General features: G+C 37.1%; 2 protein-coding genes across 2 annotated transcripts; both read right to left on the minus strand.

Moving 5' to 3' along the window:
- Positions 1 to 251: 251 nt before the first annotated feature.
- Positions 252 to 16,791, minus strand: LOC129266405 (selenoprotein S-like). Its single transcript, XM_054904256.2, has 6 exons — positions 16,559 to 16,791; positions 9,188 to 9,325; positions 7,770 to 7,876; positions 7,185 to 7,274; positions 4,753 to 4,819; positions 252 to 3,042 (listed from the first exon to the last, which is right to left on the minus strand). The coding sequence occupies exons 1-6, from the start codon at positions 16,638 to 16,640 to the stop codon at positions 2,966 to 2,968; spliced, it is 561 nt and encodes a 186-aa protein (XP_054760231.2). The 5' UTR covers positions 16,641 to 16,791; the 3' UTR covers positions 252 to 2,965.
- A 5,935-nt stretch (positions 16,792 to 22,726) lies between these two features.
- LOC129267328 (serine/threonine-protein kinase SIK3-like) lies at positions 22,727 to 69,343 on the minus strand. The gene is made up of 13 exons (XM_064103334.1): positions 69,223 to 69,343; positions 63,629 to 63,809; positions 60,311 to 60,472; positions 58,782 to 58,906; positions 57,807 to 57,930; positions 53,649 to 53,872; positions 51,995 to 52,240; positions 50,945 to 51,268; positions 50,092 to 50,265; positions 48,936 to 49,033; positions 39,839 to 40,211; positions 38,400 to 39,480; positions 22,727 to 31,182 (listed from the first exon to the last, which is right to left on the minus strand). The coding sequence occupies exons 1-13, from the start codon at positions 69,274 to 69,276 to the stop codon at positions 30,617 to 30,619; spliced, it is 3,732 nt and encodes a 1,243-aa protein (XP_063959404.1). The 5' UTR covers positions 69,277 to 69,343; the 3' UTR covers positions 22,727 to 30,616.
- Positions 69,344 to 120,533: the final 51,190 nt, after the last annotated feature.

Genomic DNA, 120,533 nt, shown 5'->3' on the forward strand with positions numbered 1-120,533 from the left:
ATTACATATGCATCGTGCAACTCTGCTGTCTGGCTGAAAGTTGGATTGAGCTTGCGATCCAGTCATAAGGATTCGACATGGCAAATCCTTACGATTTTCCTTGCAACTTGTCTCTGACCGGTCGGCGACTCTCAAGCTAACAAGAGCTGTGACGTCACATCTCCCCTCACTCAGTCACAAGCCAGTTGGAGACCAGTCAGGTCGTAAGGTGTGCAGTGGCCTTAATTTAGCTACTTTAACAACACAGTCTATTCTAGATTCTCTTCTCACTCTTTAATGAAAGCAGGATAAATTAAATAAAACATTTACAAATAACTTTCATTTCATCATAGAAAAATACATGTAACAGAGGAATGGACAAAATTCTTTAAATATCCCCCATTCATAAAAGCACTAAAAGACCATGTCAATGTTACGGCGTTCTCGGTATAAAGCCACGATTTGAAACCGTTTGAGCCTTAGACGTCATACGAGTAAGTTAAGCAAGGAAATTCAGAATAAAAAAAAACACAAATATAGGGTGGTTTCACCGAGCTGTTTCTAAAGTTATGAATGATTTTATGAACAAATTTGATAACAACTACCAACATGTGGGCTAATTGTTTTTTAAATATTGAATTTAAAAAAATCTATAATTCTTTTGAGATATTCCTAAGCATTATTTGTTCTGGACTGGAATGGTATTATCAAATATAATCATCTACCTATAAAAATAACGACTCAATTTTCAACTAATGAGCTTAAACATGATTAAGAATCTTATATTTGGTTGGTATCATTCCAATTGCTCATAAGTTATAAAGAATTCATGAAACTACCACTGTGTTACTTCACTTTAATAGGTACACAAGTTTTATAACAAATTACACTTTCTTTTGAAAAGGCATGTCTGAATGTACACAAATAATACAGAATAATGCTGAAAAGTATGTTATAGCTCAAGTAATGTTTGCACTGTAAACAAGTATTCAAGCTCCAATCGAATTCTAAGAATGGTTGAAAATATCAAACTACTGTACATTCTGTTTACCTTAAAATCTCAATTAAAAAACAATTTTTCCAGCAACTGTGAATCTTTGAAAATTTCATCATCATCATCATCACCATCATCATCATCACATATTACCAAAGAGTTACAGTCCAAAGACAAAGAAAGATTATATGTTTACTATATACACTAATAAATAGGAATTTCATATTGCCTTTAGATCTTAGAATGTCTTCATAATTATATCTGAATTTCCTTGCTTGTTTCTTACTGCCTTATAATATTGACATGGCAACCCAAATTCCATAGCTGAAAATGTAGTAATAATATTAATAATAATCCGCTTTCATATAGCGCTTAATACATCGGAACGACGTGTCTAAGCGCTTTACAGATATATTATTACCCCGTTCATCGGATTCAATCAGTCATTCCCGCACACAATGTGTGCACGTCCTCCACTCCCTGGGGAGTATTCCAATGTAGCATTGTCATCTATATATTATATGGTTTTATAGCAATAAAGATAAAACAATGATCCATGTTCATGTACGTGTATATTGAGAGTAAAGCTGTAAGTCACCCCCCCAAAAAAAAATAAAAATAAAATAAAATAATGGCCCGAATTCACAAAGGTGGACTAAAGTTAACCCATGGATTAGTTAGTCCACCGTTTGTGAATAGCGCGGTGGACTAACTTTATACCCGGGTATTAGTTAACCCCTGGCTAAATTTAACCCCGGTATAACTTTAGTCCACCTTTGTGAATTCGAGCCAATAGTGATAAATAAATAAAATAAAATAAATAAATGAATAAATAAATAAATGAATAAATAAATGCATAAACATTGTTTTTAAATGAAACAAAGAACATAGGTGGGAAGAAGGCACATTGATCAGGACAATAACAAAGTTTATAACACAAGATGAAAATGACTGAAATACATAGGCCCATATTCAGAGGTCCAGTTTAACTTAGACCATGGGATAAACTCTACCCTAAAATTATGGGAAGCCAAAAACTTCAAAGAGTTGTTCACATTGGAGGTTTCTCATGTCCATTTTTCTCCTTTCTCATGCTTTGATTGATGAAAAAGGTATTTTAGCTGCCATTTCCAAAGTTTTAGATGATTTGAGTGCCGATATATAGAAACTGTACTGTTAAATATTTGTGTCTTAGCGAGCTTTCCATAGCTAAACCACAGCTTTAGACCAGAGATTAAAACAAACATTTCAGTTCAGAATACGGGCCATAGTATACCGGTATCTGAAATTACATCATAACTATCATTTTCAACTCATTCAACATGGCACAAAGTTCCACATAATACTTGCATGACTTCAGGCAAGAATAGGGAATGATTAATACTTGACTTCACCAGCTTTGGAATTTGGGTTTTAAAATTAAAATGTACACAGATACAAGGTCACACAATAATCCAGCTATACTTCATAAAATGAAATGTTCACCCCGACAACACTTGAGCCGTATTGCATAAAATTTACTATTACGGTAAATTTCCTATCAACCGACCACATTTAAGGATACCATGGAAATAACGATGGATGATAAAATTACCATAATAATAACTTTCACAGCAACTCACATGTAAATATGTAAACATGGACTACACCAATGTTGTAACAAGTATGTCCAAAATTTAAAAGGAGGTGTTTCAATCGCTTGCAAGTCAAATTTTGATACCAAAATTGAAATTTACATTTGCATTTGGTTACAGAATTGCTTTTTGTGGATGATAGCATTTGATTTGATATGCTTAAAATTGGTCAAGTCAATTACTCACAAATGTGAAATTGGTAATTGCAATCGATTGAAAATTAATTTCTTGTCACACCCCCTTAATGTATATTAAAGTATGGATGTTAAATATTCATTACAGCTGTTTTGGATATATTTGATAAAGTATGACTGGAACACTGTGTGACCTCTGAATGACCCGTGTACGACCTTTAACCTCATCCACCTCCGCTGAATCCTCGTCTAGGTGCCGGCCGGAATCCTGAACCTTGTCCGCCCCATAGTGGGTTGTAATCTGAAATTATGAGAAAATATCAGAATGCTGTATTTAGATTATAGTGAGTATAGTTTTTTAACTATTAATTTGTATCTATTTATGATTTTAATTATATTATGACTGTATTGTTTCTGTGCAAATTCTTCATGTGCTGATTTTGATTTTATTATATTGCCAATTTATACAAGAAATTATGCTTCCTAGGATACAAGGAATTGTGCTTTTTATCAGATCGTGGAAAAAAAATCTAAAAATCTAAAATCTGTGACCTCTCCACATTTTCAATGTCAATGGTTTTGTAAAGACTTTTTTTTCATTTGTGAAAATAAAGTTTAACTGAATTGAATCGGATACATAAGATTTTAAATGAACAAGTGGAACGCCTCTGGCAGTCTCGCCTGCATTACGCGATTTAATATAGCAGCAGTGCTAACTTTGAAAACTACTGTAAGATAATCATTCACAAAAACACCATTCATATAATGACATAATACCACTTCATTGACCATAGATGACATTTGAACGGTGACTTAAGACTTGTCAACTACACCCATGTCCACATTTCATTCACTCTATCCATAAACTTTCAAAGTTATGATGGCAATTCAACAATTACCTCGACATGGCCTAAGTTTATTGACCTTAACTGACCTTCGACCTTGGTTTTGTGACCTGAAACTCACAGGGGATGTTCAGTGATACTTGATTACTCTTATATCCCAAGTTTTATGAAATAGATCCATAAACTTCAGAGTTAGAATGGTAATTCAACAAATACCCCCAACAGGGCCAAAGTTCATTGACCTTAAATGACCTTTGACCATGGTCATGTGACCTGAAACTCGTACAGGATGTTCAGTGATACTCGATTACTCTTATGTCCAAGTTTTATGAACTTGATCCATAAACCTTCAGAGTTAGGATGGTAATTTAACAAAGACCCCCAACACGGCCAAAGTTCATTGACCTTAAATGACCATTGACCATCGTCATGTGACCTGAAACTCAGGAAGGATGTTCACTAATACTTGATTAACCTTATGTCCAAGTTTCATGAACTAGATCCATAAATTTTCAAAGTTATGATAGTAATTCAACAAATACCCCCAACTTGACCAAAGTTCATTGACCCTAAATGACCTTTGACCTTGGTCGTGTGACCTGAAACTCGAGCAGGATGTTCACTAATACTTGATTAACCTTATGTCCAAGTTTCATGAACTAGGTCCATATACTTTCTAAGTTATGATGTCATTTCAAAAACTTAACCTTAGGTTAAGATTTGATGTTGACGCCGCCGCCGCCGTCGGAAAAGCGGCGCCTATAGTCTCGCTCTGCTATGCAGGCGAGACAAAAATGCAACATTGAAACAAAAATACTAATGCTACTAAATGGAAGAATTAAAGCTGACAAAAGAGCTCCAAATAGTCAAATGAGTTACGTAGGATTATAGAGACTAAATAAGCATTGTAACAATTTGTATGATACATTTGGATAGTCAAATTCTCAGATCATCATATCGGGTATCCATTTAACACCTGGGTGAGAGTAGCAAAGTGTGGATTGACGCCTTGTCAAGGGATGCTAGACCGCGGTGAGATTTGAACCCACGACCCTCTGATTACAAGGAAAGAGTCAGAACCGCTACAGCACGACTCTTCCACAGATTAAGAGTGAGTGATATAACCCATCCATTTTTCCAAAAAAAAAAACCTAATCCAGGCTTACCAGCTCGGAGTTTCTTTTTAGGTTTATCCTCTCGACTCGCTCCACGGGCTTCCGTTTCATCAGCTTCCTGTAAAAAATATAAAACATGATGTATGATGATGATAAGGACTCTGTTTTATAAAAGTTGTAAATAATACAAGTACCAATATTTAGGGAATATTGGATGGCCTTGAGTGGGATGCAAAGAAATATTGTACGAGCTGAAGAACAATATTGGATGAGTCGAAGACGAATCCAATATTGTTCTTCAGCGAGTAACAATATTTATACGCATCCTACGAAAATTGGTCATCCAATATTTTTATTTAGATATCCCCACAAAGCTAAACATAAAGTAATGAGGCCAAAAAAAAAGTTTTTAGTAACCATCATTTACAGCAATCCTGTAAATCATGAGCATGGCACCCGAGTATTGTCATTTTTTTAAAAGAAATCTCTGTAATAAAGTAAAGATGCGCTAGCGTATAGTGCAAGCGCATTTGAATTCAATAAATTGACGCTCCTTTACCACACCTCCTGGCAACTAATACGCAATGCAATTTCATTGTGACGCAACAATAGTTCATGCGCACAATCATTTATTAACCAATGATAACCTTGTGGGTGGGGCTAAATATTCATTTCGTCCAATATTTTCAATATTGGATGGTTTTCATAGGCATGCACGTTAAAAATCAGTTTTAATATTTTCTCTTTGAAACAACCTCGCAAGACGTCAAAAAATATCTGCTCCTCAAAAACGCTACATCTAAATAATAATAACAAATCATAATATTCTGTTATTTTGTATTGTGTACTATTCTCTACAGTGCATATCATTAATCATTTACCTGTAACATCTCTATTATGCTTCCAAAGAAATTTTGATATCATTTTCTTACCCTGGCTTTAGCCTAATCTGCATGCACAGACCTTTTTTTAAGACTAGATTCACTAGATAAATAGTTGTCTCTCATTTGACTTGGACAGTGAATGTGGAGACTAGTCTTCACTCCAGACAAGGTATAATTGGTTAAAGTGTCAAATTGAGCATGTTCTTACAGACTAGCTTAAGCCTGGCAACCTTTATGCTGTCTAGAATACAAACGATAGATAATGACTATCAAATGACAGGATTTCAAAATATTATAGCTTACAGTATATATATAATATCCCTTATTTAAGTTTGTTGTATTGATAGTGTACACAAGGAGAAAAATAATAATTTGACTATGAAAAGGTTCTTTTTCCCACAATCATAAAGGTGTTTTCTTATAACAATGTAAATTGCTTATTGAAGCACTGCTAAATCGGTAAGGCATTAAGTCTACAGAGCAACAATTATCAACTGAAATTTAATATGAGCTGTCTTGTACACTTCAGCTAACTTCTGAATAATTAAGGAGCTACAACCTCTGTGGCCTATTAATGTAAATGTACATGTAGTTCAAATCCAATCATCATCAACATATAAGCTATATGTACGTTTGTGTTACACCGTGACATGCTATCAGAATTTGATGTTTATCAGATTTTATCAGATAAGACCCCTTCTTTCATTTTTATTAAACCAAATATATGATCTTATTTACAGGATGCATGCCAGAAATTTGTATCTACAATAACTTAAAAAATACTTTATCATGTATCAATTACAGAATGATAAGAAATGCAGCTTTTTTGTATTGTTAATTTTGCATTCAAATTGACCCTATGATAATTAAATGCAAGAAGTTTTATCAAGTTTAACCTCTGATAATACAGGCATTGTTTTAAAAAAATGACCAGGTTACATTTACTTGGAGACAATGCATGAAATGAATAGAGGGTCAATGTGAAGGTTGTAGGAAAACATGCTTCACCCCATACCAGGGTCCCGTTTCATAAAGATTTGTTATAATAACAAATGCACAATTTCTATAACAAATTTACAATCAGCCAATCAGATTAAAGGATTTCAGTAGCGTTTAACTGTTATTGCAAATTTGCTATTCTAACAAGTTTTATGAAACAGATCCCTGATCAAAAGCTACTGATATAATGCCATGTGATTGGCCGATCAAATTCTGTCATCAAAATAATGTTGTGATGGACAATATGTGTTAATATAAGAAAATTGATACAAGAACTCAGGATCAGTTCAGGCCCATTTCATAAAGACTTGTTAAAATGAAAATGCAAAATTTTTTATCACAAATTTACCATCAGCCAATCAGATAGAAGGATTTCAGTAGCTTTCACTGTTACTGCAAATTTGTTATTACAACAAGTTTTATGAAACGGGCCCCAGAACCCCTGATATAGAAACATTTAAATGATGAAATGATTAAGACCAGTCAGTTATTGCTGAAAGTGTATATTGTTCACTGCACCCAGTATCAACAAATTTGACTCGTTGTTTGAAAAAAATTACGATTGTTTGTAAATCAAATCTGACTAATGATAAATCTTACCTCCGAAGATTTCTTTTTTGATTTATAACCAAGACCTTTCTGATGGCGCTCCCAGTCTTCTATCTCGTCCTTTCTCTTCTCCTCTTCTTTCTACAAAATGTGTCCAACAATGAACAAACAATTGGATTGTCAACTGATTTAATGCTCAAGATATTCATTGCTGCAACATATTTTGTTACAAGGAAGACATATCATGCACACATGAAAATATGAAATAATTATGACTTTGTGTAATAAGATAAGAAGAAGGACAAGTGGGGATGTGACTCATCAGCCCACCTGATGAACATTCATTCATGATGGTGCGCATTGTAACTGTTTGCACAAAATATTCCTTTATTTAAAATTTGATAACTCTTTTATTTATCAGATCTTGATGAACTTAACAGGGTTGCTTCAAGTGAATTTATAACTCTAATTATTTAGACATCCGTGCAATCATTTTCAGCCTGAAGTACCCCTTTACCAATGCAGTAAATGTGGATTTTCCAGGGCTCTTTTGAGCATGTCAGGGGCGAAATCACCCAAGCCCTAATATACTTTTTTCTCTGGTGCATAGCATCATCATAAATAGCCCATTCTAACCTCTTTCTGTTTCTGAAGATATTCTTCAGCCTCAGCATCATACTTGGCCTGTAGTCTTTGTCTTGCTCTCTCCATGGCTTCCTGTCTCTCTAATACTTCATTCGCATCTAAAACAAGATGGGAGAAAAAGAAGTAGGCCCATATTCTGAAGTCAGGTTTAACTTGGACCATGGCCTAACTCTGTGCTAAAATTATGGGAGCCAAATATTCAAAAATTCTGTTTCTATTATATATTTCTTATCTTCAATAGTTTGCTTTCATAATGAGGAAAAAATACTTCAAAATACATAATTTATCATTCACAACAATTATGAACAGTTTGGGTGTCATATGAGTTAATAAATTAAATGTGTACCATAAGGAATTTGTGCTCCAATTGGCCCTCCATAGTTAAACCACAACTTTAAACCAGGGTTTAATTAAAACCCGAGTCCAGAATACAGGCCTATGTGTCTAGAATACCCCATACAAACATTTGCCTATGGTGGATCCCCTCCATTTCCATAGATAATGTTAATGTATTATCTTTCCATTTGCTTTTATATTTTGTTAACTCATGGAAAGAATATTATACTTATCTCCATTTTTATTGTTTATATGATTATATTATAATATGCAAAATTGTAAATACTACCATTTTACTCTGTTCTGTTGGAAATGAAAATACATGAATTTGGATTTGAATACACATTACAATCATTGAAATGCTCTATGATCAAAATGGAAACTTTGACAAGCACCCTATAATACTAAAATCCACATGGGTTCCCACAAGGTCAAATATGTATCATAGACTCAGTAATCAATTATGATTGATGGTGTATGTGGAAGCATCGTGGTGTAGCAGTTCTGACTCTCGCCTTGTAATCAGAGGGTCGTGTGTTCGAATCCCACCATGGCCTAGCGTCCTTTGGCAAGGCGTTAATCCACACTTTGCCACTCTCCACCCAGGTGTTAAATGGGTACCCGGTAGGATGTGAAAGCCTATTATGTAGTATGCCTAGCAATTGAGTCTTGGAACTCTTGTTGGAATGCTCCCCAGGGAGTGGAGAAGGTGCATACATTGTATGCGGGCATGCAAGGATCCGATGACCGGGGTAATAATATATCTGTAAAGCGCTTAGAGATGTCGTTCCGATGTATTAAGCGCTATATAAATGCGGAATATTATGATTTGTAAGAAATTAAAACAACTGATTCCTACTTGTAACCTCTGAAGGTTTCCATGGAAAAGAAGAATAGTGTAGTAGGATTCACGGTACCCCATGCATCTTTTCTCCTGAACAACATTCTCCTGAAGACGACAAGAACACACTTGTCGAAACGTAGAGATTGGGTGGTCCTTTTCAGGACCAGCACTTGCCCAAGAAAGATACACGGTGTACCGTGAAACCTACTACACTATAATTCCTACTTACTGTATTTATTGAGATTTGATTCCTGGGTTCTCTGTTTCTTCCATCCTTGTAGTCTCGAATCCAGCCAGTTATTGATAAAAACTAAACCTATCACACCAAACAGAATGAACCATCCATAGTTGGATATGAACTCGGAGGCTGGAAGGAGTTACAAGAGAAAAATAAAAGAAGTAAATAAATGCTAATGTACAAATCATACCATGTATACCAAGCTTTTGTGCGTCCAGACAGAATGTTTGTCCGGACAAGTAATATCAGACAATATTATAGCACAAACCTTTACAATTATTTGTGATATCTCCCCCTACAAATTTGCAATGCTAACTGTGTTAATACATTTAAAGTTATGCTTAAAACTCATCTTTTTAAATCTTAAATTGATCATATCATATATTTATTGGCCAATTTGATGGTATTTCTTTATTCATAATCTGGTGAGAACTAGTAAATTGTAATATTAATTTTGATACATTTTGTTGTGCAAAGTATTTCTATTTCTATTTCCTTTATACTTCATATTTCCTTTCTCTTAACCGCTTCACGTACGTGCAGTCGCCGCTGGCTAACGTCAGCTTAATGGACGACGCCATACTGCCAGATTTGGCCCGCGCCCTCACCGGCTAACGCTCGAACGCCATTCATCCATACACTAATTCCTCTTGATTACCGTTGATAAAAACCTCGTTCAAATCTTTTCCAGAATTCTTATGAATTAGCGATGGATGTTTTTCCGTTAATCAAATATCCTTTATTATACCAATATTTTTGTTATATTTATAACATTTTTATTTTAATCACAATTTCAGTCCAAACGCGGGTCTGTTTTTGTGAACCCACGTTGTTTGTGCATGCCCACGTATGGCCTTACGCGTATTGAAAGGAATGATGTTGGGTCGAAAAACAGAATTGTTGTTATTGTTTGTTCCGTGTTTGTTGGGGATGAAACTATGATGGCGACCAGTCACGTTTGACTGTACCGCCAGATAGTTAAGATTAATTAATTAAGGTCAAGGTGAGATAAGAGAAATGAGCAAGGGGCTTTGTGGTGGGGGGGGGGGAGGGAGAGAGAGAGAGAGGGGGGGGGGGAGTTAAGAGGGCCAAGTGGGGATACAGTTTCATCATGCAGTACAGGGCGTCGATGAACACCTTAATTTTTTTCTCCAACATATGGAAAGTGACAGAATAATCAGAAAAAGGTTGATTGGTTCTGATTTTGAAAAAAACAAAAAAACAATTCAAACAGAATTAATCAAGATTGCTGTTATTCTTCATGGTTGTAGAATTTAATTTAGTTTCTCTGATAAGTATAATTCTTTCAAACAACTCAAATTTTGATTAATCGTATTTGATTTATTTCACTCTTTTCTTTCGCCTCGTTTTTTTTTTCTTCCAAAAAATCAGGGAGCTGAAAAAGATGAGAGCTAGAACCTAAAGATATGGGGTAGCTATGACGTTGGAGAGGGCTCAGCCCCATGCACTTGCAGATCCAGATCGATTTTCATAGGGGACACTTAGAGTAGCCCCTATTTCTTTAATATTTTTTTACAAGCAAAAAAAAAAGTCAATGAAGACATCATGCCACCGACAGCTGCCTCGTCAAAGAGGGGCGGTCGATTATTTTGAGCATTTTTTTTCATTTTGTCCTCAATAGGGGAGCTAGGGGGGGTCAATTAATTCTATATACACTTCTATTGTGTTTATATATGGGGGGGGGTCTGCTATTGAGCATGTTTTTAAAAGGGCTTAATATAACAGAAATTGTATGATTTTAACACAATAAAATGTATCATGGAGGTTAATACTAAATTAATTAATACATAATTAATGATATTTGTTTTAATTGAAAATGAAAATAATAAAGGCACCCATAGATCTTAACATCTCATAAATACAGACCTAAACCTGTATTGGATGTTGAACAGGCATAAAGTATGTTTAGCTGTAGCTGATGCTTTGATCCCGCAACCAAATAATGATAGCATAAAGTAGCTGTTATATCAGTGGCGTAACGAGCGAAAAAAATTTAGGGTTACCAGTAATCAGTATACGATATGGCATATCGGGCAAAATTTATAAAAGTATATAGTTGCAAGCAAGCGACATGAGCATAATTTTGACGTTTTTGTTACAAAAATCCAATTAAACAATTTCGCAAGATTCTCTTTCCTTTTCCTTTTTTTTCTTGTTCGTGAATTGGGGGCATGCAAGACCCCCCCCCCCCCCACCCCCCTAACAGCACCACTCTTTGTTATGTCACTGTCTAAAATTGGATTTCAACTTTGAGAATTTGAATTTCTAATCCAAAGGGATAAGACAAAAATATTTGCAGATTACTTATTTCAAAGTATTTTTACCTAACTCCCCAACTCTGCTCTAGCTGCACTGCACGTTGCCCAACGGCCTTCCACCAAAGGGCCAGGCCGACTCGCCCCGCGAGCAAGTGACCGCGTTCGCGTAAGTTCACCCGAAGCCATGACTAAATTCTGACCATAAACATCACCTAACTAATCACTCTCTGACAATATTTCAAAGTATCTTTTATTACAGTCGATCATTTGGGCCATTAAACGATAATATTTCCAATGTTATCATGACAAACAATTTTAATGAGATAGTGGCATTGTAGAAAAAACAAATTTATAAGCACGAAATGGCACCAGATATATCATCAGACATACAGCGCAGCGTTCGGGACTGGTGAGTGGTACGGCTCGCTTGGAGTTTTCGCCCCGACGAATTCAGCGAAAACGTTACCATTGCGCCGTGCGAATGTTCAATCTACGGCTCTCAATCAGAGACTTGAATGTCTCTTTTCGCATTATCTAAAATGTATCATAGACTTTGTTTGATTTGTTTACAAGTAAGTTGCATATCCGTCGTGATAATTAGGAAAATCCACAATGTCTTCTTCTAATTCTGTAAAAATTACGTCTTCAAAGTGCCTGTGTGTCAGAAAATTGCAGAAAATCGTAAAAACTTGCCTAAAATTTCTCTTTTTGAAAGTTCATCCATGGTCTGGAAATTTTGTTTATAACTTATGTAGACTTATACCGTGAACAAATGCATCCTCAATCACTGAAATGAAGTATTTGCTAAGATATTTTATCTCAGGCTGCGTTACCATGGCAACTTGGAAAAATCCTTATTTTTTAAGAATAAAATTCTGGTTTTAAGGGTCATTTTAGAGACATAAAACTTACCCTATTTTGAAGTATTGGGTTTAAATTTCACATAAAACTGAATTATCTATGTTTATACTTTCGTATATGAATATTCATATTTCTTGTAGAATCTTAGTTTTTGATTGGTCAATGTTTCAGTCACGGCTAATGACTGAGTGTAAAAAAATCTGAAAATGCGCATTTTATCGGCAACCAACAAGCAAGATGGCGGAACACATTAAGTTGGCGCTATGCACGTACGTGGCTTAGAGGCAATTTTGAAAATTTGAGGTATATAAATCATTATTATTATTATTACACATGAGTCCGCAACAACCCGCATTACTGCAGAACACTTTACAGACTTCTGATAAAGTATTAAGCACTATATACGCAAGTACAATTATTGTTAGTATTATGAATTTCAAGATAACCCAGTGCAAAAAAATAAAAAAATAAGGGATAATCTATCAATTTTTTTTTTTTTGGGGGGGGGAGAAGTAGGGCAATTCTATGCAATAATCAACTCTTTGTAAATCTTTCTCCCATAATTTTCCCATCCCAGTTTAGCTTGTACAGAGCTTTTTCCAAAAAAAATTCAAGAATGGAATCTTCTTCATCTTTTTGCTCTAATTTGTTCCAATACACCTCTCCTCTCAGTTTGAGTATCCTTTTTTTCCTTTTTATCCTTCTTCTCTTGTCTTTCCGTTAATGCCCACTATGGCATATGCAAGGCTCGACATTAGCGGTGGCCCGGTGGCCCGGGGCCACCAAAAATTCACCTCGGGCAACCATTATTGATAAAATGTTAAGTTTTGGTGGCCCGAATCGGGCAACCAATAATTTTCAAAGTAGCACAATTTTTCTCCCAATTTTGCACGCATTTATCAACTTTCTACAGCTCAAATTGCAAGCCAGTTCGTCATGCGCCTTTTTTGTTGATCTACACACAAATACACACACACACAGTTTGCATATTAGGCCTACAGCTATAGCATACAGTAGCTATTATCCAGCCAGCCGCGCCAGCCGGCTGGCGTGAGCTTTGCATGAAGCCACTGCATACAGCTGTGCTCTAGATCTAGCTCAGCCTATTCAGACTCAGGGAGCTGCGATAAAAAATGTTGCTGCTGAGAAATCTTCCACAGAACTTTGAAAATCTAAGTCAAAGTCACCTTTTACACCAATGAAATGAAATTCTACAGTCTATATTACGAAAATATGGTGTACCCTGATTATTTGCAAGTATTAAGAAGAGGAATTATGACCTCTCTTTTGACTCAAAAAGACCGATTTCCACATGAATTAATACACATAAAAACACATAGGCAAGTACATCACAGTCCCACGTGTGCATTTGTATGTATGTTGATACTTGGTTTCTTTCGAAGCTGTGTATTTTCTAGCCTTAAACAAACAGACAGTTTCTTTCTTTCTTGTTTATAAATGACTTCTTAAACCACTCTTGAGAAAGTAAATACTTTGGGAAGGCATTTCATTGATATGAAATGTGATTTTTTTCCCAACATTTTGGCAAATATAGGGAAGGACTTTTCTCACACTTTTTTTCCAATATAGTTTTTGCCGTTTTCTTTTTTTTTCTTTCATTTTTTTTGACAGTGGTTAAACCATTTATACCCCTTCCCATTGAATATGCCTGATTAAAAAATATGTTTCTACTGAAAATAAAATAATACAAACTAAAGGATATAAAAATAGAAATGTGCCATTCCCAAGAGGTAAGTGAAAATTATATGCTTGGCTTTTAATTATATTCCAGTCAGAATAGACTGTTGCCACAGCTGTTAAAAATATATGTAATGGCTTCTTAATTTTCCCCTTTTCCCCATTTTTATATTAACTTTGTTTTATTAATTTTTCTTTAATTTTCTTTTCTTTTTTCTCTCTAATTTTTTTTCTTTTCTTTTTTTCTTTTTTTCCCTGTTCTTTGTTTTTTTCTTTCTTCATTTTCTTTCTTTTGTTTTATTTCACTAATTCCTTTTATTATTTTTGTTTTCTTTTTGTTATATACTTTTTGAAAATTATTTTCGTTTGTTTCTCCCTTTTATGCATTGTTCTAATTTTGCAGCATATTTTTCTGTGATTTTCTCCTTCTATATGCTGCAAAAGAGAAAACAGAAATAAACTGGATTTGGGGCATGCATAATCTAGGTTTTAGGATTCAAAGAGGAAGGAAGGAAAAACCATTGTTTTGTACATCTAACTGAGTTTGCTATGCACTATTTATTTACTTTACCATTATCTCTATACAGAGATTTTTAAAAAAGTCCACACAACCTGCGAACAATACAATTCATTTATTCACTTTCAATCATTTCATTTTTACAACGATAGAAACAATTATCAATTAGCAAAGTAAAATAACCGCAAACAAGGTTTACATACAAGATGTATAAAGTGAAAGGAACTTAGTCAGTGGTAGTGGCTGCAGAATTAATATTTCAGAAGTTTGTTTTATTCATTTTTAATGTTTTTCTTTATATTTTTCGGGCCACCAAACTTTAATATCGGGCCACCAAAAAAAATTATTTGATGGTTTTGGTGGCCCGAACGGGCCACCACCAAAAAAAGTTAATGTGGAGCCTTGGCATATGAACGTCAAGATTGACTTGACCTGAATTTTACCAGGACCGGCAGGGTGAACACCCTACTCTTTGATGAATAGTGTATTGGTTTTAACGTGCATAGGTTGTGACTCTCCTATACACGGGACCAACATTTGCGTCCTATCTGATGGATGGAGTGTTTTCCAACTGCATTCACACCTGCACTGAATACAGTGGTGAGGCACGCTTACACCTAATGCTATACATGTAGCTTCAGATTTTTTGTTAGACGCGTTTCGGCATGAGCGGGACTCGAACCCCTCACGTTGAGATCTACGATGTTATCCGAAACATGCGTTCTAACCGACTGAGCTACGCTGCCCGTTTCCCTAAAGTTATATTTTCTTCTTTCTCTTCCTCAGCTGCCTCTCCTCTTCTTCTTGCTCCTTCAATCTGTTGACCCTCTAGATCTAGTCATGGGTGTCAGCAAAGAGGATCATCTTTTTTTTTTGGGGGGGACATCTATTGTTGTGTCCCCCAAAACAAAATATAATCCTGCCTCTACTCTTCTTTTTTCTTTGTCCCCATAATATGCCTTGACAAATCCAGAGTCCTTCTCTTAGTTAGTACATGTAGATCTAGATCTACTATACTTTTCATTATTCCTTCCTGATTCAAGATCCTCCTGATCCTCTTCCTACTTCTCTTCTTCTCCACCTTATCTTCCTCCTATCATCTTTCTTTCTCGATCTTTCCCAATCTAGCTGCATTTATTTTAAGAAACAGCTGAGCAAAAAACATGCTCATTAAAAGAAGTATATTGCGGCAGCGATTGCATGAATATGGCCTGCATGTATGTCTATAGACAGGGATAACCGTTGTTTCTGGGGATTTCCTCAACAATTTCTGACATTGGACAGTGGAGCCAACGTAACTGGGGTAGAAGGAGAGAACTTTTCGTTTTTTTGAGCTCCCTGGGTTAGGCCTTATCCTGAAATAAGTCACCTCTCTTCTCATGTGTGTGTCAGTGAAGAAAGCTTCGACAGAAGTCACCGCCGCTGACGAAACAAACGGCAGTGAAAGGAGTGGTGACTTAAACCACGATAATGCCATTATTTACAACACAACTTACACAAGACAAAAGATCTTCTCCCCCCCCCCCCATGGCCATGCCTTTGCCGAACTCGGATTTACCTTCACCTTTCTCCTCAATTCTCAGACTCAGTCTTACGCCACTCATTCAATGAACAAGGTATGATCTCACGCTCGCTCTTGCTCCTGTATTTTTAGCCTACAAGGCTACAAATACAATGCTACATGTACATTTTGAAACTAACTTCATCTTTCTAACAAATTCAGGTCAAATACAATGGAAATGGGCATGCAGGGGGCATGGGTCTGGAAATCATACTGGAAATTTTGATTTCTCAACATGTCATGACCCCCCCAAAAAAGGCAACATGGAAATTCATGAACGTCATGATTCATTGTTCGTGTTCAGTGCACAGTGTTCATGGTGTTCTGCTGTTTGTTCTGTGAGTGTGAGTGTGAATGTGATTGTGTTCGTCATGTTCGTGTTAAACTTATGAAAATTAGTCAAAACAGGCTAAACATGGCTAAATATTCCTATTCCTACATATTACCTGTTGACAGTCCATATGAGACACTCTCTGGTGTCGTGTTCCCATCTTCTGTCAGCTCACGATCTTCAAAAATCTCCGACATGTTGGCTCAGTCTCAGCCTCAGGTCCTTTGCATGGCAGACTCGACTCGACTCACTCGACTCACAGCAACACTGCTAGCATGCACGCATATAATATGTGAGCTAGCTGATCATGCAATCAACAATCTCGAATGTTGTTTACATGACGTGTGGAAACTGAACCACAACCTCGGTACCGGGATTCGGTCATTGTGCAGCCCTTGTGCTTTTATTTCATGATGATCATGATGATGGGGGCTATATATATAGAGGCGGGGGTCGGTCGCAACAAAGGGGGCTGTGGACAGTTACCCCACCCCAGACATTTTGAAAACTTACAATTTTGACTGAAAATTTCCACAAAATTCACCAAAAAGGGTAATACAATGACAATATCCTTCAATTATTTTAACTCTCTTTAAAAATGCAAAAGTGCCCCAATTCTTTGCTACCCCGCATATTAATTTTTTTTTTTTCTTCAAAGTTGTTAATGCGTCCCCTCCCCCCGGAGAAAAGTTCTGCTTACAGCCATGGGGGTATGGCAAGCAAGGAAAATGGTCTTTTGTTTTCTATGTATATGCTTATGGGTAATTATTCAAGTGAAACAAAACTAGAAGTTCTTGAGACAGGTAGTCTTGACTGCACGGGGGGGGGGGGGGGGGGGGCAAGAGCAGGTTGACTGTATAGAGATGGGATTCAACTCTCTTTGAGCTTGCTCATATAAATTTGATTTATTCACAGAGGCCTTTGAATGGTTTAAAAGTATGGGTTAAGCCAAAAGGGAGGGGGAGGGTTTATTTTATGTTTTGTACACATTTATTGGAATAGTGGGGGTTGAATCCCCCCACCCCCCCCCCCCGAATTTCTTCAGCCTATTTTTCAATCATGGAGTGGACAATTAAAAGCCACATACTACAAATTAACAAAATTTGATTGATCATATTGGAGCGTCATTTTTTCTCCTTTTCTCCTCCTCCACCCCCTTGTCCTCCTCTCTCTCCCCCTCCTCTCTTCATCTCCCCCACTCTTCTCTTTCTCTCTCTCTCTTCCTCGCTTAATCTGAGCTATTTTCTCAAGATAATCACTCACTATCATCCCCATTTATTCTCTTTTTTGCCCATCACATTGCTTGTGCTCACATTCATTTTTTTTCCAAAACATTGAATAATAGATTGTTAAATGGTGCAATGTGACAATAACATGCCCCCCCCCCTGTTTAATGGACAGAACAATTTAGGTATGTGATGTGCAATCTAAAGTACACATTCAAAGACACTTGGATAAGTTACAAAGTGTATGTTCTCTTGTGCAAAGGATTGTCAGAGAGAGACGGACAGAGCAAGAGAGTCATAAAGTAAATCACATCGCTGAAACTGAAGAGGTATTGAGGGAGAAAACTGAGAAAAAATGAAGAAAAAGAATACAAACAGAAAATGGGAAATTATAAGGAAAAAGGGGAGAAAAGAAATAGATTAAACAGTGGGTACGTAACATCATCTCCCACAGATCACACGTCTTGAGGAAACAAATGAAATTTCATTAAGCTCTTTTTCTACTTCAGATTAAAATGGATTTTTCAGTGTTATGTTCGACTCTCCTGTATTCATTCATATCAGCTTTTTGCTGGGGAGGGGGGGGGGGTGGATTTGACCTTAAAGGAAACCAAAACCCAAGAGAAGCAAACTTATTGGAAAGAGTAAAATGAGAGGAAAAAATCCAAACAAGTCTTATCAAAATCGGTTGTGAAATAAGGAAGTTATGGACGTTTGAAAGGTCTTGTTTTACTTTCTATGGGGATCCTCAAATTGGCAAACATGCTTCAAAATGGCTGATTTTGTGGACAACTCTCCATTTGTTTTGTACACAATTTTTCAGATTTTCCCCATTATCTTAAAAATTGCATATTGCCTTATTCTGAGCATAATATATGTCATGGGAAAATATAATTCACTCCACATATGTCAAGGTCAGGAGGAATTGTTGTGAAATATGTAAAATAATGGGGGAAAATCTGAAAATTTGTGTACAAAACAAATGGAGGGTTGTCCACAAAAGCAATTTTGAAGCATGTTTGCCAGTTTGAGGATACCCATAGGAAGTACAACAAGACTTTTTAAACGTCCATAACTTGCCTATTTCATAACCGATTTTGATGAAACTTGTTTTAAATTGCTCCTCTCATTTTACTCTTTCGAATAAGATTTCTTCCCTTCTTGGGTTTGGGTTTGCTTTAAGTGCACAGTGCAACACCATATATACTGTATACAACAAAACACATGATACACCACAATACAAGACTCACAGTAATGCATTTTCATATAGATATTTATATATACAAATATTTTTTTTTTATTTCAGCATTTGTGATCTAGAGAATTCAATAACAAATATATATCCATTTTACGCCTTATAAATAATGCATTATCAATATTTGGCTATCTTGAAAAAAAAAGAACAATTTTGCATTTTCGACCAGACGCGGCAATTGTGGAACAGACATGTCTCATAATACGATAAGTTATCTAGTTTTATATAGAAGACTTCACACAGTACTCAAACACAATTAAAAACATACATTTACCTTCATAAATCACTGGAAATTGACATTTTAGGAAGAGGAAAGATGAAATCATTCGTATAATCAGGGACTACTAAAGCACAAGTGCATAAATACTAATTCACTGGGCAAACACACACAGTGATGGAACAAAGTTTTTCATGAGTTTGGGGTTCATTCTTCAATATATTTTATACACCAGTAATCACAATGTGATTCTCATAAAAGAATTCCCCATGAAAACATGAAACCGCTACATGCTACCATATTCAGAAGTTGTGTCAGCGCAAGAATGCCATTAACACTATCGCGCATCGTATGCGCACAGAAACACCCTTAGCAGCATGCTTTAGTGCATTGCATAAGGGCATTTCTGCACCGATACGGTGAGCGAAAATGTTTTTGCTAAGGGCCTTCTTGCACCGACATGAAGAAGTGTAAAGACCGACTTCCAAGTGCAATAACAAGTGATATTGATCAGGGCCTGTACTACAAACAATAGCTATTGATCACAAGATTGATTATCATAATTGATTACATATAATAATCACTATAATCAAGATTATGATTAATCTATGTTGTGTGATACTTAGCCCTGACAGTGTTGAATGAATGAATGACATACATAGGACTACACATACGGAATTGATAAATAGAGCATTGCCTTTTAAAAGTTCATTTTCAAACTGAGACATCTTTAACAACTACAATTTCCCCTGACAATAAGATCACTACTATACAATGTTATGGCACCAAAATTTCCATCACACTTTCCCATATAAATAGGATAAAATAAAGATATACCCCTGACAAGAAGAAATATTATATGATATTATCATTTATGTAATTATTATCAATTTCAAAATGAAGAAATACAAGTTCATTGCCTATGGTTTACAAAGGAATAATGGTACACAATCCAAAGCAGAAACCATTTTTTTTTCTTTTTAGAATCATTTTAAGAAAGGCATCCAGTTTCAGTGAAAAGGAGAGCAATAATTTCAAAGGTTTATCTTTCCAGTATTATTTGAAAAAAAAACATCAATTTAGGTATTTTTCAATTAGGACATCGGCATTTCATCAACATTTTCCTTCTGACAACTTTCCTTGATTTCGATTGGCTGAGGAGCAATGTTACCATGGTAACTGTCGGATAAAATGCCTGACTTTCATGAAATGCTCAACAGATGTTCATTGCTAGATTCAGAACAGATATATGAATTGAACTCCTGGTTCTAGATCAACATAATGATTACGCTTTAATAGGTTATGAATACGATCCTGGTATATATTCTTATCATTAGGGGGTGGGGTAGGGTGGGGCAGGGCAGTGGGAGGGGATATAATGGTTCAAAAGCAACATGCAAAAACAATTTTTGCTGTAAAGGGGGTAAAAAAGAGAGAGCGGTTTTCCCTTATTACAAGCCCATTTCAATGGCAAATAATTTTCTGATACTCTGTAAAACAAACCTGACACAGTATTCACCACTGAAACAAATATGTTTACAGCATGGCCACAAACACATCTCTTTTCCAATAAAATTACAATCCTAACCTTATAATTCATAATATATGTCCAGATGTTATGATAAAAGGGTAATGCACATGGGCCTATGATAGGACTCATTGGAATTCAGTTTGCCTTTTAAGGTGAATGGGGATGAAACTACATGTAGTATAAGAGGGGAAAAGAGTACAATGTACACAGCATATCTTCAACCCTTAATAAAGGCAAAAGATGGAAATTACTACATTTAAGTAAATCTTTACAGTACACAAAGGTAAATAAAGCATTATTCATTCAATTATTTATACTATTTTTTTTTTTCAAATTCACATGCTGTTCTTTGGTAATTTGAGTACCCACTGTATATGACCATGTACATAATATCTTGGCTAGTTTTCAATTCTATTAAAATCAATTAAAAAATACTTCTAACTTTCTATGAGATTATCAAATTTGTTTATATTTGGTATTAAGTTCAAAGTCAATAATTCATATTTATTGGAGGGGGCAGGACCTATCACATGATAAAACAAAGTTCAACAGGTAGTGCAGAAAAGAACACATGTGCATATTGAACCAAAGAGTGGCATTAATTAACAATAATCCATAAAATCATTTGTGGATCAGAAATACATGCATCTGATAGGTTAAACACACAGTTGTGACTGGTTTCAAGTTGGTTTGATTGCAACTTGCTACAATCAATCTGTTTGCTAGACATGCTTGCCAATTTAAATTGATGAAAAGGTAAGAAAATAATGTAAGCCCTTTCGCACACAAAAATAAGATGGTTTTGTACGACTGGAATTATATTGCAAACATTGGAATTATCACCTTTGTCTGAATAGAGGTATCCTTACAAGACTATTTTTTTTTTAAATATCTATCTCCCTGTATAGGGTGTTTTTAAACATATACCATCTTCACCAATTATCCATGTAAAATAAGGTCGATATTCAATATAATCCTGTTCCAACGAGGTAATAGTGAACCTTACCAATGGTTTATGGATAAAACTGTCACATTGTTTAAAGTGGATAAATGTAAGCATTTTCTGTCAGAATCCAATTTGCATAAAATGGTTGCTATATTGGCAAGCACTGGCATGCTCGTAGATTATGGATAATGTTTGTTCAAAATGTACACAGACAAGTTAACAGGTTTATGACATAGGCATTCAATGGAGAAGAGTGTTCAAACCAGAAAATACTGATTTTAAGTTTGGTGTTGGTGCCACGAACACAAAATAAGGGAGGTGCATGAAATCTCAACCAAAATTGTGTTTGACAAAAAAAATGACACCATTCATGTTAATCAACAGCTCAACACTGAGTGATATAAACACCGTGATCAGTCCAAGATTGGTGTTATGAATGGTGTTTGCATTTCCTTCACACCCACTTTGTGTTCAGCAAAATGGCACCACTCGTGTATTAACAGCTCAACACCGAGTAATGGTAATATAAACACCCAAATTATTCCAAGTTTGGTGTTATGTGTGGTGTTTGCATTTCCTTCACACCCAGTTTGCATTTAGAAAACCGCACCACTCATGTATTGACAGCTCAACACTGAGTAATGGTAATATAAACACCCAAATTATTCCAAGTTTGGTGTTATGTGTGGTGTTTGCATTTCCTTCACACCCAGTTTGCATTTAGAAAACCGCACCACTCATGTATTGACAGCTAAACACTGAGTTATGGTAATAAAAACACCCAAAGTATTCCAAGTCTGGTGTTATGTACAGTAATTGCTTTTCCCTAATACCATTATCAATACCAACTTTTAACACTAGTCTCCAACACTGAAATTAAAATAATGAAGTGTACATTGAATATGAGAAGTACAAGGTGTGCAATAATTAAAAGGACATTGCTTTTTAAGAGACCATCTCATGTTGTGCGAAGAAAATGAAAAATGAAATAACAAAAACCGCAATTAGAGTTTACTTCCACTAATGCTCATTGTAGGACTCATTCTTTCCAACAATAATTCAAGTTAAGCGAGGAATATCAAACAAAATAACAAAAACAATTCTTGAATTTACTTCCACAAAATATCATAGGAGGCTCGTATTCATCCCCGCATTTATTCAACCATCACTACAAATATTTTTAATTGAAATAAACAATTAACCAAGGTCACAAATATATATATTATATATAGCTTTGTATTTATACAATTTAATGAATTCATCATGATCGAATGGGAAGTCGTTAAGACTTTTCACAAATATGGCATCTTGACAAACAGACATTGAGATATTACATCACAGATCAATATAACTAATATAAGATAAAGAACTCAGAATTTTACCACAAACAAGAACATGTGATTTGATTGCAGATAGAAATTACAGAAGTAGCTACTATGTGGACAAGGTTTAACTATGTTTTGTTTCAGGACACATAAGCTTGTTATTTCCAAAATGAAACAAGGTTCAATATTTCACATGTTAGTTAATCTGAAAATGAAAACAAAGTCTGATAGTCAAGAAGTGAAGTGAGGTTTGTACTGCTCTATTTATTTCTGTATTAACAAACTTTATTTCATGTTTGGACTATCAAAACTTTGGAAGAACTGACCTTTCTTTTTAAATTTTCGAACTAACAAACTCAATTCACTTTTAAGACCAACAAACTTTTGGAACAAGGCCACAAATGCTCAGATGATCGAACCCTTTTTCATTATCGGAATAATAAACATCTTGGTACATGTATATGTATATAATTTGCTCGTATCAAAACAACATACCTTTGGAATAACAAGCGTAACCCATTTCTCCTAATAAAGATAATAAAGTGTCTCGCAAAGGAGATATACTCCCTCTTTGGCCATGATAGCATGGTACACATTTACATGGTCTGTTTGCCAATTTGGAGAACCCTATTCCTCCTCATGTATTCTGCCTCTCCCAATAAAACTGAAAAGAAGTATTTGCCACATCTCAAAGCACCAATCCCACTTTAAAGACAATATGGACTGTATTCTGAGGTCAGGTTTAACTTAGACCATGGTCTAACTCTGTGCTAAAATTATGGGAAGCCAAAAGTGTCAACATTTTTATTAAGTTTTATGTTTGTTACGTTTACTGTGCTCATTCCTGATTCATCGATGATGATGATGACAATCATCTATTTAAACTTCCTAGACAATTATGAATGATTTGAGAGCCAAATGAGCTGAAATATGATATCTATACTGTTAGTGATTTATGTAACAATTGGCTATCCATACTTATACCACAACTTTAAACCTGAGTTTTAGTTAAACCCGACTTCAGAATACGGGCCTATGCATCTTTTCATTACTGCTTCCCTGCATCACCCATTATTTTGTCTATGATGAAATCAATCAAACGATTGGTAATGAAAAGTGGTTTGTGGGATTCCTGTGGGGACAGCCACGGCCATGCCTTTTGACAAGGTGCCTAAATCCCCTTGTTGGCTAATGATGCAGTCTATTTGTAAACACCACATGCAAGCTTTACAGAACTAGGGTATAGCCTGGATTCAACAGGATCACTGGTGGTGGAGTCACTGCTTTCTGTTTAATATCAAGAGATGCATTGCGTGAGGGTAACCTTGCTTGGCGGCAGAGGTGACAGAAGACAAATCCAAGGGTGCACAGAGGAAAAGGACGGAGTAGTAGATTTAGACTGAAGCAGTGGGAGAGAGAGGTAAAGGGGGAAGGAGAGGGGGAGAAGGAGAGGGGAAGGGATGGGAAGGGGGAGGAGAGAGGGGAAGAGAGGGGAGGGGTAGGGGAAGGGATGGGAGGGGTAGGGGAGGGAAGGGAGGGATAGGGGGAGGGAAGGGAGGGGTAGTGTGAGAAGGAGGACTTGGTCATGAATGGAGGGAAGTTGGGGTCATTCTTAATTCAGAAAATTCTCAAACAAGTCATAATGAATCATGCAGCAAATCACAAGCAATACAATGACAAATTACTTATAGGAAAATGACACATGCAACTTACACAGTGAACACATCGTAGAGAGGGAGGGGACAGAAATGAGAGTAAGAGAGGAGAAGATGAAGAAGTGGAGAGGGAAGGATAGAGGCGAGGAGAGAGAGAATACAAGGAAGAGAGAAACGGGAAAAAAAAAAAAGGGAAGAGAGATAAGAAATCGAGATGGACAGAGAGAGAGAGGCAGAACAAATGTTTAAGAGAAAGCTGAGAGAGGCAGAGAGGAAGAGAGACAGGGGGGAAATCAAGAGAAAGGAAGAGAGAGAGAGAGAGAGAGGGAAATCAAGAGAGAGGAAGAGAGAGAGATGGAGCGTCGGTAAAAGAGATGGTGAAAACAGCAAAAAATATATTCCAATAAACAAAACTAAAGGCTGATTCAAAAACACTAAAACGTTACAAGCTTCATACATGTGTGGTCAGTTCATCTTTCTCACAGAAATGTCATCGAAATATAACATTCAAATAATTTAAATTTTATGATATCTAACCTTGCAGCAATTATCAAGCATTACACATTATCTTGTGTCAGAGTCACAAAGATGTTGTATGCACATTCTTAAGAATACCCATACCAATGCAATAATGTGCATATTTACAAGTGCAACATGACATTATTATCCCAATCTCCTTGGGCCGGATTCAATGAACTAGTTGTAATAACAAATTTGTAATAACAGTTTTAAGCTACTGAAATCATTCAATTTGATTGGCTGATAGTAAACTTGTTATAGAAACAAGTGTTCGTGAAGCGGAACCCTTGATCAAGATAGTGATGGTTTTTTTTTTAAAGAATGTTGGGCAAAAACCTTGTACTTGAAGCCATTTAATACAGCTGTCGGTAAAACCCAGCACACACTATGTGATGCGTATTCGCCAAGATCCGATTGCAACAAAATCGCAGAGTGTGCCCCAACCTTCAACGCGCTGCAACTGTGATCCGGGGGCCGTTTCATAAAGATGTTCTTAAGTTCTTAAAGTCGCTCTTAACTTACGAACAGCTTTATGAAACACCCACCCGATCTGTTGCAGAAGAATAACAGACCCAATCTCAGGCATTAGAAATGTCAAATCTTCCTGTGATTTGATTATTTCAGCCATTCAGATTTGTCCTAGACGATGATGTCACAACCAATATGCTGAGCTGCTGCAGGGCAGGTGACGCTTGAAGGAGGAGGTGCCACAGAGATGTGACAAGTTGAAGAGCTGTTGCAATGTGTGCGCAGGAAAGAGGTGCCATGAAGCGCTGGCCTGCGATTCATCGGATTTAAATGTGATCGCATCTCACAGTGTGCGCTGGGCTTACGTTACTCAAGATTATATTAAAATTCCAAATTCAATAATTTGATAAGAAACTCCCCAACACTTTTTTTCTTCAAAGCGATTCAATCAACAAGCGAGATTAAACTTAACCATCATCAAAATTGCATAATTCTTTTGGAAAATACAGCTTTACGAATAAAATCTCATTTAATACTAATTACACATAATCTACTCAGCTGCCTAATGATGTCTTTCATTATTTCAATGGAGATATACCTCAGCATGTAAGTTCCTATAAATTAATTTAACCTTCTTACAACAATAATAATACCTTCATACATGTATTGAAGGCTCCTTCAGAAATGGCGTGAAAGCTCAGTAAAATTTTGTGTACAAAATCAATGGGAGAAAAGGCATCCATAAATGAGTATATGAATATAAGAATGACCCCAAGTCCAAAGGGCCCATTTCATAAACCTTGTTGTAATATACCTAATCTGCAATAATACTTTAAAGCTATTGAAATCTTTCAATTTGATTGGTTGATGGTTATCTTTCTATAGAAACTAAGGCCCGTATTCTGAAGTCAGGTTTAACTTAGACCATGGTCTAACTCTGTGCTAAAATTATGGGAAGCCAAAAGTGTCAAAATTTTTATTAAGTTGTACGTTTCTTATATTTACTGGGCTCTTTCCTGATTCATCGATGGTGCAGACAATCATCTATTTATACTTCCTAGACAATTATGAATGATTTGAAAGCCAAATGAGCTGAAATATGATATCTCTACTGTTAGTGATATGTAACAATTGGCTAACCATACTTAAACCACAACTTTAAACCTGAGTTTAAGTTAAACCCAACTTCAGAATACAGGCCTAAGTCTTTATAAACAGGGCCCATCTCTTGGCTAATATGGGCCATTCATGGGAAATAGTTACTTATACATGCATCTATCTTGCATGTTATTTATATCCCACAATTCCACCAAAAAGTGACCAAAAATGAATGAAAAACTGGCCAAAGTCCCCAATGGACGTACACAAAATCCTTGTTCTGTTTTTTTCTTATTTATTTAAAATGACCTACCATAGACTTTGGTAATAGATCATATTATATCCATACACTCAAATGACTTCTGCCTGATTTTTTTGTCGGAAGGCAACAAAAAGCTGTCGTTTGATCAGATTCTAGATAAAAGTTGGCATGAAATGAACCTTGTGAATAGTTTAAAAAGTTTCGGCACATGTATGTAAAATTTCAGGACATCACAACGATTGCCTTTACCATTATGAATGAAAACATTGTGATGTCATGGGTCCATACATGCAACTTCAGACAAAGTGTGTTTTTCAGACTACAGTTTCTTGATTTCAAACTTTCCTTGACTCCAGACTACCCTTAAGCTCAACACTTTATTTTTTTGGGGGGTGTACCAGATTATCTTTCTTAATACATCATTTGCTTATCCAGGGTTAATGCCTTAACCCCTGACTATCGCACAGCTCATGAATATTGATGATTATGGAGTCTTAGCCCACCTGTTCACTGGGATAACGCAACATTTGCTACTGCGACAATTGCTCCGGGCTTTATTTCATCTAAGATATGGTAAGGGTTGCAAAAGGGTTTTATGTTAGGTTTAGGGTAAGGTCTAGGATAGGCTGGGTATAGTGTTAAATCCACGGTTGAAGTTGGTCATCCCATTAGTGTGTGGAATTTAGAGCAGAGCAATTGTCGACAGATTTAATGTCATGGAACCATTTCTTGGGGCTAATGATGTTTGTAGTCTGAAAAAGCATATAACGGAACTTGAAGCATGGATGTGTGTTGATTCCCACAAGTGATGCATTTTGTCACAGCGTTTACAAACAGTAATCAAAATAGTACTGAGCTCTAGCTCACCATATCTGAATGAGGATAAGAAGGCTTGCATATACCACCCTCTATCAGAACCCTCTGAGAAAATGCGTAGGAAGATACAAACAACTCCCTCTCCCTAAAAATATATAAAATTAGGTAAAAATGCTCAAAAGACAACCCCATAGACTATTCATAAAAGAGACATTTGTCTAAAATATACAGTTTCCTAAATCACTTTGACCTGTTTAAACCTGTTAACCTGTCACCAATTGCCATTGAAAATTATTGGCTTGCCAAATATAATAAAAAGTAAAGTGGATAAAAATGTTCACATTGACAATGAGAGACAAAACATCTACATGTACAAGAACATTCATTCATTCTTACACTGTATAAGCGAGATATTGATCTCATTTCTGTCTAAAAATTTGGACTTGTTGAAACTCTTTCCCCAAACCCAAAATGTCATATTCACTCTGATACACAATAGGGGTGCATGCTATTAAAATAAAACCCTGTTACTCAAATATAAAGTAATAATTTACATTGTATATAATATAGCATGCAAGCCTGTTCAATGATTTTTCACATAAATATATAGATATTATAATTATCGACATAAAACGTGATTCAAATTTACTATCAAGGTGTTTTATAAAAAATACTATTTAATTTTTCTACATTCGTACATGTAATAGCATAAATTATACTTCCATGATTTCTTCATACACAAGGTTTTAAAAATACAAGTGCTCACATTATATCTTTTATGAAAAATTCATTTTTGGTGTCAAAAAGGGCAGTTATTCAAATATACTTCAGAAAATTTCAACGAAGACATCAAATCTTAGGAGTAAAAGTTTAGGCCCATATGTTATGCCTCTCACAGTAGACTATTTTCATAAAGTATTGATATTCAATTGAAGAGTAAATACCTAAAGAGCTTTAACTTTCTAAAGGAATCTTAAATGGCAAACATTGAGCATTGCTAGGTTGGGCAAACACTTTAACTTGATCAATCCCACAACGCATGATGCATGCAATTTGCACTTTATAAAATACTATCTCTTATACTCAGATCATCATTTCAATTACTTCACAAAGACTTTTGATTTAAGTCTGAATACTTCATGAACAAGGGGTATTGCATTTGATCAGAAGATCATTTTTTGAGCAAAGGGGGGGGGGATTAATACTAACTTTCAGTAGGTCAAGAAACAATTCAATATGACCTTAATGGTTTTATGAGTGTGATGAAAGGAAGCTTTCACAAATTTTAGGCTAATACCCATAACTTAAATTTGGATTAATGATGATGGGAATTACAACAAACATTTCAAGTAGCCATTCCATTATCATTTCTGTTATTGAAATAGCAGTGATGTTTGCCCTTCATTATACATGGATATCAAGAGAAAAGTGGAGACGTTGCAAAAAAGAATACATAGCTACTGCGAGAATAATACTTGGATGAACATTTCTTAGGATGAAGATAGCACTGTTAATACATTGATTCATGGAAAGTTGAAAACAGACCCCAGTTCTTTATATAATGATGATGATTCTGAAATTTGACTATTCCAGGAAGTACTTCCGGGATCACTGTGGAACACTTGGGGCACACCAACAAAACAGCCCCGAGTCAACCAACAGAGATAACACAATGGCTTATATTATTCTAAACTCAAGGTTGAAACTCTGGACCCCGAAACACAAAGCTTAGCGATGAATAGTGAATATGACAGAACACTTCTAATTGGTTCCTGGTCAGTACTCTTAGCCAGATGCGCATGTAAAATTTATCTTGATTGGTCAGTTCATTTTGCGATTGATCGCTTATCGTCGTGTTACGGAGCCCTGGTCTAATTGTGTGGTTTTACTATGGAAAGCCAATCATGACATAAATCCCTAACAAGAGAAGTTCGATTTATCAGCTGTTTTGACATTCAAATCAATCAGAACTGTCTGGGAATGATAAATAAGACAGTTGACTTTATCATTAAAGCATGAGTAAAGAGTTCAGTCAACATATGAAATATACAATGTAAACAGAATTTGACATTTTTGGCTTTCCATAATATAAGCACAGAGTTAGACCATGGCCAAAGTTAAACCAGACATCAGAATACGGGCCATTAGCTTTAGTTGGTCTGGAGTTGGTTTTGCTGGTGTGTCTGTACTACATACTTGCATAGGGCCAAAGGGGCGATCATACATCGCAGGCTTAGATGGCGATTCAGGGCAGTTTACCACCAAAATTGGAGGCAATCAGGGCCCTTTATCACAGTATTTGGGCAATTCGTTTCTTATTATTTGTTAGGCAAGCACAGAAATAAAGGGCTCTGAATGCATCCAACTTCAATAGTTAACCCATTGCCAACTAAAACAGGGTATCCCTGTACAAAGCCTATGGGAATTACAGAATTCATACGTCAACAGGTTAACCCATTGCCTACTGGAACCAGGTGATCCCTGTACATAGCCTATAGGAATTACAGAATTCAGCAGTCAATGCCAATACCCATTCTTAGCCTACTGAAACGAGGTTTCTGTACAAACCCAATGGGAATTGCAGAATTCCCTATTGATTAATGGAAGTGGGTGGTCCCTCTACAAAGCCTATAGAATTACAGAATTTAGTAGCCACCATGGTAAGCACTTCTTGATGCAATGTATGTTTTCCATGTTAAGAGAAATCATCACTTGATTTCTGACATCTGCAACATTTATCTCACTCACAAATAAAATCACTTGGACATAAGCTTGTGCCTTCCTCCGATTAACATCAAACTGGAAACACTATCTCCTCCCCATTTGTGCTTTCGAAACAGGAAAAGATGCCTACGCTAGAGCTTCATTGTTTGAAGAATTTCGCTACATAATTCCTTATACTGACTGGCATCTCCTGCTATTTTCCGTAATTTGAGACCGTTAAGCGCGAGACCCGGAACCCGACACACTTCCATTTCCATCTCCACACCGTTCTGTTGCAACTCAAACATATTTTCGTTGTTCGTGTAAACTAATTCGGGGTGCCTGCGATCCAACGTCCTTCGGATTTCGTTGACTATTTCATTAAGTTCTTTACACGTTGTCATACTGAATGATTTCGCATGCTTTATCGGCGACGGTTCGCTCGCGAGGTCCGACGAGTCGCTCAACGAGATACAACTCATGTTCATACTCTGCCTGATCAACGGCGGAACGCCGCCCTCATAGTCGAGTTTGACGAGACCGACAGTCATGCCTGAGTTATTATTGTTCGCCATGTTGAATATATCACCCGAAGGGACACGAAAGGTTCTTTGTAAGAGCTGGGTCTGGACATGCCCTGTTGTTGCATGAGCTGAGTGGTGACGCTGGTGATTGCGTAGTTGACCCTGACTCCCCCGGAAGCCCAAATGGAAGAGTCCTAATCCAGGCAGACAGACAGAGAGAGATAGGAGAGAGAAAGAGAGGAAGAGGGGGAGACAGAAAATGGGTGCTAAGTGAATGGTGCGTGATGAAATCATTCTCATACATAATGCAACATGGTGTGATGAATATTCATGATTTTGCGTCTAGTGCAATGATGCTTGTGAAAAAGTCTGAAAATACATTGACTTTGATTGACTGTCATGGAACAAAATATCAAACGAAAGCAACTTGAAATCATTTTTTTTTCTTTTCTTTGTTTTTCATTTTCTATGCAATCGTTCTTTTTCCAGTCAATAAAATTTCAGGAAAATTCATATTTTTCGTTGGTATTTTTGTAGTAAATTTATACCTTTTTAAATTTTCCTTGTACCACAACATTTGGAAAGGGAAGGGAAGGGTATTTATAAATAACATTTCTTTTATAGCATTTTGTTTCCATTGCTTCTATTTTGATCCTCGTTTTGGAGGAAGCAAGTTTCAAATTCTTTAATAGCTTTTTCAACGTTCTCACAAGTTTTTTTTTTTTTAAGACATCAAATGGGATGTGAAAACAAAGAAAAGCTGATGGGAGGGAGACTATGGGACAACTAAGTTTATTCTTTATCCATAAATTCATTTCATTTTAGATTCTGTTATGTATCAAAATAGTAGCAAACGATTTTAACTTTGGAAGACATAGCAAAGTGTGCTTGTATCAAAGAAGTTTCAAAAATCGTAAATTCCTTTATCTTTCCCACAATGCTTTTATGTTGATACCCTTCAAAATCTTACTCATTTTTTGATAAATTTATCCCATTCAGAATTTTATAAAATTTGCACATTTTCATTCATTATGTTGCCATTTAAGAAAAACATGATGAAAGAATTATTTGATGTGTTTATTCTTTTCATACACTACAAAATTTGCTTTCAATTTTTTTTCTTTGTCAAAATCTTCTCCTGCATCAATATGTGATAAAGGTGTTCATTTTCACAAAATTATGAAAAATTAGTATTTTCTACTTGGGGGGGGGGGCAACCAGGGAAAAACTAAAGGAATGTGGGGGGGTAAGGACAAGCATGCACAAGGTCTGTGGTACATCAAGCCAAAATAACAAAATAAAAATATAGAATTTTGCACCAATACACTAAACACAAAATTCAATACAGAAATTTATATCAATCAATAAATAGACTGGTTTACTATTCCCCATTCAAATGTCTCAAATGTTTCTGTAATTGTTTCGTGAAGGATCAAGAATTCTCATAATGAAAGTTCATATCAAATCCATTGAAGATCAGTTTCTCAAGTAATCTCAGGCTAGGGTTTATGGAAAATATGTGTTATACTGATATCAAATAATGCTGGATAGGTTAATGAATTAAAATAGGTGGAATTTAGTCTGCATACTCATAGTGACCATTGCTATGTTAGGCAATTCTTGATCACGTTTCAGGTTGCATTGAATAACCGTTATTTACCTTCATTCAGATTTGTTTACAGAATTCAAATGGGTGAGTAAGCCAGTCTATTCCAATAGAATAAAATAAAATGATTTAAACATAATAAGCATAACAAGAATCAGAATATGCATTCAAATCGGGCATGGATAATTCAAGAGAAAGGGCATGACCTTTGACCCAAAATCAAAATTGATTACAACTCAAAAGTGTAATCAACTATGCCCCGTTCACTGTTATTAAATATGTATTTTATCAAACGATGTGATCAATCTTTACTATTATCACTTGTCAGCATTGAAATGTTAACAATTTCCATGTCATATATACAAATTGATCAAATTGAAAATTATATATGATATATGGTGATATACATATATACTCTTGATTTTCATCCGATACTTACTTGTCACCATTAAACAATATGAAAATCAAGTAAAATAATCATCACATTATCGTACCCAATATATGGATATCTTCTCTTCGCTCTATGAAATAAAGTCAATGATGCTTGTAATATATTTGCTCATACAAAAATGGTTTCATTTTGGATGAATATGAGATCGATCTCGGACAGAGTCTAGGAATGATTTAGACCCAGGCTAATATTTATCTGGATCAAGTCTAAGATCCATCTAGGTACATGTCCAAGGGTCATCTTGGACTAGGTCTACAGATTATCAAAGACCCAAGGTTGAAAAGAGTGATATTGGACAGATATTCATTCAGGACCAGATCTGATAAAGATCTTGAATTGGGTCTAAGTGCCATCTTAGGCCCAGGTCTCATTTTTCCCTTGAAGCAGTTCTGAATGTTAACTTCAGACATGTACATCATTCTTAAAATCATCTTTAATCATCTGTAAACAAACCAGAATATCCTAAAATTGTTACTGTTACAAAAAAATACATTAGCTCTGTTGGGAATAACCCTAAGAACTTATCTACGGCCGATCGAGAAGCAAATCCAATCTTGAAATCATAAAGGTGATGCTTGAAGCTACAAAGATGATGATGAGGTTTCTACTGATACAAACAAGACTCAATGCATGATGGGCATGCAAACAACAGGAATGTAGTCAAGGCCAGCTGCTAGGCCACATTTTGCCGGCCTTGGCTTCGGCCTCGGCCCAAGTCATGTGTTCAAAGTCTAAGGGAGGTTTTCTCCAGTGGCCTTGTGACTGGCCTCGACTACATCCCTTGCAGACAGGGATATGGGAGTTGAGAGAGAGAATAGAAGAGGGAGGAGGAGCAGGCTCCGCCCACCTTGGTCTAAAGGCTCCGCCCACTACGGTAATCCAAAGTTCCAGGCTGTTCATCTCATGACATCTCAGGAGGAACGGCCTTACTTCTCAATAATCTTAATTCAGTAAATTAACATCAACCTTATAACAAAAAAAATGTACATGTTCAACAGCTTACGACCTGCTGGATTTCGGGCATTGTGTCATCTGTTGCCATGGTTACCATCAGAACATTTCTGGTCATACAGCAGACTTCTAAACAGTTGCACAGAGGCTGACGTTCTTCCATTTTGCTTTGTATCTTCAATGATTAACATCTTTGTGCATACAACATGACTTGATACCATCCAGGATGAATGTGATTCTCTTCTCAAAATCTTCCTTCAATTTACAAACTGAGGTTACACGCTTATAGAGTACCGAAGTGTGACATCATCAATTTTCACTTTTTGCATTTCAGCGTTTTTTATACCATGTTTTGGTGGAGCATGATGAAAAACCCCCACTACCAAGATTTGGTATTATTATTATTGGCCTGGTTCTAAATGTTAGGAGCCAGGCCAATAATACATTGACTTAAAAAAACTAGGGCTAATTATGTATTCATGAGGTCATATCTTGGTGCCCCCTGGACCGATTCTCACCAAATTTTGGTAGTGGGTATTTTTCATCAAAATATGGTATTAAAAACGCCGAATTGCATAACAGTTTTTTGTGATGTCATCACTTCCGTACTCTACACCAATCCAATTCGTATTACTATTTGGCAGTGCCCTTTCCTTGCGGATACAAAGCCCTACACAATTAAAATCCAGTAGATACTTATTGGAACCTATTGTTTAAAGTTTCAGTAAAACCTTTGTGGGATTCTCAGCCCTTAACATTGTACTAAATATATCATCCTTTCCTCAATTTATTAGCATTTAAAGACATAATTTGTTTCTCCTGATGTTAACATATAAAGTTTGTGTTGTTAAGATAAGTAATATGGTAAGGTTTAATATACATCCTTATAAAAAAAAAAAGCTCCTGGATAAGTTAAGACGAACGATCATTTTCAATCTAAACCGCTCAGAGAGCTAATCATTATCCTGTGCTTAACAAATTTATTATTTATTATCAATATCATTCAGTCACTTTTTATTATTGAACACTATCTGTTTTACACTATACCTTTTGACTTAAAATAACTCTAACATATCAACATGTGTTGAACCCTAAAAGAATAAGTAATAAAATGCAATCTTAATTCAAATATAGCTTAATATAATTAACATTGAGCCACTGTATGAATTTAAAATTGGATTTAAAAAAAAACAAGAGTAAGAACCAGAACCTGTGTGTTTCATAATTACCTAACATACACGCTTCAAGATCTAAAGATAATGAATACATACTTAGAGTTGTCAATTGGCAAGCATACGGTTTGGTCAAGATTGAAAAGAAATACATTCACATACATAAAACCACCTAAGTGCCTTACATTCTAAACAGATAAAATAAATATGACAAGATCAAATTATTCCACAAAAACTGATCAGCGATAAGCACGGATAATAATAATATAATATAGGGTATTTATATTGCGCACATATCCACCTTGTTAGGTGCTCAAGGCGCTCCTATATTACCCGGCTAAGCTAGGCGTTCATAGCGCACACAGCTTTTTAAGGAATTACTTCCTACCGGTACCCATTTACCTCACCTGGGTTGAGTGCAACACACTGTGGATCAGTTTCTTGCTGAAGGAAATTACGCCATGGCGTAATTTATACTTTATACTTAACCTTTCTTTACATTTACATTTACATTGTATCATATCAAGGTGTTTTTAAGCAGTAAATAATCAAAAATATGATTCTGCAAGTAATATACAGGATGACACTCTTAAGGTAAACATATTTACAAGACATGCAATTCTTAACATACAGTGTTTTTACTGAGCTTGCAAAATAAGGAAATATCTCTTGGAATTTTGATGTGAAGTGTATTACGCAAAGGTTGTATGATGTGATGGTAATATAAAAATATTGGTGTCAGCATAAAGTCCTTAGCCACTAGGAAAAAGGTCTGAGAAAACTTCCACATATCCCTAGCCCTGGGTGTTATCATAAAGAAATTTTAAAGAGTAATCTTGTCATATACCGGCAGTGCAATACTGGAATATCTGGGATGTATTTGAGGCCGGCCTTGAAGCCACATATTGCCGGCCTTGGCCTCGGCCCGGTTCATATGTCAAAAGTATTTGGGTGAAGGTTTTTCCAGTGGCATTGTGACTTTAAGTACCAGCCTGGACTACATGCCTGTCAAACATCAAAATAGTTCTGCATTTTTGCTCATATGAATAGGATTAAAACATCATACACATCTTTAGGCAGAGTGTACATGTTATTATCAAAGAAAATTTAAGTCAAATCAAAACAAATTAAAGCTGAAAATTGTTTTTTTTTTTTTAAATAATAATAATAAATACAAAATCAGATTCTCCCCTCCAGAATGCTTGGATAAAGTTATTAATGAATAGCTCATATAAAAGGCATGATAGAAGAATGTGTACATAACTTGAACTCACAAGGCCTACAATGCTGTAAAAATAATTTCTTACATGTACGTACATTATCACACATAAATACCTACACAAAACTAAGTATGTCATACTGTGGTCATCACAACTTACATACATATATAAGATATAATTTGAATCAAATCAACTTTAATACATTCTTGTGTGACATAATCCATATTTTCCATGTGAATTCACAAAATACAATATCACCTCATAATTTGGTCATGTAGAATACAGTAATACACCAATTGTTAATCTAAATTTTCTCCAATATAAAACAATTACATTTAAGAATTTAACATACATACATCTACGGCTCATTTCTCATGTGCTTAATTTTTTATAGTCTAAATGTATATACTGATTTTTTTTTTAAATACAATACACTACTCCACAATACTGCATAACGACACTATATGTATTTAGCTACAGCACCACTACAGCGATAACACTGGAATTTTTATCATCGCCACTAATGAATAGCCAGAAACAGGCGTGGTTTATCAAAAATTAATCAGTGTCCAAATCATGACATGCCACTACTTTCCTACAAAGAGGCTCTCTGGGTAGGAATGCTGCCCTCTACTGTTGAACATTGGTTAGGCAATACAATTCATGGCATTCAAAAATCCTATCATCTTTCTACAGCAATACTGACGTGTAATACTTATGTAGGATACATACTGTGCGTAATTCAGCTCACATGCATAAGGTTTCACGCTGGAAGAATATACAATGTGTACATTTCATATGAACATACCGATTGCCCAATACTTCGATATTCATAAACAAAAATCAGCTGACGATTTTGCATTGCTTACATTCCAATCTAGCCTTAGTGACATCTCTACAATTCCTTCTTACGTATAACAAGACCTTTGGAGCCAAATAATTACTACATTCACTCGAAATTTTATGATAATCTGGAGAAAGTGCTGTTTTATAAGCATCTATATTCATTTAAAACATAGTTAGAAACTTATATTTAGAAGATAGAAATTAACTGTTATTGATGAGAAGTTCATGGGACATGATGCAAATAATTCAGAACCCAAAAGTGAATGAAAAACTAAAGAGGTAAAATCAATCATCAATGTTTTCTTCCTCCTTAAACTTGTCTTCGTGCATTGAGATATGATATAAATGAATCTGTACAAAGGTGATGGAACAGATACCATGTAACCCATATAAAGAATGATTCAGATTGATGTATTATGATCTGGGCCCCGTTGCATAAAAGTTAATATTATGGTAACTTTGCCATCTAATGGTAACTACCATGGTAACGCTGACCAACAGCCAATCAAAATCAAGGATTCCATGCAAAATACCATTGGATGGCAAAGTTAGCATAATGGTAACATTTATGCAACGGCGCCCTGATGTATAACTGCAATGGGATAAGAGACCACTTTATTTACCATGAAACCCTTTTAAAGAATGATAACCCATTTTTTTAGACTGATGTTTGTGAAATAGGTGTCTATCAGGTAAACAGATATGACATCCTTTAGTCACCATAAAAGAATGATAACTATGTTTAAAAAGATGGTTATTAAATGATTGAACTGAATTAAAGAGTTGAATTTGCAAAAAAAATAACGAAAAATGTTTAGTACATACATATCGTCACTGGGGTGTTCAAAGAAAAGAAAATTGAATATTAAATACTGTATTTCAGAAGTATGGCAATGTTTGGAGATCTCATATTGTCTCAAAAGAGACTTATTTCTGTAGAGAACTCTTTCTAGGCAAAAGAAGGTTGCCACTTATGCCAAACTTTAGCAAACAACTTTTTCTGAGCTGTTTTGAAAATTTGGAACTGTGTGAATACTATTTTTTCAGAAAGGAGATAAAATGATATATGATTAGAGCTCTGCCTTTTTATCTGTGAAACCATTTATATGATGATAACTAGAAGGATATCGAATGGTATATATGAATCTGTGTGGAGTCTATTTACCTTGAAACCCACTAATGGAATGCATTTCTTGATTCTGAGTCGTGTTGTCTAACACCTGGTGATGCAGTTCGGCTTCCTCAAACTCTTGAGCTTGTTGTTCTAACTGGGAAGGAACCATACCAGGAAGCAGATAGCGTTGACTGAAAGGCACTGCCGACATCCCTGCAGGAACCTCGTTGCTGACCGACAAGGCTTCGTTCAGCTCTCGGTTGGCCTGGGCCGCTAGGTAGGCTTGCGCCGCAGAGGGATGGTAGTTAGGCAAGTGTGGATGGGCGGCCATACCTATGTGGAGAGGCTCGGTGGGGACGGCCGAGAGTGGGGCGGTGTGGTGTAAGTGTCTATGAGCCAGGTGAGCAAAATCTTGAATGGGGATCTGATGGAGCGGGTGCTGAAGGTGTTGTTGGACGGTATCAGGGCTGCCAGCCATGCCAAGCTGGTTAGTGTAGTTGGAGTTCTGTTGTATCATGTGAAGCTGTTGATATGCCATGGCTTGCATCAACTGCTCCGCGTCGATACTGGAGCTATGTTGCTCCCTATCAAGGCTCTGGTTACTGTCTCTACGGGTACTGTCTCTGCGTTCTCTGGTATCTTCCGTCTCCTCTAAGAGCGGACCATTGATACCAACATGCTCCAGGCTTCCATCCCCTCGAAGACTCCCCGACCCTTGATTAGACCTATCTGGACCATTCAGGTTCACCTCCACTCCTCGGTGCGAGTGAACGGAATGAGCGGATACTGGGCTTGGAACAGACTCGTCAGGCTGGCTACAAACAGAATGCGGTGATCCCACCATTGTGTCCAAGGGATTGGTCGGGAAGCTTGTATCTGTTGGACTCTCGACGCCAGTCTCCTCCGGGTGGACGGGAAGCGAGCTGGACAATGGAGGGCTCGCTCTACTGCCTGGGCTGTGTAGCTTACGAAGGCTTGGAGGACTGTCCGACTGACGTTGGAGCTGTAGGCGTTGCAGATGCTGCTGGAGATGCTGCGTTTGGATGTCTGCGATGGGGACATCACTACGAATGGACGAAACTGGTGAGAGGTGAGGCGACATGCTTGATATCCCCGTTGGTGAATGGGATAACTGAAATAAGAAAATAGAATACACCATTAATCTCCCTGATTACCAAGGTACATTAATCTTATGATTCACTACATTACTTCTGTCAGCAGATACAACCTACTGAAGAGCTGCTAGGCTAAAGCCAAGATTTCAATATCCAAAGTCCTTTGAGAGCACATACATACGATATTTGAGATGATAGTATGCAAATTCAATAATATTTATGTTATTAAAACTTTCAAAATAGAGATGATAAATCTACAATGCTTTTAAAACAAAGTAAAGAGAATGGAATGATGTTAACAAGAAATGGTATACTCCCTTTTTGTCTGACTAGCCTAACACAGATTAATATGAAATTTATAAGTACAACTTTTACCATGCCAGTGTGCATCTTTTCCTTGTGAAGCTGATGCTGGTGCTGCTGAATCTCCAAGGCTCGTGCATCAACGGGGGAGCTGAACTGCTTTTGTAACTGCTGACACTCCTTATGAAGCTGTTTCAGAGAACTCTTCTGACTACTGCTGCTACCCCCTCCGGTAGCAGCCAGTCGTTCAAGACGCTCCCGCTGGTAGTACTGGAGATTGGGCATGCCGTCGGAGGCTCGCCGGGCGTTGGTGGAGGCAAAGAGGTGAGGGGGGCGCTCTGGTTGGAGGAAGCGTTCCCGTCGGGTGCGGGAGACGATAGGCATGTCGTTGGTTGAGAGAACATCGGGGCCGATGGTGTGCCGGCATCGACCCTTGTTGAGATATCTGTCAAAAAGGAAATAGAAAGTTTGAAGGTTATGCAATGTCTAAATGAGAGTGAGGTCCTGCATTATAATTCGGGTTATTGTTTGGTGTGACTTGATTTGAAATGGAGAAATTCCTACAAGTAGTATTGTCTGTTCCTTCTTTTCCCTCCCTCGTTCATCAAGAGATTCCCTTCTTTCGTTCTCTTTATCATACTCACTGATAGTATTTTCCTTTCCTTCTCTTCCCAAGTTAATTAATCAGTACAGACCCTGTTCTTTTGTTCTCTCATTCACTTTCCTTCATACTACCTCTTCATCTCATTCTTATTCACTACCTCACTCATCTAAAGATCACATTCATTCGTTCTCTCAATCACTCACCTTCGTATTACCTCTTCATCTCATTCTTATTCACTCCATCACCCATCTAAAGATCACATTCATTCGTTCTCTCAATCACTCACCTTCGTATTACCTCTTCATCTCATTCTTATTCACTCCATCACTCATCTAAAGATCACATTCATTCGTTCTCTCAATCACTCACCTTCGTATCGCCTCTTCATCTCATTCTTATTCACTCCATCACCCATCTAAAGATCACATTCATTCGTTCTCTCAATCACTCACCTTCGTATTGCCTCTTCATCTCATTCTTATTCACTCCATCACCCATCTAAAGATCACATTCATTCGTTCTCTCAATCACTCACCTTTGTATTGCCTCTTCATCTCATTCTTATTCACTACCTCACCCATCTAAAGATCACATTCATTCGTTCTCTCAATCACTCACCTTCGTATGGCCTCTTCATCTCATTCTTATTCACTCCATCACCCATCTAAAGATCACATTCATTCGTTCTCTCAATCACCTACCTTCGTATGGCCTCTTCATCTTATTCTTATTCACTCCATCACTCATCTAAAGAACACATTCATTCGTTCTCTCAATCACTCACCTTCGTACTGCCTCTTCATCTTGTTCTTATTCACTACCTCACCCATCTAAAGATCACATTCATTCGTTCTCTCAATCACTCACCTTCGTACTGCCTCTTCATCTTGTTCTTATTCACTACCTCACCCATCTAAAGATCACATTCATTCGTTCTCTCAATCACTCACCTTCGTATTGCCTCTTCATCTCATTCTTATTCACTCCATCACCCATCTAAAGATCACATTCATTCGTTCTCTCAATCACTCACCTTCGTATTGCCACTTCATCTCATTCTTATTCACTCCATCACTCATCTAAAGATCACATTCATTCGTTCTCTCAATCACTCACCTTCGTATTGCCTCTTCATCTCATTCTTATTCACTCCATCACTCATCTAAAGATCACATTCATTCGTTCTCTCAATCACTCACCTTCGTATTACCTCTTCATGTCATTCTTATTCACTCCATCACTCATCTAAAGATCACATTCATTCGTTCTCTCAATCACTCACCTTCGTATTGCCTCTTCATCTCATTCTTATTCACTCATCACCCATCTAAAGATCACATTCATTCGTTCTCTCAATCACTCACCTTCGTATTGCCTCTTCATCTCGTTCTTATTCACTCCATCACTCATCTAAAGATCACATTCATTCGTTCTCTCAATCACTCACCTTCGTATTACCTCTCATCTCATTCTTATTCACTCCATCACTCATCTAAAGATCACATTCAATCGTTCTCTCAATCACTCACCTTCGTATTGCCTCTTCATCTTGTTCTTATTCACTACCTCACCCATCTAAAGATCACATTCATTCGTTCTCTCAATCACTCACCTTCGTATTGCCTCTTCATCTCATTCTTATTCACTACCTCACCCATCTAAAGATCACATTCATTCGTTCTCTCAATCACTCACCTTTGTATTGCCTCTCATCTCATTCTTATTCACTCCATCACCCATCTAAAGATGACATTCATTCGTTCTCTCAATCACTCACCTTCGTATTGCCTCTTCATCTCATTCTCATTCACTCCATCACTCATCTAAAGATCACATTCATTCGTTCTCTCAATCACTCACCTTCGTATTGCCTCTTCATCTCATTCTTATTCACTCCATCACCCATCTAAAGATCACATTCATTCGTTCTCTCAATCACTCACCTTCGTATTGCCTCTTCATCTCATTCTTATTCACTCCATCACCCATCTAAAGATCACATTCATTCGTTCTCTCAATCACTCACCTTCGTATTGCCTCTTCATCTCATTCTTATTCACTCCATCACCCATCTAAAGATCACATTCATTCGTTCTCTCAATCACCTACCTTCGTATTGCCTCTCATCTCATTCTTATTCACTCCCTCACCCATCTAAAGATCACATTCATTCGTTCTCTCAATCACCTACCTTCGTATGGCCTCTTCATCTCATTCTTATTCACTCCATCACTCATCTAAAGATCACATTCATTCGTTCTCTCAATCACTCACCTTCGTATTACCTCTTCATCTCATTCTTATTCACTCCATCACCCATCTAAAGATCACATTCATTCGTTCTCTCAATCACTCACCTTCGTATTACCTCTTCATCTCATTCTTATTCACTCTATCACCCATCTAAAGATCACATTCATTCGTTCTCTCAATCACCTACCTTCGTATTGCCTCTCATCTCATTCTTATTCACTACCTCACCCATCTAAAGATCACATTCATTCGTTCTCTCAATCACTCACCTTTGTATTGCCTCTTCATCAGGCTCTCCATCACCCATCTAAAGATCACATTCATTCATTCTCTCAATCACTCACCTTCGTATTGCCTCTTCATCTCATTCTTATTCACTCCATCACCCATCTAAAGATCACATTCATTCGTTCTCTCAATCACTCACCTTCGTATTACCTCTTCATCTCATTCTTATTCACTCCATCACCCATCTAAAGATCACATTCATTCGTTCTCTCAATCACTCACCTTCGTATTACCTCTTCATCTCATTCTCATTCACTACCTCACCCATCTAAAGATCACATTCATTCGTTCTCTCAATCACTCACCTTCGTATTACCTCTTCATCTCATTCTTATTCAATACCTCACTCATCTAAAGATCACATTCATTCGTTCTCTCAATCACTCACCTTCGTATTACCTCCTCATCTCATTCTTATTCACTCCATCACCCATCTAAAGATCACATTCATTCGTTCTCTCAATCACTCACCTTCGTATTGCCTCTTCATCTCATTCTCATTCACTCCATCACTCATCTAAAGATCACATTCATACGTTCTCTCAATCACTCACCTTCGTATTGCCTCTTCATCTCATTCTTATTCACTACCTCACCCATCTAAAGATCACATTCATTCGTTCTCTCAATCACTCACCTTCGTATTACCTCTTCATCTCATTCTTATTCACTCCATCACCCATCTAAAGATCACATTCATTCGTTCTCTCAATCACTCACCTTCGTATTACCTCTTCATCTCATTCTTATTCACTCCATCACTCATCTAAAGATCACATTCATTCGTTCTCTCAATCACTCACCTTCGTATCGCCTCTTCATCTCATTCTTATTCACTCCATCACCCATCTAAAGATCACATTCATTCGTTCTCTCAATCACTCACCTTCGTATTGCCTCTTCATCTCATTCTTATTCACTCCATCACCCATCTAAAGATCACATTCATTCGTTCTCTCAATCACTCACCTTTGTATTGCCTCTTCATCTCATTCTTATTCACTACCTCACCCATCTAAAGATCACATTCATTCGTTCTCTCAATCACTCACCTTCGTATGGCCTCTTCATCTCATTCTTATTCACTCCATCACCCATCTAAAGATCACATTCATTCGTTCTCTCAATCACCTACCTTCGTATGGCCTCTTCATCTTATTCTTATTCACTCCATCACTCATCTAAAGATCACATTCATTCGTTCTCTCAATCACTCACCTTCGTACTGCCTCTTCATCTTGTTCTTATTCACTACCTCACCCATCTAAAGATCACATTCATTCGTTCTCTCAATCACTCACCTTCGTACTGCCTCTTCATCTTGTTCTTATTCACTACCTCACCCATCTAAAGATCACATTCATTCGTTCTCTCAATCACTCACCTTCGTATTGCCTCTTCATCTCATTCTTATTCACTCCATCACCCATCTAAAGATCACATTCATTCGTTCTCTCAATCACTCACCTTCGTATTGCCACTTCATCTCATTCTTATTCACTCCATCACTCATCTAAAGATCACATTCATTCGTTCTCTCAATCACTCACCTTCGTATTGCCTCTTCATCTCATTCTTATTCACTCCATCACTCATCTAAAGATCACATTCATTCGTTCTCTCAATCACTCACCTTCGTATTACCTCTTCATGTCATTCTTATTCACTCCATCACTCATCTAAAGATCACATTCATTCGTTCTCTCAATCACTCACCTTCGTATTGCCTCTTCATCTCATTCTTATTCACTCATCACCCATCTAAAGATCACATTCATTCGTTCTCTCAATCACTCACCTTCGTATTGCCTCTTCATCTCGTTCTTATTCACTCCATCACTCATCTAAAGATCACATTCATTCGTTCTCTCAATCACTCACCTTCGTATTACCTCTCATCTCATTCTTATTCACTCCATCACTCATCTAAAGATCACATTCAATCGTTCTCTCAATCACTCACCTTCGTATTGCCTCTTCATCTTGTTCTTATTCACTACCTCACCCATCTAAAGATCACATTCATTCGTTCTCTCAATCACTCACCTTCGTATTGCCTCTTCATCTCATTCTTATTCACTACCTCACCCATCTAAAGATCACATTCATTCGTTCTCTCAATCACTCACCTTTGTATTGCCTCTCATCTCATTCTTATTCACTCCATCACCCATCTAAAGATGACATTCATTCGTTCTCTCAATCACTCACCTTCGTATTGCCTCTTCATCTCATTCTCATTCACTCCATCACTCATCTAAAGATCACATTCATTCGTTCTCTCAATCACTCACCTTCGTATTGCCTCTTCATCTCATTCTTATTCACTCCATCACCCATCTAAAGATCACATTCATTCGTTCTCTCAATCACTCACCTTCGTATTGCCTCTTCATCTCATTCTTATTCACTCCATCACCCATCTAAAGATCACATTCATTCGTTCTCTCAATCACTCACCTTCGTATTGCCTCTTCATCTCATTCTTATTCACTCCATCACCCATCTAAAGATCACATTCATTCGTTCTCTCAATCACCTACCTTCGTATTGCCTCTCATCTCATTCTTATTCACTCCCTCACCCATCTAAAGATCACATTCATTCGTTCTCTCAATCACCTACCTTCGTATGGCCTCTTCATCTCATTCTTATTCACTCCATCACTCATCTAAAGATCACATTCATTCGTTCTCTCAATCACTCACCTTCGTATTACCTCTTCATCTCATTCTTATTCACTCCATCACCCATCTAAAGATCACATTCATTCGTTCTCTCAATCACTCACCTTCGTATTACCTCTTCATCTCATTCTTATTCACTCTATCACCCATCTAAAGATCACATTCATTCGTTCTCTCAATCACCTACCTTCGTATTGCCTCTCATCTCATTCTTATTCACTACCTCACCCATCTAAAGATCACATTCATTCGTTCTCTCAATCACTCACCTTTGTATTGCCTCTTCATCAGGCTCTCCATCACCCATCTAAAGATCACATTCATTCATTCTCTCAATCACTCACCTTCGTATTGCCTCTTCATCTCATTCTTATTCACTCCATCACCCATCTAAAGATCACATTCATTCGTTCTCTCAATCACTCACCTTCGTATTACCTCTTCATCTCATTCTTATTCACTCCATCACCCATCTAAAGATCACATTCATTCGTTCTCTCAATCACTCACCTTCGTATTACCTCTTCATCTCATTCTCATTCACTACCTCACCCATCTAAAGATCACATTCATTCGTTCTCTCAATCACTCACCTTCGTATTACCTCTTCATCTCATTCTTATTCAATACCTCACTCATCTAAAGATCACATTCATTCGTTCTCTCAATCACTCACCTTCGTATTACCTCCTCATCTCATTCTTATTCACTCCATCACCCATCTAAAGATCACATTCATTCGTTCTCTCAATCACTCACCTTCGTATTGCCTCTTCATCTCATTCTCATTCACTCCATCACTCATCTAAAGATCACATTCATACGTTCTCTCAATCACTCACCTTCGTATTGCCTCTTCATCTCATTCTTATTCACTACCTCACCCATCTAAAGATCACATTCATTCGTTCTCTCAATCACTCACCTTCGTATTGCCTCTTCATCTCATTCTTATTCACTCCATCACCCATCTAAAGATCACATTCATTCGTTCTCTCAATCACGTACCTTCGTATTGCCTCTTCATCTCATTCTCATTCACTCCATCACTCATCTAAAGATCACATTCATTCGTTCTCTCAATCACCTACCTTCGTATTGCCTCTTCATCTCATTCTTATTCACTCCATCACCTATCTAAAGATTACATTCATTCGTTCTCTCAATCACTCACCTTCGTATTGCCTCTTCATCTCGTTCTTATTCACTCCATCACCCATCTAAAGATCACATTCATTCGTTCTCTCAATCACTCACCTTCGTATTGCCTCTTCATCAGGCTCTCCATCACTCATCTAAAGATCACATTCATTCGTTCTCTCAATCACTCACCTTCGTATTGCCTCTTCATCAGGCTCTCCATCACTCATCTAAAGATCACATTCATTCGTTCTCTCAATCACTCACCTTCGTATTGCCTCTTCATCAGGCTCTCCATCACTCATCTAAAGATCACATTCATTCGTTCTCTCAATCACTCACCTTCGTATTGCCTCTTCATCAGGCTCTCCATCACTCATCTAAAGATCACATTCATTCGTTCTCTCAATCACGTACCTTCGTATTGCCTCTTCATCAGGCTCTCCATCACTCATCTAAAGATCACATTCATTCGTTCTCTCAATCACTCACCTTCGTATTGCCTCTTCATCAGGCTCTCCATCACTCATCTAAAGATCACATTCATTCGTTCTCTCAATCACTCACCTTCGTATTGCCTCTTCATCAGGCTCTCCATCACCCATCTAAAGATCACATTCATTCGTTCTCTCAATCACCTACCTTCGTATGGCCTCTTCATCAGGCACTCCATCACCCATCTAAAGATCACATTCATTCATTCGTACCTTCGTATTGCCTCTTCATCAGGCTCTCCATCACTCATCTAAAGATCACATTCATTCGTTCTCTCAATCACCTACCTTTGTATTGCCTCTTCATCAGGCACTCCATCACCCATCTAAAGATCACATTCATTCATTCGTACCTTCGTATTGCCTCTTCATCAGGCTCTCCATCACCCATCTAAAGATCACATTCATTCGTTCTCTCAATCACTCACCTTCGTATTGCCTCTTCATCAGGCTCTCCATCACTCATCTAAAGATCACATTCATTCGTTCTCTCAATCACTCACCTTCGTATTGCCTCTTCATCAGGCTCTCCATCACTCATCTAAAGATCACATTCATTCGTTCTCTCAATCACGTACCTTCGTATTGCCTCTTCATCAGGCTCTCCATCACTCATCTAAAGATCACATTCATTCGTTCTCTCAATCACGTACCTTCGTATTGCCTCTTCATCAGGCTCTCCATCACTCATCTAAAGATCACATTCATTCATTCTCTCAATCACGTACCTTCGTATTGCCTCTTCATCAGGCTCTCCATCACTCATCTAAAGATCACATTCATTCGTTCTCTCAATCACCTACCTTCGTATTGCCTCTTCATCAGGCTCTCCATCACTCATCTAAAGATCACATTCATTCGTTCTCTCAATCACCTACCTTCGTATTGCCTCTTCATCAGGCTCTCCATCACCCATCTAAAGATCACATTCATTCGTTCTCTCAATCACTCACCTTCGTATTGCCTCTTCATCAGGCTCTCCATCACCCATCTAAAGATCACATTCATTCGTTCTCTCAATCACTCACCTTCGTATTGCCTCTTCATCAGGCTCTCCATCACTCATCTAAAGATCACATTCATTCGTTCTCTCAATCACTCACCTTCGTATTGCCTCTTCATCAGGCTCTCCATCACCCATCTAAAGATCACATTCATTCGTTCTCTCAATCACTCACCTTCGTATTGCCTCTTCATCAGGCTCTCCATCACCCATCTAAAGATCACATTCATTCGTTCTCTCAATCACTCACCTTCGTATTGCCTCTTCATCAGGCTCTCCATCACTCATCTAAAGATCACATTCATTCGTTCTCTCAATCACTCACCTTCGTATTGCCTCTTCATCAGGCTCTCCATCACCCATCTAAAGATCACATTCATTCGTTCTCTCAATCACTCACCTTCGTATTGCCTCTTCATCAGGCTCTCCATCACTCATCTAAAGATCACATTCATTCGTTCTCTCAATCACTCACCTTCGTATTGCCTCTTCATCAGGCTCTCCATCACCCATCTAAAGATCACATTCATTCGTTCTCTCAATCACTCACCTTCGTATTGCCTCTTCATCAGGCTCTCCATCACTCATCTAAAGATCACATTCATTCGTTCTCTCAATCACTCACCTTCGTATTGCCTCTTCATCAGGCTCTCCATCACTCATCTAAAGATCACATTCATTCGTTCTGTCAATCACTCACCTTCGTATTGCCTCTTCATCAGGCTCTCCATCTGAGTTTTCATCTTCCTCTGGCATGGTTGTATCTGATAATCTCTGTTGTAATGTCTCCGTACCAAGCTATATGGAAAACCATATCAAACAATACTGGTTCAAGGAGATTCTACAACAATTCAACCAGCATTTTTTGGCACATATTTTTTACTTACACATGCTTTGGTGGTTACTTTGTTGGATTCTGGGCTCCGTCTTACAAAGAGTTGAGTTTGATCCAATCATTTGCAACTATGGAAAGCCAGCAAAGTCAACATATAAAATGCATGTTTGTTCAAAAAAAATTCTAGATATGAAATGTATATCCATGAATTCATTGATTTCTTGACAATTTGGGGTGATCTCCTTTGTTTACAAAGGATATTTTGAAAATTTCCTGAAGAAAAAAATTATGTCTCTGATGGATTTCCATAGAGTTACGATTGATCCAATAAATCACAACTATGGACGGCCAGCAACATGTCAACATCTAAAATGCAAATTTGTTCAAAATATTTTAGTATATATTCATACGTTCATCATTCTTTTTTCCTGGAGAAAAAATTATGGCATAGATGAATTTCAATACAGTTGAGGTAGATCGGATCAATCGTAACTCTTTGTAAGACAGAGCCCTGTTCTCACTCATTGTTAAATCATTACGCAGGAAATAATGGTGCTTGCCTCATTTGAGTAGCATTTTTTTATCATAAGATAAAAGCTATCAACTAAATTTTATACAGCCCTGTGTGAAATCCTGCTACACAACTGACTTTTTCCATTGAAGTCTTTAAAAAATATACTATTCCCTGTTACCACAACTGGCATTGGAGCACTGTGGCCCAGTGGATTTAGCTTCTGACTTTGAAACAGGAGGGTCGTGGATTCCAATCCCGTGGTGTAGTTTCCTTGATCAACATTGTGCTGCACTCAACCCCGGTGAGGAAAATGGGTATATGGCAGGAATTTATTCCTTGAAAAATTAAAAACTTCAGAGCAGTAAAAGGCTTCGCGGCTAGAACCAGGGTCTTAATATCCAAGTCGTCTGGAAGCGCATAGGGCCGCTATTTACTAATGTGATATCCGCTATACGAGAGCTACATTATTATTGTTGTTGTTGTTGTTGTTATTATTATTGTGCATACCTGTCCAGTAGCATCAATGTCCCCTGGTTGACTGGTTCTGACCGCAGTCTGAAGCTGTTTCCTGAACTGTTGGATATTCAGATACATGTTAGCGCCCCCATCGGATGCCCTACGACCAAAGTTAGATTGCCCAGCAGTGGCTTCTAGGGCTGGCGGCTTCAACAGGTGCTGCTCCTACGGGGTGGAAGGAAGCAAAAGGGTAGACACTTGAAGCCTATCTTTAAGTTTGAAAAATCCCCTAAAATCTATGTCACTATTCCATATCTTTACTTGATTACATGAATTTGAGTGTCCAAAAGCAAATGTAATGGAAGTAAACTAAAAATGTGCTTTATTGGATAAATCTTAAAGGGCATAAGACCCTGTACATGTAACAGCCCCACCTCAATTCCTCAACTTCTCATATCTGGAAAGGTTCATCACCCGCAATGCAATGTTCTTATCAGTGCAGTTTCATAATACAGGCCCACTTGAATGATAACACACTATTTCACTATATACAATACATTCATATTGCAATAACTATGTTACCAAGTAGCAAAGAGGGTAGTTCTCCTCTCTAAACAGCCAAGTTTCTCTGGAAAAACAACATTATAGGCTATTCTCATTAATTCTCTTTATTATGCAATGTTCTTATCAGTGCAGTTTCATAATACAGGCCCACTTGAATGATAACACACTATTTCACTATATACAATACATTCATATTGCAATAACTATGTTACCAAGTAGCAAAGAGGGTAGTTCTCCTCTCTAAACAGCCAAGTTTCTCTGGAAAAACAACATTATAGGTTATTCTCATTAATTCTCTTTATTATGAAAAAAATCTGAAAAGTGACACCCTGCTTCTTACCTTATAATTGAGCTGTTGTTCTGCTTGGTTGGGTATAGCATTCAACAGAGGCAAGTTCTGTGGCAAGTTCATATTGAACGCAGCACCTGCCCCACCGAAGGGCAGTCCCATCAGGCCAGCCAGGGGGGCATCGCCCTCCCCACCAAGGCCCAGACCGGCCAGCTGTGGAGGGGGTGGGAGCTTGGCCCGTAAGGCTGCAGGGAGCTTATGGCCGGAGGGGTCACCAGGGATGACGGTGTTCCTGCGGATCTGGAGGTAGCGGGCCAGAGCCTCTGGGCTTGGCTCCTCTGGGTCACTATCCATCTCCTCTAGTTGGTCATTAGACTGAAATGAATGAAGAGGGTGATGACAATCTTTTGCTTTATTTTCTTGTTTTTTATGCAATCAAATTACTTTAAAGTATAATTCATTCTTCATTATCTATTTCCTACGAGTTTGTATAATTTTGTGGTAGCTGTCTAGATAAACCCTCTAGGGTTAGACAGCAACTTATTACCATTTTTAATCACATAATCTTATCTATATCATTGTAATTTATTATCATGTTCATACCTGTCGATGTCACTTTTTTTATATTGAATAGAACAAAATCTAATCGGACTGAACAATCAATATTTCAAAATGCGTTAAATATATGCATTATAAATTATTAACTAGCTATTTTGTTGTTGTTGAAAACTTGCATAATTGATGAAAAAGATCTATCAGCTGGCAAATTTTCAAATTCAATGGAACTTAGCCTCTAAGATCAATAGGGGGTCTGACCCCACCTCTCCAAGTATTTTCATAAAACAAAATAGCCCAGTATACATGTAGCAAGGATAAATGGAAATTTGCCATCAATTCAAACTTTACACCAAACAATGTCCAGGAATTTAGAAGCTTTTAACAGTGGTGAATTCTCGGCCCCATAACACAGAGCTTAGCATAGATCTTAGGTTTGATTTTAACACTTGATTACATTGATCACTATGTATAATCAATCATAAAAATCAACTTTACGATCGATCACTAATCTTTGTTCTACCGGCCTCTGGATAAGAAACCAACCTGAATAACTTGGTTATCTTCATTGGTCACATTAACTTGAGGGATCATCTGATCACCAAGCATCAGGTTGCGTTGAGCGGCGGCGCCCTCCCCAATCGCCAAGGCATACAGGGCAGCTGCTGATTGGCTCTCCTCCGTGGCCTCGCCCATGACACGCCCAGGCGACGCCCTCAGGTGACGACGATGCTTGTCAAGCAGGAGGTTGTAGATTGCACTGTGCTCATCAAAACTTTGGTTTGTTATAGACTGAATGGAACCAAGAAAATGAAACAATCATGATTTATTCAAAGGATAGAAGCAACATCCAAGAGGGTGTTGGAAAATATTTGCAAGTTGTAAATCAATTATAAATAAAGCAAATGAATTCATATCTGTGGATGCAAGAAACAGACCGGCGACCAAATGCAAATTTGCATTAAATTTCAAGACCTATGATTGGTTTGGGGACCCAAAATAGACTTTCAATTGATTGCAAGTTTCTTGCAATATCCCATGAGAATGACATGTATTATGGAAGACCCAATATTTGCTCCTGCACCAATTGCTTCTGGCTTTATTTCGTCTAAGATGTAGGGATAGTGTTAGGGTTGCAATAGGGTTATGAGATAGGGTTAGGGTAGGGTATAGAGTTCAACCCAGGGTTGAAGTTAGTCATTTGTTTAGTGTGTGGCATTTAAAGCGGAGCAATTGTCGCCAGAGCAAATGTCATGGAACCACGATGGGTTTCTATTACTTTTGGGAAATTGCCGATTGGTCTCCGACCACTTTGTCTACTGCCCGTTAGATCTCATCCCAGATGGTCAAATCACATTCTATACTACCAGTTCATCTTATAACCGTTTGGCCTCAATGCCGCCTACATGTACTTTATTAACCATTTCATTTAATTCCATTTCGTTGAGTATCCACTGGGTATAAGAATTGGAATGGGTAGATGTTGATGAACCAAATTTTCACTCACGCCACAATATAAAGGACGCAACTTGTGCATGTGCGTATTATGAAACACACAAATTTGACAGAATGTTCCTCCTCATGTACCATAGAAATCTGGTGACTTGGGTACTTATGTTGAATTGTATTTCAATCGTACCAACAACAAATCAATATACATCAGGGCCCCATCTTACAAAGAGTTACGATTGATCCAATCAATCTCAAGTATATGGAAATCCATCAATGTCTTAATTTTTTCCTTTGAAAACAAAGAGAAGCATACTGAATTGTCTTGAAAACAGTGAATGTATGAATAAACATCAATTCTAGAAAATATTTTGAACAAACATGTAAGTTTAGATGTTGACGTTGCTGGCTGTCCATAGTTACGATTGATCGGATCAATCGTAACTCTTTGTAAGACGGGGACCTGGGCCCCGTTGTACAAAGAGTTACGATTGATCCGATCAATCGTAACTCTATGGAAATCCATCAGTGTCATAATTTTTTCTACAGGAAATTTGCAAAATGTCCTTTGTAATCAAAGGAGAACACCCCAAATTGTCAAGAAATCAATGAATTTATGGATTTGCATTCATATCTAGAATTTCTTTTGAACAAACATGCATTTCATATGTTGACTTTGCTGGCTTTCCATAGTTGCGATTGATCGGATCAATCGTAACTCTTTGTACAACGGGGCCCAGATATTACAAACCTGCATAATATCTTCCGTCTTCAGCCCCATTGAGACCATGTGTTGAAGGATCAGCTCGTTAACCGGTTCCTCCCGATCGCTTTCAACGTTGTGTTCAGCGAACATCTTATCAAAAACTGGGTCTGCTCCATCTGCCTTGGTCCATCGATGATTCAGGACCTGGTCTGTCGTGTAACGTCGGCCTGGGTCCAGGATCAACATGTGTTTTATTAGATCTTCACAACCTAGTTAGGATATGAATTTTGGTTAAGGATTGTTAGCGAAATTTTCCTCTTTCTTGCCATCTAGTTTTCTTCCTTTACTTACTACTTGTTTAAATGGGAACTCAAATTGTGTGAAAATAGAAAAAAAAGGGGGAAACCCCGGTGTAGTGGTCCGTCCACCTGCACTCCCCCCTATCAGTTATATCGGTAGGAGAGACTTGCGGGTCATAGTGATTCAGTTCGCTTTTCGCCTCCCAGGCACAGGTGACGCCAAACAAATGATAATAAAAAAAAGATACAATAATCATTATCATCATCATCATCATCATTACATTTACCACTACCATCATCATTGATCAGCATCATTATCATCCTCCTGCTCCTCCTCCTCATCATTATCATTATCATCATCATTATCACATTCAACACTCCCATCATCATCATCATCAGCACTATCATCATCACCACTACCATCACCATCTTCATCATTATCATTGTCGTCGTCATCATCATTATCATCGTAGCCACCATCATCATTCACTCTGACATCACTCCATACCATCTCCTCCACCTACATACGTAAATGCATACAAATATAGAAATACATGTAATTGAAACTCCATATTGAGAGGATTCAACATTGAAACCCTTATACCAATCAAGAGAAACCTTACAAAAATCAAATAACAAAGAGAATAAAGCAGAGCATTAATCTGTTTGCCTTCCTGCAACCAACGACAGGAGACAGTTTCCTAATTATATTGCTCACATACTTTCCTTATGCATGTAGATATATAATTTTTTTTTCAAAGGTCAAGTCCACCCCAGCAAAATGTTGATTTGAATTAATAGTGAAAAATCAAGCAAGCATGATGCTGAAAATATATTTCACAAATCAGTTATATGCACAACTCAGTGACATGCAAATGAAAGAGTCAAAGATGTCTGCCACTCACTATTTGTTTTGTTTTTTATTGCTTGAATTATACAATATTCAAATTTTTACACATATGACAATAAGAACCAATTTGACATATAAGTTAACATAAAATGTTAAAACAATGGTAATTCTACATGTTTATGCAGGAATAATACCTATTTATATTCACATGACATTGAGGAGAAAAAATAGAATATTTCATATATCATATAATAAAATACAAAAGAAATAGTGAGTGAGGTCATCAGTCTCCTTATTTGCCTACAGACCAGGATGTGCACATAACTGTTTCGCAAATTTAAGCGAAACTTAAAAATGTCAAAACCTTCTTTAATATTTTGTATAAGATTTTGATGAAATTTTCAGTGTTATGCTTGTTGGATTTTCATTTTCTTTTTATTCAAATCCATTTTTTGTTGGAGTGTACTTGTCCATGAACTAGTCTGTTGTCTTCCTGATTCAGATATTCAATTTATTTTCTGTCTATAGTCATAATGATGGCAATAAATTGCCTATTGATCTACATTCCCAGGGGTGATATTCGTATCGCGAACCGCGAACGAACATTTGCACACACACATTCCAAGATGCTATACGCGCCCCCTAGAGCCCGGCCGGGGCGGCCCGGGTAGCGGGCATGCATGCAGCTAGCACAGGGGTACGGTCGGAATCACTGCGTTGCTGAAATTACCAATTATTAGTTAGAGCCACGCGGTGAAATATGTATGGTAGCGCCAAAAGTACCAAATCAAAAAAAAATCGGAAAAAAGCTTGGATTTTCAAAATTGGGCAAAAATGAAGGAAAAAATCGTATGCCATGCTGGAAAAGAAAATCAGAAATTTGATTTAAATCGGAGGAATATCACCCCTGCATTCCATTTGGTCTCATCTGCTTTGTCAACAACAAGTTAATTTCTTATTACCATTTTGCCCCCAGGGAGTGGAGAAAGTGCATACATTGTACGTGGGCATGCCAAGATCCGATGACCAGGGTAATAATATATCTGTAAAGCGCTTTAGAAACGATGTTACAATGTAAAGTGCTATATACATGTAAAAGCAGATTGTTATTATTATTGCTCTTATTACAATTTAGGCAATACCCATTTCATCTTATACCCACTAGGTCTAATACCAATTTATCAGTATTGCTAGACGAAGTGTTTATGAACTAGTTCATTCTGGTTTTCATAAAAGCAGAAAGATAAGAAATATAGAGATGAAAGTTTGATAAAAATTCATCTAAAGGAATAACAGAGTTATGATTGTTGTTTGAATTTGTGATGTCAAAGATGAGCAGCTAATCCATATGTTGTGTGATACAAACTCCACAAAATGCCATTTTCTCAAATAATTGATGATTATATGTGTGTGAGGGATAAATCATCAGACACGTCAAAACTTCATACCACCTTCTAGAAAAACAAATTTTCATTCATAATATTTCTTTGAAAAATTGGAGTTTAAGGAATTTATATTACCAGATTATATGGGTGAGTTGCTCGCATAGAACGTCACAAATTAGAAAATTTAAAAAGGCATAGCTCTCTTATTCTTTGACATATTTTAATCACACCTTAACCATTATTGTTCTCTTTTTTTCTGATTATCTTAAAACCTACTTGAGGTTGAATTCCCCTTTTAAACTAAGTTGTCCTTTGGGTGAACTTCCCCTTTCACACATATTATTACAGCTGTTAGGAAAGAGGTGTCGAGTATTCTTAATATTAAACAGGTTATCTCCACTTTATTTTTTGTTGTTTCTGTAAATACCATGGAGGAATGACTTTATTTTGTAGCAATAGATCTTAACAACTTACAAAAAAGATCATATTACATTTCTGAAAGTGTTAGGACTACTCTGAAGGTCTTACTCAATGCAGACCTGTGTCACTGCAACAACTCCATAAATCGTCCCTTTCTAAAGCTTCAGTGCTATTATCTACTCACAGCAAATCAAACACCATGGATTAGGTTAACAGAAGTTGTGAAATTTTAGACCATGAACCAATTCAAATTTTGGGACATGAGTAAGCTTCAGAATAATAATAATCCACTTTTATATAGAGCTTAATATATCAGAACGACGTGTCTAAGCGCTTTACAGATATATTATTACCCTGTCATCGGATTCAATCAGTCATTCCCGCACACAATGTGTGCACATCCTCCACTCCCTGGGGAGTATTCCAGTCAGTCGCCGGCGAGGCGCACACAGTGCTGGACAAGCTACAATGACTTTCACATCCTACCGGGTACCCATTTAGCACCTGGGTCGAGAGTGGCAAAGTGTGGATTAACGCCTTGCCAAAGGACGCCAGACCGCGGTGGGATTCGAACACGCGACCCTCGGTTTACAAGGCAAGAGTCAGAACCTTGAGCATGATGAGCAATTGGTATGATCCAGTGATTCCTCGTTAACTACATGCATTTGGAAGAAGCATTTTATTTTGTCCAGGGCTACATTTTGAGCTCACTAACCTGGCTACATTGTATTTCAGTTACATGTAATATTGACCCAAAAAGGAATTTCAAAGACCCTGTTTTAGTTTTGAAGGTTTTGGGGGCAAATTAGCCTTGTCTGTAAAATGCACTTGATTTGTGATTGTCCTGGTCTTGACCATGGACTTACACAGGTTTAGGCAAATTAATTTCAAACCACCTTTGTGACTTGCACCCTATGGCCTGTATTCTGAAGTCATTCTGTGCTAAAATTATGGGAAGCCAAAAGTGTCAAAATTTTTATTAAGTTGTATGTTTCTTATGTTTACTGTGCTCTTTCCTGATTCATCAATGGTGAAGACAATCATCTATTTATACTTCCTAGACAATTATGAATGATTTGAGAGCCAAATGAGCTGAAATATGATATCTCTACTGTTAGTGATTTATGTAACAATTGGCTATCCATAATTAAACCACAACTTTACACCTGAGTTTAAGTTAAACCTGACTTCAGAATACAGGGCTATGAGTTCAGTAGATTTTAACATAAGGAGCAACATGAAGACTTACCTTCGGACATGAAGAATGGTATCCTAAATTGACCTGATAAAACCCTTGCTCTCAAACTGTGTAACGTCTTTCCATCAAAGGGTAAAGCACCAGATACTAATACATATAATACTACTCCCAGACTCTGTCAAAAACAAAAGAGAATAATTCAATATTTCAACTGGGCTAACTCAGACCTGGGGCCCGTTTCATAAAGAGTTACAACTGTTGTAACTTTGCCATTATGGCAACTACCATGGCAACAGGGCTCAACAGCCAATCATAATCAAGGTTTCTATGGTAGTTGCCATAATGGCAAAGTTACAACAGTTGCAAGTCCTTTATGAAACGGGGCCCAGGGGAACATAACACAAAGCTTAGCAATCATCGTAGAACATTTTTTAAAGATTGATTGCATTGACTACAATGTACAATTAATCATGAAGATCAGGCTAACGATTACTCGCTAGCCTTTTGCTACGGGACCTAGGGGTAGCATAGGGACACAAGGATTACATGTTTGTTGGGAGGCTCCTTCAAGAGGATATATACATGTAGTCAAAATTGGTTACTCTAGATTGGTAATCAAAGTTTGCAATCAATTCCAAAATGAGTGATTTGTATATACTCACCCATACATCAGCCTTTGGACCGTTATACTCCCTACCCTCAAAGAGTTCTGGGGCGGCATAAGGACTAACCATTGAGTGGGCCACTCCTTCAACAGTATATACATTATAGTCAAAATTGATTACTTCCAGATTGGTAATTAAAGTTTGCAATCAATTCCAAAAGGAGTGGTCTGTACATACTCACCCATACATCAGCCTTTGGACCATTGTACTCCCTACCCTCAAAGAGTTCTGGGGCGGCATAGGGAGGACTACCATACCAACAGCCGCTACTTAAACAGTATATAGCTAAAATTGATTACTTCCAGGTTTGGTAATCAAAGTTTGCAACCTATTCCGAAAGGAGTGGTTTGTATATACTCACCCATACATCAGCCTTTGGACCGTTATACTCCCTACCCTCAAAGAGTTCTGGGGCGGCATAGGGAGGACTACCGCACCATGTCTTCAGTAGATTGTCCTTTTCAAAGAAATTACTGAAACCAAAATCTGCAGAGGAAGGGGAGGGGGAGATGGAGGGGGAAAGAATAGAAGATGAAATGAAGGATGTTTTCTTCCAATTTCAATGGCTGGTTGAGAGACATGAAGATTCCGGTTCAAAAACCAGAAGACCAATACAGGATTGAAGAAAGTTCTAAATGGAGATACATGTACACAAGGCCAATTCCACAGTTGAATTTTAGTATTGACTGGAAGAAAAATTATTTTTGAAAGGAGAATATTAGCTTTTGTTAATAGATACCTATAATGCCCTACAACTCCATATTGAAGCTTATTTGATTTTTTTTTTCAAGTCAAGAACCGGATCCAAAAATTATGAAATCACTGATTCTATAACTTACTCATAGATTATCCATAGGCCTAAATGTATTTTATGCCTACAAAAACAATTTTGTTTTAGTTCCACCAGATTCTAATCTTGTTATTCCAGTAAAGTTCTTCTTATAAACATTGCTGTATTGCTGGTTTAGTAAACATCAACAGAATTTTCCAAAAATCAAACAATAAGACGGAAGGGAAAATTCCGTATTTTTTGTCCAGGTAGTTTCCAACTAAATAAAATATTTTCAAGAAAATATGGGCAATATATCAGCATTTTATGGATAAATCAAGAAGGATGTGAAATCTGAACTTTTAGTAACTTGGGGGGAATTCCCCCTCCCCCATTTCTGATTATCAGTTGCTGCCCATGCAAAAAGGGGGTTAACGCTTTTCAAAATAACCACCAGAGTTCAGGCCTAAGTTTCTTTGATTTAATGACAGAGCTCTCAGGAAGCTGAAATCATAAATCAACACAATAGCCATTTATTGTACCAGCATTTATCAAATTGCCCTTTTCTGTACTAGTATTCAAATGATTCCTACTTGAGATGTGTACTTTGGGTGATATTACAATTGTTATACAATACTTGTACTTTTAATAGTTCCGTTCCACGATACTAACTGATTAGTGTCATCCCACAGGGTATATTCCTACTTCAACTACCAGTTTGTCTAAAACATGGTGTATAAATTGTCATTTATCCCATTCACCATTTTGTCTAATTTCCAGTGAATAGGCTACATACATTTTGATCGTTGTAGGTTTGCATGGTGGAGTTTATAACATGGAGAAGGTTTATGGTTTAAGAGTCAAATGAGCCGATACAATGAACATCTGATGTTAGAGATTTATGTCACAATTGGCTATCCATAGTTAAACCACAACTTTACACAAGAGTTTACATTAAACCGACTTCAGAATACAGGCAAAAGGGGGATGTTAGGGGCTCTTTATTCGTTTTCCAGGGGCTCAGCAGGACATTTCGGGGGCAAATTTTGCCTCAAGACCCCCATGTAATCCCCCCCCCCCCCCACCGAGACCAAATTAATATAACCCAGCGTACTACTCACCTGCTATTTTAACATTCATATTAGCATCAAGAAGAAGATTTTCAGCCTTCAAGTCTCTATGAACTATGCCACGTTTGTGACAGTAGTGGACGGCCGCAACGATTTGCTTGAACTTCTGACGGGCTTCCCTCTCCGTCATCTTACCGTGCGATATAAGATGATCTATTCAACAAGATAAAATAATTTGTATTGATCAGTGTCATTTAATAATAGCATAATAAAATATAAGTAAAAATTATATAGCACTTAATATAATTTTATAAGTGCGCATACTTTTTCTCTCTACGATTAAATAATTAACAAAACTATAAACTTACAACCCTTTTTAAGCATTTCATTTTTATAAACATGTACATTTTTTTATAAACAAGTACTCCCACTCTTCATATAAAATAGGATAAATAAATCGGCTAGGGGAAATACATGTCAGCGAGATTTCTGCACTAATTTATGCCTTAATCAAATTCAACCACAATGGCGTATGATTGGGGAGCAATTTGAACCATATTTGGAGGGGTGTACAGTCAGACCGCAGGTCCCTATGCTAATGAGCAAAAAGGCCAGATTCATCCAAATCATCCCGTGGCTGAATCCTCCTCCTTGCAAAATCTCGTGATTCGTGAGATTTTCTTTCTCTAAGAATTTACCTGTTTTAACCTCAAGTTAAATGAAATATTATTGCACTATCAGATAGAGTAAAAGTTACTCTTTCATATTGGTCATTTATTTTGTATACAATATTTTGTTAAATAAGTAAATTTCTGGCCCGAAAATGTGCCTCAAAACTGAATTTTCTTCCCCTGTTTTCTTTTGCAAATTGTGCAAAACTTTTTATTTTGAGCCTCAATAATATCTCTATCACCATAAAGCTGAATTTCTGTACTTTCTCACAATGCCACTCTTGATATGCGGCACCTTTTAATCGGGTCAAGATCACACTTTTCCCACCAAGGTACAAGACGAGATTTCTGAAATTTTGTACTTGCATGAAATCCAGAGTTCTGATTGGCTGGATAAGGTTCACAGAACTACAGGCGCGGGGTATTTGAGGAGATTACCACATGGGAAGTGCGACCTTCCCACGAACCCAGGCACTGGGACCGTTGGAATTTGCCATTGTGTGGTCTCTTTGACCAATCAGAGTGCAGTATTCTTGTTTTCAAACTGCTTTATGTACTTGGCAAATGAAAAGTGTGATCTTGACCCGATTAAACCAATTCTTATTTTGAAACCTATATCATTTCAAAGCATACATATTCAGCTTTATCATGATATAAAAATCATTTGGGCTCAAACAAAAATAAAGTGTGAAAATAGCAGCTTTTGTCAGGTGAAATTATTTATTTTGTAGCATATTTTAGATCAAAATTTTAACCTATATTACAAAATCTTTTAATAAATCCAAACACATGACCTGAAAGAATGATTCTTCCTCTTTACAATGGTACCAAATTCATGAAATTCGATGCACAATTAGAGCAGCAATGACCGAATGAAAAGAGGTGTTTTGGTCCGCATCAAGCTCATTAAATATGCAAAACATCTCAAGTCATGAATATCACTTGGATGAAAGAAGCCACTTTCTTCGGACCTGCAGTCTGACTGTGTACTTACATGTATGTGCTGATATGGTGATATACCTGACTTCTTAAAGATATAAAAACAGAGAATTCATTTTCAAATATCCACAATATCTACCCTTGGTCTCTTATGGGTGAATATTAATTACTTTCATAATGAAAGCATGAAATATGATAACCAAAATAAGATTGAATTCACATCAGTATCAATGAAGCTGTGATACATGTACACTGCTCAGAATGAAAAGCGGATTTCTGGCTTTTTATGGGTGGTTTCATGACATTATTTATCGTAATGTTGGTTCCTTAATGACTTATTACAGTTTCGCACCATTTGACTTGATTTTTTAGTTCCCAAGGGGGAATGATTACATGTACATCCCATGTGAGGTATCAATCAGTATTGAAACCCTAAATTGGCAACGCTTTCATTTCTACCCGTTCATTCTAATGGTAGGCCTATCATGATACAGCCTTGATCCAAGATCACATACTGTAGGCAAGAAATTCATTACCATATTGATAACGGAACCCTTTAGTCAACACACAAGGGTACCCGTGGGTGAGGATTACATGTAGGTCACCAAAGGCCAATTTCCAAGTAAATTCACTGCCATGCTTGCTAATTGCTGGTATATGTTCATTCATTACTCAAACATGTGGCGTATCATACTGGAAATGTAGCTGGACCACAAAACTTGACCCCCAAAGAATAGGACAAGCATTGCATTCAGCAAAGCTTATAAGGTTTGGTGTCTCATCAAGTTGACTCGGTTAGGATGGGAAAACATAAAGTCATCAATGATCTTGTCTTCAGGTCTTTTATCAAGTACACTTTGTCATGAATATTGTCATGACAGATCTTAATGCGACTCTCTCTTGTAAAAATGGTCAAATGGTGGTGGTGATTTTTTTTACCTGATTGCTAAGAAAGCATGAATGCTTGTAAGCTAGCAACCAGAGGACAAACGGATGCCTTTTTTAAATACCAAAGGGCACTAGCGTACCAAGTGGGAATCGAACCCAGGTCACCAGAATCTGAAAGCCCGGGCCGCTCTACCGACTGAGCTATTGCGCCTCCTCGAAGCATGCATTTTGAGGAATTTTTCGGAAGTTTGAGGGGCGATCTGGGTTGTCATGAGGACAAAATCGCCTGTCACCCTCATGTATTTCCAACTCAATACTATACAATGTTTCCCAGAAAAGTTATTAAGTCAAATATTGAAGAGAACTAATTTCTCAACTGCTTGTTTCTTAACTCTTTTTCTTGTCATTTGTTCTGGCTATTTTATTAGCTCAGTGCTTTCTCAACCTTCCATACCTACTAAATATTTCTCCTCCGCTGGCATACTCGGTAACAAGGTACATGTATCTCCCCCCATCTCCATGACTTGATAGAGACGAATCATAGACGGGAGACTGAGAACCTTCATTACTCTAATCTCCCAGACAACATTCTTGGCCTTTATACCAAAGTGACTTTAATTTTTATAAGGAAAGAAACCACTTTAAGAATCTTGTCTTGTTGACTTTGTTAGAAAGACAAGAACACAAAATTTGGAATCTCATCAAGTTGTCTTTGCTATGATGGGAAAACAGGAAGTCATCCAAGATCCTGTCTCCTTGTCCAAAGAACAATTGACGAGAACCAGTCTCACCTTCTAGTTCTGGACTCCATTTTCTTGTTATTTTGCTCTGAATATATCATCTCAATGCTCTTTTAAGCTTCCATACTCACCAAATATTTCTCCTCCGCTGGCATACTCTGTAACAAGGTACATGTATCTACCCGTCTCCATGACTTGATAGAGACGGATGATGTGCGGGTGACTGAGAAGCTTCATTACTTTGACCTCGCGGACGATCTTCTGGATGTTGTCCCCTTCTAATTGTGTCTTGTCTATGATTTTAATGGCCACCTGTATCGATAGAAGATGGGGAAAGGCAATTAAAATGGTTTCATCATTATTTTTTCTCCGGTGTACTTCTTCCTCCTCATGAAGGAATATATACTTGATGGAATCTGGGAAAACGATTGCCATTCTACATGGCAAGTCAGACAAAAATTATATCGCATACTACACAAATGCTGTCCATTACAAACACAATTATCATAAATGTTCTATGCACCACACACTTATTATGGAATGACTCTTCTAGTTTTATGATCAGCTATACATGAATCATCCTGGGCAATGAGACGGGAGGTACGGATATGACTTCCCTCCCTACCCCCCCCCCTTGCCTTCCCATGACGAGAAATTAAAAAAAATATTATAAATTATATAGGATTTGTAAAGTGCACATATCCACCTTGCTAGGTGCTCAAGGCACTGCTATATGTACACCCCGGCTAAGCTAGTCTATTGATTCTGGTGCGCACAGCTACGCCATGGCTAGGATTCGAACCCACGACCCTCTGTTTGAAAGGTGAGAATCAGAACCACTAGACCACGACGCACCCACGTTATTACAATATATACTTGTTAAAACAAACTTTGGGTCTGTCCTAGAGATCAAGATCACTCTGTTGACTTTATCTTTCTGAGATTTTTTTATTGTAAACACAAAAGTGTGTTCACCTTACCCAGACCTTAAAATTCATTGACCTTTCCTTGCCAGACACTGATGGAGTTGAAGAAAATTTCAATGATAAGATACCCAAACAAAATATTGGATAAACGTAGCAATTACCTAGACAAGAGAAGTTCATTTATTTTAAAGGTAAATGCTAGTTTTGGTAACGATATAAAAAAAAGTTCGTACAGAATCCAATGAAATGACCACCAAAGTGTCTGTTTGTATAAATAAAACGCATGTGCCAAAGGATTCTGGAAGAAATTGTGTGATTGCTGAGAAATCAGCAAATAAGCACAGGATTCGGGTAGAGCGTCGGGCCCGACGCTCAAAGCAATAATTATACACTGTCCCACGTGCGCTTATCTGTGTTGGGGAAGTTCAGTCTGAACATTTTTCAGCGTAGATTTCAAGATTTCACAAAGTTCAGTTTATGTAACTGTACCAGATCTAGATCCTCGATGATATACTGACAATTAAGCCTGGTTTTACAGACTTTCTCATGAAATCAGTGTTTACTGCAACTACAGGAATTTCTCTTTAAGGCTAAATTTGTAACATGGTGCCACAGAATATTGATCCGTGTTGTGTACAGTGCCATATGAAGTTTGACACTAGAATATAAAGCAAATTACGCTTATTTTACCGCGTATATTTAAAAATGTCCAATGCTGATGCGCGCTTTGTCACAGTGCGCCAAATTGAAGCCTGTTGCCGTGGTTATCCATGCTAATTTATTCATGAGTAAACTCTTCAAATAGTGGACACATGAATAAAATAGCGTATCTAACGATGGAAACAGGCGTCAATTTGGCGCACTGTGACAAAAGCGCGCATCAGCATTTGACATTTTTTATACACGCGCCCAATACACGCTAGAAAAAATAAGCGTAATTTATAGAGGAAATCTGCATAAACCATGGACTCAACCGTGGATTTTCAAAACCACCTTTGTGAATTTGGGCCTCTAGGTTTGATAAAAAAAACCATGGAAATGTTCTAGAAGGACCCTTTTCCTTCATGAAAACAGTGTATTCTAGGACCGAAAATGTTGAAAGAGTCTGAATTAAGGCTTTAGTCTGAAAAGTAGCACCCCATTAAAAAAAAGCACATTGTTCATGTGGAAGAAGAAAAATGTTGCACCATATTTCAGTGATGTTGCTGAAGTTTGCAGGACCATGTCTGAATGAACATGCAGACTGTATGGTAGCCTCAAAGAGAAGAAACAGGCTATTTCTTCTGTTTCTTGTTGACAGCTTGTTGAAAAGAATATTTACTGTTACATTTTCCCTTGTTTGCATGGTCACTCTGGACGACAAATTCTACCTCTACATAAAAGAGTCATGTATTATTAAACATAGCCTACTGAATCATCCCGTTTCACATAGGCCAAGAGCCTGGGGCCCGTATTCTACAGTCGGGCTTAACTTTAATAAACTCAGATTTAAAGTTGTGGTTTACATGTAAGTATGGATAGCCGATTGTTACATAAATCACTAACAGTAGAGATATCATATTTCAGGTCATTTGGCTCTCAAATCATTCATAATTGTCTGGGAAGTATAAAAAGATAATTGTCTTCACCTTCGATGAATCAGGAAAGAGCGCAGTAAACATAAGAAACATACAACTTAATAAAAATTTTGACACTTTTGGCTTCCCATAATTTTAGCACAAAGTTAGACCATGGTCTAAGTTAAACCTGACTTCAGAATACGGGCCTACAGGTGTAAAGTAATAGCTATCAAAACTATTGATATTTAAAAGATAAATGCCAGTTGTGGTAACAATCTCAAAATGAATTCAAACAGGATCCAATAAATTACCACCCAAGTGCTTGTATTTAATATATGTGCCATATCGCTCTGGAAGAAAATTTGTAATTGTGGAGAAATGAGCGAAGTAAGCACGGAATTCCATCAAATATCAAGTGTTTTTCCAAGGAATTTTAATAAACTGTCCCACATATCCTTTTCTATGTTGTCATCAGAATTATTGATTTTCAGCTAAGAATTCATGATTTCACAAAGATAAGTTTACGTTAATGTACTAGATGTAAATTAATTGTAATATTTTGACTATTATTAGACTTTGTCATGAAATAATGGTATGCTGCAACAACTTTCTTTTACCTTAAATATAAAAAGGAGAAACTCTGCTACTATTGATTATGAATAGTCTTCCTATTTAAAACAAGCTTTAATTCTTTAAACATGCTGAAGGAGCCTGTTTCACAAAGAGTTATAACTTTGGCAACCTTACAACTCTTATGGGAACTACATGTAGATCTGTGATAACAGGGCCCAGCAGCTAATCACACAGTTTTTGGTTTCCATGATTGTAATAATGGCAAAGTAACAAAGTAACTATTAGTTTAATATTAAAAAGCAACAGGCCACTAATTTTACTATGAAATTTGCCTGGCGTTAAAGCCATTAAAACATTGAATGTAAACGGGGTATTATATTTGGATCATTGAAGAGTAAGGTGGCTAATCTTGTGGTTGTAAAGTATATTTCTAACACAGGGGCAGACAGTTCCTGACAATTGGAGAGAGTGCTTGGTCCACAAACAGCTGATCTGGAGTATTTGTTTACATCCCTCTCTTGAAAGATGTTTGATGGAAACATTCACCATTGTTTACTTTGAAATCCAAGATGTCTGGTTTATACCTCCTGGGGCCCGTTGCAGAAAGAGTTGCGTTTAAACGCAAGTCAAAAAATCTTGCGCAACTTGATTTTCAGCCAATGAAACACCCGTATTCGGGACTTGCGCTTGATATTCTAACTTGCGTTTAAACACAACTCTTTCTGCAACAGGCCCCTGGGGTCACAGACGACACAACCTCCTCCCCCCTTCAAACTCAGGGAGCTTTCATGGAACAAAAGTCAGTGATTTTCCAGGGGCCCGTTTCATAAAGGACTTGCAACTGTTGTAACTTTGCCATAAGTGCAACTACAATGGTAACAGGGCTCAGCAGCCAATCAGAATCAAGGTTTCCATGGTAGTTGCAATAATGGCAAAGTTACAACAGTTGCAAGTCCTTAATATGAAACGGGCCCCAGGTCTCTTTTTAGCAATTTGGGGGCATAATCCCCTGAGCCCCTGCCAAATATGTAATTCTTCGATTTAAGGTGACCAAATTCAAGATGTCCGCTAACACCCCATCAAACTTCAGGGGAAAATGTCATGAAATGATTAGTGATTTTTTATGACTATTTTGCCAATATAGCCAATTAGATGCAAGGATTTCACTAGCTGACATGTATAACAAATATTATAAATCACAAACTATTTGTTTCATATGCTCTATTAAAAAATCAACTTTTATCTGATTTAATACATGAAATGTCCATGTACATTCAAGACTATTAACGACACAGAGAGCTTAAATGGGGGTGGGGAAGGGGGGTTCTCACTTCATCCAAACTAAAAAAAATTATACGTTAATCTCAGACTGACCACTGAAACAGTGTTATAGGTCATTTGATGAATGTTGAAAAATTAACCAAACTTCCATTAGAATGCAATTTCTAACTAGGGCCAAAGAGCACAAAGCCTAGTGAAAAATCATAAGACTGTTTTTAATTATTCCTTGCAATGATCGAATACGTGCAATCAATCAAAAAAGCTAATCGTACCATCAATTACTATTGTTATAGTCAGCTAGGAGACACTGGTAATCTGAACATTGCTTGATTTTCAAGTAGCTCCTCAAATGAAGATCTCTCTTTGATTCTAGAGCCTTGAGAGATGTTTACCTTCCGATGTTCTTGTGTTTGCTCAAAAACTTCTGATATGTGATCATTGTGTTACTACCGGTAATCTACAAAAAATGCGCCATCAATATACAAATAGCAAATCGGCATGAGTGCGATGGTGCGAGATTTCGCATGAGGTGAAAGAAATATGCTCTATTCAACGAGGCGTTAGCCGAGTTGAATAGAGCATTTCTTTCTTTCACCGAATGCGAAATCTCGCACCATTGCACGAATACGAATATTCGCTATTTTTTGTTGTACAACGCCTCAGAATTTAGCGAAAATATGAAAAAACAAGAGTTTATCCCTATAGTAATCTATGAAAAGGGAGCAAAAATACTGAAAGCGGAAAGCAAAATCCCACACGCACGCATGACCCTTGGGCAGCATTGCGCATTTAGCCAGCAGGCTTATACGCCCATTGCACCTTCATTTTTAATGAGCGCCAACCAAAAAATTACACGGGGGCGGCGGGCGAATTCGCCCCGGAAAGTCCAAAAAGAGCCCCGGAAAAGGGCTAAAAACATTCACACGAGGGCGACTGCAAAACTCATAATCGCCCCCGTCAACACTGTATATTTCACAGTGGCAAATTGTCCATAAAGCATAGACTGTGTACAACGAATAGACCGTCTCGGCTCAGCGAATCGGAGACCGCTGATTGGCCAATCGCGCAGATCACGTCATGACTACGTGGTCGCCAAAATAATTCCTTCGGACTGCGTGCGAAAGTATCGATAGCGATAACAATATCCGGTCACATTGTCAACGCGGGAAATGGTCTTGGTTCGTGATCGGATCGCTTCAGTATCGATCGAAAATTATCGAGACTCGGCAATTTCATGCATATTCACGCGACGCTCCGAAACCCGGAAATCAATTGACTTTGTACACGTTGCGATAGACTCTACAAACTCCAACGAACACGATGCTATATCAACGCTAATTCGTAAGATTTTGACCGAAAATCAAGAAGTAATCGAAATTCGCTTACCTGTTCGGTATCGGTGAGAAAATAGATCCTCCGAGAATACCTTTCATAATTCATATAAATTATAGGAAAGTGAAATTCTAGGTCGATTTTGGTACGAGGTGATAGAGTATTGCACACTTGCTTTGGTGGAATACTGTGTGGGGCTATGGAAGGCTTGCACTGCGCATGCTTACTATATTTTCATTCATAAATTGGCTCTCGGCAGTGGCTGGATGACGTCATGTAATAAGCAAAATATACACGCCCGCTAGCGTTGAACGCACCGCATGTACAGTACATCTTGTTAAAGCAGAGCCTGCCCTGCACTGCTGACCAGCATCCCTTCTATGTGGCACACACACACACACCCTCACACACACACACGCAAAAAAGCCGCGAAATAGCTCCAGAAATTGTAGCCCTGGAAAGTGGAAAAAGAGCCCTGGAAAATGAAAAAGTAGCCCTGGAAAATTTTTAAGTTTCTCCAAAAAGAGCCCTGGAAAGAAAAAAAGTAATTTTTTGGTTGATGAGCGCAATGAATTAAATCGTATTGTGATGTCAACTCCTAAAGCCGTGCAACGGTACATTTTGGACGGTACGTCTTTTGCGTAACGGTACGAATGTTTGACATTCAGCCTCCCATTTGCTCGCGTACAACAAGCTATTAAAGTAGGCGTTGTACAATATGCAATCGTATTGATTTGTACTGTATGTGACATTCTGGGGAGGTCAGATCAGCCTTTAATGTGCTAGAAATGTTTTTGGTCTCTCGAAGTACTAATTGTTTGTTTATGTACAGAAAATGAAAATATTGTTTTAAAAATTCATCTTGGACACTATACAAATAGCAAATCGGCATGAGTGCGATGGTGCGAGATTTCGCATGAGGTGAAAGAAATATGCTCTATTCAACGAGGCGTTAGCCGAGTTGAATAGAGCATTTCTTTCTTTCACCGAATGCGAAATCTCGCACCATTGCACGAATACGAATATTCGCTATTTTTTGTTGTACAACGCCTCAGAATTTAGCGAAAATATGAAATAAAAATATTAAGTTTTCTCCCTACAGTAATCTATGAAAAGGGAGCCAAAATATTGAAAGCGAAAAGCAAAATCCCACAAGCACACATGACCTTGGGCAGCATTGCGCATTTAGCCAGCAGGCTATAAGCGTATTGCACCTTTATTTTTACTGAGCGCAATGAATTAAATCGTATTGTGACGTCACCTCCTAAAACCATGCAATGGTACATTTCTTATGGTACGTCTTCTGTGCAACGGTACAAATGTTTGACATTCAGTCTCCCATTTGCTCGCATACAACAAGCTATAAAGTAGGCGTACAATTACTTTCATCAGTTGAACATAATTAAACAATGTGACAAGATAGTACCGGGAATGAGTTATAATGCTGTGGATCTTAAATCAAGCATACAATTTTTTTTTCAGGGCAACTTTTCACAACTTACCTACTGCCTAAATGGGTTTTTTCCATGTCTCTTATTGGGGGTATAATGCTCAGGGGATCCTCCCCCCCCAAAAAAAAAATAATAATAATAAATAAAAAATAAAATAAAATTGGTTATAATAGTTATAATGCTGTGGATTAATCAAGCAAACATTTTTTTCCCCAATTTTTTCAGGACTACTTTTCACAACTTACTGCCTAAATGGGGATGGGGGGAATCCCCTGAGTCCCCGCATAATTTTTATCCTGCTAAAATGTAATTCCGAATCTAAGGAGACCAAAATATACATTATTTAATGTTTTATGGGCTAAATTAACTTTGTAAAACAAGACAAGAAAAACTGTACATTACATAATGTAGTTCTAATTCAGTAGCTTGATTCTAAATTTGTTCATCATGTGTTTGCCGAAGTTCTATTTGTAACAGATTTTCCAAAAATAATCAATGTCTGTTTATTTTGCCAGCCAAAAGATTACCTAACTGTCATCATCTGATATCAATGTACATGCATGGATGTACACGTGATATTGTTGTCATCGCATGGTTTCTATATCTACATCAAGAACAGGGGCCCGATTCATAAAGAGTTTTACAACAGTTGTAACTTTGCCATTTGGCAACTACCATGGCAACCTTGATTTTGATTGGCTGCTGAGCCCTGTTGCCATGGTAGTTGCCATAATGGCAAAGTTACAACAGTTTAACTCTTTATTAAACGGACCCCAGATGATGAACAAAAGAGTTATTAAAAAAGACATATTAAAAAAAGAAATAGATTCATTTTTAAATTGAAACACATCATCTCTAAGAGATCAGATGCATTACATGTACGTACTCTTTGTGAAATGTAGGTTCAAAAGTCTAAGGAAAACTAAATATCATTACAAAATTACAACTAAACTTGTTGTGTCCTTCTATTGTACATTTCTCTCTTACAAGAAAGCGTAAAATCCAAGTCATGTCTACATACATGAATGGTAAAGTTAAATACAGAACAAGTAATTATCATGATATCCTTTTACATCTGTATTTTCTGTGATTTTGTTTTTAATAGCTTGGGGGGAAAAGAATACAATCTGTAATATCATTATCCAAGAAATGTGGAGTTCATACGAGACTATGAGAATTAACTTTGAGAAAATGTTTATATAGCAGCAGCAAACTAGACTTTATTAGTCAGAAAAAAAGAAATATATTCAAGGATTTGTGAGTGCTAAGCTTTTTTATATCTCAGATTTTTCTCTTTTTCAAAATTTAAGACTTACTGATGTGTGGAATCATAAGAATATATCAAAGAAAAAATATTCTGTTCCAGATTTGTCCTCAGCATATTTTGTTTGCATTTTATTCATTCCTTTTTACATGTCTATTAGTGATGCATAATATGATACTACTTCATTAAACTGCAATAGCAATTAGTCTCATTGACTCATGGCTGTGATTTAGCTTTAGCAAACTTTCATGTGAACATGTCTTATGTTTCGCAAGCACTGAACTTTGATCAGGGGACAGAAAACCTTGGTATCACTCACTGCTTTTTGGTATAATAGAGATAACCTAGATGTAGATCTGGTACATGAAGATATTTGCAGGAGATATTAAAGGTAATCCATGATTGTTCTTGCTTGGACAGAATATGGACCTACTAGGTCCATGGACAGATTATGGACCTACTACGTGTAGGTCCGTGAACAGAATATGGACCTACTAGGTCTATGGACAGAATATGGACCTACTAGGTCCATAGACAGAATATGGACCTACTAGGTCCATGGACAGAATAAGAACTACACAGCAAGCAAAGACTGTGGCATTAATAATTGGGTTTATAAATAAAAAAATTTGTTTTATTTTCAAACTGGAACAGCCCTCATGCAGATATAGGGCTATGGTTCAGATGAAGAATCTACATGTACTTGTTGCAACTGTGTGAGGAGTCGAACCAGATGATGCTAACACCTGCTGGTCTGCCCCCTCCAATCACAGCCATGCACTACCTAAGATCTGCAGACCGTTTCATCAACATTATTGTCCGACAAGTTGTTAGATCTGACATCTTTCCTTGATTCTGATTGGCTGAGAAGCACTGTAACTATGGTTACTCTCTGATAAAATGAGAGTTGTCAGATTAAATGTCCGACATGTCCTTATATGAAACGGCTCCCCTGGAGTCTGTACCCCTCAAAGCCATATCATGATGGGTACACAGTAGGCGGTGCTGCACCAGCCCGAGTTTACTCAATCTCAAGGTTTTAGCATGATCGGCCCTCTTCGCGATTAATCTCGACATTCAAGAAACCTCGTCTCCACCATCGCAAGAAGAGCGATTCCTGCTCGAGCAAGGCATCGGATGCATTATGGTCTGATGCAGTGAATAAATAATCCTGAGTGCGTCTGCACCTGCGAATTAGCGGGATAATTCGTAAAATAGCGCGCTATTTGTAAAATAATCCCAAGTTGACTTGGGATTGCAATCTCGAGATCAATCAAGCGAACTAGCGCGATGATTGCATCTCCATTACAAATTATCTCAAGATCGTTCAGATCGGGATAATTTGCCGGATCAGAAATAGCACGCTAATTTGGAAAACTCAGGCTGGTGCAGACGGCCCTCTAGAGCCTGGCAATGGACAAAATGGTTGAAAATGAACTATAATTTTAATATAGACCATGTGGTATGAGACCAAATGGAAAGTACTGTAGAAAGAGCAGGTGTAGACCAAATGGCAATGAACCAGTCACATGATTAGAGTAATGAGGACATACCTGACATGTGACATAATGTACAATCAAACTAATAGCAAGAATGGCCTGGAGATATAAAAGCAGCCATCTCCACATGTCCCTGTTTTCATGTAATCCCATTTTCAGTATTTTTTTCAGACATCATTCCTATTTCCTAAAATCTTAAACATTCACAAAATCAAGACCAAATAGAGCCAAACTTTTCTATGGCAATATCATCACCAGAAATACAGTGAAAGATGATTTTGATTGGGCTTTTCAGTTTGTGTTTTCTCTCTAGATCGACATATTTGCACGATAATAACAACCATTGACTTTATAACCCTTTTCTTGAAAAACAATGTTTAAAGAACTGTATAACACTTTTTGAATTTTTTTCCACATGTAAAATGTATGTGCTGATTGAAGTCAAGTTTCGAAAGCACCCAGACATAATTTACAGAAGTGAAATCACATTTGTATAGGGGAAAATCCCAAGGTCATATTACATGTTTTATGAAAGAAACTCCATAGAAACCAAGAACATATGTGTAAAAGATACATTGTATCTATAATTTTGTTTATTACATAAAGTGTACTGAAGTACATGTAGCCATAAGACATAAAATCTGCCATTACATGCACCTAAATATAGTAGCATGGGCAGGAATATCATATCTAAATTGAATACTGGTACTTGATTTTGTTTAATAATTTCATGTTGTTCTTTGTTTCACTTTTATTGCATCAGCATTGCGATATGTTTTTATGTATTAAAACTTTAGAAAAAATGATATGTATAAGAATACAGTACAATAATAACCATTTTTGCATACAGGAAATACTTAGAAATTGACTGTGAGCACAGTTACCCTACTCACAAGATATGCACTTTTTCTGCTCCCTGGGGACCATTCCAGCAAGAGCTACACAGCTCAAAATAGCTACAATAATTACAAACCTCTCTTTTAAAAGCTGATGTTTCTCTGAATTTTCAAAAGTGGGGTTATGTATTTGATCATGCCTGCAAAACAACACACTAAAGGCAGTTACCAAGGGAAAAGGGCATAGTTTACAAGATTACTGCCCCTTGCCCCCTGACCCATCTCATAACAACGGGCATACAATGTAGTTAAATCTGGCTGAGATCACCATTTGATTGCATGCAAAATGTTGCTTTCTACGGTGATTGCGGATACCATAATATCAGCATGATTTAATCGAAAATTTGAGACAACTCACTCATTCACATGCTAATGAAAATCCATATTTTTTTATTGTTCGAAATAGACATGAAATGAAATACTCCGAAAATTTGCTTTGCCCAATTGATCATGGGCCCGGCAGCCACTGTGCAGCGCCAGATCGACGAGGCTCTATCCATTTAATTGTTGAACGCCAAACAGGGTAGCAGCAACTCTCATCTTTTAACGTCTGTTTGTCTGACACGTCGGGGTTTGAACCCCCGACCTCCCGGTTGCGAGACGGACGCTCTACCAACTGAGCCAACACACCGGTCACATGTGCACATGCGCGCGTAACGAATATGACATATCGATAAAACGATCGTTTTTTACTTCTGGTTTTGCTATCCCCTAAATTTTACTGAGTATGAAATAAACACATTATTGGAAAAAATCTTGAGGAAACTTGATGGACATTGCTAGATTTATCATCAAGCCTTGTTAAAGTTGTTCAAGCTACATCTAACAACGTTAGGACCAACATCACATGTAGAGCTAGACCTAACGAGGCCTAACTTATTAGATCTAAATAGCTGTTATGTTGATCTTACTATTAATCCAGTTCATAAAGATATGACTGTTTGGATATATTTGAGACATGGTTGTTTCTTTCGGCTTGCGGGTACCGCACTGGCAAGTCCATGCCCTCGGGCATAGTCGCGTTCGCGGTCCCCTTGAGCCACTATCAAAAACAACCATGCCTCTCATATTAGTCCTAATGCATGTATCTATATTAACTCACATCGGCTGCCTCTTTGTCTTTTACAAACAGTCTTATATCGTTTGCTGGAGTCCTATATCTAGTGTATCTACTCTAGATATGAACATACCAGGAGAAGCAGAAAACTTGTTCACAAAAACAAATTTGCAATAACAGTTTAAAGCTACTGAAATCATTCAATTTGATTGGCTGATGGTAAACTTGAATATATAAATTGTGCATTTGTTATCATAACAAGCCTTTATGAAACAGGGCCCACGGTTCTCAGAGATGTAATGGATCTGAATTCCTATTTCTTCACATCAGGGGCCAGTCTTGCAACTATTGTAACATTTCCATTATAGGTTACCATGGTAATTGTCACAATGGTGAAGATACAACGGTTGTAACTCTTTATGAAACAGGCCCCAGGAAATATATGAATGCACTGCCTTGCCAAGAGGATGAAGCATAGTTCGAGTACAGTAGCATAAAATCAGAGTGATAATACACTCGGAACTGACATTTGACAAGGTTTTGATGTTTTTCCATGCCGGCAAATGATAAAATCAATATCTTTGTGAGCCACCGTGACTGCTATGACCAATCGTTTCAGAAACTAAAATAAATCGCATGTATTCTTATGGTGTGAACCAGCATCGTCAAATTAAGTAGGGCATTGACCCCGAGTATAGAAATATGAACCATTGACTTCAGATTACATAATAGAATAGAATGTCTGGAGATACATGTAAATGTTGAGTATTGAGGGAATAAAGTTTTGAACATGCATTAATTAAAATGTATGAACAGAACAAAGAGCTGGCGGCCCCCCCCCCCCCTCCTCCTCCAGGATGTGCGACAGGTAAAATGTACATGCATTGGAAAGCAATTGGTTGTATAAGTATTATACCCAATATATTAGAACTTTAAAACCAAAAACAAGTTAATTTGTATTCAAATAGAGTCTAGGCAATTCCAAAAGAAGGAAATGACTGTATGTTTCATGAATGCTAATTATATGTTCCATAGACACACAAGAAATATGAGAACAGCTTCCGGAGTTACATGCAGCTTTATGATGCATTCACAATCAAGCTCAGAGCATTTGGTTTCCCAAAAAGGATTTAACACTATTTAAACACAAGTTTTAACACATACATGTAACTGTAAGTATACAAAAATGGCCACTAAAGTGTTTAATACAAAGAAAAATGTAAGTAATTTTTATTTAAGCAAAATAATCTATAAACACTGCATTCTTTTTCAGAAGGAAATTAATAGAGTAAATACAAAGTTGAAATCCTGTAAAAGACCTGATTGCTGTTATCTGCCTACATGTACATGTATATACAGGGTATCAACCCCCCTCCCCCCAAAAAAAAAAATTAATAAATAAATGAATATATATATATATATAAAAATAAATAAAAAAAAGGCTCAAGTAACAGATAAATTGTAAGTGTTCTTGTGTTTTCTGTCTTGGAATATACTTTTAAATACTGTACATGTATATTTGTATATTGTTTATGTTGTTGTCAATATGGAACATGAGGATCAAATCAAATCAAACTTGTTCATTGTCACTTATACTCAAAGACTCCTGAGTGCATAATAGAAACAGACAAAGAAATCAAACCTTGTTGAAAACAACCCGTCGTTGTCTAGAGGCAGACTTCAGAAGGGTCTTGACAGATGTCATAAGATGAAACCCTACCTGATTGACATTATGTACCAATGAGTATGTCAAAACACCTCAAGCTAAAGAGACAAATTGTAAAGTGATCGCATCTCACGGACTGGATAAATGAAATTGATTGCATGTACATACATACATATGTACAAAGCTAAAAGATAAAGGTTAGGTCTGGCTATGAGATTTGTTCTCTCAAAGGGATATTGAGGGTTGTCAATAATCCTTGAAATCTGAGCAAATTAGGATCCTGATATGAAAAATTAGTATTTTGCCATCAAACTTCATACTTCCCGATTGACCCTACTTTTCTACTACAACTAAACAATAATTTTCAAATTTCCAATTCACTGTCAGATATAAATGAGAGAATGTGGCAAAACTCATAATGGGTACTGCTTTAATCAGTGTGCCAAGTTCAAGTACTTATTAACACTTTAACGTGCCACAAACACATTTTCGTGCAACTGTATGTATTATCTATGCAATTGTAATAATTCATTATCTCTTTAATGACAGTACAAGTTTTGCATAACGACAATGCTTCTTTAATATGTTGTGTATTTGTTTTAATTTCCAGTCTAGTATTACACCAAGCAAGGCTTCTCCATATTTTACTAAACTTCAAAATGAAAATCAACTATTTTTCTAAAGAAATTTAGTACATGTATGTTTATAAGAGTTAATCATTTCATTCTTGGTCTAACAAGTTCAAACACATACATTGTACATGTAAACTGTAAACTAGTCTAATGTATTTGACACTTACATGTAAACCATTTACCAAACAGGTCTAGAGTAAAAACTAGATGCCAAAGGCTATGTCTGTGTCAAAGCCAGTCACAGTATACATAGTAAATCTAGTCTCATTTCTTCAGATTCTGCATGCACTATCCGAAAGAGGACCCGGCATACAATACAAGTCCCACAATGCTTCTGATTGGTTGAAATTCAAGCTACAACTGATAGCAATTATTTGTGCAACAGGTCCAAGAAATGGATGTGATAATGTATGAATGTACATTGCACTGATTGTAGTAGTGCAAAGTACATAAAATTACATTGATGTGCTAGTCTTTTTCATCAGTTCACTATTCTGTTCAAAATACATGCATTGTATCAAATTGACAACAGATGAAAAGCAAGATATTATTTTGATTATCAATGGTGATGAACTGGTACATGTATTATGAATTCCTGCCTGAGGTATGAGTGTATTACTTCAGTAATAATACAGAATACCACTTTACAAAGTGCACCGCGGCGCATTTCAGGCACAAACAGGCAAGATCCTCACATCATTTCTGATTGTCAAACCAAGTGAAGCCTTATAGCTTGACTTTTTCTCAAATCATGTATTTTCATGGTTCGCCAAAGTCATTTAGAAAAAGCCGGAGAAGCCCTCTAAAATGCACTTTGAGAAGGTTCTGACGTATTTGTGCGTCGCTGTAGATCTCCGACGTCAGGAGTGACCACAGATAGGAAAGAACTGCTTGCATACATTGCACATGTATTGAGCTGGGAGGGAAACAGGGACTCTGACGTACGCAGTGAGAACAAATTTGAGGTCTCCTTTCAGAGATGGTAATGATGTCGGAAATGAAATCCATGAAATATATCACCAAACCGACAGTATGTAATCATCCATTTACAAGTGAGATGTACATACAATGCAGGCTTGCCCTCCATATAATGTATAATAGGTGAGCTGCACAGCACGTTCAAAAACACATCAGCAGTGTACAAGTTCTATGATCGATGTAGAAACACCTCCAAACCTCTCCCCCCTCCCTGCCCCCCCCACACCGAACCACACACACACACCACTATGGGCTACATGTAAATGTACTGTACATTACATTAAAAAAAACACATGTATGAACAAATACATGTAGATAATCAGCATATTTCAAGCAAATGTCATTCAGCCAACATATTATAATAGACATTCCTATCAGATTTGGGTGTACTGTCGTGTTATTTCAATGAGTTATTGCAACATGCATAGGCTATAATAAATGTAACATGTGTACGGCAAGTCTCTGTACAGATGTCCATTTATAATTATATGCAATCTTTTTTATGATGGTGTTTTATAGTACAAATTAATCAATGAATAATCATGTATTTGTACAGGTATGTTTTCAGTTCAAGTAGAGTGTACATTTCATAAATATGCTCATCGCGTTCCCACCTTTCTATTAAATCATAATTGTTAATGCAATAGACTGAACATCATACAGGTATGTTTTCAATTCATGCAGTGTTCATATTGACTTTAAACATCTTCTACATGTACATGTATCTAGCATTCCTACCTGTCTTTAAAAGCTGGGGCCCATTTCATTGAAAGAGTTACAGTACAACTGTTGTAACTTTGCCATTATGACAACTACCATGGCAACAGGGCTCAGCAGCCAATCAAAATCAAGGTTACCATGGTAGTTGCCATAATGGCAAAGTTACAACAGTTGCAACTCTTTATGAAACGGGGCCCCAGATCGGCAATCACATACATGTACATGTACACACTTGCCCTACAACATGTTTCATAGGGATACCCTATCAGAAAGAAACCTTGTCTCAAATACTCTTGCAATAATTCATGCAACATTGACACATGTGAATAAAACATAGTCTAGAAAGTCACTCAACGTGTGACCTGTAATAGGGTTTAAAGACCGTTAACCAAAAATTGATGGTGGGAAATGTCAATTGGTAATCTACAATATAGTATGAGTCATAGACCGACCAAGGTCAATGGCACACACATGTACCCTGATTCCTACATATCATTCACACGAGTGCTATAAGGGCTTAAATCCAGTTTTTAAAAAAAATAGTGTCTTCCTAATAATACAGTATTAATACACAGGCCTTGTATGATACATCTCTATGCGCTCTGAAAGGTAGAAAGACTAGTGCTACAAAGTACAAATAGAGAATCATAGAGAGTTTTGGAAACCACAACGCTGACACTTTCTGAAATGTAGAGAATCCATTGTCAGAAGCCCTTCGTGTCAAAGCAGTCATTGTCGAAAATTGGTGAATCAAAACATCATTTTCGTCCATGACTCTGGTCCTTATAAACGATATATTTGCAATTTTTCGTCAGCTCAGAATCTCAGGAAGAGCTGCTGACCCCATTTGCCAATTTTCGACAAAGGCCTCTCGGCTGTTCATTGTGATTTGACAGGCATTTGCAATGCATTTTACTATGTTCTAGAAAACGTCCTTGATGCATTTGAAAAAAAAAAACTTGCTGTCATCCTAGGCAGAAAGAATGGTGTTAGAAGAGTTTTACAATCCAGTTTGAGTTTTCATACCATGCCACACATTTGTATTCGTTTATGTTTTACATGTAGGATTGTTATCAATGTGATTGTATAGTGCTACATGTACACACGTAGGGCCAACATAAACATGTCTGCTTCTGAGCAACAGCTATTTATCATTCTCTAATGAGCTGAGCAACATGGATGTGATATCAATAGGCCTGCATTATTTAGTTTTTGTTTGCCCATACTGCCAAGTAAAACACATTTATAATTGTAGCTATTATGAATAATAATGATAACAGCAGCTTTTATAACATATAGAAGCAGTAGTAGTATGGTAGTAGTAGTTGTAGTAATTGTTCTCATAGTTGTAGTACTAGTAGCATTAGTAGTAGTAGTAGTGCTCAGTAGTAGTGGCAGCGGCGGCAGCAGCAGCAGCAGTAGTAGTAGTATTATAGTACATAGTAGTAGTAGTAGCGGCGGCGGCGGCGGCGGCGGCGGCGGCAGCAGCAGCAGCAGCAGCAGCAGCAGCAGCAGCAGTAGTAGTAGTACATGTACTACTAGTAGTAGCTAGTTCTACCACTACTTCTACTTCTACTGATGATGATGATAATGATGATAATTATAATAACAAATATGAAAGAATAAAATAACTATTAATATCAACAATAATCATAAATCTAACATTCCCAAAGGTGTAATAAACAGAGAGGTGTCCTTTTGTGGCCACCAGACCTGGCTCTGAATTCATCAGAGCTGGGAAACAATCTACCAGTCTAATTTGGATTATTAATGTCGGGATTAATTAGGGTCAACATGGGGCGCACAGCAGCGCACCTGTGAAGAAAGAAGGGACTGTGGACCGGTGGGGGGTGGTGATTACGCCCCCCTAAATTGGAATCGTGCTGGTATGTCACAGTCTACAGAATGCATAACAGAATTTATGCAGTCTGCACTGTATGGGTAGAGAAGAAACATTGTATCACACATTGACACACTACAATATAAATATTGAACATTGAAATTAATTGAAGCAATAATAGATAAAAAGACTTAAATTAAAATCATTTGAGACTTGAAAATAATTCAAGAGGATTCAATATAAATCCATTGTTAGTCTCTATCGGGAAGAGTGCCTCATGTAGAATGTGGATGAACATGTACATGTACATCGTGCTGTTTTTAATGGACTGATCAAACATCCAAATGAAAATATCTAGTGAAACAAGACCAAAAAAAAAACATATTCCAATACTCTGGCATGGATGACAGCATTCCACTCTTAAAGGTGATTTGTGTAACTTTCATGAAACTGTTCCCCAGGGAATAACACTTTAATCAATTGAATTGTCAAGCTTTCTGTGACGCAGTACGGCCGACCAACCGAACGAGCAGCCGACGGTGAATGCCAGAGGAAAGAATTTGCGTCATTTTGGCCATCCCCACTCTGAGAGTTTACTGGCCTCATGTTTGCTCTCTGCATATTGGAAGAGGAATAATGTCAAAAATGAAATCAAACTTGAATCTTCCTACTTTCTTCATGCGTCATTTTTTAAGAAATGCCTACTGAAATGGCTTTTCTAGCTTGTAGTCTAAACCACACAAGAACAGGGAATAATTTTCCTGTATCACATCACAATCTACTGCACAAAAGGACTTTGGTGTATCACACAATGTATGACTGTAAAGAACAGTTGGAGAGCTTTTCTCTTATGACCAAAAATGCTGATCAACTTTTGGTATAATTAACACAATTATTCCCTGCTATGACTCTCCATTCTAATTGTCTCCTTTTCAGCATGCCCCCCCCCCTCACTCTTTCTCTTTTTATCTCTTCCTCTTTCTTTCTGTCACTCACTCTACCTTGAGAGAGTCTGGTGTAATCTTTATCAGCTAAACAGTTTCTTTATGAAGGTAGAATTCGCAAAATGTGATATGCACAGAAAGAAAACATGTAAATGTAACCTACACAAGTTCCTTAAGGAATAAATTACAATTTACGATCTGAAAGTCATGAAAGGGGCTCATTTGAAATTCTGCTTGTTACATGTACATGTATACTTCACAAGACAGGCTGTCCATGAGAACGATGCAGAATTAAGGTTAGTTTACAAGTACAGACATTACACACCACTTTGTTAAAATTTCGAGCTAAGTTTATTTATTTTGACTCTGCAAATGAATTCTGCCATAGAGAATCAGTCCTACCCAAGTTCAATAAGGATTGTTTAAATATATATGCAAAATGGTTCTGCCCCTCCCCCTTCATCAACTCTTCGTCTAATCTGGGGGCTATTGGATTGCGATCAAACACACACATACAAAAATCAAACGCAACTTCACTTTCAACCAATGAAATATCTGTATTAAGGAATTGCGCTTGATTTTTAGAGTTGCGTTTAAACACAACTACGGTATTTCTACAACGGCCCGGCACAAGAACCTTCCAGTGGCACTGTGCAGAATCTATACAGAGTGGTATTAACATACAGTGAAGATGATTCAGCATCTCGAAATACAGAAATACTTGAGGACAGGGGTCTGAGCTGCTCAGCTTGTAGACTAGCGGAAGTCTGTACACGAGGGAGAAAGGCTCCCAAAGTGACTGTTGTGAATTAGAGCGTCAGCATAACAATGTGCCATCAACGTCATCGTGCGAAAGATGACACCGATCCTTTGCCAGAGACCGGGGCAAAACGCAATCTTCCATAATCACGGCAAGATTGAGAGAAGGTGGTGATTGGTCCGTAAAGTGGCGATCGGCAAGAATCCGTGTGTCCTCTATATCTTGTACATGTACCTCTCACCGTCTCCATTATAATCTCATACTCGGAAAACATAATTTGTATTGATGTACCTTCTCCGAATACATGTACACAAATCAAGCTTCGGATAGAGATGTAGAGATGAATAGATGCATTTTGGTTGCCAAAGCAACGGATCCTACAAGTTTGTGGAATCTTATTATGATTTAAAATGTGTTTTGTAGCTAGATATGCAAAATGATGAATTTCCTTTAAAAAACTTCAAAGAACCGTTACATCTCTATAACAATTTACAAGCTGCAATTGAAGGGGGTATATTTCCCTCCAGATACATGTACTAATTCCCCATTTGATTTCATTCCAATTAAATACCTTTTATGACGTCATAGCCCTAAAATCCTGCTATTTATTTTTCTTTCAATTTTACAAGAATGCACTATTAATACTCAATTTATGAGATCAAACAGTTTTGCATTTCCTGTCATTTCTTTTACATTTTACTGTCTTTAATTTAATAGGATCCAAGATGCATTATATACATACATGTAGGCAATCCAGAGTTTATTTTCAGGGATCATTTTACTCATCACACAGATTGAAATCAAGTATGCTTTTCTTGAATTTATTTTTCTAGGATGGGGGGGGGGGTTCAAACTACCAATTACATGTACAATATGTAGGACAATCTTGAAATAATTTGTACAAAATGTACCTGACCTGTATGCAATACTATAGAGAATGCAGGTACATGTACATAATATACACTATGTTGGCACTACTGTAAATTCCTCATATTTCCCATCACCTTCATATACTGGCATAGAAAATAAATTTGAACGATATTTTATTATAAAGAAAACAACATCTAAAAGTAAATTGACAGGCAAAAAATATGACAGAAAGTCAACAGGTATCAGAGCATGCTATGATTTCTGATGAACAAGATACAGCACATACATGTACTGTAGTCTTTAAAATCAGAGAAAATATTCTTGTTGGTGAGGAGCTAATCCGTGCAATAGGCACAAAAGGCTGATCTTAAAGACTGTATGTTACATTGTACATGTCAGTGCACCCAATAACACAGGCTGATGAAAATGGGGTTCAGAAACTCACTTTAGGCTCTGCTCAAGGTTTTATTAATTTAATATGAATTCAAGTATCAAACAAGAGTCTGCGCCAGCAACCTAGGCATAAAGAGACATTGAGCGCTTCCTCTATATTCTTTTGTATTGATAGAAGAGCCAGCAGTACGCCTCCAATGTGACCCGTCTTTCTTTGAAATCGTTAGCTGCAGCAAACCCTAATGGGAATATAATTTCCAAGGCCTGGGAGCTTTGATGTAATAAATCGCACAGGGGACGGGGGAACGTGGTTTCAATTCACGTTGTGACACTACGCACTACTTGCCAGTGTGGTTTGTGTCTTTGAGATTAACTTCCATCCGATTGAGGACTATGGATCATAATTATTGATGTTCTTCTCTGTACACCGCACCCCCCCCCTCCGCCTTACTCACCCCTCCCTCTCTCTGTCTCTTTTCTCTCTGTCTCTCTTTCCCATCTTTCTATCTATCTACATATCTCTCTCTCCTTTTTGCCCCTATTAATCCATCTTTCTATCTATCCCTCTCTCTCTCTCTCTCTTTATGAGCCATCCCCAGTCATTACACCTTCAGCCCTTGGTAACACCTCTACCTCTCCTATCGTCCAACCATCAGATACTGCGTGAGAGAGACACGCACTCACAGAAAAACATACCCAATACCCCAAGCTCCATCATACATACGCGCATCCACCCTTAGGCTTACTAGAGGGACCTAAACGCTCACGAATCACAATCAATACCACTTGCTGGGGTCCGTTTCCACTGCAAGAGTCTGCAATGTCAACCGTTAAAAGTGGCGTATCTGGGAAAAGCAAGGGGGCCATGTGCCCAGGCATCATTTTCATGAAGCAAAAAAAAAAATGATATTATTGATGTTCAATAAAGAAAACAAGTGGAATGCCTCTGGCCGTCTCACCTGCATCACGCGATTCAATATAGCAGCAGTGCTGATTTTGAAAACTACTATAACTCGCACAAGATGTTCAGTGATACTTGGTTACTCTTATTTCCACGTTTTATGAACTAGACCAATACACTTATAGAGATATGATGGCAATTCAACAAATACCCCCAACGTGGCCAAAGTTCTTTGACCTTACATGACCTTTGACCTTGATCATGTGACCTGAAACTCGCACAGGATGTTCAGTGATACTTGATTACTATTATGTCCAAGTTTTATGAATCAGATCTATAAACTTTCAAAGTTATGATGGTAATTCAACAGATACCCCCAATTCGGCCAAAGTTCATTGACCCTAAATGACCTTTGACCTTGGTCATGTGACGTGAAACTCATGCAGGATGTTCAGTGATACTTGATTAACCTTATGTATAAGTTTCATGAACTAGGTCCATATATTTTCTAAGTTATGATGACATTTCAAAAACTTAACCTTAGGTTAAGATTTTGATGTTGATTCCCCTAACATGGTCTAAGTTCATTGACCCTAAATGACCTTTGACCTTGGTCATGTGACATGAAACTCAGGCAGGATGTTCAGTAATACTTGATTAACCTTATGGCCAAGTTTCATGAACTAGGTCCATATACTTTCTAAGTTATGCTGTCATTTCAAAAACTTAACCTCAGGTTAAGATTTGGTGTTGACGCCGCCGCCGCCGCCGCCGCCGCCGTCGCCGTCGGAAAAGCGGCGCCTATAGTCTCACTCTGCTATGCAGGTGAGACAAAAAGGGGCATCAGGAGTCAGGAGCTGAAAGGGGTGGCTTTTGAGCACTTGCCCCTGCATCAAAGTTTGAAAGGTGCGTGATTCCATTGCTTACGCTGGCTTCAAAAATTCAAAAGGTTTCCACAAACCGGGTAAGCGTTTCATGGGAAGTTTTGCATGTGATTTTCACAGAAGGATGTTATAAGCTACTGAAAATGCTTGCATCTGATTGGCTATTAACATTTGTCAGTGAAGAGCACTGACCAAACTCTTCATGAAATGCTCCTAGGGAGTTGTGCCAGCAGCGAGATGAAATGCATGCCCCAATCTCCCCACTATTAATCCTCTCTTCCCTATTAACACATTAGAAAGCCTACATGTATGAATATGATACCGATATATGTAAAGGAATTGCAGTACAACAGAGAAACGGGTAAAGATTTTAATCCAGGCAATGTGAAAAGGCTAAAAAAATGATTTAAAGGCAAACTAATCACTACCGATGTGAACTGCCCTAGTTATTGAATGGCTCCTTCAAGTAGTTTTCCATACATCAAGAATTTCAAGGGATTTTTTTTTCAACGTCTTTTTGTGTGTGTGTTCTCTGCTTTTCATTCTTTTTGCCTTTTTTTCTCCTGAATGTAAAGGTAATATTTTGTTTTATTCTGTTATAAAGATTTTCAAAGGTTAGATGCCTCTCTGCTTATTTATGTTCAGTATTCTGCTTTTTCATCTTTGATGTTTGTCACGGATAAATTTATTAGTATTCATGATCAAATGAGCACAATCATTAAACCAATTTATACTTACATGTATCTTTAATTACATGTACATGGTACAATAAATAATGCATTTTACCACAGGGGGGGGGGGTTACTGCCACTGAAGATAGGACAGTATCCAAGACCAAAAAAGAAACGCTGAAAGGGGGTATTCTTGCGGATGGGCGCAGAACATGAAAAGAGTAAATAAAAACAGAAAAGATGACGAAAAAGCCACCTAAATCATGGTAGCCTACAAAAAGAAAAGGGTAATTTGCACCAATTGTGGGACCTTCTGTATCAAGACCCTTGAAAGGCAGTCTCCATAAAAAAAGCCTGATAAAAAGTCCATACATGAAATGTATGGACTCGAAACTCGAACCCAATTCCCCATTTGTTTCTTTGAATTTTCTCTTTTGTATGAATTCAACTGGTTTATTGCAAGACTTGGCCCACTTTTTGTGTCAGATATGGGTCTGAGATGGCGATACCATACATACATGCAGTCATTGCAGAGTACACCTTTGTGCTTTCATGTACATGCACAGATATTACACGAGATATGATAGAAAACAAACAACTTAAAAACTAGGTTGGTTCATGTTTAGAAAAGCAATAATGGTGATATCAACTACATGTAGGCCTACAAAAGCTATTTGCCCCAAGGTTTCATCAACGTCACTGGTGGTAAAGATATGAAAATGAGTTTGAAGAAAATCCAATAAAGTCACCGCTATGTAAAAGGGGGAAAAATGTGTGCAATACGATATACATGTAGTAGAAAATGTGCAATTGCTGATAAACAGACAAAAAATCATGACATTCCAGCGGGCAAGAAATGACAAGGGGGCTGGGGGCAATTTAGCCCCCGAAATGCTCAAAAGAGCACTGGAAACAAAAAAGATAAGCCCTAGAAATCCCCATTCATCTCATCTTATTAATGTTGAAGATTTACATGTACATGTAGACAGCACGTTGTGAAGAGTAGCCCCTACCCCCCCCCCCTGGGATTTTTTTTTTTGGGGGGGGGGCCTGCATTCCAGCCAGATGCCCTGTCTACTTCCAAGCAATAATGATACACCATCCCACATGTGCTTATTTGTGTTGGTAATCTTCATTGTGATCATTTTGCAGGATAAACGTAATAAATTCCGTGATAGAGTGTAAGGTTCAGAGCCATGTGCACCACATCGAGATACAGCATGATGTAGTGACAATAAACCTTGACTTTATGACTTTCTCATGAAACCAAAATTTGTTTGCTGCAACTACATTATTTTATCTTTAGTTTCAAGTCAATGAATAATTTCAAAGTCTATCAAACTTTCCTAGAACTCAGCGGTCAGCAGATCACAGTACTGTTAAGGCAATACAAGTCATACATGTACATGTACATGTATGCAATTGTTACTTGCTATTAACTTCTACCTTTCTACAAATCATGTTTAATAGGATTGAGATATTGAATTTCAAATACTTTCCATCTTTCCAATAACTTAGCCTTCTTGTTTTAATAATAATGTGTCCCTGAATTCACAAATCCTGATAAATTAACATGCAAACATAAAATTCTACTTGATAACTGTATCATTTCACAAACTATGATCATAATCTCTCTTGGGGGGGGGGGATGAGATATTGAATCTCAAATACTGTTCAACTTTCAAAGAACTTGGCCTTCTTGTTTATCCTTTAAAAAATAAAAATGCAAACATACTAATTGTAATTGCTAACTGTACCTTTCTACAAATCTTGTTCATTATCCTGTTTGGAATGAGATATTGGATCTCAAACAGTGTTCAACTTTCAAAGAACTTGGCCTTCTTATTTATCCTGGTAAATCAACATGTATGCAAACATACTGTAGGCCCTACTGTACCTTTCTACAAATTTTGTTCACTATCCTTTTTGGAATGCAACATTGAATCTCATACACTATTCAACTTCCAAGAACTTGGCCTTCTTATTTAATCTATCTCTGAATTCACAAATCCTAGTAAATTATCATGCCAACATACTAATTGTACTTGCTAATTGTACCTTTCTACAAATTGTGTTCATAATCTTTTATGGAATGCGATATTAAATCTCAAATACTTTGTAACTTTCCAAGAACTTCTTCGCCTTCTTGTAAAATGCATCTCTGAATTTGCAAATCCTGGTACTTACATGTAAAAACATCCTACTTGTACATGTACATGTAATACGAACAGCCCACACAACCTGCCCACACAGTAAAACAGAGTATATTACATTACCAGCAGTGCCAGCCTCACGTCTCGGAAACTTACCTGTAGAAAAGAAGAAATAAACAGAAAAGAAAATATCAATTACATACATGCATGTACAAGGGGTAGAATAACAAGAAATGATCTCAACTACAATGTACAATTGTGGGTACATGTCGGCCTAACCAGAGTATGAAGGACTATTATAATAGGCCTATATATTTTGTAAACTTTACACGCATACTGCATGCACAAAAATATGAAAACCATACTGTGTACAAGCATAAACTAATAAAACCTACATGTATAAAGTGCATTATTTGATTTTTTCCAGATTTTCTTTCCTTTTCTAAATTTTGCACCTAACTATATCAATTATACATCTGTCACTTACACACTCCTATCATTTGAAAGTGACAGATATTACACATGCACACCACTGTACATACACTGTACAATGTACATACATTTACATACATGTACACTGTGTAGGGCCTACATGTCTACTATAGACCAATATCTAGACTGCATTCAATCAACAGTTTTTTTATAATTTGACTCTTCAAACTCATTTTGAAATTATTTATAAAAAATTTGACTGTAATATAGTTTTACACAAGAAGGCAAAATTTTCCCTAAATTCAGTCCTGAAGTCTCGTTATAATTTCGTGGAGCTCAATAAATCGCTCTTATTTTTTTAGGTGCTCAAATATCGCTCTCCTTGAGGAGCTCAAGTCAATTTAATACAAAACATGTATGCAAAATTGTAGATTTTTCTTAAAATTGTAAATGCAATAGCTGTGTAGCTATTAATTAATCTGTGGTGAAACTAGGCCTGGGTCATTACGTTTACAAAACATCGCGCTCCTGCTTAAAAAAAAACTTTACAAAACATAGTTTGAAAAATTGCTAAATTTCCCATTTTACAATTACATCTTTAAAATGAAATGGCCATCTATTTTCCATAATTCTTTGAAATTATTTTGATTTAGTTGAAAACTACATTGTATCAGGAAAATTAAGAATATTCAGCTCTTTCTTGACTCTGATTGATGATGTTACAGTCTGTAAATATTGTAGTCCCACATGTAGACTTCCATGGTGTTGCAACATTAACTGAAAACGATCGTTGGTCGTTTTGATCGTTACTGATTGTTTTACACGTGGTCAACACCATGAAAATCTCCATATGGAACTACAATATTTACCTAGTTAAACATCATAAATCAGAGTCAAGAAAGAGGTGAATATTCTTCATTTTTTCGGTAGTTTCCATCTTAATCAAATTAATTTCAAGGAAATATGGAAAATACATGCCTATTTCATGAATATAAAGATGTAAAATGTGATATTTCAGCAACTTTTGGTGAAAGTTTTTTGGGTTTTTTTAAAGCTAAATGAACGTAGTTGCAGTAAAACACTGGTTTCGTGAGAAAGTCTGTAAAACCAAGGTAAAGTATTGATATATCATCGTGGATCTAGATCTGGTACAGTTACATAAACTGAACTTTGTGAAATCATAATATCTAGCTAAAATACGATCACACTGAAGATCGCCAATACAGATAGGCACACGTGGGACAGTGTATTATAATTGCTGGAATAATGACCCGACGGAAGTGACCGAATCTGCGCTTATTTTGCTTATTTCTCAGCAATTACACAATTTCTTCCAGAATCCTTTGGCACATATTTTTTAATCAAACAAACAGACACTTTGGTGATCATTATATTAAATTCTGTAAATAGTCATTTTGAGATCGTTCCCACTACTGGAATTCATCTTTAAGGAGCGCGATATTTTGTTCTCATTATTTTTTTCGAGGAACGTGGTAGGAACGCCGGCGGGATCGCGCTCCTCAAAACTGAAGGTCTGTAAATCATTTTCTAGTTTAGTTGGAAAACTGTGCACAATGTACAGGACCTACAGGAAATGACAACTGTACCCAAAGAAAAAGATAATAAAGTTTATTATCATAATGACATGTTCATGTATAATGCACACCAAATAGGGTCTACTGTACATGTGTATGTGCACACAGCAGGGCTGCCAAATCTCACTCATTGAGATTGAGGCTCACTCACTTGTTACTTTCTAACTGTAACATTTTGTTTCATTTGCTCTCATTTCTACATGTATTGATCTCTAGGACTCATTTTGACCACCATGGGAGGCTGACTCTCAAATGTAGTTATCCCATGTTAGCTGCCCTGATAAAGGCCTGATCAAGCATTAAGCGATGCTCTGAGAAATATCTGGTATTGCGAGTACATTGCAGGGGTGTGAGTGGTCACAAATAAAAGATCTGAAAAAAGCTGAAGAGTGTTGAAAAAGTCTGAAATAGAAAGAGCTCCCATACTTTTTGTACAGAGGAAGGCCAAAAATAAGCTGAAACTAGATTTTAATTCGTCATGCGGACGAATTAGGTGGTCTGTCGTATAGATAGATAAACAGGAAAAAAATATTTAAACAGATATTAGATTGAAAAATAGATAGACAAACAGATTTACATAATCAAACAGATACATACAAGAAAGATAATTATATTAGATGGATGGAGTGATGGATGGAGAGATAAATTATAGGTGGTTATATTAATAAAACATAGACATATAAAGATAGATATAGAGAGACAGACATATAGATAGAGAGACAGACATATAGATAGATAGAGAGACAGACTTATAGATAGAGAGATAGATTGATAGATATATAGATATATAGATAGATAGAGAGATGATTGGTGGTTATATTAATAAAACATATATAAACATATAGATAGAAAGAGAGACAGACAGATAGATAGATAGACAGATAGATAGACAGACATATATATAGATAGAGAGACAGACATATCATGAAGCTATTACGAGCTATCTCGTAATAGCTTCATGCTGCGTGGTCCTATCGTGTTATGTAAGCGGGCTCTAACTTTCGCCTGGCGGCTCGCCAATTGATGTTAGATATCGTTCCTTCGCCCGAAGGAAGCGATAACAAAGGATTAAGAGAGAAATTGGAAGATGGTTCTCCTTCTCGTGATAGCTTCATGGATAGATAGACAGACATATAGATAGACAAACATATAGATAGACAGAGAGACAGAAATATAGATAGATAGAGAGACAGACATATAGATAGATATATAGATAGATAGATAGATACTATCTATCTATCTATATATCTATCTATAGACGTATAGATAGATACAGAGACAGACATATAGATTGATAGAGAGACAGAAACAGATAGAGAGACAGACATATAGATGAATAGAGAGACAGACATATAGATAGATAGATAAATATATAGACAGATAGATAGATAGATAGATAGATATAGAAACAGACAGACAGACAGATAGATAGATAGATAGATAGATAGATAGATAGATAGAGACAGGCAGATGGATGGATAGATAGATAGACATATCTAAACAGATAGATACATATATATTAGACAGAGAGAGAGAGAGAGATAAACAGACAGATAGATATACAATGTAGGTAGATAGACAGACATATGGATAGATAGAGAGACAGAAATATAGATAGATAGAGAGACAGACATATAGATAGATATATAGATAGATAGATAGATAGATAGATAGATAGATAGATAGATAGATAGATAGACATATAGATAGATACAGAGACAGACATATAGATTGATAGAGATCGAGACAGAGATAGATAGAGAGACAGACATATAGATGAATAGAGAGACAGACATATAGATAGATAGATAGATAGATAGACAGATAGATAGATAGATAGAGAGACAGACAGACAGATAGATAGATAGATATATAGATAGATAGATAGATAGAGACAGGCAGATGGATGGATAGATAGATAGACATATCTAAACAGATAGATACATATATATTAGACAGAGAGAGAGAGAGAGATAAACAGACAGATAGATATACAATGTAGGTAGATAGACAGACAGACATATGGATAGATAGAGAGAGAGGGACGTATTCAAACAGAAAGATATATATTAGACAGAGAGATAGATATGTCATGTAGGTAGATAGACAGACAGATAAATAGATATGATATAAAAAGTAATTATAATCTGTTTTATTTTGCAATATTTTAGCTATTATTTGTTAGAATTCTTATAATTGATCGTGGGCAAGATAGCTAAAAAAAAAAAAAAAAAAAAAAAAAATCATGTTCACCCGCGGACTCGAACCCCTGCCTGCATGATGGAATGAGAAGTAAGTCTGACACCTAACCGATTGAGCTAGAATATTTCCCATAGACTTAACACGTAAGCAAAACACCAGAATCTCAAATCCAATCTTGCAAGTGAATTACGGGCATGATCCCGACATCTGATCGGAAAATGAAGGAAACGCAACCGAAAGCTTAGAATCTCAGCTACAACATACTAAAAGCTCAGGGATAACTAGCAACAAAAATTGGAGATATGGCTTACGAAATAGAAGAATGTAGAATCTAGTTTTGAGAAAAAGTCATGTCCCATAGAGATTACACGCAAAATGAGTAAAAATGACATGCCATTATTATTTGCAATTTTTGAGGATGATTTGTCTATCAAAATGAAAAATAAAGGCAATAACTCAGAAAGAGTAAGAACTAAGCTACAACATATCAAAAATTGGGTGAAAATTGACCAATATTCACGGAGTTAGAGCAAGATTTGCATAATTATAATGACGTCATAATAGGCAAAATGGATTTTTTGAATTCCGACGCCATTTTGATGACGTCATAATATAATTGAGGGTCAAATGAGACATGAAATTATATCTCTAGTTCATACTCTATCAAAATATGAAAAAAAAATTGGGGGTCCCCATGCGTTCTGAAGAGCTACAGCGGATTTTCTATAGGCATGTTTTTGCCCATATATGGCCTATAGTGAGAGCTCGCGCGCACACGTGCTGCAAACTTTAACGGGTGTTAATTTCCTTATTAATGGTCGTAGAAGGTTGATCAAGGTATCAAATTGCTCAAAATTATATGATCAATGCAATGAAATAAAAAAAAACGGTGTTTCTGAGTTGCATTGAGGCGTTACGCGCGGAAACGCGCGCGCATACGTTTGCGCGCGCAATTTTTTGAAATGCTTAAAATGACCTAGAACGTACTCTGTTTTGGTCAAAAAGTGATTTTTAGCATTTTAAAATTTTGACGCGCGCGTACGCGCGCGTCGTGACCTTCAGGTGACCTTTGATGACATGACCTGATGACCCTTGATCTGAAGTTTATGTCATGTGAATTTGATTTATTTTTGATAATTGATAATGGAGATATGATTGATAATGTGATTTTACAAAATGGCGTCTAGATGACGTCATGATGACGTCATGACATTAAGATTCTTGCAGAATTGAGGTCTTATTGATGTTGATATGTGGTGATATTTTGATGATTATTGAATATGAACTTTCTGAGATTTGCTGTCCACAAGAAATGGAGGAAATAAAAATAAGAAATAACTAGATTTTAATTCGTCATGCGGACGAATTAGGTGGTCTGTCATATAGATAGATAAACAGGAAAAAAATATTTAAACAGATATTAGATTGAAAAATAGATAGACAAACAGATTTACATAATCAAACAGATACATACAAGAAAGATAATTATATTAGATGGATGGAGTGATGGATGGAGAGATAAATTATAGGTGGTTATGTTAATAAAACATAGACATATAAAGATAGATATAGAGAGACAGACATATAGATAGAGAGACAGACATATAGATAGATAGAGAGACAGACTTATAGATAGAGAGATAGATTGATAGATATATAGATATATAGATAGATAGAGAGATGATTGGTGGTTATATTAATAAAACATATATAAACATATAGATAGAAAGAGAGACAGACAGATAGATAGATAGACAGATAGATAGACAGACATATATATAGATAGAGAGACAGACATATCATGAAGCTATTACGAGCTATCTCGTAATAGCTTCATGCTGCGTGGTCCTATCGCGTTATGTAAGCGGGCTCTAACTTTCGCCTGGCGGCTCGCCAATTGATGTTAGATATCGTTCCTTCGCCCGAAGGAAGCGATAACAAAGGATTAAGAGAGAAATTGGAAGATGGTTCTCCTTCTCGTGATAGCTTCATGGATAGATAGACAGACATATAGATAGACAAACATATAGATAGACAGAGAGACAGAAATATAGATAGATAGAGAGACAGACATATATATAGATATATAGATAGATAGATAGATAGATAGATAGATAGATAGACATATAGATAGATACAGAGACAGACATATAGATTGATAGAGATCGAGACAGAGATAGATAGAGAGACAGACATATAGATGAATAGAGAGACAGACATATAGATAGATAGATAGATAGATAGACAGATAGATAGATAGATAGAGAGACAGACAGACAGATAGATAGATAGATATATAGATAGATAGATAGATAGAGACAGGCAGATGGATGGATAGATAGATAGACATATCTAAACAGATAGATACATATATATTAGACAGAGAGAGAGAGAGAGAGATAAACAGACAGATAGATATACAATGTAGGTAGATAGACAGACAGACATATGGATAGATAGAGAGAGAGGGACGTATTCAAACAGAAAGATATATATTAGACAGAGAGATAGATATGTCATGTAGGTAGATAGACAGACAGATAAATAGATATGATATAAAAAAGTAATTATAATCCGTTTTATTTTGCAATATTTTAGCTATTATTTGTTAGAATTCTTATAATTGATCGTGGGCAAGATTACGAAAGACCATTAGTGCCACGGAGAAAAAAAAACACTATTTCTACTAATCTGTTATAACAGATTACGGTATTTCTACTAATCTGTTTAAACAGATTATAATCTGTTATAACAGATTACGGTATTTCTACTAATCTGTTATAACAGATTACGGTATTTCTACTAATCTGTTATAACAGATTACGGTATTTCTACTAATCTGTTATAACAGATTACGGTATTTCTACTAATCTGTTATAACAGATTACGATATTTCTACTAATCTGTTTAAACAGATTATAATCTGTTATAACAGATTAGTAGAAATACCGTAATCTGTTATAACAGATTAGTAGAAATACCGTAATCTGTTATAACAGATTAGTAGAAATACCGTAATCTGTTATAACAGATTATAATCTGTTTAAACAGATTAGTAGAAATATCGTAATCTGTTATAACAGATTAGTAGAAATACCGTAATCTGTTATAACAGATTAGTAGAAATACCGTAATCTGTTATAACAGATTAGTAGAAATACCGTAATCTGTTATAACAGATTATAATCTGTTTAAACAGATTAGTAGAAATATCGTAATCTGTTATAACAGATTAGTAGAAATACCGTAATCTGTTATAACAGATTAGTAGAAATACCGTAATCTGTTATAACAGATTAGTAGAAATACCGTAATCTGTTATAACAGATTAGTAGAAATACCGTAATCTGTTATAACAGATTATAATCTGTTTAAACAGATTAGTAGAAATATCGTAATCTGTTATAACAGATTAGTAGAAATACCGTAATCTGTTATTACAGATTATAATCTGTTTAAACAGATTAGTAGAAATACCGTAATCTGTTATAACAGATTAGTAGAAATAGTATTTTTTTTTCTCCGTGGCACTAATGGTCTTTCGTACAAGATAGCTAAAAAAAAAAAAAAAAAAAAAAAAATCATGTTCACCCGCGGACTCGAACCCCTGCCTGCATGATGGAATGAGAAGTAAGTCTGACGCCTAACCGATTGAGCTAGAATATTTCCCATAGACTTAACACGTAAGCAAAACACCAGAATCTGAAATCCAATCTTGCAAGTGAATTACGGGCATGATCCCGACATCTGATCGGAAAATAGAGACCACACTTGCGATAGCTTACAATCTCAGCTACAACATACTCCAAGCTCAGAGAAAACTGACTAACAGAAATGGAGATATGGCTCGCGAAATAGAGGAATGTAAAATCCAGTTTTGAGAAAAAGTCATTTCCCATAGAGATTACACGCAAAATGAGTAAAAATGACATGCCATTATTATTTGCAATTTTTGAGGATGATTTGTCTATCAAAATGAAAAATAAAGGCAATAACACAGAAAGAGTAAGAACTAAGCTACAACTTATCAAAAATTGGGTGAAAATTGACCAATATTCACGGAGTTAGAGCAAGATTTGCATAATTATAATGACGTCATAATAGGCAAAATGGATTTTTTGAATTCCGACGCCATTTTGATGACGTCATAATATAATTGAGGGTCAAATGAGACATGAAATTATATCTCTAGTTCATACTCTATCAAAATATGAAAAAAAAATTGGGGGTCCCCATGCGTTCTGAAGAGCTACAGCGGATTTTCTATAGGCATGTTTTTGCCCATATATGGCCTATAGTGAGAGCTCGCGCGCACACGTGCTGCAAACTTTAACGGGTGTTAATTTCCTTATTAATGGTCGTAGAAGGTTGATCAAGGTATCAAATTGCTCAAAATTATATGATCAATGCAATGAAATAAAAAAAACGGTGTTTCTGAGTTGCATTGAGGCGTTACGCGCGGAAACGCGCGCGCATACGTTTGCGCGCGCAATTTTTTGAAATGCTTAAAATGACCTAAAACGTACTCTGTTTTGGTCAAAAAGTGATTTTTAGCATTTTAAAATTTTGACGCGCGCGTACGCGCGCGTCGTGACCTTCAGGTGACCTTTGATGACATGACCTGATGACCCTTGATCTGAAGTTTATGTCATGTAAATTTGATTGATTTTTGATAATTGATAATGGAGATATGATTGATAATGTGATTTTACAAAATGGCGTCTAGATGACGTCATGATGACGTCATGACATTAAGATTCTTGCAGAATTGAGGTCTTATTGATGTTGATATGTGCTGATATTTTGATGATTATTGAATATGAACTTTCTGAGATTTGCTGTCCACAAGAAATGGAGGAAATAAAAATAAGAAATAAATAAATAATAAAGAAAGAAAATTCGGACAAACATAATAGGTGATCTGTCATAGACAGACCACCTAATAAAGAAAGAAAATTCGGACAAACATAAGAGGTGATCTGTCATAGACAGACCACCTAATTAAGCTGAAAATCAAAACAAAAAAGTCTGAAATCAGATAAAAATCTGAACTCTCACACCCCTGGTACATTGTAGCCTAAAATGTATGCATGCAAATAGTAATTAGTACTACTACATGTAAATTGTATTTTCATTATTAACAATATTCCTGACCAATCGGTCACCTCATACAAATGACCCATATTTTAAAGGAGGTCAAAGTAATACCAAAAAGACTTCACAATACATGCACAATGTACATCGATGGCAATGCTAGGAAAACTGAGAATGGGCTTTCATAGATATCACTGACCCATAAAAGACACTTCTTGTTCCGAGAACAATGCTTCAATAGAAACGAAGTTTGAGCAAAACAAGGGTGAAATGGGATCTTACAGATACACATACATGTAGGCACTGCATATAGGTACATGTACATGTATGCCTGTGACTACATGTATATAGGCGTACATGTACAGTGTATAATACTAGTGCAGTTAAGTATTGTGGAACTTCATGCGTAGGTCTAAATTTGAAGTTTGTGGGAATAAAAATCATTCTTTGGTTTCATATTCTTTAATGATTGTAAGAATATCACTAAAAAGGCGGGTCCACCATACATGTGCCTGTATGCAAAGGAATAGGCCTACCCTGCTGTAAAATTAAAAATGCACTCACATTCAAAATTGTCTGAAACAGTCGGGTATACCATGTTATGCATTGTCCCATACACACACTTTAGTGTGCTTTACAATTTACAACCAACGTGTTCGTATCACTTTGAGAAAGTTTCTACCACAATTCAAACTCACAGATAAAACTTCTTTCCCCGTTGGACACTGAGCATGTACAAATACATCTATTCAGGCTGGGGTAGACCTACAGAAACTGCATATTATTTTTTTTTTTAATATATCATAAAAATTAACACAATTTGTATTTATGTCTCACTAATTTTTATGATTCTACATACATGTACCACCATGAGCGTCATGCCTGACGGACCTGTGCGCTTTAGAAGAATCCAGCATTACTTTTATTATTATAATCAAAATCGGATATAAAATAAAAAGTTATAGCAGTTTGAAGTTTCGCTTATTTTTCACAAAACAGTGATATGCACAACTCAGTGACAAATGGGTCAGTCGATGATGTCCATCACTCACTATTTCTTTATTTTTATTGTTTGAATTATAGAATATTTCATTTTTTACAGATTTGACAATAATGACCAACTTGACTGAACCATATACATGTAGTATTAAAAAATGCAAATTCCACATGTTCTGGGATGAATTAATCGTTGTTTCCCTTGACAATGCGGAGAAAATTACAATATTCCATATTTCATATAATAAGATACAAAAGAAATAGTGAGTGAATAACGTCATCAGTCTCCTCATTTGCACACCAACCAGGATAAGCATATATAACTGTTTTGTGAAATTAAGTGAAACTTTAAAATGTCACAAATTTCTTATTTTACATCCGATTTTGATGAAATTTTCAGTGTTATGCTTGTTGGATTTTTCTCCTTTTATTCAAATCAACTTTTTGCTGGGGTGAACTTGTCCTTTAAAACTAATTTATTCTGATAAAGCATTAAATCAAAACTATGCCTTTTATTGTACTAAGAGGAGTCTGAATATAATAGCCTAACCCTCCCTGCCAATTGCAGAGGCCAGGACAGACATATGACCTTGACCTGAAATGCCCTGGAATGCCATGACCTGATTTCCCCCCAGCCTGGCCAGACACACACAGCTCAGCCTAAGCGGGATTTGTTTACATTCTTAGCATGCCAATGTGTATCATCCTCCTGAAAACTTTTGTGTATACATACATGTATGCACTATCTATGCAGCTACACTTCACGCTTGATACACAAATACAAGAGATAGATGCTGTAAACACAACCAACATACACACACACACACAAACACACATACATGTACTACACAGAGGTGCCAGTTGAAGATCTCTGGAGCACTTGAATACATGTAGTACTAGCATAATAAAAAGTTTAGAAAGTCACTTTCTGAATGTAATGTACAAAGGGCCAGGGCTACCAGTGTGTATGCTGTATTGATTTATCCTGCCCTTGGATTTCACTTTTAATACCACAGTATAGTCAACCTTCATAGATCTGACAGTCAACATAAACAATAACTGCTAACTTTTTCTGGAGTATTCCAATTCTACCATCACAGCAATTTTCCCAGCACCTTTACAGCATCATACCGAGATCTTGAATTTGATATTCAAGTCAAAAGACCAGCAATGCATGAGAAATGTGACTCGTTGATTGTCAAGCAATGTGTTGACCAACCCACCCTATAAGGCCAACAAGTGTAAGACACTTGTGGTTCTATAGAATAATAATAATAACGCAGTTTTTGTATAGCGCATACTGTACAAGCTATTATTTTCGTGTACAGAAATTTTCGCGAATCGCGGGGGTCCCAACATTTTCGCGGGTTGTTAAATTCGCGATCGGAAGATGTGCAATACACTTCCGCAGCATTTCAAAGAACATAACTAGTGCAAATCATGTACAAATCTGCACTACTCAAATTCTTCATGCTGATGTGTGTTTTGTACATAAATATGTCCCTGTAAAAACAGTTACAAACTGTGGGAAAAGGTGGCTTAAATTTCACTTTTTTACCTTAAGATCTGAAAATTCATCATGCCACAGTTTGATCTGTAATCCATAGGGTTAAGCAATCTTTAGAATTTGTGTTTTGTTCGATTCATTTTTTCAAAAAGTTGATAAAAGTGCAAAAATGTGGAATTTTGTGAACAGAATCTTCACCTATAAAAGCTCTGGTCATGTGACTTATGAACATTAATGAGCTGCCAATACGTGTGTTTAGAGTCAATCAGATGACAATAAAATCAAATTATTTCATGGAAAATACACTTTAACATTACAGTGAGTGAATAAATATTGATAAAATAATGTTAGAAAATAGTTTAGGCTCTGATTTTGTTTCAGAAATTTAAAAAAGTGAAATTCTAGCTAACTTTCTGAATCACTAACTACTTTCTTAGCCTTATTTTTGTACATATAGAGGTGCATTTTGCCAATTTCTCACTACACAGGATGTTTTCAATAGCAAAGCTTTGCAGTTAGTAGGGACAGTGATTTTCCGCGATCGCGGAAAACGGACGGAATTCACGGAAAGGGCCATTTGAAACGGAAAGTGGCATTTCAAACGGAAAATCACGGAAAACGTATTTTCCCTCAAAATACACAGAATAGCAACAGAAATTACTCCAAAATCACAACAAAATGAGAATATTAAATGGCCAAAAACCCCCAGAAAACACGATCTCACTTCGCTACTATCATGACAATTCACACATCGTGACTGCACTCGACATCAGCACACTCGATTGTACCCTGCAACGTACCCGTACCCAGCCGGCCGGGTTGGGCTTCACATGCACACATATCGTTCAACTGCATGTACACGGTCGTGTGTTGCTGCCCTCTACGTTTGAAGATGTAACAGCACGATATCGTGGTCTTAAAATCCAAGATGGCGGATTGGCAAAAGCCGTTGACTGATGATAACGATGTCCAAAAACCCCCCAAATTATCGATGAAATATCATTTCACCGTGAAATAATGCTAATAATATGAAAGGTGAGGATGTATACATGCAAAATGGGTGTGTAAAAATATTTTATGCACCCGCATAGATCCGATTAGAACGGATTTTATTGTGTTGTTGGTACAGTAGCAGATACTAATTTTGACCAGTGCGAGTGTGCATGTTGTGATTTTGCTAGTCAATGTGTAAACGGAATTGTCAGTTTTCCGTGTGTACAAAGTCTATGGGGAAACGGAATTTCCGTTTTCTGACATGCTGAAACGGAATTTGAGATTTTCTGAAACGGAAAAGGCAATTTTTTTAAACGGAAAATCACTGTCCCTAAGTTAGGGACATTGACTAAGATATTTTTGCGTGTTAAATTCACGGCCGATCAGCAATCCGCGAAAATAACAGCTTATACAGTATCACATTATGTCATAACATCTCTATGCGCTTCCAAAAGACTTGGATATTATTACCCTGGCTTAAGCCCCGCAGCCTTTTACAGTGTGGTGGCATTTCAAGGAATGAATTCCTGCCAGGTACAGGTACCCATTCATCTCACCTGGGTTGAGTGCAGCACAACGTGCATTAATTTCTTGCTGAAGAAAATTATGCCATGGCTGGGATTCGAACCCACGACCCTCTGTTTAAAGTTAGAAGACTAATCCACTGGGCCACGAAACTCCACAAGGACAATTTTGTTCATTCTGTTCGAGTAAATGTGTTTTTGGAGCAGTTTACTAGTTTAGTCGCAAAGTCGCAAAAATCAACCAAGGAACAATCAGACTCAGAACTGATCCACAGTGTGCTGCACTCAACCCAGGTGAGGTAAATGGGTACCGGTAGGAAGTAATTCCTTAAAAAGCTGTGTGCGCTATGAACGCCTAGCTTAGCCGGGTAATATAGGAGCGCCTTGAGCACCTAACAAGGTGGATATGTGCGCAATATAAATACCCTATATTATTATTATTATTATTATTACATGATAAAGCTGGATGAGAATTCCAATATGAAAACATCTTGTGATTTTCAGTTTTAAGAATTCAATTTTTAAGATGCTAGGCATTCAAATCTTCTATTACACAATGTCAGTAAAATATGCTTCTTAAAAAACACTGCAGTACCGGTATTCATCAAGTTCATCCAATGGAATTTTTTAGAGTTTATGATTGCCTTCATACACATGGAGGCCCATTTGTGTGCTAGTAGGTTTCCCATTTACCGGTACTATTCAAACAGTACACTGTAGTATTCACTTTCATGTTGCTCTTCTTATTTAAAGGGGAAGTTCACCCTGAAGAAAAGTCTGTTGGAATAATAGCAGAAAAAATAATAAAGAATATTGGAGAAGGTTTGAGAAAAATTAATTAGAATTGATTAGAAAGGTATTAGAATTCATGTTTTGGATTTGTGACGTCATAAACGAGCAGCAGCCCCATATGGTATGTAAAATAAAACGGATAAATTCCAAATTTTTAATGGTAGTAATGACTTTTGTTTTTCTTTTAGGAATGGTTGTGAAATGACTTGTTTATTGATATACTGAAGGTACAGTAAAAACCATTCTCAATTTTCTGAGAAAATGACATTTGATTTCATTGATTTTTCTCCATAAGATATGGAGGAAATTTGCTCGCATATGTCACAAACCAAATAATTAACAATTCTAATAGTTTTTTTTTTATTTCTCTACCGGATTTTTCTCAAACGTTCTGCAATATTTTTTAATTATTTTTTTTGCTATTCTTAAAATCAATTTTTTTGTCAGGGTGAACTTCCCCCTTTGAAGTAGAGTGTTTTCCTCTAGCAAGACGGGGCAATTTACAAGCACAATCACAGACATCAAGTCATTTGCTCAAGTGGCAAAAACCAATATCGTATCCAATACAGGGCTCAACGTGAATATGGGTTTTGGTCGAAGGAGGACAGTTGAAGTATTAAACATCAAAATCATGCCACAAGCACAAGCAGGCATATATGTACTGTACAGTACAGTGTATCGGAGGATATTAGGGGTCATATTTTATCATAATCTATGGCAGGCTTGTTTTCCAGATGATACACATTTCCCTACATGTAGATTGCAAGCATGGAAAATATACATGTACAGGCAACACTTTGAACACCCCCCCCCCCCCCTTCAGTTCTGGCAGTCTGGCACATAAAAATGAAATTTCAGTTTTCAAAAGTGCAGGCCTACTCGTACACATACCGGGTATACATCCATACCATTCTGCTTTTATTATGCTTTTGAGTTTTTATGATCTGAACTATTATTACGGTAAATGCACTTTTAAATCCTGAATTATGGATAGTAATGCATTATGACAGGGCAATCATATGACCCTTGAGTAGAAACAATACACACACAGTATTATGCACTTTCTCCACTCCTTAATAGGGAAAATGCCTTAAAAAGATTTTCCAAATTACATGTACATGTAAATTGCTAGGCTTACGATGTACATGTAGTATACATACATGTATTATAAATAAAACTTGAATGACAACATTTTTGTCATGTGATTTGTTTATGAATGACACATGTATGAGACATATTGTAGCAACAGAACCCCATTGCATATTGTTTCATTTTATTTATAAAAAAAAAAGAACACCCTTGTACAGTTTTCAAAAACATAGCTCACTATCTTTAATAAAGAAAGAACAGATAGAATCAAAGTAAAGGCAACATTTCTGCCTGATCGACTGTGTAAAAAGGTCCCTGCACAACTTACGTTAGCGTTCATTAGCATCACAGGAAGGCGAAAAAATTACTCAAATATTTCTTGCATGGTATACCCAGGCAACAAATTATTGAAATGTCAAAGGGAGAAGTAGACATGTGCTCGGCTTTCATTACGTTTTCACCACTGTCTTTTTTTTCCCTCGGTGTCTCCAACTCACCTCCCAGCGGCGTTTATTACTCTCAACTGCGTCAGCGATGGAATACATGAATTACAGCATTAATCTAATTCTCAACCCATTCTCTTGCGGTTCTTCCACTCAATAGACCCAGGCTGTTACACGTGCGTACATGTACATGTATGTTCATACACCAAATGGTGTTTGCACCAATACACAAATTACTTCTTCCATCTGAATTTCCTATGGCTTGCTATGTTATCCAAAATCATCTTTTTCCTATCACTTGTTTGCGCAAGATAGTATTGAATTTGAGACTTTTATAGTAAAAAAAAGAATATCGCAATAACTCAATTGACAATGTCACTCCTGATGCAACTCTACAGTATAAAGCATCATGATCATAATTTTAAATTAATGTTTCCTTTTTTTTTTTTACTTAATATAACAAATGCCCCCCCCCCCTCCCCTTCAATAAATCTCTGTCCCCTTCAGTCCATTTCAGAGGAAATTTGTTGGGTGGTGTTAAACTTATTTTGTGATCGTTCATGGAAACATACAATACAAATAATATCTTTTATCAAAGGTAAGAGATTAGTTAATAAATTGGGTCCAGAGTGTACTAGTATTTAATGAACTTATTATTCAAAGCTATTCACAATTATTTATGAAATCCTTTCATCTCATTGGCTCAGATTATTATCTGTGAAAATCAGTATTTCTTTAAAGGAGAATGAAACTCTTGGAGCAAGTTAGCTTTTGTGAAAGCAGAAAAATCAAAGAATAAGATCAACAAAAGTTTGAGTAAAATAGGACTAGCAATAGAAGAGTTATGAGCATTTGAATGTCGAGATCACTAATGCTATGGAGATCCTCCTATTGGCAATGCGACCAAGATCTATGATGTCACAGATGAACAACTCTCCCCTTTTGGACACTGAAAATATACCCCAAAACATCTCTTTTTGCTCATTCTAATCATATGACAAACGATTCATCAATGATATAATGTTGTGAAACCTCTGTACTTGTCCTCTCATATAAAGAGAACACCTGACCTTGTGATAGACTCTATAAAAGTGAGAATATAAGTGAAATAAGTACTAAAGTAATGAGGGAGTTGTACGTGTGTGACATCACAGATCTTGGTCGCATTGCCAATGGGAAGATCTACATGGCATTAGTGATCTCAATATTCAAATGCTCATAACTTTCTTATTATTCATTCAATCTTCCTCAAACTTTCAACAATATGTTTCTTTGATTTTTCTCTTTGATATGGATTCAGCTGGTTTCAATGGTTTCATTCTCCTTTAAAATGCTTTCTAGAAATCTGAAATTCAGCTCCAATCCCATCCAGTACAAGAACAATGAGTAATAGTACTGTTCGGATGAACAATGAGTAATGGATGTGTTCGGATGAACTCATGGATAACTTAATCAGTCATTATGAGTAGAGGATCAACCTCCCTGGCCCAGAATGTGTCAGCATTATCTCATTACCTACATGTACTATCAATTCATTGGCCATGTGTACATGTACATGTCAGGGCAGGTACGTGTACATATTACTGTACTTGTACATGTGTAGGATACTTCACATTTGAGTTGAGACTGTGGCCATGATCAGAGACTACACAATCTATACAGGCATAGACTCTGAGTCTCTGATTCAAACGCTGATCAACATGTGGGCCTTTACCCTTTACACAAGACTAGAATTTGCAGTTTCTTTTCAGAAGGGACCTTGCACAAGTCACTGCCAGGGACTTTAGGCTACATATTCAGACCACTTTTCATGTGAAGGGTTTGAATATCAAAATGAACAGAGACACGCATGGGGGCAATGACCTGTCCAAAATCAGCACTCCTGATCTACGTGTAGTCTGGAAAGTAATAGCACAACCTGAAATCAAAAGTACTATGCCTCTTTAATGAAAGCAATTTCAATTTCAAAGCTGACAATACAGTACTACACATATGCCTATACGTAAAACTACTACCAGCAATATTCCTGTATATAACCGTCAAACATAATGATTTATTAGAAACATTAAGATTTAATAATCTACTTTCACTTTTACAGTCCTTCCTGTGTATATATATACATGTCTTCATCCTTAAAAAAAAGTGATACCCTGTGTGTGAGGCAACAATAATTTGTCTGAGTCCATACTTTGTGTGCCTAAACCAGAACCCTCTATACATTTTAATAGTTCATAGTGTAGTTTGTTGCGCAAACAGTACTTCTACTGACACCTGGTTTACAACTTCAAAATATTAATTTGAACACAGCCTATGTATGATGCAACAAGGCTTGCTTTCGAGGGTACCCAATGCTACTCCAACTCCATCTCTGACTCAACAATAGCTCCTTCCGGAGATCGTTTCCTTGGCGAGATCGCTCGTGGCGACACCTGCCGATAAAGGTCAAAGCCTGACAAGAGGCAATAGCGAGAATACCCAGCATGCACCTCTTCATCATCATCACAGCTCCCAGCTCCGCTCATTGATTGTGTTGCTGTTGTTTTAATTTGTTATGATGCCTTGCGTACTGTATGTGGGACAACAGAGTTGTGCACATTCATAATGCAGTTTGCCATTTATTATAACATGCACATTTTAGAGATTTGACCACATGTAAAGAGAAATGCCAGTTGTGGTAACAATCTCAAAATATCAAAGGTCGAAGAGAATCCAATAACGTGTTGTTTTTGTATTTTTGATGGTTAAACAATAAAATTGAAATAAAGTGACCATCAAGTGTTTGATTATATAAATGAATAAAAAATGTGCAGCAAATGGCTGGGGAAGAAATTGTGTACGGGTAGTTACTGCTCTCAAGGGAATGAGCAAAATAAGCACAGAATTTCATCAAAAGTCAGCGTTTTTTAATGTAATTAACACACTGTCCCACATACGCTTTTCTGCGTTAGTGATCACTGTTGCCAGTTTTTAGATAAGATTTTCATGATTTCAGAAAGATAAGTTTATGTTTAATGTACCAGACCTACACCTGTACATGTAGATTACCTCAAGAGATGGTTCGTGTAGGCTCCACTACACGTCATGTTATCACTACACTACGCTACACCTACCCGAACCATCATGCCAGGTAACTCGTTTTGACACTCCGAGTGACAAAGGTGTCACTTCGTGTTATAAAGTCATGCAACATGCACCTTTTAATACAAATGATCAAAAACAAAATCTTCTTTATACATTTTGCCCTGTTTCAGTCCCTGTCCATGCTTCTATTAGTCTCAAAATTGGTGTTTTAAAGCCAGTGGCAATTTCCTCACACATATTAATAATATGCAACATTTACATGTATATAGCCCTTTATACAAATGTTTCTAAGCGCTGCATACTACAGTATTACCCCAGCTTTAGCACGGCTATCCTGATTGGACGCTCGAGCATTCAAGGAATTCCATCCTACCGGGTACCCATTTACTACACCTGGGTGGAGAGTGGCAAATGTAAATAAACGAATTGCCAAAGGATGCCAGTGCTGCAGCGGGATTTGAACCCCGGACCTTGTGGTTCAAAGTCCGGAGACTTATCCACTGATCCACAACACTTCTACATGTATTACATGTACATGTAATTCATTGCCGATTCCAAAACATCGCAATCGCAAATTGTGCATGCACGGGGATCGCAGCTCAAGATCATGAATATTCATGAGTATTCCTATAGATCAGATCGTTTCACTATTTGCATATTCATTAATCAGATCTCAAGCTATAGGAATACTCATGAATATTCATGAGCGTAGTGTAGCGGTAGTAAAGTGTAGTGGAGCCTACACGAGTCATCACTTGAGGTACATGTCGATGTACAGTATGATAATAGGGTGACAATCAACCTTGATTTTAAAGATTTTCTCATGAAATAATTATTTGCTACAACTGCACTCTTTTACCTTTAATGCTAGGAAAGCTTTTTACACCAAGGGGGCAACTTTTGCTGTACACAGCTTTTACAAAACCCACCCTAAACAAGTTTTGACAATTTTGTCCCCTAAACAAGCACCGGTATAACCCGTTAAAAATTTACCTGTTTTACCCCACAACCATACCTTTTGCCTGATTTTGTCCTTTTTGACACTCTATAAAAGTATAAAACCAACAGCAAAAAGTACCCTTTTTTACACGTTTTTTTGGCCGCGCGTGTGTACAGCAATATAGCTGAATATACAAAATTTAATGTCATGCTCATTTCATTTTTCTATATTCAGTATAAATTCAAATGAAATCAAATTTATACCCCTTTCATAAACCCAATTATGCGGCTAATAGCAGCATAATTTGGTCGTAAAATCGGAGGAGGACCAGCATTATTTTGATGCTGCAATTATCTGCATAATAGCGGCATCGGGACCAGATTTTGACTTTATGAACGCATTTCCAAATAATGCGGATAATTGCCATGGTGCGGTCACAAGGTCACCCTTTTCCAACACAACCGCATCGGAGGGGGCGTGTGCAGTTGTCATGACGATTATCCGCCTTTTTCAGGACGGGCGCTCGTAAAAATAGTGCGGATTATTTTCGGAGTTTGTGAACGCAATTTTTATTGAATTGTCCGCATTACTCTTAGGCGGCTAATTGGAGGATGGGTTTATGAAAGGGGTATAAGTAGAGCTGCCTCTGATCCGGACAATGGCTACATGTCCCATGCCAAATTATCTTAACTTTTGCTCTCCAGAAAATCTGAAAATACAGTCACTTATTGTCTTTATACATGGCTTCTTAGCTGGCCTCTTTTTTCATTTAGATTTTTTTAAGCATGTATTTCATTTACTCTATTCATACTTTCATGAATGTTTCAATTCTTTACTTGAGAAAATGATGAGTTTGTTGTATTTTGTTTGTTTTGATATAATTGAATCACCAATTTGCTATTAAAGCTCATTATTTTTGCTGATTTTTATTCATTAAAATAGATTTGTATTGTATTTTTTCTATTTATACGTTGAAAATGTACATGTATATGAAATAAACCAATAAATAAAACAAATTTACTTGTACAATATGTTTCTGTACAGCGCTGCCATTAAAGGTATTATTTAACTTTGTGAGCAGCCGATTAAAAAAATTCTCAAACCAAGATGAAACATGTGTACAAGTGCATGTATTAGAACTAATAAACCCTGAAACAACCATTATTGAGAATGAAAAGCTAAAACTACAAGGCAAACCCCGATTTTGTAAATAGGCGTCTTATAGATGCCTAAATAGTACACATAAGTGTATGGGATGAAAATAAGAGGGTGTTTTCGGTCACTTTATATTTCAATTTTTGAAGCACTAAATAATTATTTTCGAACGCAATTTTTTCTGGGCTTCATTTTTGTAACATATCACAGACACAGGTGACAAGTGTGACCTTCTAGCTCAGATTTTTTAATAGTCAAACCAATGTTAACCAATCACTTTAAAGCATGTACATGTACATGCAAAATATTCAAGAGTGGGCCAAGATTGACAAAGCATGAACATGCATGACAGACTGCAACTGAGGGACCTCGGCTTTCCTGGATTCATTGGCTCGCTCATTACAAAGTCTGCAGTACATTCCCAGGTGTTATGATCGACAATATGCCTGTTTTGACATTAATATCAGACAAACGACTACAAGTCCATTGTGTTTGGTAGATTTTCAGTTCATAACAAGGGCACTGAGGGAAAACATGGGTGCATTGTCAGTGTTTATTTGGCATGGGTAACATACTGGTTGGAAGCCAAGTGCAGGCTGTGCAGCAACAAAAAAGAGTGAGATGCTATAAAGGAACAGTGGATGACAAAATATTACACTGTAGTGACTGTACCAGACCGGACAATAACTTGCACTTCAAAGATTTGTTGGGGGGGGGGGTGAAAAATAGCTTCGATTTCAATACATGCACATGATGGACATCATACGTGGACATGGTAAATGGTGGTGATTTTTTACCCGACTGCAAAGCATTCAATACTTGTATGTACATGTTAGCAAGCAACCAGGGGACCAACGGCTGAAGGTCCTCTCCGAGGGACCTGGTAATGAGGATCATTGCCTTACCAAAGTGCACTAGCGCACCGAGTGGGAATCGAACCCGAGTCACCAGAATCCAAAACCCCCGCTCTACTGACCCAGTGACTGAGCTATCGCGCCTCCTTAGGCCAAGTAAAAAAAGAAAGTAGTTGAACGTCCGGGTTTAATTTATTGTTAATAATTGTTCACTTAGGCCTCATATTTCAATATCTGTAGGTGTAGAATCTAGATCTAGGCCTACATGCACTATAAACTTTATTGTCCATCAAATTGAATTGCTTATAAAGGAAGGCTGAAGTTTATTAAATTTGAACAGAAATGGTACTTACAGGAATCCTTTTCATGGTTTTCAACGTCTTGATAATAAATAACTCACTTGAAAATACAATTTTTTTATTAACAATGCATTGCCACTGGATAGCTAATGCTACATGTATAACTCGCCAGAAAATTATTCATTTCACATGTTGCGCTAGCATATCAATCACATCACCGCAACACACCCAACACAAGCACAATCACCGCAGCACACACCGATCACATCAGCAGGCCATATCACTCACCAAAAATCCGCGCTAAAATACTAATTAGGTCCTTAAAATTGTGTTATCTGCACCATTTTTCCAAAGTACGAGAAGGATTAGTTCAGATTCAGGAAGAGGGGTCCATGAAATGCAAAAAAAATGAAGAAATCTTTGATTTTTTCAGAGTTTGCAAACTTTCTTTTCTCTCCAATTTAGGGTCGTTATCTTCAAAATTACCGATAAATAACCAAACCAGAATTTTTTCATTATCGCAGTTACGGCAATATATTGGACTTGGCAATGGTTAGGCAGTTGCGAGAGTAATCCCAGAGTAGATGGGAGCAAATTGCTTGCTAATCGTGTGTTATTTTTTTGCTTTTTAGCGGCAATAAAAATAGTAAATATCAAGAAAATTGAAGCGGCAATCAAAAAGGGGTGCGAGCACGGATGAGAAACATCACTTTTTAATATTTTTTGCCAATGTTTCAAACTATTATGTAGAACTTTAAAAACAATTACAACTAAAAGAAAAAGGAAGTGATTCTCATCATCCCCCCCCAAAAAAAAAAAAGAAGATGCATTGTACAAATCACTTACACAGTTGCCACATAACAGTTTTGAAAGTGGGGTGGGGGGCTCTTGGTTGAAACTGTGGAGGGGGGACTGACCATGCAAAAACCATAATCAGAGGGTCATTTTGACTTTGTATTATAATAGGCCTAAAGTACAAGTAGGCTCCTTACAATAATTGAAATGAATTACATGTTGCATTGTATAATAATCATCTTGTTCTCACATACATGTGTAAGGAATACCAAAAAACAGTGTATCGTACAATGGTACGTGTAGGCAAGGTGCTGGTAACTTCTTGGTATCAGCTACAGTACAAGTAGATCTAATACATGTATGCAGGGCTCGACATTAGCAGTGGCCCGGTGGCCCTGGGCAACCAAAAATGAGAGTCGGGCCACAAAATTCTGTAAAAGCCTGCAATTGCTGGCCCAGTTGGGCAATCAAAGTTTTGATAAATTGCAATGTTTTCTATTGTTTTAGGGCCACCAAATTTGCTTTTCAGGCCACCAAGAATATGAAATTGATGATTTTGGTGGACCGATTGGGCCACGAAGAAAAAAAGTTAGTGTGGAGCCTTGATGTATGTACTCACAGATGTAGGATCAAGGCCAGTTGCGCTACAGATGTACATTACATTGTACATACATATTTTACATTTATAATGTATTTATTAAAAATACAAAACACATACATGTTGTGCAGTGTCTGGCAGAATACTGAAGTGATCATTCTACTGTACATATAGTACTGTACATGTATTTTACTGGGCATGTATGTATCTATACATGTCATTATTACATACATGTACATGTACGTTCAGGTCAAAGACCTGCCCATGTTCAGGGAGACAGTGTCCATGTTCTTATTAATGCACAATGTGCCATGTGTTGACGACATAAAATAACAATGGATGATTCAGAGCAGCAATAGTCTCTATGTCACAGACTCAGTGATACATGACAGGTGGGGTCTGATTAGTCTGTTGTGCAAACCCTTCACTCAAGTTTCAGGGTCTGAATGCACAGCCTATAATACCTTGCGCACAGTAGGCCCCTCTTGCTCAGAAACTGAAAGAGCAAGTCTTGTGCTAGTCTTGTGTGAAGACCCACTTTTGCTGATTTAGTTTCAATCAGGGACTGTGACTACAGACTACACACAAGGTCTGATTGCAAATGGGTTGGAAGGGGGCTAGTATTAAGGGAAGCCTACATGTACATGTATGATAAAGGTTGAGACTGCTAAATGTTACCTTTAAAAAAAAATATGTAGGCGATGTGTCTGATACATCAAGACTACAAACAATGGGTGCAAATCAACCATCTCCTCTAAACCTCTTTGTTGTTTATTTAAATTGACAATGATTCATTGCAGGATTTGCATATTATATATGAAAACTCTTACCTTTCCCCAAAATAGGAATGTTCTTTTTACTGTAGGAACAGTGGCAATTACTTGTACTGTATGCTGTTACTATGCGCATTATAGACCTACATGTACAGTGTACAATGTACATGTTTTCAAAAAATAAATCAACATGAGTATGGAGGTGCAGACTACTCTTTCCAAGACAGGGATCACTACCAAACAGGGTAGCCAAGAAATGCACACAGATGTCATTAGAGTAACATACACTGTGTGAGCATGCTACTGAAATCAATGCCCGGCTTCAGGTGATAGAAGGGTGTCCTAAAGGGCACAGTCTTGGCACTGAGGCATGTCATCTCCGTCTTCAGAAACTATGCCCCTGTGCGTCCCTTGGGCTGCCCATCTCATTCTCATGACATGCATGTACCGTGGACTGCTGCCTGCATTTAATTTATTCCTGATACATGGATGTTCAATATGGTTCCATACATGTACAGCCCAGATACAACATGGTTCCTATCCAGTATTAAAGGGCCTCAACAGACAACAGCAGGAGCATTTTTTGTTCAATTTAACTGTTAACAAATCTAGAAATGTCAAAGTAATTGAAAGAGGTGTGAAAATGACAGTCCAAGAATAGACCAGTTCGTACATGTAGTTACTTCATGGACAATTTTGGTCAAATTACCTTTCTTTTCTTTCATTATGATAGGCAAATTTCAAAGCAAGATATTACCTAAGCATGCCTTACATAGCAGGATGAAGAAATTGAATAGACCAGGTGACTAGAATAGCACACCAATGAACACTCTAATGAAGGTATTTTGTTGTATTTCTACTTTTAATGCATATTATAGCATGCTGCACAATGAACTTGGCAAACTGTGAAATACCAGTCTGCAGTCGTTCGTGGCTCATTGTTTTTTTTCGTGGATGTAAATGAAAAAATACTCGCGTCGGCCGATAAATATCATGAATTGTAAAATACTTGCATCGGCCGATAAATATCATGAATCAATTGTAAAATACTTGCATCGGCCGATAAATATCATGAAATCACTTCATGAAATTTATCGGCCGATGCAAGTATTTTCATTTATCTAAGTTGGCACTGCTCATGATATTGTAGCCCTCTATACGCGTCTAGTATCTTTGGCTACGATAACAAAGACGGCAAGATGGCGACAATAACATATGTAAGTAAACGCTCAGACTCAACTTTTAATATTTTAATGTATTTAAGCGTCATTTTATGACAAAAACTGACAATTTTTGGCCAAGTTGCCAACCAATATTGCACTTGTATTTGTAGCCCATTTACATAAGTTTGGGCACAAAACCCTCAAGATAACTCGTATTTTGGCGCAACATTATTGTTGCCTAATTCGTCGGTGCGTGTAGAGCAATGGTATGCCGTCCCAGGCTTAATGGAGAGTAAGCCTACGTCAGTAAAATGACTTAGCCTAGTTTTACTCTCCAGAAGCCTCCAGGCTAGTCGTGCCATAAAGTGTCCCGCACTGGCACGCATCAATGCGGGGCAATGCGGGCACCACAATGTGTACAACTACAAGTGTCAACCAGGCATAAAATTAAGACTAAGTTATGCATTATTACAATCCAACCTCAAATCGGTTGACTCAGGCTCAGTAATGAAATTAGTGAAGTGAACATGGACATGGTGAAACATCAATTGTGCCCAAATCACGACACAACATAATAAAAACAATATTAACAAAATATCTCAATTTCATCTAAGAGATTTATTTTACGAGTCAAATAAAAACTCATTTCTCTCTGACTCTGTCATGATCATATCATAGGGCCATGCCCAACAATCATGGCCAAAACAGGCAGTCATGAGCAACAGTCAACACTCAACAAACACACCACCATTCCTGCTGCATCATGTGCATGCAACTCGCAATGGCAAAACTACCCGTGCTTCGAGTTCGAGTTTACGAATTGCCCCTGCGAATTGCGTGCAGCACCATTATGAGTATGACAACACAAAACATCTGCACACCACACAGCAGCAAAAGTTAGAGACGACAACGTTAGAAATAATGTGGATTTTACCTTTGTTCTCGTTGGTACATGAGTTGCTAATTTGACAACAGCAAAATTTCCTTTTCCAATGGCTTTCTCGATTTCGTATTGTCCAACACGTATTTGTCCTCTTGGTCTGGAGGCATTTGATATTCCATGACCGCCGCTGGTCTGCGGCTGACGGCTGGACGCCATGTTTTCCTCAGTACTGTGCTAGCTATCGAACTGAGATCGCGATAGAATATCGATAAGATTTTTCAATCGAATTTTTCTTCTTCTTAGAACTTCTTCTTTTCTTATCAGGAAAGGACAGAATGAAATGCGGGATGAAAATGTAAGGTTTCTATTCCAGACCACCCCCCCCCCTCGTTGAACTCAAATCGTCAAGAACTAGGTGCACTAGCTAGAAGGGAGCAAACATTACGAAGATAATAAGGGATGGGGGTCACCCTCAATATTGTGGCATTTAAATAAACCATGAAATTTGTTTTTTTTTCTCAAAATTTATTTGACAGTAAGAAAAAGCCACTGAGAAATATATATAAGGGGTTATAAATCCGGATGTACTAATAAGAGAAATAAAATGATGTGTCATGTATGCCACCCGTATGCATATCCATACCCATAGGCCTATATTTCCTTCATTTATTTAACTTTTGGTTTGTTTATTGATTTTTGCTGTCTTTCAAAGTAAAGACATATTTTGTTTGCTCATTTAAATTGGAGAAACCATGCAAGATCAGTAATGAGGCCAAAGCTTTAATATGGCTGGCCTCATTAGTGGAGAGGGACGGAACGTGAGCGACCAAGAGAAGAGAGAGGGAGAGAGCGCGTGCAAGACAGGAAGCCTGCAGGAGGCTATGAGGAGATGGATCGAGAGCAGTGGCGGGGCCAAGGGGGGGGGGCGCATTGGGGGCACCCCCCCCCCCTCCCTTCGAAATTTTAAAAACTGAAAAATTCTAATAAGTAACCCTGTGCCCCAAAAATATTTTCTTTTGGCCCCACAGTGCTCCCCCCCCCCCCTTCTATTTACTGCCACTGTTGGAGAGATGCGGGATAAGAGCTAAGAAGCGGTAACTTGGAGAGAGGGAGGAGACAGTGGAGATGAGATGAGGAGGCAGAAGAGGGGGGTAACCCGGAGGGGTAACCACGGGGGTAACTAATGATGGAGAGAGTTGCGGGAAGCATTAAAGGGATGGTCCGGGCTGAAAGTATAGCTTAATAGATAGAATAGAATTCACTATTAAAGCAAAATGCCGAAAATTCCATCAAAATCAGATAACAAATAACAAAGTTATTGAATTTTAAAGTTTAGCAATATTTTGTGAAAACAGTCGTCATGAATATTCATTAGGTAGGCTGATGATGTCATATCCCCACTTGTTCTTTTGTATTTTATTATATGAAATTAGGTTTATTCAAATTTTTTCCTCCAAGAACTATATAGAAAAATTGGATTGACAACTGATTTAGTGCATTAGTTGCTGTACTTATTTCATTATAAGGGAGACATATTATTCACACAAGTATGGAATAATGAAAAAAAATTATTATTTCATGTAATACATAAGAAACGGAGAATGGGGATGTGACATCATCAGCCCACCTAATGAATATTCATGACGACTGTTTTCACAAACTTTAAACTTCAATAACTTTATTATTTGTTATCCAATTTTGATGAAGTTTTCGGCATTTTGCTCAGTGAATTCTACTCTATGTATTAAGATATAAATATTTTCAACCCGGACCATCCCTTTAAATAGAGAGCCTAGTCAGTGTGGGAGAGAGGGGGAGGGGAATGAGCCTATGGAGGGAGAGAGAGTGAAAGAGGGGACATCCCGATAGACCGCGGGTCCGATAGACCGCGGGTCCGTTAGACCGCGGGTCCGATAGACCGCGGGTCCGATAGTCCGCGGGTCCGATAGACCGCGGGTCCGATAGTCCGCAGTGTGTGTAAAATTATGATCAGATATATAAAATGTAATCGTGAGGTCCAAAGGTCAAATGATACGAGGCCATGGGGTTCTATCAGGTGCGGATCCATGGGGGGCCGAGGGGGAACTGCCTCAGCCCCCCCCCCCCCCCCCACCCCCAGCTCAAAAAAAGAGGGGGGGAGGGGAAAAGGGAGAAAGAAAAAAAAGAGGAAGATGGGAAAAGAAGAGAATAGAAAAGAGAGTACGAAGGAGAAAGGAAGAGAAGAAAAAAAGAGAAGAAAAAGAGGAAAGGAAAGACAAAGAAAATGGGAAAAGAAAAGGGGAAAGAAGAGAAAAAAGAGAGGAGGGAAAAGGAAGAGAAGAAAAGAAAGGAGAAGGGAAAAGGAGGAAAAAGAAGGAAAAAAAAGAGGAAGGAATAGAAGAATATTTAAATAGAGGAAGATGGGAAGAAAGATAAGAAAAAAGAGAGAGAGGAAGAGGGGAAAAGAAGAAAAGAAAGCGAGAGAGAGGGGAAGGGGGAGGGAGAGAAGAAAAAAAGATTAAAAGAAAAAAAGGGGGAAAGGAAAGAAAAGAAAAAGGGAAAAGTAAAGGGGAAAGAGAAAAAAGAGGAAGAGGGGCAAAGAAAGAAAAGAAAAGAACGGAGTAAGGAAAAGGAGGAAAAGAAGAAGAAAAAAAGAGGAAGAAAGAGAATAATATTTAAAGAGAGAGGAAGATGGGAAAAAAGAAAAAAAAGAAAGAGTAAGGGGGGAGGAAGAGAAGAAAAACGAGAAAAGAGAGAGGAAAAGAGGGAAAGAAAAGACAGAAAAAGAGAAGAAAAGGGGGAAAGAAAAGATGGGGGAAAAGGAGAAGAAAAGGGGGAAAGGAAGACAATAAATGAGAGAAGAAAAGGGGAAAATAAAGAGAAGAAAAAGAGAGAGAGAGGAGGAAAAGAAGAGAAGAAGAAAAGGGGAGAGGAAGAGGGGGAAAGAAAGAGAGAAAGAAAGAGAAAGGAAGGAAGGGGAATGAGGATAAGAGAAAGAAAAAAAGAAAGAAATGGAGATGGGAAACGGAAGAGGGAGATGTTGACCTGGACGTCGATTTGATGGCACCAAAATGACGTTCGAACTATGGGGCGCCGAACTGATGTTTGAACTAGAGGGGGGCGCCAAATTAATATTCGAACTAGGGGAGCGCTAATTTGAATTTTGACTATATGGCGACAAATACATGTTTCAGAGAGGGGGAGGGAGGGCAAAGTTATATTTCACATGGGGGCGCCAAGTTTATGTTCAACCGAGGGCGACAAATTGACCTTGAACTTAGGGGGCTTAATGCAAATTCATTTTTGACCGGGGGCGCAACATTGCTCGTATTGCCTGTTTATAGTGAAATATATGTCCTGCCCAAAAAACTTAAATTAATGCGGCTGAATTAAAATATCCCGTTTTTACGATAACAGACAAAACCAATGTTTTTGAGTTTTAAGTCTGTTTAGCGAGATAGATACCCTGTTCAGGGTCACAAAAAAGGGTTATTATCAAATTCAGCTCGCGCTACGCGCTTGCAATATTTGATTAATGAGGTATGCATCTTCTGCATCAATCCCACATGTAAGTGTTAGTGTTTTTCAAGTCAACATACATTGGCCGATCCAGGGGGCAAAGATTCCCCCCCCCCCCATGGTGGCGCAAAAAAGGGGTAAGAAACAGAAAAAAGAGAAAAAGGACAAGCAATTAGAATAGGAATTATACCTTAGTCTTTCTTAAGTCAGTATATAAAAAAATTGAGCTCGCGCTTCGCGCTGGCATCAATAAATTGTTTAGTTATATACGCATCCCGACCTTACAGTTTTTAATGCGAACGAGAAGCACAAGCTGAAAATATTTGATATTCTAACCTGACAACTGAAAATGTATTTTTCATTTCATCAAGTTTTCAGCTAGCGCTTCGCGGTCGCATTCATTTCTTAATAGATATGCATCGTGTTCATCATAACAACTACTAACATAGGCGGATCCAGGCGGCCCGAGGGCAACCTCCCCCCTATTGACAGAGCAAATAAATTGGGAAAAACGGGGAAAGAAAAAAAGGGGGGAAGAAATTAGAAAAAAAGAAGACGAAACATAACAGGAGGAAGACGAGTGAATAAAATAAGGTCAGGAGAAGACTTGGAAAACAATTTTTGAAAATATTTAATGTCACTATATTAAAGTTTCGCTCGCGCATCGCGCTCGCATTGCCTGTTCGATGAAATACATATCTTGCTCAATATGCTGATATGTAGTTTAAAATATCAAATTTTGATATCAATATACAAAACATAATTCAGCTCGGACATCGATCTTTCATTATTTTGTTTTATTTACCAATTTATGTTTTTAAGTGCTCTGGAAAATGTCCGTTTTATGGTTTGAATCAACATTTACAACATTTTGTGCGCTCGCACTATTTGCCAAGTAGGCCTACCTATTGTCTTTTTGTATTTCATTTTGTCTCGATTGTAAAAAAATAATAATAAAGGCCTATGAGCTAGCGCTGTGCGCTCGCATTTTGATTGATGAGTTATGTATACCTATATATTAATTCTATAACAAACTACTTAAATCCCCCCATTAAAAAATTCCGGATCGCGATTTGCGCTCGCATTATTTGCTAAAAATATATCAACCAATGAATCCTATTCATGATTACAAAAATACTTAAAATATCCAGTTTTCAGGCCTCATGCACTGTCAACAAATTTCACACGCTAGGTTTAACAGATTAATAAACATTAAATAAAATTTGTGTGAATTCATAATAACTAAATTGTCCCTTTTTCAGAAATAAATATCGACAAGTTTTAGGAAAAGAAATAGAAGACAGTCATCATTCTTATATGATGACAAAATGTCCTTAGGCCTAAAATGTCTCGATCCTAGGTCAAAATAATAATAAAATATCAGCTCGCGCTTCGCGCTCGCATTATTTATATAGTGCTATCAAATTTCACTATATACACAGTGCTGTAAACAGTGCTTAAATTGACCCTTTTCATATTGGAATTTCAAATATTTTTTTCAGCTCGGGCTCTGCGCTCGCATTATTGATTTTTATGATGAAAAATGAAATGTATTCAGATTGCCAGGATTCTGTCGAACTCTAAAACACGCGCACGCATGTTTTTTTGAGATACAAAGCTTGATCTTATTCAAAATGTGCTAAAATTATCCAGTTTCGGATCAGAATATCAAAAATTTTCTGCTCGCGCTTTGTGCTCGCATTATTATTGTAAAAAGATACCAAAAATTACCCATGCTTTTTCATGATTGACAAACATGAATCGAATGTCCCATAGGGGGATTTGAAATCTCATCTTTTTAGGTTGGAATATCAAAAATGTTCAGCTCGCGCTTCGCGCTCGCATTATTTAATCGTTGAAATATGTATCGTCTTAATGGCTAACTACAAAACATCCTTAACAGGTCCCTTTTCGACCAGGCCAGAACGAATATTTAACATTTCTGCTCGCGCTTCGCGCTCGTGGTAATTATCTAGTTACATACGCGTCCTGTTCAGGTTCACAAACATTGCCCAAAATGTTCAATTTTCAGGACAAAATACATGAAATTTCATTTTTAGATTACATAGGGCTTAAGAGA

Source organism: Lytechinus pictus, chromosome 8, assembly GCF_037042905.1.
Source record: "Lytechinus pictus isolate F3 Inbred chromosome 8, Lp3.0, whole genome shotgun sequence".
NCBI classification, from domain to species: Eukaryota; Metazoa; Echinodermata; class Echinoidea; order Temnopleuroida; family Toxopneustidae; genus Lytechinus; species Lytechinus pictus.

Bases quoted from the DNA above. Each gene is read 5' to 3' on its own strand.
- LOC129266405 (XM_054904256.2), bottom strand. From the start codon at position 16,640: ATGTCGGAGATTTTTGAAGATCGTGAGCTGACAGAAGATGGGAACACG. The intron at 7,275-7,769 runs GTTAGAATGGGC...CACATTTTGTAG, and splicing joins ATCTTCAGAAACAGAAAGAG to AAAGAAGAGGAGAAGAGAAA. The intron at 3,043-4,752 runs GTAAGCCTGGAT...TCATAATTTCAG, and splicing joins TAAAAAGAAACTCCGAGCTG to ATTACAACCCACTATGGGGC.
- LOC129267328 (XM_064103334.1), bottom strand. From the start codon at position 69,276: ATGAATTATGAAAGGTATTCTCGGAGGATCTATTTTCTCACCGATACC. The intron at 63,810-69,222 runs GTAAGCGAATTT...CTATCGATACAG, and splicing joins TTCTCACCGATACCGAACAG to GTGGCCATTAAAATCATAGA. The intron at 57,931-58,781 runs GTGAGTATATAC...TGTTTTTGACAG, and splicing joins GTCCAAAGGCTGATGTATGG to AGTCTGGGAGTAGTATTATA.